Below are 144,179 nucleotides of genomic sequence, written 5' to 3' on the forward strand. Positions count from 1 at the left end.
TGTACACAGCATACAATACAGTGCAGCTGGTGTACAGTATATAATACAGTGCAGTCGGTGTACAGTATATAATACAGTGTAGTACGGTGTGAAAAAAAATTCCCCCTCATGTCTGGAAGGCCACCAAGGAGAGGCAGATGCTCACAGGCCACTTAAAGAGGGCAAGCAGCCTCTGTGTCTACAGTGAAAAGTGGTAGTGGCAGACATGGTGTATCCTCTGCAGGTGGGTCACGCTTGTCCTTTTTTTTCTGCTGCTGGCCGTGTTATTGAGCCACAACATGCAGAGTTGTTTGAGTGGATAACTAAGCTGTCCTCATCCTCTGTCACCTAGCCTCATACTAGTTTGCCTTCCAACACAGCTGCCAAAGCGGCATAATCCTCAGTTACTCCTTCCGTAGCCCCACCATCATGCACGGAGGAGTCCACCAGAATTATTCGACCATAGTGTTGGTTACATGCTGATGGAGGATGCGCAGCAATTTGAAGGCTCTGATGTTGGTTCGCAGGTTGAGTAAGGGAGTAACATGAGCCTAGAGAGAGGGGGTGCCACAGAAGGACAAGAAGCTAGCAGTCATGTTCCCAGCTGCAGCATACTGCCAAGTTTTCTCCAGTGATGAGGAGGGAGGGAATGATGAGGTCACTGATTGTACTTGGATGCCTGAGAGAAAAGAGGAGGAAAACGAGGAGAAGGAGGCACAACTCTAACGAGACGGGATGTCCTCCAGGGGCCAACATAAGGGCAGACACCCTATGGCATCACAGGACAGAGCTCTATAGGTGCAGGGCACTGCTAACTCCCTGGTGATGTTTGAAAGTTCATTGTTGTGGGCTTTTTCAACACTTGTGCTGTTTGCAATCTATGTTTGAAGCGGATCAAGCGCAGCCAGAACAACAGGTGCTTGAATGCCACATGCTTGACAAGACATATAATGACCTGCCATGCAGTCCGTTGGCGACAGCACCTGAAAGACCCACATCATAAAACAAGGCGGACTTCTCCTTGCTCCTCATCTGTGATCTCAAACCCTACTATACCTCCAGTCCTCTCAAAAGCCTACACTGAGAGGAATAAAGGTATAGCAATGTGTTCCACAAGTACTTCCAGCCAATCTGCAAGCAGTACACCAATATTGGCAATGCTGCAGCGGCTGCGCACACAGCAGAGCGGCCTCAATCAGTACCTGTGTGAGTATGGCACAATGACAGGCTCAGGAGAGCTTGGCTTCTTTCCCCCACACCAGTGGCTACTGATGCACTGTTCTGTCATCATTTGAGGAAGCCACAAGGATAGTGAGAATGCATCAGTGACACTGTCCCTCTAGTCTTCCCGCAGGAGCACACAGTTCGTGGAATCACAGACAGGGCACCTAAGGCCGCGTACACACGGGCGGACTGTCTGTCCAACTTAGTCCGCTGAAACGTGTTTCAGCGGACAGTCCGCTCGTGTGTGGGCTTCAGCTGACTTTTTCAGCGGACAGTCTGGCGGACGAAGTCTTTCGGAATTTCCGTAATACAGTCCGTCCAACTTTGGTTTCAGCGGACAGTCCGCTCGTGAGTAGGCAAGTTGGACGGACTAAGTATGGCGCATGCTCAGAAAGGATTTACACGGCCGAAGGTTGCATTGCAGTGTATTGGACGTCGTATTTCTAGTCCCGTCGTACGTGCTGTACACGTCATCGCGCAAGCTTTCAGCGGACTGTCTGTTCATCGTGTGTGGTCAAGTACGTTCATTCAAAAGTAGGACGGACTGTCTGTCGGATTGTCTGACGGACTTAGTTGGCCAGACAGTCCGCCCGTGTGTACGCGGCCTAAGGCAGAACAGCGGGAGGAAGAGGACTTCCTATCCTCTCAAGGCCCCCTTTATGCAGATAGCATTCCTGCAGGGCCACCAAACCACAGGAAGAAGAGGAAGAGGAGGATTGTGCCAGCATAGATGTATAGGATAACACGCAGCAGTCTTCAAGGGACGGTTTTCAATCCCCAGAAACTCAAGGAATTTTGTGTGGCTGGGAGGAGATAGTACCTGACAATATCATCCTCAGTGACCCAGAGGACTCAGAATCTCATGCCTCTGCAAACCTATGATTCATGGGTTCCCTGGGCTCCCTGATTCTGCAAAGCCTGCAAAAGGACCCTAGGATTCATGGTATCGAGGAAAGTGATCATTATTGGCTGACAACCCTTCTTGATCCACGTTACAAGGGTAAAGTTGCAGAACTTATCCTGCCTTCGCAGAGGGAACAGAGGATGAAACATCTTCAGGAAGCCTTGAAGAAAAGTTTGTGTAGCGCCTTTTCAGACTCTGGGAGGTAACCATTTCCTGGTGCTGGACAACATGTTTCTGAGGCTTCGTTCGGTAAGAAGAAGAGCGGTAAAGAAGGTGGCTGGCTGACCAATGCCTATAAACAATTTTTCAGTCCTCAGAGCCAAGTGCTGATAGGTTCAAGCAACCATTGCCAGCGTCTGCATTATATGGTGCAGGAATATCTAGGGGCAAGAGCAGACTTGGAGACATTTCCAACAGAGCATCCACTGGGTTACTGGGTCTTGAGGATGGACCACTGGCCAAAACTTGCTCAATAAGCAATCAAACTACTGGCCAGTCCTGCATCAAGCATGCTTTCTGAACGGACATTCAGTGCTGCTGGAGGGTTTGTAATGGATCATAGGGTGCACCTGTCCACAGACTTCATTGATAGGCTCACATTTATAAAAATGAATCAGTCCTGGATCTGCAGCTATCAAGCCCCTAATGCTGATGTAACTGATTGAATTTGCTAGGGATCTGGGATCCCTTGAAGACTGCCTATGCTGTCTATCCTATTCCTCGTGAATCTTGATGATGCTAGCTTTCACAAATATTTTTGGCTTAGGGCACCACCACCACCCAAGGCCCAATCTTTCTTTAATTGTAATATCAATTTTTGAACTATTTTTTTTTACAGCAGGGCCTGTTCCTGCACCCAACAAGATTAACTGTGAGGGGTTACAGTGTTCTGGCACCACCATCACCCAAGGCCAAATCTTTCTGCACCTAGAGGCCTGTAGAAGGAGCTGAGCTCTGAGAGTGTGGCCTGCCTATTCTGGCCACCTAGAATAGTCTCTCTGTGGTTTCCAATTACTTCCGGTGACTTCCTTGCGTTCCACGTTGGTTCCGGCCAACTGCCTGGTGGCCACAGGACTGTCTAAACAGACCCCATGCCACCTCCCTGATGCCTGGATGACAGTCTTGGACACCTGGAGAGATACCACTTTCATCACACAGATGAGCTTGATATTTATTTCCATCTTGTGAGTGTTACATATACTTTGTGATTAAAACTTTGCTTTAATACTACACTGAGGTGACACTTCCTGCGTCTTACCTTCCTCCTTTTCTGCACCTATTTGACTGAAGTATGTCATTAACATTTTTGAAATATTATTTAACAGCAGGGCCCCTTCCTGCGCCCAACAAGAGTAACTGTGAGGGATTACAGTGTTCTGGCACCACCAACACCTAAAGCCCAATTTTTCTGCAGTTCAGAGTACCGTATATACTCGAGTATAGGCCGACCCGAATATAAGCCGAGGCCCCCAATTTACCCCCAAAAAAACTGGCAAACTTATTGACTCGTGTATAAGCCGAGGGTGAGACATGCCTGTCCATCCCTGTGTGTGTGTCCGTCCCTGTGTGTCCGTCCATCCCTGTGTGTGTGTCCATCCATCCATCCATCCCTGTGTGTGTGTGTGTCCATCCATCCATCCATCCCTGTGTGTGTGTGTGTCCATCCATCCATCCATCCCTGTGTGTGTGTGTCTCCATCCATCCATCCCTGTGTGTGTGTGTCTCCATCCATCCATCCATCCCTGTGTGTGTGTGTCTCCATCCATCCATCCATCCATCCCTGTGTGTGTGTGTCTCCATCCATCCATCCCTGTGTGTGTGTGTGTGTGTGTGTGTCTGTGTGTGTGTGTGTGTGTGTGTGTGTGTGTGTGTGTGTGTGTGTGTGTGTGTGTCCAGCCTACCTGTGTCCCGAGCCTCCTTGCCTCCGTCCCGTGCCGTGCCTTGCCTCCTTGCCTCCGTCCCGTGCCGTGCCTTGCCTCCTTGCCTCCGTCCCGTGTCGTGTCGTGCCTTGCCTCCGTCCCGTCCCGTCCCGTGCCGTGCCTTGCCTTGCCTCCGTCCCGTGCCTTGCCAGGATCGCCTCGGCGGCCATTCTAAAATTCAAAAGCCCCGCCTCCGCCTCCGCCTGTGATAGGCGGAACACTGAATTTCCCAGCAGCCTGTGTTCCGCCTATCACCGATATCGTCTCATCCTCGTACTACGGACGAGGATGAGACGATGTCCGTGATAGGCGGAACACAGGCTGCTGGGAAATTCAGTGTTCCGCCTATCACAGGCGGAGGCGGAGAAGGAGGCGCGGCTTTCAAATTGTAGTATGTCCGCCGTCTGTCTGCTCGATACGCTGATCGAGCAGTCAGACGGCGATGACTCGAGTATAAGCCGAGGGGGGCACTTTCAGCCTCAAAAAAGAGGCTGAAAATCTCGGCTTATACTCGAGTATATACGGTATATAGTGCAGTCAGTGCAGTATATATAATACAGTGCAGGGTATATAGTGCAGTGCAGAGTATATAATATAGTGATATAGTGTATCAAAGTGGTTAAGGGGAACCCTATGACAGAATTAAGAAAAAATCCGGCATGAGTCCCCCCCCCCCCCCCCCAGTGTCTATATCAGGCCCTTTGAGTCTGGTATTGATTTTTAAGGGGAGCGCTACGCCAAAATAAAAAATAAAAAACAGCGTGGGGTTCCCCCTAAAATCCATACCAGGCCCTTTGGGTCTTGCATAGATTTTAAGGGGAACTCCATGCCAAAATTATAAAAAAAAATTGGCGTGGGGGCATGTAGCCGGCAATGCAATTTTTTTCTTTTGGCCACAAGATGGAGACAGAGAGATGCTGAATTGTCCTTCCAGAAAACTCAGAGACACAAAGCACACTGGGAAAAAGTGGGAGTTTCAGGAAGGGCTGAGGTAAATGAGGAGAGGGAAGTGCTGAGGTGAGAGAAAAGAGAGACAGGTTTTCCACACAGTACTACAGAGGGAGTGCTGACAGAAGATATAAGGAGAGTGGTCTGAGGTACCAGCATCTGATTAAGGGTAGAGACACACGCTGACACCAGGGACTGTGTGACCCAACAGAGGGAGAGAAAGACATGTTTCTCTTGACACTACGGAGGAGAGTTACTGTGAGGAGAGGGGATAGAGGACAGGAGTGGTGAGGTGATGGGACAGTGTAGTGGAACTCCACCTAAGAAAGAGAGGGCCACACTGTCTACCAGCATCTGAGAGAGCCACGCTTTTCCTGAGACTGCTGCCAGGAGACTGCAGATAAAGGAGCCAGGCAGGAACAGTGTCACCCACATGGCCCTCCACCGTTCAGTCCAGAGACCCTGCTCAGCAACTCAGTGCCATCTAGCCCAGCGGAGACAACCCACACACCGCTTCGGGGATCACGAGACCCATCCAGGTGTCCTGTTGGCTGTTGTCCCATCATCCTGCCAGTTCAACTACCAGCCATCCTGATCGGCCAACAGGAGGTGATCCAGTGCCTTACAACATTGCCAGGAGCCTGAACTACCATTTGGGACTTCCGTTGTGTCACCCAGAGGATTGGGGAGCCGGTGTAAATCCAACATCTTTCTTAGCACAGTACAGACTCTGCATGCAGGCACCTGTTCCCCTTTTTACTATCAGAGGATGCTTGTTTTGAGCTGCCACTTTAGCTATTCTGTCCTTACAAACCACTACCTAACGGGATTTCCTAAAGGATTACTGTCTCACTTTTGATTGATTAACCCTGCTCTATTTACAAAGGGCCCCAACGTTTGCTAGCAGAAGACACTAGTACCCTTCAACTCAGGACCTGTAACATTACAGAACTGTGCTTACTGTACCTGTCAACCAATTTCTTATTTTTCGTATTGTTACTTTCAATGGTGTTTAAGGCCCAGAAGGAGCTGAGAAGTTGATAGATCTTCTCTCCTCCCTCTGTGCTATGGGCATATAGATTACTGCCCTTTTCTAAATTTACAGTTGCTAAGTATTGAAGGTTGTCTTTTCTAATGTATTAATTCTTTGCAGAAAGGTTTAACAGTGTTGTAAGCTTCCATATGCTTTAAACCATGATAATATATTCAATTTGTTTATCACTAAGGCTGCTTTCACACTGGGGCGTCGGCGGTACAGCGCCGCTATTTTTAACAGACCTTTACCGTCGTTTTTGCAAAGGTTTTCGGCTGCTATGGTGGCGCTTTTAACCTCCGCTAACAACCGAAAAAGGGTTAAAACCACCTGTAAAGCAGCGCATCATTGGGGCTCTGCTGGCGGTTATTTTTTTATCGTCCTGCCAGCGCATCGCCTCAGCATGAAAGCATTCGCGCTTTCACACTGAGACTGCAGGGGAGCCTTTTTCGGGCGCTATATATATATATATATATATATATATATATATATATATATATATATATATATATATATATACAGTGTATGGGAGTGCAGAGGACGAACCTGTACAATGTGTGTGTGCGTGTGTATATATATATATATATATATATATATATATATACACACAAAGTATGGGAGTGCAGAGGGCGAGCCTGTACAATGTGTATATATATATATATATAGGATGTGTATATATATATACACACACACACACACACACACAGGGTATGGGAGTGCAGAGGACGAGCCTGTACAATGTGTGTATGTATATATATATATATATATATATATATAGGATGTGTATATATATATATATACACACACACACACACACACAGGGTATGGGAGTGCAGAGGACGAGCCTGTACGATGTGTAGGATAGGACAGATCTAGTCAGGGTGATGCATTGTGTCGGGGATCCGGGGAGTGTCGCACACAAACGAGGAGGGTGGCAGGAAGAGGAGGGCACAGAGCACCGGGCAGGAGGAGGAGGAGGATGGACGGCACGCAGGAGGGGGAGGATTGGACAGGAACAATGGCTGAGGATTACAGAGAACTGGCCGGGCCTTCTCCATGTCACTGACCCCCTACTACATGTCACCGAGCCCCTGCACTGCAGACACCGGGTGAGAGGCGGGGAAGGGGCTGTGCCGGGGAGGAGGGGGGAGCGGAGGGATCGGGATGTCATCACTATACTGCACCGCTCAGAAATACCACCTACAGGATCTGCATGGATAGGGATGGCACAGGATTACTGGGTATGGTAGAGATGTATAGGAATGGTAGAGGACTACTCTGCTATAATACTGGATGTATAGGAATGGCAGGGGGTGTCAGGTCATGGTGTATGGGAGGGATGTTTGTGACTAGCAGGGGATTTCTGATATGGGAGTATCATAGGCTGTCTGCTTCTGGTATAGGGGAGGACTTGTACAGGAATATATAGGAATATGATATACAGAAGTGGATGTATAGAAATAGTAGAGGATCTTTTTTTAGGGTATAGGGGGCTGGATGTACAGAAATAGTTGTGGATATCTGGTTATATTGGAGGACTGGATGTATAGGATTAGTAGAGTTTGGTTATATTGGAGGACTGGATGTAATGGATTAGTAGAGTTTGGTTATATTGGAGGACTGGATGTATAGGATTAGTAGAGTTTGGTTATATTGGAGGACTGGATGTATAGGATTAGTAGAGTTTGGTTATATTGGAGGACTGGATGTAAAGGATTAGTAGAGTTTGGTTATATTGGAGGACTGGATGTAAAGGATTAGTAGAGTTTGGTTATATTGGAGGACTGGATGTAAAGGATTAGTAGAGTTTGGTTATATTGGAGGACTGGATGTAAAGGATTAGTAGAGTTTGGTTATATTGGAGGACTGGATGTATAGGATTAGTAGAGTTTGGTTATATTGGAGGACTGGATGTATAGGATTAGTAGAGTTTGGTTATATTGGAGGACTGGATGTAAAGGATTAGTAGAGTTTGGTTATATTGGAGGACTGGATGTAATGGATTAGTAGAGTTTGGTTATATTGGAGGACTGGATGTATATGATTAGTAGAGTTTGGTTATATTGGAGGACTGGATGTATATGATTAGTAGAGTTTGGTTATATTGGAGGACTGGATGTATATGATTAGTAGAGTTTGGTTATATTGGAGGACTGGATGTATATGATTAGTAGAGTTTGGTTATATTGGAGGACTGGATGTATAGGATTAGTAGAGTTTGGTTATATTGGAGGACTGGATGTATAGGATTAGTAGAGTTTGGTTATATTGGAGGACTGGATGTATAGGATTAGTAGAGTTTGGTTATATTGGAGGACTGGATGTATATGATTAGTAGAGTTTGGTTATATTGGAGGACTGGATGTAAAGGATTAGTAGAGTTTGGTTATATTGGAGGACTGGATGTAAAGGATTAGTAGAGTTTGGTTATATTGGAGGACTGGATGTAAAGGATCAGTAGAGTTTGGCTATATTGGAGGACTGGATGTAAAGGATTAGTAGAGTTTGGCTATATTGGAGGACTGGATGTATAGGATCAGTAGAGTTTGGTTATATTGGAGGACTGGATGTAAAGAATTAGTAGAGTTTGGTTATATTGGAGGACTGGATGTATAGGAATGGTATAGTTTAGTTATAGTGGAGGACTGGTTGTATAGGATTAGCAGAGTTTGGGTATAGTGAAGGACTGGATGTAAAGCAGGCATATGCAATTAGCGGACCTTCAGCTGTTGCAGAACTACAAGTCCCATCATTCCTCTGCCTCTGGGTGTCATGCGTGGGGCTGTCAGAGTCTTGTTATGCCTCATGGGACTTGTAGTTCCACAACAGCTGGAGGTCCGCTAATTGCATATCCCTGCTGCAAAGGATTAGTAGAGTTTGATTATAGTGGAGGACTGGATGTATAGGATTAGTAGAGTTTGGTTATATCGGAGGACTGGATGTATAGGATTAGTAGAGTTTGGGTATAGTGGAGGACTGGATGTATAGGATTAGTAGAGTTTGGTTATATCGGAGGACTGGATGTATAGGATTAGTAGAGTTTGGGTATAGTGGAGGACTGGATGTATAGGATTGGTATAGTTCAGTTATAGTGAAGGACTGGATGTATAGTATTAGTAGATTTTGGTTATTGTGTAAAACTGCATGTATAGGGATAGCAGAGTTTGAACATAGTGAAGGTTTGGATGTATAGGATTAGCACAATTTGGTTATAGTTGAGGACTGAATGTATAGGATGGATTAGTAAAGTTTATGTATGATGGAGGACTGGATGTACTGGAGGAGGACTAGATGTATAGGATTAGTATATACTGAAGCTCATTTTCCAAAGTACCGTATTTATCGGCGTATAACACGCACCCCAAATTTAGGAGGGAATTTTAAGGAAAAAACTTTTTAAGGAAAAAAACTTACATTTAAATGCCCATCAATGCAGCCTTGCAAGTGCCCATCTGCAACCTCCTCAGTGTCATTTGCAGCCTTGCCCAGGCTGCAGTTTGAAATTGGCGCTGCCGAGATACACAGAGCCGGTCCTGTGTATCTTGGCTCTTCTCGGCTCCTCTCGTAGTCCCGCCCTATGATGGACATAACAGGTCCAATGGCGGGACTGGGCTTGTCTGTGAGCGGAGCCGAGCACTGCCCATATACATAGCCGAGTGTACTCGGCTAGGCTCAGATAGTTCTGCTCACAGTCACACCCAGTCCCTATGTTATGTCCATCATAGGGCGGGACTGGGAGTGACTGTGAGCGGAACTAGCCGAGGATAGCTGAGTACACTCCTCTTGCTCCTCCGCTCACAATCAGCGGGGATCGGCGTATAACACACACCCACGAATTTTAAAGGGAAAAAGTGCGTGTTATACGCGGATAAATACGGTAGTTGAGAATGTTTGCACAAAAAATGAAGATTTACTTCAATTATCCGTTCATGTGAAAAACAAATTTCTGTTTTATTTATTTCATCTACACATGATTGGATAACAGTGATCCTTCACTCTCTTTTTCTCTTTTTTTTGGTATGAAAATTCTTGGCTTATTAGCCCCAATTTGTTAGCCTCAGTGTCTGTATTTTATTTAAAGTGATTGTAAAGCTTTGTTTATTTAAAAAAAAAAATCATACTTCCTCCACTGTGCAGCTCGTTTTGCACAGACTGGCCCCAAACCTCTTCTTCTGGGGTCTCTCGGTGGGTCTCATGGCTTCTCCCCATATTAGATAACCCCCTAGGAGAAGCGCTATCCCGGGGGGGGTTACCTTGCGGGTGCACGTCCATAGCCGCCGAATGTATGACTTGGCCCCGCCCCCGTTGCCCGCATCATTGGATTTGATTGGCAGCAGCGGGAGCCAATGGCTGTGCTGCTATCAATCTATCTAATCAAGAGCCAAGAACCTTGGGCAGAGGAAAAGCGTGTCCCTGCCGGATGAAGTTCCAGGGCATAGGTAAGTAAAACGCGGTGGCTGGGGGGCCAATCACTGCCAGGTGTATTTTCAGATGCATTAAGGTGAAAAAACACAAGGATTTACAACCCCTTTAATGCATGTATTGGAACAGACAGCAAGGGATGACTAGGAAAGGTACAGTGGAGAATAGAATATGGGATATCTATGTTAAAGTGGAATACAGAAAGTATAGAGATAGCAGAGGATGAGTGGTAAGTATATAGCGGATGCTTTTATAGGCATTGCAAAGCTTGTCTTATTTTGGTATAGTGGAGAACTATATGAATAATAATACAGATGATGTGTGGTTATGATATGGTGGAGGACTGGATCCAGTGAGGTAGGTGAGGATGACTAGATGTGTGGGTATGGTATGGTGGAAGACTTGTTCCAGTGGGTTAGGTGAGAATGTATGAGTATGGTACCAAGGAGGACTGGATATGTATCGGAATGACAGATGTATGATGGAGGATTGGATCTAATGGGATAGATGAAGATTTTTGAGTATGATACTGAGGAGGTCTAGATTTATAGGAATTGCAGAGAATGCATTGTATGGTGGAGGACTGGATCTGGGATAGGTACGAACGTCTGAGCAAGGTAGAGAGGATGATTAGATGTGTAGGATTAGCAGAAGATGTGTGGTTATGGTATGAAGAAGGACTGGATCTAATGGAATAATTGAGAATGTTTGAGTATGGTACTGAGAAGGGCTGAATGTATTGGAATAGCAGAATGTGTGAATGAGGACAGGATCTAATGGAATAATTGAGAATGTTTGAGTATGGTACTGAGAAGGGCTGAATGTATTGGAATAGCAGAATGTGTGAAGGAGGACAGGATCTAATTGGATAAGTGGAAATGTCTGAGTATGGTACTGATGACTGGTTGTATAGGAATAGCAGAAGATACATGGTTATGGTAAGGTTGAGTACTGGATCTAATGTTATTGGATGTATGAATATGGTTTTGAGGCGGACTGAATATGTAGGAATAGCAGAGGATGTGTGGTGAAGTACTGGATTTAATTGGAGAGGTGAAAATGTATAAGTACTTTATGGTACTGGGGATTACTGGATGTGTAGGAAAAGCAGAGAATGTGTGGTCATGGAATGATGGAGAACTGGATGTAGTGGGATAGGTTGGCATGTCGGAGTATGGTACAGAGGAGAAATGGGTGTATAGGAATAGCGGAGAATGTGTGGTTATGGTATGGTGGAGGATTGGATGTAGTGGGGTAGGTCAGAATGTCGGGGTATTTACAGAATAGGAATAGCAGAAAATGTGTGGTTATGGTATGGTGGAGGACTGGATGTAGTGGGATAAGTTGGAATGTTGGCGTATGGTACAGAAGAGAAATAGATGTATAGGAATAGCGGAGAATGTGTGGTTATGGTATGGTGGAGGACTGGATGTAGTGGGATAGGTTGGAATGTCGGAGTATGGTACAGAGGAGAAATCGATGTATAGGAAAGCAGAAAATGTGTGGTTATGGTATGGTGGAGGACAGGATGTAGTGGGATAGGTTGGAATGTTGGAGTATGGTACAGAAGAGAAATGGATGTATAGGAATAGCAGAGATTATGTGGTTATGGTATGGTGGATGACTGGATGTAGTGGGAAAGAGGAGAATGTCGGCGTATGGTACAGAAGAGAAGTCGATGTATGGCGGAGGACTGGATGTAGTGAGATAGGCGGGAGTATGGTACAGAGGAGAAGTCGATGTATGGCGGAGGACTGGATGTAGTGGGATAGGTGGGAATGTCGGCGTCCAGTACAGAGGAGAAGTTGATGTATGGCGGAGGACTGGATGTAGTGGGATAGGTGGGAATGTCGGCGTATGGTACAGAGGAGAAGTCGATGTATAGCGGAGGACTGGATGTAGTGGGATAGGTGGGAATGTCGGCGTACAGTACAGAGGAGAAGTTGATGTATGGCGGAGGACTGGATGTAGTGGGATAGGTGGGAATGTCGGCGTATGGTACAGAGGAGAAGTCGATGTATAGCGGAGGACTGGATGTAGTGGGATAGGTGGGAATGTCGGCGTACAGTACAGAGGAGAAGTTGATGTATGGCGGAGGACTGGATGTAGTGGGATAGGTGGGAATGTCGGCGTATGGTACAGAGGAGAAGTTGATGTATGGCGGAGGACTGGATGTAGTGGGATAGGTGGGAATGTCGGCGTATGGTACAGAGGAGAAGTTGATGTATGGCGGAGGACTGGATGTAGTGGGATAGGTGGGAATGTCGGCGTATGGTACAGAGGAGAAGTCGATGTATGGTGGAGGACTGGATGTAGTGGGATAGGTGGGAATGTCGGCGTATGGTACAGAGGAGAAGTCGATGTATGGCGGAGGACTGGATGTAGTGGGATAGGTGGGAATGTCGGCGTATGGTACAGAGGAGAAGTCGATGTATGGCGGAGGACTGGATGTAGTGGGATAGGTGGGAATGTCGGCGTATGGTACAGAGGAGAAGTCGATGTATGGCGGAGGACTGGATGTAGTGGGATAGGTGGGAATGTGGGAGTATGATACAGAGGAGAAATGGATGTATGGCGGAGGACTGGATATAGTGGGATAGGTGGGAATGTCGGCGTATGGTACAGAGGAGAAGTCGATGTATGGCGGAGGACTGGATGTAGTGGGATAGGTGGGAGTATGGTACAGAGGAGAAATGGATGTATGGCGGAGGACTGGTTGTAGTGGGATAGGTGGGAATGTGGGAGTATGGTACAGAGGAGAAATGGATGTATAGGAAAAGCAGAGGGTGGGTTTTTATGATAAAGTGGAGGGCTTCATTTATAAGGATTGCAGAGGATGTCTGAATATTGTTCAGGAAAGGAGAAAGTTTTGTGAAAACTAGATGTATGGGAAGATTGACATTTATGTTTTGCTGACGGGTTTGAATATGAATTACAAAAAAAAAAACATAAGCGTTAAGTAAACCGTTTACTAGACACTGTAGTTCTTATTTACGGTATCTCAGTTGTTCAAGTGGGTAACATTTATGATGCCGTACTTTGCTGGAGTATTAGGGTTTGATGGAAAATGAAAACTGCTGATTGACTGCATATTCATTATTTCCTCATACCCATCTAAAGCAGACCAATTATTTGTCCATGTTTAAAAGGAATCCAACCTAAAATCTTACTACTGCTGGTCAGGTGGTCTTTAGATATTGGAGCTCTGATGTCATAGCTAGTTGGCCAATCCATGACTTTGCCTGAGCAGTCTCATTTCTTTGTTGTCCTACGAACCTCTTGGGCAAAAGATATCCCTCAACCAGTGCCTCGGCATAAGTCACATGACTGGTTGCAGAAAGGCGGGCTGTGGTTTAAGCTGTTTGTCCTAGTTGTGTCTGGTTTTCATGGTTGTTTTGCTGCTCCTCATTCTAGACATTCTAGGTATGGCTTTCTGTTATAAACCTCAACATAGATTTGCCTGAAGATCATTTGTCATTGCCCAGAGCTAACATCTCAGAGGAACATGCAGTGAAAGTATGGGTGTATATGCCTAACAAGGCTAGGATTAGTTTTGAGTGATTCAGTCAACTTCAGAGAACATCAGTGAGCAAGCTTTGTTAGCTGTTCTGGTGTTTCAGAAATGCCAAATTATAATTTTGTTGGCCATACAATAGCAGTAGGGATGGGCCGAACACCCCCCCAGTTCAGTTCACACCAGAAAATACCGAACAGGCAAAAAATGCGGAAGAACACACGAACACCATTAAAGTCTATGGGACACAAACATGAATAATCAAAAGTGCTCCTTTTAAAGGCTTATATGCAAGTTATTGTCATAAAAAGTGTTTGGGGTCCTGGGTCCTGCTCCAGGGGACATGGATCACTGCAAAAAAAAGTTTTTAAAACGGCTGTTCGGGAGCAGTGATTTTAATAATGCTTAAAGTGGAACAATAAAAGTGTAATATTCCTTTAAATTTCGTACCTGGGGGGTGTCTACAGTATGCCTGTAATGTGGAGCGGCTTTCCCGTGTCCCTGCACAAAATTACATTTCTGAAGGGAAAAAAAGTAATTTAAAAGTACTCATGGCTATAATGAATTGTCAGTCCCAGCAATACAGATAAAAGTCATTGAAAAAAATGGCCAGTCCATTATCAGGCCCTTTGGGTCTGGTATGAATATTAACCAAAATGTAAAGAAAATGGCGTGGGGGTCCCCCTCAAAATCCATACCAGACCCTTCAGGTCAGGTATGGATTTTAAGGGGAACCCCACGCCAAAATGTAAAAAAAAAAATGTCGTGGGGGTCTCCCCAAAAATCCATACCAGACCCTTATCCAAGCATGCAACCTGGCAGGCTGCAGGAAAAGAGGGGGGGACGAGAGAACACCCCCCCTCCTGAACCATACCAGGCCACATGCCCTCAACACCCCCCTCTGATGCCCCAGGAAAGCTACGGGGAAGTCCCTGTGCATCAGAGGGGGGTAGGATAACCCGGGAACATCACCGTGTGGCCCCACCCTCAGTTATAAAAGAACTGTCACCTGTGAGGAAGCGTCATACGGCGGGGGAATCCCATGGAGGTGGGTCGGTAGCGGCTTTGTTTGTTTTTTTCGGTCCGTCGGTGGAGCGAAAAAGATGAATGGACTTTGTGGGACATTTTTATTATTTTGAAGGGTCTGGTATGGCTTTTGGTTGAGGGTTCCCCTTAATATTCATACCAGACCCAAAGGGACGGGGAATTCCATACCGTTTTTTTACGATTACTTATTTTATCTTTATTGCTTTAAAAACTTTGGGTTGTCCCCAGAAAAGTAATAGAGGAGAAATCTTCCAATGGGGACACACGTTCTGTTGACCTAGTGGTCCCCAAAGAATTCCATAAATTTGCAGGGATTACCTCTCACTTTCTGTTTGGCTGTGGGACGGGAAGTGAAAGGAAATCTCCACAATGGGACATCGATGAGGAAAAAAATATTGACAGGGGTTATAATGGGACAGGGGACTTTACATACACTTTATTAAAGAAGAAATTGAGATTAAACTGAAATTTATCAAACACAGGAACCCTACTGACCAATCAGAAAATGGTCAGATTTTCTGCTGTATTTGATGGGGATATCTGCGACTTTATTTCTCAGTGGTCGATTGAAAATCGTGGATTATTTTTAATTCTTGACTTCTTACATTTAATTCTTTTATATTTCAGTGAAAAATGTAAAATCTAGATAGATTAGATTGATTTGAGAATAGCATAGAGCAGGGATATGCAATTAGCGAGATATCCCTGGCATAGAGCAATGGCGAAGATATTGTGGTTCTACTGGTTGTATAAGTATAGCAGGGATATACACCCCACAGATATTTTTTGAAATTCTATATTGTTCTTAAAAGCAACACATCCTGAGAAATTTACAAAGCCTGCAGTTGCTAACTACAGATATATTAGGTGTTTTTAAAGATTTTAATCACGATAGCAGAAGCTGTGAAACCGCACAATCTCTTATTGTTAAAGTATAACTAAAAGCTGCCTGAATTTTACAGGTTACTACTTTACATTTTACAGAGGAGGGCTAATGCTAGAATTACTGCCCATGATCTGACATTCACGGCGATACCTAACATGTATGGGGCAATCGCTGTTTGTATGTGTGTGTGCGGGACTGACTGGTGCGCTAGCAAGGGGGCACTTTACCTTTTTTTTTTTTTTTTTTTTTAAGTGGATGTAAGCCCTCACATATACCCAGTGAAGTGAACAGCCTCAGAGAATACACAGAGAAGAAACAAATCTCCCTACATAAGTTTTACATGCATATCTGCTGTCTTCAGCTTTATATACTTTTTAGAAAGTGCACATAGTGTTAGAATTTTCTCTTCCTGATTCACCTGTGGGTGTGGATTCTTGGCATACACTGAGACAGCGGATTGGAGGAAAGGCACGCACACACCCCCCTCCACATAGGCAGAGACTTGCGGAGCTGTGCTGCGAATAGACCAGCTCTCTGCTAATCTATTAATAACATCTACCCTGAGACAAAATTCAGGCTGGTTTTATCACAGTTGACAGAGAACATGTCAGAAGTTATCATGCTAATAACAGAAGAACAGAGCAGGAGAAAGCCATGGGACCGCGCTGTCCCCCTCCATGTTGCTCCGTGTCTCCCTCTCTCCTCCGTGCATCTCTCCCCCTCTCTTCTCCCTGTCCCTCTCCATGCTGCGCCGTGTCTCCCGCTATCTCTCCTCCGTGCTTTAAGTTCTGTTCCCCTCCATGTTGCTCTGTGTCTCCCTCTCTTCTCCGTGTCTCCCTCAATGCTGCTCCGTGTCTGCCGCTCTCCTCCATGCATCTGCCCCCCTCTCTTCTCCGTGTCCCCCTCCATGCTGCTCCGTGTCTCCCTCTCTCCTCCGTGCATCTGTCCCCCTCTCTTCTCCGTGTCTCCTGCCCCCCGGTGCTTCTGTCCCCCTCCATGTTGCTCTGTGTCCCCCTCTCTTCTCCGTGTCCCCCTCTCTTCTCCGTGTCCCCCTCTCTTCTCCGTGTCCCCCTCTCTTCTCCGTGTCCCCCTCTCTTCTCCGTGTCCCCCTCTCTTCTCCGTGTCCCCCTCCATGCTGCTCCGTGTCTCCTGCCCCCCCGTGCTTCTGTCCCCCTCCATGTTGCTCCGTGTCTCCCTCTCTCCTTCGTGTCTCCCTCCATGCTGCTCTGTGTCTCCCGCTCTCCTCCGTGCCTCTGTCCCCCTCTCTCCTCCGTGTCCCCCTCCATGCTGCTCCGTGTGTCCCGCTCTCCTCCGTGCATCTGTCCCGCTCTCTTCTCCACGTCTCCCTCCATGCTGCTCCGCGTCTCCCGCTCTCCTCCGTGCATCTGTCCCCCTCTCTTCTCCGTGTCTCCCTCCATACTGCTCCGTGTCTCCCACTCTCCTCCGTGCATCTGTCCTCCTCTCTTCTCCGTGTCTCCCGCTCTCCTCCGTGCATCTGTCCCGCTCTCTTCTCCGTGTCTCCCTCCATGCTGCTCCGCGTCTCCCGCTCTCCTCCGTGCATCTGTCCCCCTCTCTTCTCCGTGTCCCTCCATACTGCTCCGTGTCTCCCACTCTCCTCCGTGCATCTGTCCCCCTCTCTTCTCCGTGTCCCCCTCCATGCTGCTCCGTGTCTCCCGCTCTCCTCCGTGCATCTGTCCCGCTCTCTTCTCCGCGTCTCCCTCCATGCTGCTCCGCGTATCCCGCTCTCCTCCGTGCATCTGTCCCCCTCTCTTCTCCGTGTCTCCCTCCATACTGCTCCGTGTCTCCCGCTATCCTCTGTGCATCTGTCCCCCTTTCTTGTCCGTGTCTCCTGCTCTCTTCCGTGCATCTGTCCCCCTCTCTTCTCCCTGTCCCTCTCCATGCTGCTCCGTGTCTCCCGCTATCTCTCCTCCGTGCTTCTGTCCCCCTCCATGTTGCTCTGTGTCCCCCTCTCTTCTCCGTGTCCCCCTCTCTTCTCCGTGTCCCCCTCAATGCTGCTCCGTGTCTGCCGCTCTCCTCCGTGCATCTGCCCCCCTCTCTTCTCCGTGTCCCCCTCCATGCTGCTCCGTGTCTCCCGCTCTCCTCCGTGCATCTGTCCCGCTCTCTTCTCCGCGTCTCCCTCCATGCTGCTCCGCGTCTCCCGCTCTCCTCCGTGCATCTGTCTCCCTCTCTTCTCCGTGTCTCCCTCCATACTGCTCCGTGTCTCCCGCTCTCCTCTGTGCATCTGTCCCCCTTTCTTGTCCGTGTCTCCCGCTCTCCTCCGTGCATCTGTCCTGCTCTCTTCTCCGTGTCTCCCTCCATGCTGCTCCGCGTCTCCCGCTCTCCATGCATCTGTCCCCCTCTCTTCTCCGTGTCTCCCTCCATACTGCTCCGTGTCTCCCACTCTCCTCCGTGCATCTGTCCCCCTCTCTTCTCTGTGTCCCCCTCCATGCTGCTCCGTGTCTCCCGCTCTCCTCCGTGCATCTGTCCCCCTCTCTTCTCCGTGTCTCCCTCCATACTGCTCCGTGTCTCCCGCTCTCCTCCGTGCATCTGTCCCCCTTTCTTGTCCGTGTCTCCCGCTCTCCTCTGTGCATCTGTCCCCCTTTCTTGTCCGTGTCTCCTGCTCTCTTCCGTGCATCTGTCCCCCTCTCTTCTCCCTGTCCCTCTCCATGCTGCTCCGTGTCTCCCGCTATCTCTCCTCCGTGCTTCTGTCCCCCTCCATGTTGCTCTGTGTCCCCCTCTCTTCTCCGTGTCCCCCTCTCTTCTCCGTGTCCCCCTCTCTTCTCCGTGTCCCCCTCTCTTCTCCGTGTCCCCCTCTCTTCTCCGTGTCCCCCTCTCTTCTCCGTGTCTCCCTCAATGCTGCTCCGTGTCTGCCGCTCTCCTCCGTGCATCTGCCCCCCTCTCTTCTCCGTGTCCCCCTCCATGCTGCTCCGTGTCTCCCGCTCTCCTCCGTGCATCTGTCCCGCTCTCTTCTCCGCGTCTCCCTCCATGCTGCTCCGCGTCTCCCGCTCTCCTCCGTGCATCTGTCTCCCTCTCTTCTCCGTGTCTCCCTCCATACTGCTCCGTGTCTCCCGCTCTCCTCTGTGCATCTGTCCCCCTTTCTTGTCCGTGTCTCCCGCTCTCCTCCGTGCATCTGTCCTGCTCTCTTCTCCGTGTCTCCCTCCATGCTGCTCCGCGTCTCCCGCTCTCCATGCATCTGTCCCCCTCTCTTCTCCGTGTCTCCCTCCATACTGCTCCGTGTCTCCCACTCTCCTCCGTGCATCTGTCCCCCTCTCTTCTCTGTGTCCCCCTCCATGCTGCTCCGTGTCTCCCGCTCTCCTCCGTGCATCTGTCCCCCTCTCTTCTCCGTGTCTCCCTCCATACTGCTCCGTGTCTCCCGCTCTCCTCCGTGCATCTGCCCCCCTTTCTTGTCCGTGTCTCCCGCTCTCCTCTGTGCATCTGTCCCCCTCTCTTCTCCATGTCTCCCTCCATGCTGCTGTCCCCCTCCATGCTGCTCCGTGTCTCCCTCTCTTCTCCGTGCTGCCACCCCCCTTGGTATCTCAGGATAGAGAGCAGAGGTAGGAGCCGGTGACCACCGACTCTGTCCATTCACAACTGAAACATTGTAACCTCCTGTGATTACGCTGTCTTCTCTCCATTCATTATCAGTGCAGCAGAGGCTGCAGAGAAAGGGACCTGGGAATCTCTGTCCCTAGTCCCTTTCCCTGTCTCAAATGGGAGATGTCAGAGATATGTTAAGACCCCTGATATCTCACCATAGCCCACCCCCCCCCCCCCCCCAACAGGGCTGATAAAAAAATTGCAATAAATAATAATTAAAAAAAATTGTAAAAAATAATAAAAAATAAAAAAAAACACACTGACACTGTCCCCACACACCCTCCCCCTTAAAAAAAGAGAGCATTGTAAAAAATTAAAATAAATTATAAACATTCATGAACTTCTGAACAGGAAATAAAAACAGAACATAAAAGGTAAGATAAAAGAATATAACTACATATATATATATATATATATATATATTTATACAGTTATATTCTTTTATCTTACCTTTTTTTTTTTTACAGGCGAGATTAAAGCTAATCTCCAGCTTATTAAATACCATCAATGCAGCCTTCTCAGTGTCCATTGCAACCTTGTCCATCATTGCACCCTTGTCAGTGTCCATCTGCACCCTTGTCCCAGTGTCATTTACAGACTTTAAAAATGGCGCCGCCGAAATACAGCGCCGGATGTCCTGTATATCTCGTCGGTTTTCTGCCGTTATCGGTGGCTTTCGCCCACTTTTGCCAGTTCTTGGCCACTCCTGGCGGCTTTCGGCGGCTCATGCGGGACTGTGAAAGCCACTGAGAACGGCCAAAAGCCGTAAGAAGCTCACAACCGGCAGGGGGTTGGCGTATAACATGCACCCACGATTTCCCCCTGATTTTAAGGGGGAAAAAAGTGCGTGTTATACGCCAATAAATACGGTACAGTATACAGATCTGTATTCTGGCAGTGGGATGGGATCTTCCTGTCCTGCTCCTGGAAAATTCAGGCTGAGTGATGCTCAGCCATTCACAAGGAGCTTTGTATTCTATGATTGAGCACAAAGCTTCCTCTGTCTGGCTGAGTTGCAGATTGTGACGTCATCTGCCCGCCTCTATGCCTTAGCCAATCGGAGGAAACGTTTTAATTTATAGAATGCAAAACTCCATGTGAATGGCTGAGCAACACAACCTCAAATTGAACTTCATGAGATGTCTGTGTGAGATTTCAATAAAGTTTGTTTAGAAAAAAAAGAGAACGGAGCAATGGGCTGGATTGACACATCATCACTGTGCTGATCTGGCTGGACCACACTGAAAACCAGCTGCTGCTTTGTAATGCATCAACTAGTGTGAACATACCCTGAAAACTGGAGATTGACTTTAAATACTGTATGGTAAACATAACTCCCCAGCTCCCTCCCCTTACATACAAGGGGAAAGCTAGGTAGGAGCTTTCAGCAAATAAAATGGTAAGCAGCAACTTGTATACCAGAGCCTTTTTTTTTTTTTTTTTTTTTTATTTGTTTGTTTGCACAAATGTTAAAATGCTCATTTTAGGCCTGAAGATTCTAAACTGCACGTATTTTCAGAAAGAAAAGATTCTGGAGAATAAATTGGTGGCAGTTACAATTGTTTGCCACATGCTAGTAGCACAACTGTTTATCAAACCCATATTTGCAGTAAAAAAAAAATACAAAAATTGTTCATTTTAGTGCAAAAAATCACAGTATATTGTCTAATTTTTCATTAAAATATAAAAGATAAGGCTGTGTTAGTAGATGAACACCATGAGGTGCGTAGAAGTCGGGCACCTAGATGTGGGTGTTGCCAGAGGGGCAAAGAGTTTGGTGTTGCCAGAGGGGCAAAGAGTTTGGTGTTGCCAGAGGGGCAAAGAGTTTGGTGTTGCCAGAGGGGCAAAGAGTTTGGTGTTGCCAGAGAGGCAAAGAGTTTGGTGTTGCCAGAGAGGCAAAGAGTTTGGTGTTGCCAGAGAGGCAAAGAGTTTGGTGTTGCCAGAAGGGCAAGGGTTGGGTGTTGCCATAGCAACAAAGGCTGGGTGGGGGTAGAGTGCCCAAATGTGAGTGGTGATAGAGTAAAGAGGTGGCTTATAACTGTGGATTCGTTTTTCACTTGTGGTGACCTTTGTTCACACATTTTTAATCAGATTCTCAGTTTGACGCAGATTATTAGATGTGTACTTTAAGGATGTGTCAATTGCTTAGTTTAGTGACATCATCAACACCTTATCTTGAAGTAGCTCTGTGCTTGCCATGGGGGGATAAGCCACTGGTTCATTTTAATACCCCCTTCTCCATCAACATATACAGACTTTTTTCTCTCTTCCAATACTCGTTTGGGCTGCTTGGAGTGAGGAAAAACCTGTGTAAGCTTGAAGTTGTTCTAGTTGCAGCTTACACCAGTTATTGGACAATAATGCTTTGTTATATATATGAACAGTGCTTAGTGAAGTTCTGTTATGTGTTCAATGTGACAGATTCCATTTCTTGAGACTTCATAGAATCTCTATATTCCATCTTTTCTTGCCACCACAAACCTTGCACTCGTAATCAACATTAAAAAGAAAAGGAAAAGGGACTTTAGAAGAGGCGTGTTGCTGAGTAAAAACTTGAATGAAAATTTTTTATTCATTAAATACACACCATATCATAAAAAGTGTCAATCTTTGGGTATAGGACACAATTTACTATGGTGCGCTTCTTTAAATACATTTGTTTGGCTATACAATTGTTTTACAAAGTACAATACAACATCATTGACAGATGCATAGACATACTCATCCACTCAGCACTCGTAATGATGACATTGCTTGCGTCGCCATTTCAAGCCTTTCCACCACTAGTCTACCACAAATGTTTGTATTTGTCCCTCATCATTTTTATTTTTTTTTGTTCTTTTAATACTGTGATTTTTTTTTTTTTCATCAGCTGGCAGCCATGGACCGGATGAAGAAGATCAAAAGACAGCTTTCCATGACCCTTCGGGGTGGACGAACAGCTGAAAAAAGCTCTGGAGACCATTCAGAACCCATCACTCTGGAGGACAATGGCAGCAGTGATAATGGTAAGTGATGCCGTCCACTGAAAACTGGAGGGTAGGATGGATCTAATGGGTGAGAGGGCACAGGTGAGTGCATTCGGAGGTCACTGGCATCTCTAACTGCAGTAAGAGCAAGGACGGTTTATTGGATGGAGAATCGCAAAACTGGAGAGCATCTCAGTCATAAGAAAAGAAGGCATAATAAAAGTTTAAGCTAGTTGATTACAAGGTGGCCTGAAAAGACACTTGGATAGTTTCCGGCAGCACCCTGGTTGTGGGCCAGTGGAATCTTTGTAAGGACAAAGGAGACTACTCTTTGTTGAAAATCGTGAAATTAAAAGAAAGGGCATTGGCCAATGAACACTGGTCCAGGTGGAAGGTTAGCATAGGTAAGGAAAACCTAATAAATCTTTGTAAGGTTTGCAGAGGTTGAGGGAGGACCAGTTGGGGCTTAGAGTTTAAGAGTAAGAGTTCAAGTGCACAAGATTACCAAGCAAAGGAAACTTAAAAACTTTAAAGTGGAATTCGGGACAAACTGTTTATTTGTGTTTTGTGAGGACAGGGAGTAGAATGTTACATGACTGTAAGAGTATATAGAGTAACTATTTACATAATGGAGCACCCCAGGGCCTTAGAGCCTTATAAGGTTTTCTGACCATGCTTTCAGGCACCTTCATGGTTCCTGTATGAGAGTCTAAACAAGTATCCAGCTACCGTTTGATGCACAAGCCTCACAAATACACAGAAAACATCCTTGGCTGAGCCAAATTCTCTTTTATTTGTGTCTCACGCATCCCTATTACAGGGACTGCAGCTCTTAATGGGAGGGGCTCAGCTACAGAGGTTGGGGCAGGATCAGGTGTTGCCAGGTGCTGATTGACACACTACATGCATAGAACCAGAGGCAATAACAGAAAAGGTGTAGCCATCATCCCTCAATTAGTAAACGTGAGAATTTCCCCCAAAATTGGACTCTTTAAGGCAACAGGATACCACTGTGTTAACATGCTATTGATAATTATTGTAACAAATTCTTAAAAACAAGCCACATAAAATATATACATGGCTGTATTAGTACATAAAGTGCTTGTGGGAGCTTGTTACATATAAATCCTCATATTACACATCATCCTGCTCCACAGCCCCACAAGCAACAGAAACATTGTAACAGTGGTTTTATGATATGGGAATATTTAACGCATTTCAGAAATTCTGCTTTCCTTCTTCAGTGGTACAAAGAAATGAAGGGCATGTTTGCTCATCCGTATGAACAGAGGTAGAAGCACCATTAAAACAAGCCACTATTTTAGTAAAAACATGTTGCCATCAGTGCCTTTGTCCAATATAGGATCACTGCCGTCTCCAAAAGCCCGGGCCTCAGTAGGGCACACTGGGGCCATCTAAGCATGCTTGCCTATGGGACAGGAAGTAAAGGGAAATCTCTGCAATGGAACACAGATGGGGGGGGGGGGGGGGATCTGACATGGGTTATAATCCTCCCTTACTCTATCCAAAATGGAAAAAAAAGGTTTGCCTATAGTTCTACTTTACTGGTAGTGTGGTTGTAAACCTCAGTCTTGGAATCTGAGCAGAGTACATATATCTGTAGTGTTTACTTATCTCTCTCCAAAGCTCTAAGGTAGACCTTACACGGTGCAAACTTCTTTCCTGCAGCCACACTCCTGCCGAGCTATTGAGAAGATGGTGATTATAGCTAGCAGTTGTAGCATCAGCTAGCAATAATCGTATGAGAATCGGGCAGGCTGGTTGTACCCAGGTTGATTGGTCATTCAGCCTGTCCATTAATGGTTACGATCTCGGCCAGTTCCTGCTGAACCGACCGAGATTCGAACCGTGTTTGGCCGGCCCAAGTGTCGTTTCTCTCTGGTGCTTTGTTCCTCCTGTTATCAGCATGAGTTGCTTCTGAGAAGTTTCCCTGACTTATGAGATACATTTTGTGGCGGAGGAAAGGGGGGGAGCTCAGCACAGAGCAACACTGTTATGCTGTGTTAAGGGGGGAGTGTGCCTTTCCTCCAACCAGCTCTCACTGTAACTGCAGCCTCTCTGCCCCCTCCTCTGTGATCCTGACTGATGAAGAAAGATTTTAACGTTTTTCTGCCATTTTAAAGGGGTGTAGAGAGGGAAAAACTGCAGCTAAACAAACAAAACGTATATGGGGGGGTTTGTTTCATCTCTGTGTATCACCTGAGGCTGTTCACTTCACTGGGTATATGAGAACGTTTACATCCACTTTAAAGAGTCCCATTGTGTGGGGGAACATCTCACATGACACGTTACAGGCCTTTTTTTTTTTTTTTTTATCAGGAAGCCATATTTCTATTTTAAATGTAGTTAGGGGAGCTATGGTGACTATAGACATACTTTAGATGCTAGTCCACCCCGTTGAGAGAGTGCTCCTTATTTTGTAATGGAGTTCAGCTCTCCCTGTAGTTGTACTTCTTAAATGTCCCGTTACCTGTTTCAGGCTTTGTAAGGGATATCAAGTACCTGTGCATGCACCTGTTGTGCAGTTCACCTGGTTCTACTCTGGCACAACCCTTAATTTCTTAGACAGCCCATAGATGATTTATTTCATTCAATGTGAATGGGGGAATCTTCCCCGCTGTTCTATTGTATTCTGACAGTGGGGAGACTGCCCCTCTGATTGACTTCTGTACAACCAACCTGCCCATACATGGATCAAAAAAAAAAATTCTGGTTCAGCAGGGACCATGATTTAGGGTCAGCACTAGGTTGGCATGCTATTGCGATTAACCAAAACCTCACAGAAGGTGCATGCAATGCTCGCCTCTTTAACTTTAGATACAGTAGTTGTGATATTGTCCACAGGCCATCTTATGGATGGCTTTCAGCAACTCTCTGACACACCTAGCTACACCCATTGGGTGGTGAAGCACCCTGTGGCTAGGTTAAGCGGCAGTAGAGAATTATTATTGATGTACAGGCTTTCCTTGCCTGTTCACTGCAATTTAAAAATAATTATAGGCGGAGAAGCTTGTTAAATGAATAGTTCAGAGAAGCCAAGGGCAGGAACTTTGTTTGGGCTTCGTGGTAAGTCACTTGATGGAGATTATCGATTGTTGAAGCATGCGTTTGAAAAGGTAGTTTACCCACAAACCAGTTCTTAAAGGAGGCCCCGATGGTGAGTGCCCGCTTTGCATGCTGCTGGTTTTGGGTTAAAAATCTAGAAATTTTTCTTTTCCTCTTTTATTTTTATTCATTTAGTTTTGTTTTTCAGTTTTAATCTGTATTATTTTTGTTTTCTTTTAAGTTAATTTTATTCTCCCCTTGCTGTTTTCCCCCCTCTCTGGCACCTCATCCCCTTTAAATTTGTCATTTCCAACTGTGTCTGCCATTGTAATCACCCTCTCTCTCCTTTGTCTCTTTACTAACTGTGCCATGGCTACCTATTCCATTGTCTATGCTTCTTTCGTCTCCATTCCTCCATCCTTCTCCTTCCTGCATCGGATCTTTGTCCTGCCACATCCTTTCTTTCCTTCTTACCCTTTCCACCCTTGATCTTGTCCCGCTCCCCCCCCCCCCCCCCCCCTCAGAGCCCATCGTCAGAAATGGGAGAAGCCTCTCGTCCCACAGCATGCAATCCTTCCTGCACCACTACACCGCCAGCTCCTTCCAAAAGCCGCCCATCCCCCGGCCCCACAGTGCCGTCTGCAGGAGTCTCAGCTCTTACCTGAACCGGAGCAGCCGACTAGGTACGTGTGTGCGCGCTCCATCAAAAACCATCGGGCCTATTCAGTAAGGCGTCGCAAACGATGACGTGCAGTAACCCATAGCTGTTGACTGAATTTCTCTGTAGCCAAGTCTCATCAGCAAAAGATGAAATTTGATTGGCTGCTGGGGTTTTTTGCACAGTGCCTTACTAAATAAGCCTGCAGGTGTGCACATCGGAATACTGATAGGTGTGGCCCCACTGCCATACCTTACTTTGCTTGTGCACACCACCAGGTTGTGTTGTGTTTGTGTGTACGTATCACTTAGTGTGTATCTTTGTGAGATAGACTGAAATAATCTCCAAGTCTTGTATTTAAGATGTATGTAAATATTTCATTTATATACGGTATTTATATATTTTGTATTGTATATAAACCTCCCACCAATCATTAAATGGCCTTTCCATATTTTTTTACTTGCCCTATGTATTATTCCAATTTTAGGATCAAAATTTCTATGACAGTATTTGTCCTGCAAAGCTTATTGTAAATTGTAAGCTTTCCTCCTTTATTAAGTAAACCTTCCATTCTCAAAACATGTAAAGATTGTATTAGCTTCATAATGTGCTTCATTATTATTACTACAGATGTGTGTGTATATAGCGCCGACAATTTAAGCAGCGCTTTAAATATATTGTACATTCACATCAGTCCCTGCTTACAATCGAATGTTCCTACTTTACTTGCACATACTAGGGCCAATTTAGACAGGAGCTAACGAACCTGCCAGCACATCCTAGGAGTGCGGGAGGAAACTGGAGTTCCTAGAGGAAACTAGAGCTGCACGATTCTGGCTAAAATGAGAATCGCTATTTTTTTGCTTAGAATAAAGATCACGATTCTCACGGCATAACATCATCTTTCACGTTATACAAAAAAATTGGGCCAACTTTACTGTTTAATTTATATTTTTTAATTGATTAAAGTGTATTTTTTTCCCAAAATATTGCACTTGAAAGAACACTGTGCAAATAAAGCATGGCATAAAATATTGCAACAACCACCATTTTATTCACTAGGGTCTCTGCTAAAAAATGTATATAATGTTTGGAGGTTCTAAATGATTTTCCAGCAAAAAATACAGATTTTAACTTGTAAGCAAAAAGTGTCCGAAAAAGGCTTGGTCTTTAAAGCGGACCTTGATTCATTTTTTCCATCTTTCTATCTATTAAATCTTCTGCCCTTGTTGTTTTAACTTTGGATAGTAAAACATTTTTTTCTGCCAGTAAATACCTTATACAGCCCACTTCCTGCTTCTTGTCTGGTCATTAGCTTAGGTTTATGACATCATGCACAGCTCTGTCTCTCACTCTTGTGAGAGTTTGCCAGCAAGGGAGGGGGGATGAGTCGTAAGAGGACCAAAGAAAGCTGCAGGGATGTAGGTGTGTCTCTGTGTGTCTGAGTAAATCCAGGAAGAAAACACCCACCGTTAAAATGGATGCAGCCAGACTCAGTGGAGGGAGATTTCTGCAGCATATTTGGCAAGTACAGAATCGCAGTATATATAAAATAATATGCAAAGTGGTTGGAGGGAAGCTTCAGAATGGCAAAGATGTTTTTATAAAAAATTATGTGAGCAGACTGCAGTTCCTCTTTAAGTGGTTAAACTGACTTCATTAATGGACCCAAGTGCACCCCTTTGATCTAAAATAAGTAAATGACACTTTGTTTATAGTTATCTCCCAGGGCTGACAAGGTTGTGATAAACTTGACAGGCTGCCGTTTTATTTTTTTTATTTTTTTTTCGTTTTTCTTGTCAGCTGTGAGCAGAGAACTCTCTGTACTGAATCAAGGAAAGGCAGTATTAAGATCATAAGGGGGGTTGAATCGAGATTAATCGTGCAGCTCTGGAGAAAACCCACTTAAAGCAGTGCTCCACCTAAAAGGTGAAGCTCCGCTTGTCTGCCTCCCCCATCTCCTCTGCGACATCTGGCACATTTGGGGGAGCGGGTACCTGGTTTTTACAGGTACCCACTCCCGGCTGACTTTACCACAGTGAACTCAGCCAGAAGTTCAGCCCGCCGCCTCCTTCCCCCACAGCCAGCCTATTCGCAGAGCGCAGCGTGCTTCGCGCATGCACAGTAGGGAGCCGGCTGCGAAGTGACAAGGCTTCGCTGCTGGTTTCCCTTAGAGGAGAACGTGGCGGTAGCACCCGATTAAAAAATCGGCTCAGGCGAGGACACCGCTGGATTCCCGGATGGGTAAGAGTACTATTGTTAAAAGCCAGCAGCTGCAGTATTTGTAACTGCTGACTTTTATTTATTTTTTCTGAGGGAGCCTGAAGCTCTTCTTTAAGCACAGGGAGAGCTTGCAAATTCTATGCAGCGTGTTGTGGCTGTGATTTGAGCTGATAACCTTAGTGCTGCATCAAATATTTCAAAGCACATTGTCTGTGCCAAAAATGTGTAGACAAAAAGCTTTGCTACAGATATGCAAATTTAGACTTTTTACCAAAAGTCAGCAGCGGCTAAGTCCTCACTCTATCTCTAACCACTCCCCTGGCTGCTAGCATACAGCAGGTAGCTATGTTTATGGTCAGCAGGGTCTTTGATATGTAGGCTGTGATTGACAGCCTGGCTCCACCTTCCTATTGCTGTGAGCAAGAACATGCCCAAAGGGAAAATGAGGCTGGCCATAGACAAGTTTCTTTCCTGCAGCCACGGATTGCAGGAAATAAATTTAAAGGGTTCCCCCATCAACACAGACAGTGCTGACAGGGGAATCCCTCCTGCCAGGCCATTGTCTTCTCCTGGCAGGCAGACAAGGGGAAGTTGCCCCCGCCAGGAGAAGACCAGGATTATCCATAGTGGCTACAGCAACAGCTTGCAATAATTGGAAGCAAATCCAGCAGGTTGGCTGTGCCTAAGTTGATCCATTGGTCAGCTTGGTACATTCAGCCTGCCTATTAATGGTTCAAATCTTGGCCGGTTCCTGCTGAGTTGCTGGGCAGACTGCAGAGTTTTTCTTCACTAATCGTGCATTCATTTGTGTAGGCCAAATAAATTCAGTAAACTTTGAAGAATGAAAGAGTTGTTTTAAAACTGAACTAAAGTCTCCAAAGCTTACTCTGGTCCCTTGCCGGTGTTTCGTCACATATGGCGAACCATCACATTTGGCTACCCGCTGGACTGCGCATGCGCGACGCCGGCATATGCGTTCCACCCCTAAGTCCAGGTTCAAGCCCCACCATCCAAGTGGACATAGAGTTAGGTTATAATTATGCAGAGCGAAGCGAGGGGCCCTGTGTTGGAACGCATAGGGTGGCGTCGCAAATGCGCACTCCAGCGGGTAGGAAAATGTGATGGGTAGCCGAATGTGACGTGACACTGGTGCTGCCATTTTCACCAGCTTCTTCTGGGTCTTTCGGATTCTTGATTACTAGGCACAGAATGATGGAACTCTTGCGTATCTGTGGTAGTTCAGTCCCCCCGACACAGATACTGTGCATGTGCAGCTAAGCGTAAAGTCTAGTATCTTCTAAAGAAGACTGCAAGCAGACAGGCAAGTTTTTATTTTGTTGTCGAAGTGACTTTGCATGTTTTTTTCTGCAATAAAGAGTGCCTGCTCGCAATTATTTAAAAGTTAGACTTTAGTTTCACTTTAAAGGAAACCCATTATGGGAGCCAGCTAGACGATAACACCACTGACATCTATAAAGCTAGTTGCCTGCTGTCATATTCACACTTGCAGTATAGTAGGTGATTAACTAGTATTGTATTGCAGGCAATCAACTAGCATGTTCAGAGGGAGACCCCCGTATTCATCACATGACAAGTTTTATTTTAGCTTTTCCCATAACTTTATTGTCAAACCTTTGTGAGATTTTTAAGCTTTATATCCATTTCTTATTCTATCTTTACTCTTGGCAGTCATTTTGTTATCTTTTCAGTAGTAGTAAAAAAACATAAAAATCTGAGCACTAAAGAGAGTGCTAGACTCTCATCAATGCTTTCTCCAAAGACAGTAAAAAGAAAGAAAAATCAAAAAAAGAAAGAAACGAAATATCCAAAAAATCGAAACAAATGGGATACAAGGTAAAAGAAGAAAAGCTGCCGTTGGTGCACTGTCCCGAGTAAGGATGAGCTCAGGCGTGTTTGCATGCTCCACATGCAGAGCCTGCCAGGAAGTCGGTGCAGCGCTGCGCTAATCACAGGCAGTGAGACATTTCCCCCGATGGAGATCGGGCAATGTCTCACTGCCTGTGATTAGTGCAGCGATGCGCCGACTTCCTGGCGGGCTCTGCATGTGGAGCATGCAAACACGCCTGAGCTCATCCCTAGTCCCGAGACCCACGCAGGATGCGTCCATAATGCAGCTTCTGGATCACTGAGAACGTGCAGGCTCTTCTTAGGCGCTGAACCACCTAATGTCCCAGTGCCAAAAAGGTTCACCACACCGATCACACTACCAGAGGACGCATTTCTGGGAAATCTTCCTCCTCTTCAGCTCTGGGGCATTTTTTATTTTCTGTAGGCACTCAGCAGATGGGAGCCAATACCAGATTTTCAAGGTGAGAAGAGTGTGGAAGTGCATACAAAGAATGCTTGTAGCTGTGAGGAATATCACTGAGACCCTGCAGTTATGATTTTTGCCCAGAGCAGTGCTTTATCCATTTGCTGACCACTCAATAGCAGATTTACTGCTACAGGGCGGCAGCTGTGTGCTGGATCACTTATATATACGTGATCCTACACTTCTGCCTGCGGGGGGTGCACACGGGCCGCACCAATCTTCGAATGCCGGGCACTCTATATCCGCCGGCACCCGCCGATCGTTGGGCAGAGACGCAGAGCTCTGCCTATGTAAACAAGGCAGAGTTTCGTTCTAACATGGGGAAGGAATGGATTTTGTGTTCCTGCAAAGCAGGAACTCAAAATCTATCTCTTCTTCTAGTAAAAGCAACACGCATAGTAAACACAAACACTGGCTAGGCACACAGTTAATCCTTTGATCACCCTAGGTGTTTAACCCCTTCCCAGCCAGTGTCATTAGCACAGTGACCGTGCATATTTTTAGCACTGCAAAAGTGCTAAAAAAGTGCACTGCACTTTTAGCACTTCACTATATTAATGTCACTGGTTCCCGCAGTGTCAAAAGTGTCAGTGTTTGATTTGACCACCGCAATATCGCATTTTCACTAGACATATCTGATTGCCTCCATTTGTAGTATAACTAAAAATTCCATTGTGTATCCCATAGTTTGTAGACGCCATAATGTTTGCATAAACCAATCAATATAGGCTTATTGGGATTTTTTATATATTGTATTATTATTTTTTTGTTGTTTATAGCGCAGAAAGTAAAAAACGCAGTGGTGATCAAATACCACCAAAAAAAAGCTCCATTTGTAGATTTGCTCCATTTGTAGATTTGCAAAAAGTAACCTGGTCATGAAGGGGTGTAAATCTTCTGGTTGTTAAGGGGTTATTTCTTTGTGTGCCTTAGAGTAGCAGCCACCACTTTTAATAGTAGGCTGAGCCTATGTTAAGACCTTGTTTTAGCAGACCCTCATCTCTATTTTCCTCTTTGAGGCCTATTTGGCCTTTGGCATCACCCTCAGAATCAGATGTAGCTGCTCACCCCACCTACTACAAAAGCTAATTTCAGGAGTCAACACAACATGTGCAGTAGATTTAAAACATATTCTCCATTGGCAGCAGTTGGAAAGGCTACATAAGTGTGGGTACAAAAGGTGGTTTTCTTTTGAGGCTCATCGACCACCTAGTTCCTGGTCCAAGCCTGCACTACTTTTGTCACAGGCATTATTTCATTGGAACTTCGTTGGAACAGAAACTGTAGCCTCTTTCTCTCTCCTGGCATTTCTCATAACCTTTGTTTTTCTTTAAGCATAACATAGTTTTTTCTGATGTGTCTGCTCTCCTCCTCGTTTCATGAAGTCATGCTTTTTTTTTTTTTTTTTTTTCCTGGAACATTTTTTCACCATTATATTTTGCTGCTTGGCGGCCAATTTGGAACTTTTCTTCAAATAACCTATCCAGCTGTTAAATCCAACAAGATACCTACACAAAGTTTAGTAGCTGTTCTATAAATGCTTTCCATCTTCAAGATTTGGTCTCTCTTCTTGTGATCTCAGACTTGCTACTCTCCATCATATGACCCGATTTTTCCTTCTGCGTAGAGATTGTACATGAAGACCTAAAGATGGGTTCGGACGGAGAGAGCGACCAAGCATCTGGCTCCTCAGATGAGGTTCAGTCACCTGTGCGAGTGAGGATGAGGAACAACGCTGCTCGTAAAATATCTACAGAGGTGAAACTGATTGGGTTTATTTCTTCCTTGCTGTTGATTTTGTATCGGTTGACCACATAGCTAACATGGTTGAAAAGAGACACAAGTCCTTCCAGTTCAACCAACAAAGAGAAGAGGTGAAAAAAAATCAGAAAACATTGATATACGCTATCGAATACCCAAAGTTGATCCAGAGGAAGGCAAAAATCCCCAATAAAGCATGATCCAATTTGCTTCAGCGGAGGGAAAAAAAATTCCTATCGGATCATCCCTGGATCAACTTTACTTATAAATATTAGTATCCAGTTATATTATGTTCATTTAGGAAAGAATTCAGACCGCAGCACAGTGGTTCCTCTTTTCTAAGAAGACCATTAAAGGATACATATATTTAAAATATTGGAATTGCCATCCTCTTGTATATCCTCACCTCACTGACTCAGAAGACACGTGCATTATAGGTGTCCCAACCCTTCACTACATTCTGCTTATGAGAGAAGTATAAATATGACAGCCCTGAAGTCTGGGTCTTCAAAAACGATTTCAGCTTCAATATTTCTTTTAATAGGTTTACTATTTTACCTAGGTTCTTTTGAACCTTAAAGTGGTTGTAAAGGTATTTCAAAACAAAAACAAACATGTTATACTTACCTGCTCTGTGCATCTGAATTGCACTGAGTGGGCTCGACCCTCTTCTTCACGGGTCCCCCGTCAGTGCTTTTGGCTTTTCAGCTATGTCTAATGCCCCCATAGGAAGCCACTTCCGATGGGGACACTTGTGCAAGCTCGCTCACAAGTCCCGCTGCTGCATCAGTTGACACTGCGCCAACCCCCCCTCCAAATCACTGGCATTGACAGCAGTGGGAACCAGAAGCTGCCAGTGCCCTGGCAAAGCCAGTGAGACCCAGAAGTTAGGGGAGAGAAGAGCTGCAGATATGCACAGTGCTCAATCGAATGAGAGCTCAGGTAAATAAACCTTTTTTACCTTAATAAAAGGAATACATTCAGGTCAAAAATGTTTAGGCTTTAGAACTACTTTATCACCCTGAAAAGATCCCCTCCTTTTTGTTTTGATATTTTTCACATAATGTTGGGAGAGAACTTTGAACCTGAGATATCTTGGACAATGCCTGCTGCCATTTAATCTGCTTCTTACCCTTTCTCTAGGATATTAATAAGCGTCTGTCCCTCCCAGCGGATATTCGTCTTCCTGAGGGTTATCTGGAGAAGCTGTCTCTCAGTAGCCCTCCATTTGATAAGCCCCTGAGTAGGCGATTAAGACGAGTCTCTTTGGTAAGTAAGCCTGTCAGTAAACAAATTTTGTGTTGACATTGAACCTCTTAAAGGAAAGTCCCTTTTTTGGTTTCCTGTTTCATATTCGTGCTGGTTTACATATTTTTTCCCTTTCAGTCAGAGATTGGTTTTGGGAAGTTGGAGACGTACGTCAAGTTGGACAAATTGGGAGAGGTGGGTAACCAACACTGACAAAGGTTTGGTGAGGAGGTAGATATGATTTAGGTGACCAAAGGGGTCTCCAGCACACTTTCAAGCAAGCCAGCAAAAAAAAATATCTAATCTACTAAAAACAGAGTTTTCAGTTGCATACATGTGAAAATATGTGTGGAATCCACATTGCCATGTCCAAGTACCACTAATATGTGTGGTTCCCAACTCTAAATCGAGTTTCTCACATATGGCACAAACAGAGTAGGCTTACTGGAAGTTGCCCTGTTGTACAACACATCAGTAGCCCATATATGTAAGCTCTAACGAGCAGGGCCCTCTGATCCCTCCTGTATTGAATTGAATTGTATTGTAAGTGTACTGTCTGCCCTCATATTGTAAAGCGCTGCGCAAACTGTTGGCGCTATATAAATCCTGAATAATAATAATAATATATCACATTTACATGGTAGTTAAAGACTTCTATTGTGTGTCTGCAGGAAACGTGTCAGAGGTCTATTGAGGGTAGAATGAAGGACATCAACAAGTTATTTGTAGTAGGAGTGATGAGTGTAGATGAGTTTGGGAAGAGTGAAATTTTGGATCAAGAATTATGTTAAATTCTGGATAACGGAGGCAAGGGCAACTATGGATTAATGTAAAATACATTAAAGCGTAAGTGGCTGCTACATTAAAACCCAATTTTAGCCAAAATGTTTTATTTTGTTTTTGATACTGCGGAGAAGCATTAGAGCCTCTGTCATATTTTTTTATTGCTGTCTTTGTCCCCCCTCTTCTGTCAGGACAAGGAGTGATAGAAAATCTTTCAGTGACATGCACAAAAACATATGTCTAGCAGCTTGACGATGGGTTAGAATATGTGAAAATGTTTTTCTCTGTTTCCTTTGAGGGATAAAGGAAGTTGGTAACCTACAGGTTATATTGCCACCTATAAGAGTATTGGACACTGGCAAACAACAAACTGTAATCCACCCCACCCCTTCTATGGCCAGCATGCCTCATTTTTGTTTTTCATTTGTGTTGTAGGAGGATGGATGTCCTCTTGAGCTCTACCATGGTAAAAAGAGTAATTTATGACTCTTTTCTACGTCAGTGCTCATGCTTTGTCTCTTTTGATTGCAGTGGTCTTCCTTAACTTGGCTTTATGTGCATTGTGTCTGGACCATGCTGGACTAGATGTTGCAAGGATAGCCTGGAAGTGACCTTCAGGGACTGGGCTCTGTGTGGGTTGCTTTTTCGATTCCATTTTCTGTCAAATTTAGCTGTAAAGCTCTGTCAAAGGCTGCTGGCATTGCCTCAACATTTTCCCTGTCTCTGAAGACTCATTTGGTAAGTGGTTGGGCTGAGCACTGGGAGGAGTATCGCTTTCAGGCGCCATGCACTTTCTTTTCTGCCATAGAGCTTCAAGGAAGCATCTCTCTGCTGCTGCTCTTGCTTGCAAAGGGACACATGGAAATACAATCATTGCTCCATTCCTGCTGGCTGCTTACAGTGACTTTGGTCACCTTTAGCCATCTACCGTCACCTGCTTAGCAGCTGTTCGTGTTTCTTGAGTTCCTGAACTTACCACCACATGGGTCATGCAGTGTATGATTCTTGACACAGGAGAGACAGTCCCACTATATTGGGTGTCCCTAGCTTACATTCTGCAAATGTGTCCAGGACTGCTTGCAGCATGCCTGCAGCCTAAATTCATGCTGTCCTCTGCTCTTGGGACTCTTTTTTGTGTCCTGAGGCCTAGCTTCATTGAGTGTGGCTGCGTTCTCTGCTTTTTGACTTAGGTCTTTACCATGGTGATGCAAGGCTTAATTACCCAGTTAGTTGCTGCTTCTGATCAAAGAGATCACAAGTGTGCTTCTGTGCCCTCTTCTGCAGATTTCATATCTGATTGCCCTGCAGCCTAGTGGCTACCAAGCCATCGGCCGTACAGACTGTCAGGTTCTCAGTTGCCCCAGTTATTGACTGATCAGAGGAGTCACAGTCTTCTGTTATTAATCCAACATTACACAAGACTGTTTCGGCTCTTCCTAATGCAGTGTGCAGTTGTGCACCACTCTGAAAATCAAGGATCAGCCTTTTGCTGCTACCAGTGCTTTCTCCAGAATTGGGTTATTTAACGGCTTCAAAGACTTATGCTTTGTACCTGTGTGTTGTGTTTTGTTTTTTAGTATTTATGTATATTATATAATATGTGGAGTTTGGAAGCGCCCTCCCCCAAAGCATTTATTTGCCTTTATCAGTTTAGTGAAGATTTTCTACATAAGTGGTCTGGGGATGCGACCATGTCCAGCCTTTATCAAGATGCTGTTCCAATGGAGAACAGCTCTGTCTTTAAAGGGTCTGTTACCTCAGCATTTCATTCCTGATATGCATCTGTTCTACCATGTACTCATGTTTAAAAGTGTTCTGTTCTTTGTATTTCTTCCTGTTTCTGAAATAACTGATGATCCTGCCAGTCCCTGGCCAGTCTTTCCTTTTACAGGGTGGATAGAATGGGTAAATAAAGGGGGTGGGAGTATATTTAAGCTTAGTTAGTTAGATTTTGACTTGCCTTTCAGAGATATTTTTTTGATTTCCATGTTGAACGCATAGAGTAGTGTTACATTTTTAGTTGTGATGGTTTGCTGGAAGTCTCTTTTCTCTTTTTCTGTTCAGTCTCTGGACATACCAATTCGTTTTTTTTTACAGAGAACCAGGTTGTACCTGGATTGGAGGTTCAGGAATCCAGCTCTGGAGTGGAATAAATACACATTTCCTATCCTTTGGAGGATAGATTCCAGCCTATTGATGCAGGACACTGGTCATTTGGAGGAGTCTCATCTTCCGATCAATGCTCTGGTACTTCAGCAAATTTAACTACTTCTGCAGCATTGGACCATTTTACTAGAAGGTCTTCTTTTCTGGATCCAAACACCATGGCAGTTGGTTATATCAGTCGTCATGGAGGAACCAGAATACTCGCAGTGCCCAGAGAGGTGGATTGGATCTTTTACTGGGCAGAACTTCATGTCACGGCTTTCTCTGCCATGTACATTTCAGCATAGACAATTGGCAGGCAGGTTTCCTTCTCCAGCTGCGGCTGGACCCAGCATTGGTCCCTACACCCAGAGAATTTCTAGGACCTTTGTCACAGGATGTGGATCTCCTGGCCTCCAAGTTTAAGTACAAACTTGACACGTTTTTTCTCCAGGTACAGAGATCTTCTAGTGGAAGCAGTGGATTCTTTGGTTGCTCTGAGGGATCATTACACCCTGGTCTATGCCTTTCCTCTCGTGAATCTCTTCCTCATATTCTTTGCAGGACTGAGATAGGAAAGGCATCCTTTTGATCCAAATAGCTTCAGGCTTGTCGAGACGGATGCAGTATATTAACCCGGGAAGACTCCTTGCAGATTCTTCATGGGGTCAGGTTTCTGCACTTTCTATTCTATTTTAGAGACTGTTGACTTTTCACTCTGTAATTAGTACTTTTGTGCACTGGATCTCCTCTTCCCCTGTATCTTCCCCTTATCCGTTCCCCTTGGGATCTTAATCTGGGACTCCTTGTGCTTCATAAACTCTTGTTTTAACCCACTACGTCTTTCTCTATTCTCGCACACAAGGTGGTGTTTCTTGTAGCCATTACCTCTGCAGGGCAAGTGATTGAGCTGGTGGTTTTATCCTGCAAGATAGACATCCTCAATCCCCGGGGCACTAGACCAGTACCAGTCCATGAGCTGTTGATGGCTGGGCCACACAGCAGGAGGTAAAATATATAATGGTGCAGCTCTAATATCACTTGAAAAGGAATCAAATGAAAATACAGGTGATCTGAATAAACCAAAACCAATGTGCAAATGCAGTAAGGCAAAATATATTAGAAAGTCCAAACCTCTATGATAAAGTAAAATAAACAAGAAAGTCCGCTTTGTGACAAATAAATGTTGGTAGATGAATATATCTCAGTACATATAAATCTTGATGATCAAATTGTTGATTATTAAACCATCAAATAAGGTGCATGGAAAGTGAAAGACAGAGCACCACCACCGATATAACTGAGGCTTATCGGAGTGTATGGATTCTATAGGGCATATGCCCCAAGAATCATTCGGGCTTTGAATAATCACCAATGATCGAAGCACCTCAGCAGATTAGGATCTATCCCACTCTCGTCACTATAGCCAATGTCAACAAGGCAGGGAAGGCTCCAATAGTATATATCGTGATATGGACTCTTGCATATATGGCCAAAAAAGAATAAAAAGCGCACATAGTGTAAATCCACATAAAAAGATGTTTAATAGCATTAAAAAACACGGCAGGAGGTGAGTGTTGAACACGGTCCGGACAGGACTATCACGGAACATAGTTGACACTCGCCACCAGCCATGCCACTTAGCCTATGTGTGCACTCCTGGGTCTCCCACCCTGCCACCAATGTCCTCCAATGAGCAGTGCAGGGAGCTGAAAGAGCTGGAGGTCTGAACAGAGAGCAAGAGGAGTCTTTTCATATTAACAAGCATCCAGATCTGCAGCTCCTCCAGCCCCTGCCCTGCTGATAGGTCGACCTTGTCGGTGGGGCACCCAGGAAAGGACGCTGATAACTGCCTCATCCCTGCCGAAGGTAGGACTGTGCAGAGGAGGCAGAGATTGAAAGGGGCAGTGATGTTAGAGAGAAAAGGGATGGCCATGACTGAAAGGGGCACTATGATGGGGGGGCTGTAATGTTAAGGAAGTTGCACTGTCCCTGGAAAAGTGGCTGCCACAAAACTGGCCCAAAAAAGGTTGGGGACTGCTGCTTCGGGAACCCTTTCTGGTTTTGCAGTGAGCTTTGAGCTGCTGCAGCCCCCATTTTTTTGCTGCTGTTTTTATTCTTGGGCCTGTTGGCGATTGTTTGCTGTGTTGCCTACCCCTCAGTTAGACTACTTTTGAACTTCCCAAAGACTTTTCTGTCCGTCAAAGGATAAGTAAGAAAATAGGATTTGTGTATTCGCTGTAAAATCTTTTTTTTTGGAGTCCTTTGACTTTGAGTCTTATTGATCATGCTCTCAATATTACATTACAAATAAAGAAAACAAATGCATTCCCCATATGCCAGTGCAGCGCTGTATAATTTTTCTTATTTGTACACTATTTTGCAACTTGGGGGAAAGGGGGGGATAATTTAGGAGCTAAAAGGGTCCTGGCACGCGTGCTCAGTACTGCCTTGCTACAAAATTTAGGCATGCTGGTAGTAAGTTTATCCTTGACTAGCCTTAAGATTTTTTTTGTTCGCCAGTGGCCATTCCTCCTGTAGGTGGCAGTATAACCTGAAGGTTAAGGACTTCTTGTCCCTCGATGGGCTTCAAAGGGATTTTTTTTTGGTGAGTCCAAAATCCTAATGTTGTCTATGCCTTCCTGCCCCAGTGACTACTTTTACCTCCCCGTTCTTGTCCTGATGTCACAGGGATAGAAGGCGAGGGGGAAAATCTCCGAAATGGGGTCACAAACTGAAAAGCATACTTTATCCAAAACCCAAAAATGGTTTTGGAGTTAGTCTTTAAGTCCTATAGGGATTTCTGTTGTTCTTGGCTGACTGTGGTTTATATGTCTTTCTTTGTCAGGGAACCTACGCTACTGTTTACAAGGGCCGTAGTAAACTGACCGAAAACCTGGTTGCCCTTAAAGAAATTCGCCTGGAACATGAGGAGGGTGCTCCTTGTACAGCCATCAGGGAAGGTAAGTGACAAGGACGCAACTAGTGAGACAGTTCACTCTGCGGATCTGGAAGGTTATTTTCCTTTTGAAATACAGCTGTCTTGTGGAACACCTCCAAGTCTTTAGGAACATCCAGTTCTGTCTATGGATGCATATTTTAGAAGGGTTAGAAATTGATCAATACACACTAAGGATTTTAGCCTTTGAATATGTGGCCAAAATTTCTAGTAAGCAGTCTTTTGTATATACTGCTTTCTGCTTTCGTTACTTGAACAGTACTATTGCGGTTTTCTTGCAGTTTCCCTTTTGAAGGATTTAAAACATGCAAATATCGTCACTCTTCATGACATCATCCACACAGAGAGGACCTTGACTCTCGTCTTCGAGTACCTGGTGAGTAATGTCTCAAAAATAATCAGTACACTGGTTGTGATTCATTTATTAATGACCTAATTGAGTCTTTTACCTTTAGGCCTCTTGCACATTGCAGCTTGAAAAAGCTCAAGAGCTAAAATACAACCCATTAGTTGTAATGTGCCTATGCACACAGGCATGTAAACAAATGATGCACATTCTTGAGTAAAAAAAAAAAATAGGAACATATGCATTTTTGGTCAGTAGTTTACGCCGCATGCGTGAAAACAGTTGTTCTAAAAAAAACAATTATCCAATGGTTCCATATTCATGGAAAATAAACCACTGGAAACAGCTGGAGATAGCAGAAAGTTTTATGGGAAGTGTTGATGTTGTTAGAAAGAGATGTCGTAATGTAGGAAAATGCACCAAACATGCATGTACGGTACATACATTTTTGATGTAATTCCACTGATGTATATATATATAATCTATAGAGCCAAAAACATACTGTGTTGCGTTTAAAAAAAGTCCCCACACATTTTCAAAAAACACATTGCGGGCAAACAATTGTAGGCAATAGATGTGAGTGGGCCCTATAGGAAATAAGGTTAAATGGATTGTAGTGCGTTTTTTGTTGATCTGAAATGCACTAAAAAAACGCATAGATGTGAACCTAGCCTTATTATTTGGTAGCCCAAAAAAATTCAGGAGCCAAAAAGGCTCTCATTTTTTACAGAAGAAGTTGTGTCCAGGGCCTATTCCTCGTGTCCGCCCCATCAAAGTGAGTCTGATTTCCAAAGGGGCAAAGAGGGAAGGGTTTTGATGGCTTGATGTTAGCATCTTGCAATGCACTGTACAGCAGAGCTCAAAGTGGGAGAGGATGGAGCAGCACAAGGAGCCAGGATCAGTTGACCTGCAGTGCTCATAGAAGGAGAATTATGAGCTCATTAGTCTGCTTCTACTTTCACTGTCCAGACTGGGAGCATACAAGACCTGTAAGTGTTACTTAAAGAGGAACTTCAGCCTAATTCCCTTTTTAATTTTTTTTTCCCATTCCCCTGCTTGCCTCCAGGAGATGTGTGCATGATTTGGATACTGACCCAGCCCCCCTGACCCAGTGTTGTCCTGCTGGCAGCCTTCTGTCAACAGACACTGGTTGGTCCCGTGCCACCGTCTTCTGACGTCATCGAGAGGTCTGCCACCTCTTTCTGGTTCAGCCAGTGGAACCTTGCGATGACGCGCCACTAAGCCCGCCCCCTTTCTTCTCATTCAATGAAAGTCTAAAGGCTTCCCGGGATATGTGACTTGCAAGCCCTGTGCATGTTCGTCTATGCAAATGACGTGCATGAGGGGAGGGCCGCACTCTTTATTTAAAAAAAAAAACGGCCCTATTCTTTTACAGGAAGAAAGCGGGATGCATAGGGAGGACTTTAAATGTAGGGTGAAGTTCTGCTGTGACCGCAGCAGAGAGAAATCCGTTCTTCTGAGCTGTCAAAAAGAACTGTGCTGTGTGCCAGGTCTATATACACTTCAGAAATGGATCAAAAGGAATACAAATCCTTTAGACGTAGGTTCCTGCTTATTTATATAATCTTTTTAGCTGTCTGCCTGGAGTTCAGCTTTTCAAAGGAATGTCACATTTTCTTTAAGTACAGCAACTACCTTTTCCATAGGTGAATGGTTGTTTGGATGGGGTGGCTTCTTTGCCAATTTTGCCTCACATGAGGAAAAATAGTAAATTGCCAGGGGCAACTTTTGTGTTCCCTTCTCAGAGAAAACATCCACAAATAATGCCCATCCCAAACTCACCAACTCCTGCCCCTGGCCAGGACATTCCATTCTGACAGCAGCAACCACTGCTTTCTGAATACACTGATCAACGGCTATAGCTTTGTGGCTGCTGTTGCTGATCAAGGAAAATTTTCCAACGTGCCCCATTGTCAGAAGTCGATCAACTATCAAAGATCAACAATTGACTTCTATTTAACAGGGACGGCCAAACACTGATGTAAATTCAGCTGATCTTTGCTGAATCAGCTGACTTTCCATTAGAGTATAGCCAGCTTTAGATAAGCCAACAAAAATAATAATCTCCCTGCCATAATTCCTATATGCCTGCTGCTTTCCACCAGGTAGTTTGGGTGTTCCTGTCCATCTGTATGTGCTCTTTTGTTACACTCTACATTAGGGTAGAGTGTGTGCCCAACCGCTGGCCTGCGAACTTCTGCTCTGGGATGGTGGGTCAGCAAGCGTAGATTATGGGTTCTTGACCCACCATCCCAGAGCACCATTGTAGTTAGTTTATGTGGGTCTTGTACATGCGCACCAATGCGCTGACTTGCTGAGCATGTAGTCCACCGGTAAGGCTTGCCTTTATAAGCCCCCTTAGACATGGTCACTGCACGGCCTGATGGAGCATGCATGCTTTGGACACCGCCATGCCTCCTGCCTCCTCTCCCAGATACGACGCCACTAGCTGTTATCTGTGGATCCACGCCAGTGCAGAGTGGACACAGACTTGTCATCCGACCACTCCGCTCATTGTGGCCTGGTTATCATGTCACTTAAGAGGCCCTTGCTCTTCAAGCACATAATATAAAATAAAAATTAGCAGGGATTGTTTGAGCCCTTCATAATGGTCATGCCAGGTGTGCAGACCCCAGAACTCGGCTCTAAGATCTCACCAATACTGAAATATTAGAGCAGTTATTTTATAAGCACCAGCTTGTATTTTATCACCATTGGCTATTTAATCCTTTACACTTTAAACTCTGTTTTTCCCACATGCAGGACAAAGATTTGAAGCAATATCTAGATGATTGTGGGAACCTAATAAACCTGCACAACATCAAGGTGAGGCAAGCTGTGTGAAGATGGTAAAAATAATTGTGGTTTTGGTTTTGTGGTGAAGCAGAAGAAATAACATCTCTTCCCTTTTCTCAGCTCTTTCTTTTCCAGCTTCTCCGAGGGCTCTCGTATTGTCACAGGCGCAAGGTTCTTCATCGAGACCTGAAGCCACAGAACCTGCTGATAAATGAGAAGGGGGAGCTCAAACTTGCAGACTTTGGTGAGAAAGGGAAATCCGTTTGGTTACAGCCATGGGAACCAGCAAAATTGCTTTCTATTAATGCGAGGAAGCAAGATGTATCATTTGTAGAGAAAAGTTGGCCATACACTGAATGGACTAAACAAAAGAGTGGACGGATGAAAAACTCACTGCAGCTATTGTATTCTGACAGCTGGTGCCGTTGGCTGTCAGAATACCCGAACAGTCACTGCATCTGATTGGCTGTAGATGCTGTTCAGCCAACAGTTTTCTGCCTGGCTTTGTCAATTTTTTTATCCTGAAAGTTGTTAGGTGAAATAGAGAATAAAAAATAAATAAAAAGATGTTGGGTAGAGTGCTGCCAACAGGTCCATCCAATGATTTAATTTAGGCTGGTTCATTAGAAACCAGACAAAATATGCTTATGCCCCGTACACACGAGAGGAATTAAGTCTGACAGACCTCCAAAGGAGTTCCGCCGGAGTTCCGCTGGAGTTCCGACGGAGTTCTGGCGGACTTTTCGACCGAACGGACTTGACCACACACCATCACACCAAACTCCGACGGAGTCGAACGTGATGACGTACGACTGGATTCGACGTAGGAAGTTCATAGACAGTAGCCAATAGCTGCCCTAGCGTCGGTTTTAGTCCGTCGGAGTAGCACACACACGAGCGGATTTTTCAAAGGGGACCGGGTCCGGCGGAGTTCCGTCGGGAAAATTTAAAGCATGCTTCATTTCTAAAGTCCGTCAGACTTTAGCTTCGCTAAAGTCCGTTGCAGCCCACACACGATCGGATAGTCCGCCGGACTCAGTCCGTCGGAGTTTGGATGTCGAAAAGTCCGCTCGTGTGTACGGGGCATTAGTGTATGTGCAGCTGTAAAGAGAGCTCATCTGCTATACTTTATTATATGAGGGAACATGAAAATGGTGGAGAGATGCGTTTCGCCCAAGAAGAACTCCCTCAGGATTCACTTTGTTTTTCAATCTTTGTGATATTGTAGCCAAAAAGAACATGATATACATTATATTGTCAAAAGTATTGGGATGCCTGCCTTTCCACTCACGTGAACTTTAATGACATCCCAGTCTTAGTCTGTAGGGTTCAATATTAAGGTTGGTCCAACCTTTGCAGCTATAACTCTTCTGCGAGGCTGTTCACAAGGTTTAGAAGTGTGTCAATGGGAATGTATGTTGGACGAGAAGGCCTGGCTCGCAGTTACTGCTCTAATTCATCCCAAAAGATGTTCTGTCGGGTTGAGGTCAGGACTGTGCAGGCCAGCCAAGTTCCTCCACCCCAAACTCACTCATCCATGTCTTAATGGACCTTGTTTGTGCACTGGGGCGCAGTCATGTTTGAACAGGAAGGGGTCATCTCTAAACTGTTCCCACAAAGTTGGGCGCATGAAAACTGTCCAAAATGTTATGGTATGCTGACGCATAGTTCCCTTTGCTGGAACAAAGGGGCCAAGCCCAACCCATGAAAAAAACCGCACACCATAATCCCCAATCCACCAAATGATTTGGACAAGGGCATAAAGCAAGGTCCATAAACCAAGACCTTCTTGTCCAACATCCGACCTTTACAAATGCCCTTCTGGGAGAATTGTTAAACGTTCCCATAGACAAACTCCTAAACTTTGTGGACAGCCTTCCCAGAAGAGCTGAAGCTATTATAGCTGAAAAAACTAAGATTGGAATGCCATTAAAGTTCATGTGCGTGTAAAGGTGGGTCTTTGAATACTTTTGACACTATAGTATAGTGTATATATCTAGTCCTTTTTGACTACAATATCATAAAGATTGAAAAACGAAGTGGATCCTGAGGAAGCTCTTCCTGTGCAAAACACATCGTTCGACCTGCTCTTCGTTTTCATGTTCACCTAATTGTATAAACTTTTATGCTGTATTTGTAGCTGGTGTCTAATGTTTTTATATGTTGATATGCATTTTAATCTGCAAAATAAAAATTAGGCTTTTATGTTTATTTTTTAATTCTTTGTGTTTTGTATTTGGGCACTTGAAAATCCCTATTTCCCACAGTCTTCTCTTTGAAGAGGCATGTGGGTACTTTCTTTTTGATTCATAATTATAGCTGGAAATTGTGCCAACTGTATATACAAAATGACAAGATCTCCCACCCAATATTTACACAGTTCAAGAGCATACAGGTTGTTGCCTTCTCCCAGCATGCAACAGATGTTGCATGTAAAAATCGATACACATAATAAACCAGATAGAAGACAATCTTTATATTATAGGTCTCAAGAATGAGGCTGTGAATTGTAAAGAGCTCATATTTACCTTTGCATTGGTGTAGTCCCAACAGAAGGAGGTTGGCTCAAGAGAAAGTTTTCCTGATGATTTAATAGGTGTTATAACTGCTTAGCGCCTAATGTTATTGTATTGTAATTAGATAATGGTGAAAAAAAGAATGGGGGAAGATGTCACATTTTATATATTTTTTTTCTAGGCTTGGCACGGGCAAAATCTATCCCAACCAAGACCTACTCCAATGAGGTGGTGACACTCTGGTATCGGCCCCCAGATATTCTCCTGGGATCAACGGAATACTCTACGCAGATTGATATGTGGTAAGTAAAATGCAGAAGTGTACCCCCCCCCCCCCCCTTCCCTGTGACAGCAGTTTGGGAAGAAGCTCCCCATACTAGCTGTCTGTTTTTCAAATCAACGCAGCTATGCGGGGATCCGCTCAAGCAGCCGAATCATTCACACACACAGTTCTGTATGTGAATGAACTACAACTCCTGACATGCTTTGCAGATGTTGGCTTGTAGTTCTCAATGAACAACGATGATGTGGAGCGCTGTGGTAGTTCATTGATTCTTCCTGTCAGTGTATCTGCCTGCCCATACAGATACACTGACATGTCTGCAGAAACTTTAGACTCCAAAAAAAATTGCACATTTTTTTTTTTCCTGCAAAAAAAAAAAGGGCATTTATTATTTTAAAAAAATTTAACTTATCCTTTTAAGAAAGCACAGACAAACTTATCAGTCTTATAAACTACTAATGCTATAAGTCCACCATGTAACGGAGGTGAAGACAAACATGTTTTTGTGATAACCATGGCTCCTTTTATAAATACAGCGGAGAAAAAAACAGCATAGCCACAAAGGAACAGGAATTGTGCTGATTTTGAAGACACTTCTGAGTAAAACACAGCTCTGTCCAAAATGTTTGCCTTTGGCAATTTACAGATCATTTTTTTTTTTTTTATGCCCGCACTACACTACAATTTTTGGCGGACTGACTTTTTTAGGTCCGATATTAAACATAATATTCATTTTTTTTTTCAGGGGCGTCGGATGCATCTTTTATGAGATGGTCACCGGGCGACCTCTGTTCCCAGGATCCACTGTGGAAGAACAGTTGCACTTTATATTCAGGATACTCGGTAAGTAAGATATTATCGAGAACAGTCTGCACTAACCTACCGTCATTCGGAAGCCCTCTGAACACAAGGGAACAAATACAAAGGAAGAATGAAGCAGAAGCAGGGCATTGCTTGCCTTGCAGGCCCTCAGACACAGCTTCCTCCTTATCAAGCCATCAGGGGAACAGTGAGCAGCAGTAGCTTTAATGACATTACCCAATCTCACTCTAAATCTGATGAGATTAGCAGATAGATATACAGTTATAAAGCTACAGAATATAGGTGCCTAGTCAGTCGCATACTGGGATGTGTGCCTCTATTCTTTAGGCAAAATCCAAAACAAAAAATTTTTTCAGGGCATTGCTCAGGCATAATTCACTATTCCAGATCCTCCCTATTAGATCGTAAACCCTCACTTTAGCAAGTTCAGGTCGACGTTAAGTAAATCGAGCATGTATGCTGCATTTTACTGCAGCCCTATAGTGGGATTGCAAAGATTAGAGTAGCATTAAGAGCTCTAACAAGTTTAGATTTATATGCCCAATAATGCATTTTGGACGTGGAGATTTAATAAACTCTGAGATATATATATATATATATTTAAAATTGTATATATTTAGATGATTTGGATAGGTGCCTTCATTTACCAAGCCTCTTTATATTCTTTTCAGGGACACCCACTGAAGAAACGTGGCCCGGTATCCTATCTAATGAAGAATTTAAATCCTACAGTTATCCCAAATATTTTCCAGATCCTATCCAGAAGCACGCACCCAGGTATGGGCTGCAAAGATCCAAATTTTCTCATTCCATTTGACACTTGCTGCCATCTAAATGCACTTTCCTTTATCTCTAGGCTGGATTCGGATGGAGCAAATCTTCTCTGTAAGCTCTTACAGGTCAGTAATAAAGAGAAGGGACTGACTGTAAGTGGTAATGATCATTTGAATAATGAGTACACCATTGTAATTCAAATAACCATCAACTGCTATCCTGCTGCTCATACCTAGTTGAACCATGCTTAACAGCCTAATCGTCCTTGTAGTCCAAAACTTCCATAAAAATAGCAGAGGCTGGCAGCTGAATGGTTAACACAGAGTTGTCTTGAGAACGGACCGATAATATGTGGTCTTGCTGTTGTGATGGAGAGCATGCCCCACTAAGCTGGTGTAATATATAAAGTTGATACGACACAATATAGGGGTGTAAATAGCGTAATCTACCCAAAAAAGTCCATGTTATTACATAGCCTTAAAGTCCAATATGTCCATAGGATAATCAATCCAAAGTCTGTATGCAGGGCCAGAGCAGCACATAGTAGGCAGCTCCACCAGAGATACAGGAATCTATCTCTGAAATTCAGCAAAAGGACACAAGAGGGCGCCAACCAAGTGCAGTGTTAACGGTAAGCTTTAATAAAACAGCCAAATGGAAACTCGCAAAGCAATGCACTTGTCAGCAGATTAAAAGATGTTACATGGATCAGTCATCCCGGAGAAGCAGCCGGCATGGCGGAGAGAGCTGTGGAGCCGCTCATCAGCCAAAGCAGGAAGTGTCAGCAACCACCATGGAGCGCGGCACCGGAAGTGACGTCACACCAGGGCCTGTAACTATGTTCAGAGAGCCTGGTTGGCCTGTAACCTTGTTCAGAGAGCCTGGTTGGCCTGTAACCATGGTCACAGGCCATCCCCAGTGCGACGTCACTTCCAATTCTGCGCTCCATGGTGGTTTCCAAGACTTCCTGCTTTGGCTGATGAGCAACTCCACGGCCTTCTCCACCACGCCGACTGCTTTTGAAGTGTCTCTCCGGGCTGTTTTATTAATGCTTACTATTTATACTGCTTAGTTGGCACCCCCTTGTGTCCTTTTCCCACAAAGCTGCCATGTAGCAGCTCTATATAAACAGATTTCAAGTCATTACATTATCTGAAATGGAAATACTTTTTTTATGGCTTCTGAAAAAATGTATTCCTGAATAACCCTGAAGGTGCTAAGATGTGGCAGACAGCTATATGATGTAGCTATGATGGTTATTTTCGTATTTGGTAATGGACTGCCTCGGCTGTACGTATTTGAAGCATTTGCACATGCTCAGTTATGGAAACACACGGGAGAGCAACCGGAAAATTCTGTGGAGGAGAAGTGTGTAGAAATTTCTACTTTTTGCGCATAAAAATGCAGGAACGTGCAAAACAGCGCCTTTTATGTTGTGAACAGGCCCTAAATGGTAACATGACAGATGCTCTTTAGCTAAAGGAAGTAGAATGCAGACCTATTTATCACTGTGAGTTATGGTTTTATTATTTCTGTATTACAGTTGGAGGGAAGGAGGAGGATCTCTGCGGATGAAGCCATGAAACATTCATACTTCCAAGAACTGGGCGAACGTATTCACAAATTGCCAGACAGTAAGGACTCTCCTCATATATAATTCCTCTTCCATCCTGCTCATAGTTGTCCATTCTTTTTTCACACATTCTAATTAATCAGCAGAGGGGAAAAAAAAAGCAGTTTTGGCATTTTTTGTTTAAATATCCAACCCTGTATAAATGGGAGCATTGGATTGCTCAGTGCCTGGGCACTGCAGAGAGGTATTCTGTGTGGCAATATAAACCAGACAAAGGTTTCCACTTTTCCTTACACTATCCAAATATAATTTAAAAAAAGCATATTAATCGTACAGAACAGGACTCAAGAATTGATTTTCAGATGGGTTATATCCTGCTACCTTCAGGTGATTGGATACTGGCAAAAGCGTTGCTTGGAAACTCCACCCCCCTCCGTCCATGTACTCATAGAACCTAGCCGTCCCCCGTGTGGCCCCAGTTTTTGGTTAGTGCCCTTAGTTAATGGACTCATTTTGTTGGAGACATTTTTTTTTCTTTGTTTGGTTGACACTTCTGTTCAGATCTGACTGTTTTCGCCTTCTGGCTCACTAGCAGTTTCCGGGTCTGTTATCTTCCTTTGCTTTGGGCACTGGATCCTGCATTCAACACTTGCCTTGGTATGTGGTGCAACCAGTGAGTTAGCTGCAGGGTGCTATCCAGGTTCAGGTCTGTGGGCCTTTTATATGGTACCCAGACCCTGAAGACCCCATTCGGTGGTATGTGCACTGATGGGTAAAGCCTGGGCCCTGATCAATATCAGTGATGTGGATAAGGTAAGACAGGGTTTCCCTGTACCTTTTACATAATGGTTCTTGGCTACACATATCTTGTTGGATTATTACCTGGATATGTCATAGACTGTGCCAGGACAAGGTCATCTAGAGCCCAGGGCAAACATGCCAAAATGCGTGCCCCCCCCTAGATATGATTATGTCTCAGCAACCCCCCCCCCCCCCCCCTCCCAAGCACTAATCCCCCCCCCTTCTTTCCTTCCAGTACAAATCCACCTCCCTATTGAAATCCCCCCTCCTGGCAGAAATCTTTGTTCCCCTATCCAACTCAGATCTTTCCTCTCCTAGCACAAGTCCTCTACCCCTCAAATTTCCCCATCAAGCACAAATCCTCTCCCTTCCATTCCAAATCTCTGCCTCACAGCTCCCCCCCCCCCCCAAATTTTCTCTCCAACACAAGTGCCCCCCAATCATCCCTACTAACACAAATCCCCCCCCCTATAATTAAAATAATTAAAAGAATAATTCAGATCTTGGCACAACCCCCCCCCCCCACATCATATTACCCTCCTCCTAGCACAAATCCTCTTTACCCATCCCCCTCCCAAAACAAATCACCCCCCAGAATTCCCCTCCTAACACATATTCCCTCCCCCCAATCTCCTTATGGGGCCCCCTCCCCCAACTCACATGATACCACAGTGCCCAGGGCAGTTCCCCTCCTGCCCACTCCTTGTCCTGGCCCTGATCATAGATACTACATTGTATTAGACATACCACAGTATTAAGCATGCAGGCAGTTTTGAAGGAACGAGTTATGGGGTAATCCTACACTTTGGGTGTTTTTACCCTATTCTGGTATAGCTTACTCTACATTTTATGCAACATTATTATAACATTTACCTGTTTTACATTTTTCATTCACCTCATTACCCAGAGCTTTTCTCTGCCTAGTGATGTAGTTCTCGTAAGACTCCTGACTGCACTCGACATTTCTGCCAATAACGTAAGCGGATTGTTTGCTGTCTCACCTGCTGTCTGATAACCTCAGAGACTCAGCCACAGGAACTCATTTAGCTCTTGGGTTATTGTGGTTCCTTCATACCAGACATGCTAAACCCTAAAACGCTAAACTCTGTCTGCATCCATTCCATTGGTACCCCACAAGGGAAGATCCTCTTAGCACTGGCAGATTACAGGTGAGTAGGAGCACATGGAACAAACACGCCACAGGCCCAGAGGAAACTCCCAGATTCTTCTCAGGCTGCTACCTCTTCCCTTGTTCCAGAGCAAAGTCTTGCGCTGACGCTGCTCTAGCCCCCGAGTCAGGTTCCCTCGCATACACATTGTATGGCCTGTCTGAATAAAGTGGAATTCTCTGCCACTGTGTCTGATCTATTCAAAGGCTATCACTACTTCTGAAATCGGTGGGTGCCAACACCCTTAAATTCTCTTCTGCCTCACCACTCCCTTATAGTGAACTTCCATGTGCAGAATATACGGGGAATGTTGAGTTTTTAGCAGAGGCTGCAGATGGTTTTTCACTGCCAGAGTTTTCTGAAGTTACGTCTTTAGTTTCTCTTCACATACTGGCTACTGTGGGCTCATTGGTTGAAGAAGTGTGTTCTGTTCTTATTCTCTAGATGTATACACCTAGTGCTGCTCACCTCCCACTTATTCTTATCCTCAGCAAAACATTAAGGCAATTCCCAGAAATTCTTTATTCTTGATCAAGCCGATTTGGCCTTATATAATTGGCCCAACTTTGAGATGTTATTCCCTCCTCCTGATATTTTTCACACCTTTTACCCTATTAGAAGGAGAGTTTAAAAAGAATTGGACTGTTCTACCTGCAGTAAATAATCTACTGTTTCCATTGATGGCATTCCCTCCTTTATGGATTCAGTTGATAGGGGTTTGGAGACCCTTTTTAAAGGTCTTCCTTTGCTTTGGCATGTCATGCACTGCAACCTGCTCTTGATACCTTGGCAAACTTGACTTTCAGAAATCAATGAACTTTTCGAGGATATAGATCGGGGGTCTCCAAAATTTCTTAACCAAGGGCCAGTTTTTTGTCCTTCAGATTTTAGGGGTGGACTGTGGGCAGTGGGAGCAGAAAATGTCCTGGGGTCACTGGTATTAGAGGGTGCCCCCCATCTTTGGCATTAAAGTGACACTAAAGGTTCGTTTTTTTTATTTTTTTTTCTTTAAATAACAAACATATCATACTTGCCTCCACTGTGCAGCTCGTTTTGCACAGAGTGGCCCCAAACCCGCTCTTCTGGGGTCTCTCAGCTATTGCCGCTCCTCCCCACATCAGATAACTCCCTGGGAGAAGCTCTCTCCCGGGGGTTTACCTTGCGGGCGTGCTCCTGAGTCCAGCATTCGGCATCTATAGAGGCCAAATGCAAGATTCGACCCAGCCCCCCCCCCCCCCCCTCCCTGTGCCCACGTGGTTGGATTTCATTGACAGCAATGAGAGCCAATGGCTGTGCTGCTATCAACCTATCCAATTAAGAGACAAGAACCCATATCCGGCCCCAGGGCCTTAGTTTGGAGACCACTGATATAGACTAAATCTTGTTGCAGCACTGCTTTTTTTTATTTATTTTTTCCAGATACCATGGAGAACATGATCCCTCAGATCGCCAGAATATCCTTACTTTCTGTGCATATAGAATTATAGGCAACATGTTTTTGTTTTTTTTCACAGGGTTAGGGAGGGTTATAACTCCTGTCAGTTTTTTGCCATCTGTCTCCCCTTTGGAAGATTTTTCATCTATTACTTTTCTGGGGATTTCTGACAGCAATAAACACCTAATTAAATAACAATAAAAAGTTTTGCACTTTTACTCTTAAGCTTGGTCAGCAAAATACCCCAGTGAAACATGCCTATTGCTCATGTACTACAAAGGTGAGCTCCTCTTTGGAAATTCTTCTGAGGACTATATTGAGATGTCTACTCTTCCCATGCAGAGCCCTCTCTTTGTGCTTAAAGAGCATTGTTGGTCCCTTGTAAGGGTCTCTGTAGGAATGGAACTTTCTTCTGTTCATCAGCCCTAACAGTTGTTTGAGCCTCTGCTGGTCTCTGCTTAGGCTACAACGTCTGTTGACCCTTCTTGTTCTTCCTGTGTGCCTGTTGCAGAAATGTTGGTTTTGTTGCTCACCCCTTGATTTATTGCATTAGCATTCTATATGCTGTGCCATTTTATATGTAGCCAATAAAGATCAATAAGCATATACGGAGTGGCCAGCTATTTTTTGCTATAGATAGCCCTTATTGGGGGCTGAACATCCCAGCCTGAGCAAGGGTTTTCAGCATTTTAATCAAGGTATAAGCAGTTGAGCTTGGGTATGTTTGTTTTTTTTTTGTTTTTTTTCCCCTTACTAACTCCTTATGGTCTCTCTATTAAAATGAGACTGCCGCTTTAGGAAAAGAATAGAGGAAGCACAATTTATTGCTCTTTGCCTTCTCTGATTTTGGTCAGTGCATCCTCTAAATATTGTTCTTGCCTGCCCTGCCTGTGCAGAAAAATTATTTTCTGGCAAAGCCCTCATAATGGTTGGTAACTATCATTTTTTTTTCTTTTACAGCTACTTCCATCTTTGCACTGAAAGAGACTTGTCTGGAGCCAGAGAACAAGCACAGGGCAGTCCCAGACCCAGGTAAGATGATTCAAGTAAGCATCTGATTTGTGCATGATCCCCACCCTCAGCTCATGTTCACCAGCATGGGGAGCATGTAACTGAGTCCATGTAACAGCACTGGGCCCATCACCAAGCACTGCTGCTTTTGAACCCTCTGTGTCAGACAGGCAATCAATGCTCAGAAAAGTTGCCACATCCCCAAGCAAATTGTAGCACATAAAATGTATATTGGATGAGGCTTTTGAAGGTACCAAACAAACATGGATATGTATAAAATGTATGTAACTTAAAAAAAGACCAAAGGGGTCACTAGTGCATAAATACAATTCCAACCTGTTTCAACTTCTCTTGGTGTTGGGATTGGGTGATGTGTAATGGCTACAAAAGACAATATAATGACTAACATTTTGTTACAGTAATATAATACAGTATATGACAGGACAAATAATACATGATAATAAACATACTCAGTGCTGGTGACAGGGATGAACCCAACCAAAGATGCTCTGAAATCACATCAGGCAATCGGGCGGCCAGGAAAGGGCTCAAGGGACAAATAACCACTATACAAAAAAATTGTATAAATAAGAAAATTCTTTGGCATATATTTAAATGTTCAGGCATTGTATAAATATATTAACGCAAATGTGATCAAATCATAGATCACTTGAGTCAAAGCAGTATAACACTGCTACCAAGCCAAAATGTAGTGTCAGTGGAAATTGTCGAGGTCTTCCACTCGAAGGTGGTAGATAAAAAATATATATATATTTCCAAATCAGAATCGATGAAAAGGGATTGGACAAATAAATATAGCTCATACAAAAGAGGAAAAAAGAGGGCGCAGTGCGATGAATCGTGCACCATACTGCCCCCTAGTGCAGCCAGAAACGCAGAGTGGCCGGGGCGGTGAACTCCTCCTGCCGCTCTGCGTTGCAGTGTGTATTGGCCCTAAGGGGTAAAGGGGGGGAGGGAGTAATTGTTAAACTCCTGCACCAAGCAATGCTAATGCCTAATTCCTGATGCCAAAAGCAATGTACCAGTACTGAGGGTTGCATATTGGCAGCATTCAGCACTTAGTAGGAGTTTTGTTTAACCTAGTTAATGGGAAACAATAGTGTATTTTCTGTCTATGCGTATCTTAAGTTTTAATTTTATCATGGCATTCATATTTCCTTCTCATCCATTGAGGGACACGGGAATTCAGATACTGTTGGGTTTTACTTCTCCCTATAGGAGGATTGGGCACTGGCAATCCAAATAATTGTGGGCCAGGATAACTCTTCTACTCAACATGCCTCTGGGTTTGTTGTCTTAGGAGATGTACTTCTTTTCTTCAGCTCTGCTGAGAAAAAGTCAAACCAGCCTTTGCTAGCTTTTATTTCTGCTTTATGTTTTCCTTTGCACTCTTCTTTCATCAACTTTATTCAAAGTTTCTTACAATATCGCTGCTTGAGCTTGTCTCTCTCTATAGCAGCTATCTAGATCGGCATTCCTAAACCTGGATTTGCAATGTCGTCCCAAGATCCCACTGGACGTGACACTAACCTGCAATGTGACCTTAAGGCACTGGGTGCTGTACTATGATGCTTTCAGGACCTTTGTGTACAGGTAAAGGCTAGCCAGAGGGTAAGTTCCAGGTCCATAGCCGTGGCACGGCCTCAATGCTTGCGCGGTATTTGAAGAATCACCCCGTTGAGTGTTGCCATTCGGGCTGAAGCACCTGAAAATACATTGCTAATTGCAAGTGAGGGACTGAATGTGAACCCTGGTGAGTTCTTGGATAGATTGTCTCTTTTGTATCCAGGCGCAGAGAGCGCACCTTTAGGCTCACAGGCTAATCCCTTGCTTCTGGCACCCACTTGTGCTACTTCTTATCTTTAATGAAACCTTTTCCGTTGTCATTGGATTTCCTCCACTCCTGGACATCTTTCCCCAGTGCATGTGTCAACATATTCTCTAAAGCTGGGCCCTACTCTTTCCCTCAGGATATTCTCCTGTCCCTGGGACATGAAAATATCTTCATAGTATCCCTCGACACCATCCCTCAACAGAGGGACTCCCTAACTTACTAGGTCGGTGGGGATCAGCTTTGACTGTTCACTTCCATGATTCAGTCCTGGATCCTCAGTATCATTCAGAAACACCCGCTACATATATGGTGGGGTGCTCCAATGACCTCCTGTGAATGGAGTCAACTTTGTGGATCCTTGTAGTCAGCATCTTATCAAAGGGCTTTAACACCTGCAAAATGTCAGTCAGGTTTCTCCAAGTTCCAGCGTTGATACAGCAACTGTCACCTGTGGACAAGGTTTTCCAGCCCTGCTAAAAAGAGCCGCAGCCTGTGTGCCCTCAGGCTCCTTGGCATCAGACAGGGAGGTTAATCCCTACTCCTTCCTCATGGAAGTGTTGGACATTGGGGAACATTCATTTCAAGGTTGCCTCTCCATGTTCTATACTTTCCTCGCCCATTTCACACTGCTTCTCCTTTGTTAAGTGTCTGGTTTTTGAGCAGGTCATGGGATCATTTCCTCTCCCCATGTATTTGGGGGCTTTGTACAATGGAGAACCACCATCCCCAGTGCTTGTCTGGCTCTTTAGAACAAGTGGTTCCTTCAACTTTGGGGAGGTTTTTTTTGGTTCCATCTCAGCTGGACATCGTCTAGGAGTTGCTATGCCTTCGTTACTGAGGAGTGGGAGTCCTTCTTCATGTGACAGGGAAGTTCGTTATTTGCAGAGGGCAATGCTTATACGGTTTCTTTTATGGACAATGCAATGAAAGAAGAGTTTAACGTAGAGATCATCGCTGGAGGACCCTGTGTCTCCATGGATTATCAGCAGGTGGAACACACTGGTTTTCTACTGCAGGTACTTCTGCCGGGGATGGTGTATGTCTGGAGGACTTCATGGGAGCTGTCCACCTGGGGATGGGTCTTTTGTCCTTGACAGATCTGCAGCCTTTTGAGGAGGGTTCTTTGGGTTCCTTACCCTGTTCTGTCTTTAATCAGATAAAAACTCTTTGTGGTACTGCTATAACTCCTCTGTCTTTTTTTATGGCAATTGACACTTTGCTGGATCTGGGGGTGCAGGAGCTTTCTTTAGCTCGAGGTCAAATTTAGGCAGGGCAGTTCCCTAGAAGGATCCTTCTAGAGTCTCCTGGCAGCACTTTGTGTGCTAGGGAGGATGCATTTGCTTTATCCTATCTGGTGATTTCTTCTCACTAGTTTGAAGCCCTGCTTTCATTCCTGCCTTCCCTTGCATAAATTCTTCCCATGCATCCTACCCCTTGAGTCATTTTGAATTTAAAGAATTGAATCTCTAGGACACTGTGGGCTGTGGTGCTCTGCTGATACAGGGCTGTATTTAGTAGGTCTTGTCTAGCAAGATTGGGTGTCAGGTCAGATAAACGTTTAAGAGTTTTGTCCCTTTTGATCCTAGACAACCAAAGGTGCAAAGGCCATATGTGCTTTGTCACCTGATTGATTTGTTCCTTCCTGAACCCTGTGCTTTCTAAGAGTTTAAATATAAGGGAAACCCTGCTCCAGATGAGCAAGAAAAGCCAATCTCATCACTGATCCCTCCTGGCAGGTGCTGGCCTGGCTCGCTACCATGATGAACCAAGAAGATAGGAGATAGCCCCACACTGCAACAGGATACTGAACAATGCTTCTTTATTCCAGTACATTATGTTTAAGCACTATGTTGTGTGAAACACGTTAACATCCTTGGAACCCTGTGCTGTATTACCTGTAATTTTTTTGGAATAAAGAAGCAAAGTTCAGTATCCTTTTGTCAGGTACTCACCAGGGCCGAGATGCTGAGAGCGGCTCCCCTTGCAGCCAAGTTTACTATACCCCTGAAGGTGGCACAGAGGGTATTGGGCCCGGAGAGGCACGGGTCGCCAGCAGGTAGGAGGGGCTTGCGTGGAGATCTTCTGGCTAAGAGAAGAACTGTGCAGAGCAGACTTGACACTGGACTGATGAGAAGCCTGGCCGGGACTCAAACACCTTGATCCGGAGACAGAGACTGGAGCAGGGTCTGATGAGAAGGCCGACGGTCAAACACAGGGGTCCAGGCAGAGGAGAAGTCCTAACACAAGCCAGGGTCATGCACAATGGTCAAGCAATAGAGAAGTCCTTGTGCAGGCCAAGGGTCAAACACAAGGGTTAGGCAATAGCAAAGTCCTTAGAATAAGCCGAGGGTCAAACACAGAGATCAGGCAAGTAGAGAAGTCCTTAAGCAAGCCGAGGGTCGAGTGCTGGAGAGATTCAGGGGTGGTCAAGACGATCCGGGTCACAACAGGCAGGCACAGGTACACAGAGCTTGGAACAAGCACGCTGGAAGCTGAAAAGACAAACCAGCAATTAAACAAGGGGCAGAGCTGCCTTTTATAGGCCCGCCAGAGGGATCTCACGCTGTACACGCTATAGCACGGACGTGCCCACGCAGATGCACCGCATCGCGCACCCGCATGCGCTGGCCCATAGTATCGCGCACCCGTATGCACTGACCCATTGAATCACGCACCCAAATGCGCCGCTGCGCTACTCTACCACGCATGCACACAGGGAAGCACCAATACTGCCAAGTTCGGTTTCTACTATTCCTCTGACGCCTCTCTAAGAGTTGCCAGCATTTATCGTTGACCAACTCATGTTGTGGGTCTTTTCAATGGGCTTGGCTGACCACCTTCTCACTAGTTCAGGTTTGGTGGTGGCCTTTTTTTTAAAGTCTTGAGCATCAGGTTGAGTTTCAAGGTCCTCCCTCTGATCATCTTATGAGGCAGCTTTTGTCTGTTGGTCAGAGTGTAGTCCTCATCCGGTTCTAATTCGAGTTTTGGCTTTTCAGGTGGCTGCTAGCAGTTCTCAGTTCTCTCTTGGGCCTGTTGGTAATTGTTACTATGCTGTTCACCCCTCACTTGTACTGCTTTTGGACACTCTGAACTCCTGGGTCCCTCAATGGATGAGAAGCAAAACAGGATTTTTGTAGTCACTACAAAAACTTTTCTTGGAGTCTGTTGAGGGGCACAGTTCTCACCCCTGTGTGTTTATGTTCATTCGTATGTCACTACTTGCTACAGATTGAGGTATGCTGGGTAGGGATGGTGTCATCCTGAGGCTCATCTAGAGTTTTATTTGCCAGTGTCCAACTCTACCCATAGGCAGCAGTGTCTAAATTCCTGTGTCCCTCGATGCACACCAAGAAAGGATTTTACAGCAAAAAAAAATTACAACAGTAGTCACATGACCCAGCTTTTTCTCAGCCTTTCTGCAGGGAAACATAAGTAGGGGGATCTTCTAGTCCTCTGCTGCTGGTCAAAGCAGCAGCAGAGTTGTTCAAAATAAAAATAAAAAACCCCTTTGGAATACAGAGTAAAAATAAAAAAAACTGTTTTAAACTTTCATACAAATATATATTTGAAATCAAATCTTTATTTTTGGCAATAACATGGTGTGGGCAGATTTCTGCCAGTTACAGGCTGTGTCATGCCCCTTCAGCCTGTGCCTTAGAATAAGAGGGAGGTGAAGCCTCCACCAATCTACATGTAATATCCCACCCCTTTGTGTTTAGCTGAATAGTGGGCACGGAGGGGGTGGGTTGTTATTTACCACTGTGTATACACTCACATGTGTGACTCTATAGTTATGTGATGGGGAGAAAATCCTCAGCGTAGAAACTCACTGAAAATTTTTAAAAAGTTGTAAAATCCCTAAATGAATTTGGGACATGGATAGCAGGTGGAGATAGAGAGCAGCAGGATCAACCAGGTTCTTTTCAGAATACAGAAAAAAAATCTCATAGTGACTGAGTATGAATATTAATAGATTTTTATAATGGGGGTTTAATGACACTTTAAATATTTTTTGTATGTATGATCTTTATGTCAAGGAATGTGATTGTTTAGCCTCCATACAGTAAACCTGTGTTTTTTGTTTGTTTTTTTTGCAGTTAATGTACAGTCTCGTAGACTCAGTCTTGTTCTCGGGTGAATGCTTGGCGTCCCATCTTCGACCGGAAGAGTGTTGACCCCACAGCTGGAAACAGACTTAGGCCAGGCAGAGGCCTGAAGGACTGCATTTTGTGCCCGCAGTTGGAGGACAAATACAAATGTGGATATTAGGCTGTGCCAGCATGTGGCACCTGCAGTACCCATATAATCTTTCCCGTTGCCGTGCGGACACTCTGTGCCGACCTGCTGCTGTTCCTCCGGGTATTTTTTTGCCACACTCCCTGCCGTGTGTCATCCCGTACCCTCTTCCCTCCTGCATTGTCTCTCAGCCTCCATGGTCTACCCAGTTATTGTTTCCTTTTTCTTTTTGGGAGTTTTAGGATGTGCTTAGTTCTTCAACCCCAAAAAATTGACATACAATCCTAATATCAAGAACTTTTGGAACCTTAACAGAGAACTTCTCTGTCAAGTCAGCTAACGACTTAATACATGAGGTAGAAGACTCGTGAACTACTCTGGAGGACAGATTTTCAAAAAAATAAAATAAAAAAAATCTGGCATCTTGCAGGAGCTGTAAAGACCACTGTGAACAGGGGAGAGGCTTTTGGAATTATTTTAAGAATGCTACACTTTGTTGTGAGCTGATGAGGAATGGTCATGAATACAAAGGGAGCTTTTGTTGCGATCCTAGTTTTAAGGGCTGGTCTAGACCTCGACCCAGTTGATCGGTAAAGGGCTTCTTGTTATTATTTTTGTAAACCCTTGTTTACTATTGAGTAAGTTTTATATTGTGGGTGAATCGTATCTCTCGTCCTCGTGGGTGAGCTGAAGGCCACAACGGTGGTCACTCTGGCGGCAAATGGGTCTCTGGTTAAGTCACTTTACTTTTCTCAGGAATAAAGAAGCAGGGCTGTGCCTGAGGCAGGAATACTCAGTATTATAAAAGAACGTTGTTTACTATGGTCTCCAGTAACATGCAGGTACCAAAGCTTTGCAGGAGTCTAGATGCAGAAGGATATGTAAGAACTAAAAAGAAAAAAAAAAAACTATCGTTTTTAGTTGTGCGTAGATTCCTCTTTCACCTTCCCTGTAATAATACCTTTTAGTTTGAAACCCAGGGGAGGAGCAAGGCAGAGGCCCCACCTCTCTTCCTGCAACATATCGGATGTATGAACAACCAATAAAATCGTGAAAATAAAAATCAGCATTTAGTCATGCATCGCTTTATTGACCACTATTTCTCATATTTATGTGATACTGAATGATACACAGTACATCATAATCTATAAATCCATTTACATCAGGGCTTCCACTCTGCTGCCCCTACCAGTCATGTACTCATTCATGGCAAACCTAAAGCTAATCAAAGCAGCTGGAGGAACCTCTATGACCTTTAGACTGTGGGGACTTGAGCAAGGATAGAGTCCCTGTAGAAAACCAAACCCTTAGCTTGGCAAAGCAACACTGCTAACCAGGATCCAATGTGTATTGAATAGTGTAAACCAATTCTAATGCTCCATACATTCTAGAAATTTGCACGAGAGACACTGTGGTGGCCATTTCTGATCTCCTTTTGAAAATGCTTGTCATCTGGCTGTGGTTTTAATTTAGAATCTATTGAATCTACATCATAGACTTTGTGATAAAAAAAAACAAACAAGGAGTACCCACAACACTTGCTACAGGCTTGTTATTGGTCAGCCAACCAGTTTGTTCCCACAGTGTACTGTGAAAACTTATAAAGGAGTTTGTAATAACATTTACAAACTTACAAGGATAAACAGCTGGGAAAAAAAAAAAATAGGTGGATTAGTGTCCGATACGGTTCCTGGTATGTGGTTATGCTATAAGATTTGTGGTGGTCAACTCAATAAATATGGAGGCCGAAACATGCCCGGAGGGCTGCACAATAGCCTATTTGTCACAAATTTGCTATAAGTACTTCACATTGCGATGCACCCAGGAAAAATGTCTGTGCAAAAAATGTATATGGAACTTGCAAATTAAAAAAAACAAAAATCCCCCTACTAACACATTATGAAATGCTTACCTTTAAAACAAAGCCCTCTAGTGGCACGCTGACAGGGCTTCCATCTTACCCCTGTCTTCCTTGTGGATTTGCAGCTCCAGCTGTATGAGGGGCCGGGGCCACAATGACGTCACTCCCATGGGAACCAATGTCTCCGACATGGTATATTGGACCTTTAGAGCGCATGCGCCGGTGACTGCATCCAGTGGGAATATCTCCGAAACACTGCAAGTTTAGCAGATATTCAACATGCCTACAGGTTAGCCTTATTATAGGCTTACCTGTAGGCACAAGTCCAAAAAAAAAAAAACACTTTACTACTATCAGAAAAGTCCTGCTAGATCCCCTTTTGCAGGTATAGCTATGTAAAATCTAAAAATAAATAAGTGCCTATACTGTGATACATCTCACCCTGCTCTGCACATGCTTAGTTGCTCTCTATTTCTAGGTATTGCTGAGTTTGTAAAGGCCGATCTGCTGACAGCTTTAAAGCAGAATTAAACCCTCATCTATTACAGCCAAGGAAACTGCTATGGTGCTTCATGTTATCAGTTATGACACCAACCAATAGATAATTTGGTTGAGAACAAAAGCATGGCAGTTAGCAATCCCGGAATTTCAAAAACGTAACTGTTTTAGAAACCATTAAATCAATGAGATAATTCCGCTTTGATTTATTGCTGTTCAGGGGCTCTGGAATTCACCAAATGGCAGCTTTCAGCAAGAAGAAACAGGAGCAATGCTGGAGTAAATTTACAGCACACAAATTTTGGCATCATAATTAACGTGGAATGTAAGTTTATTGCTAAAGAGTTCCACAGCTCTGCCAGCCCCATCAAAACTAATAGGCTTATAAAAGAAAAAAACAGAGTATGCTGTCCTAACACAACATGCCCTAATCCTTGGCATCACGTTACATTTGAGCAACACGTTGTGTAAATAGGCCCTCGGATAAGGGCAGAAATTAGCACCTCAGCAACAGATAAAATTTGGAAGGACAGGTGCTTGTTTACACAAAAACTGATCAGCCATAACATTATGACCACCAACCTTGTCCAAGCATGGACACCACTGAAAGTATGTTATGGTAGCTGGCGTCAAGCCATCAGTAGCAGATCCTGTAAGGTGCAAGGTGAGGCCTCCATGAATCGGACTTGTTTTTCCAGCATGTCCCACAGTTGCTTGATTGGATTGAGATCTGGAGACCATGTCAAACTCATTCCCTGGAATTCATAAAGACTGGCACAGGCAGATTTTTCAAAAGTGTGTCTCATGCATTCTAAAAGTGGTGAAGAATGCACCAAATGTCTATACCCGTCTACAACTTGTACTTTGAATTTGGCTCAGGGTGCACCACTTTTAGAATGCATGAGAGATAGTTTTATAAAACCTGTCAGAGACAGTTTTTCTCTCTGTTCGCCAAAAGAGAGTTTGTCTTAATTAGCTCTACTTTTACATTTGGCACACTTAATGGTGCACACCGATTGTCAAATAATATAAAAGTGGCGTATTTTGGAACTTCCAATATTTGGTGCACGAGTCGCTGTCGGAACCAAAGATTTTGCAAATAGATAATGAAAGGGGAACAAGAGATTAAAATGGCGCAGCAGCTTTATTGAATTCATTCCATTGTGTTCCTCCAACCATTACTGAAATTATCAGACCAGGCCACCTTCTTTTGTAGGTGCTTCTGGCTGTGGACACGTGTCAGAATGGGCACCCTGACCAGTTGTATGCAGCCCCATATGCAACAAACTGCAATTCTCTGTTTGTTTTGAAACATTTCTATCAGAACCAGCATTAACTTTTTCAGTTACAGTAGCTCTTCTATTGGACCGGGCCACATAGGCCAGCCTTTGCTCTCCATGTGCATCAATGAGCCCTGGCTGCCTATGAAGCTGTTGCCAGTTTAAATTCTTTGGACCATTTAACCGGTTCCAAGCTGGCGCACACCGATGTACGTTGGCAGAATGGCATGGGCAGGCATATTGGTGTACAGGTATGTCCAATCTTTAATGCCGCCCTGCCATCGTGAGCGCGCCGGTCGGGACCCCTGTGAGTCTGGTCGCGGGTCCCGTGGACTCGATCACCGCGGGCATACCCGCAATCGTCTCACGGGGCGGCTGAATGGAGAAATGCCGTTGTAAACAGCATTTCCCAATTCTGCCTAGCAACTAGTGACGCTGATCTCTGCTCCATGTGATTGGAGCAGAGATCAATGTTCACTAAATGAAAGCCCAGCCCCCCACGGTTAGTAACACACCCCTAGGAACACTTAACCCCTACACTGCCACCCACTGGTTAACCCCTTCACTGCCAGTGTCATTTACACAGGAATCGCTGCATTTATATAGCACTGATTGCTGTAAAATAACAATGGTCCCAAAAATGTCCGATGTGTCCGCCGTAATGTCGCAGTCACAAAAATCGCTGATCACCGCCAGTACTAGTAAAAAAAAAAAAAAAATGCCATAAAACTATCCCTATATTGTAAACGCTATAACTTTTGCGCAAATCAATCGCTTATTGTGATTTTTTTTTTTTATCAAAAATATGTAGAAGAATACGTATCGGCCTAAACTGAGGGGGAAAAAAAAATGGTTATATATTTTTGGGGGATCTTTATTATAACAAAAAGTAAAAAATGCGTTTTTTTCAAAATTGTCGCTCTATTTTTGTTTATAGTGCAAAAAATAAAAACCGCAGGGGTGATCAAATACCACCAAAAGAAAGCTCTATTTGTGGGGGGAAAAAAAAGGACGTCAATTTTGTTTGGGAGCCACATCGCACGACTGCGCAAGTGTCAGTTAAATCAATGCAGTGCCGAATCGCAAAAAGTGGTCTGGTCTGTAAGTGGTTAATGAACAAGGAGTTTAAATGAGAGGTATGGCCAAAGCTTTTTGGCCAGACTTCTCCTCTGGGTCACAGGCATACACTTACGTTTGCTCTTGTGACCCAGCAGGCTGGCATCCCAATGAGCACTGGTGGGGCAAAGAAGAGAGCGGTGACCGACAGTCACCACTCTCTGCTCCAGGAACTCGGCAACCACCAGTCGTGTGATTGCTCAGTTCTTAGGCTTAGAGCCAGCAGTGGACATTCTAGGTGAAAATGATTTAAGGAGGATTTAGCAACCACTTTATGTCTACCGGGCAGGGTCAAGTATTGTTAGTCTGTGGGCCTTACCTTTCTGACATGAGCTCACCTCTAGCACTATTCAGCATCTCTTCCACTGTGAAATGTGCTGTAGGATGGTCATTAACACTGTCCAGTCACTAGCAATCATAATGAAGAGAAGATCTCAAACTGAAGGAATAGGTTGAATAGCACTGTTCTGGCCAGCAAGAAAGAAAAGGTCATGTCAGAAAGGACAACGGCAGCCACACGCTCTCACAGCACATGTAGCCAGACCTGCAGATTCTCTAAACACAGCACAGATCGAGTCATAGCTCACCCACATATTAGAGATCATGTCACAGAGACAGCCAGCGCTGGTATCCCTCTCATCGTGACAACAAATGCAAAATCCAGCATTATGTTTACAGTGCTCTGCTCACAAAGCACTCCCTGTGCAGAAGCTGATCGATTCACTGACAGCTCAAACCTGAGGTGGCTGCTAGTTGGGCACCAGGGCTATGAGGTATGTCAGCTGGTGTTTAGCTACATGGTGAGTGGAAAAGGGGTGGATGGGCTGGATAGAATATATCAGTATAAATGCACTCACATGAGTTGGGATCAGCATGTGGCTGTGGCCCTCTGCAATATGCAGAGATAAGCAGCTGGTGGTGGTTGCAGAGGGCGGCAGGTAAGCGCAAAATCTGTATCTGCAGAACTCAGCTGGGAAGCGTTTGGAAAGAATCGCTGTTGTGCTTGGAGCGCAGGCCCTCACACAGTGCTTCTGGCTTCCTGTGGTCTTCAGCAGGCTTGGTTTTGGCTGCATACGGAGGTGGAAGGGATGACGACAGTACGCTGATCCCAATTCATGTGAGTGCCTTTATCCTGATCTATTCCAATTATTAATACTGGGGCACCCCCTCCCCTTTCATATGTGTATTTGGTTAACTCAGGACCTATCCAGGGGTAGCTGCTGCCATCACCCTGCATGACTGTTTTTATTTTTTTTCGCCCTATGGTCACAATTGCACTATTATTTCTTTATTATACATGGTAAGTGGGGGCTAGCCTGTCATGCACATAACCTAATGCTGTCAGGAAAAAAAAAGAAAAGCACTTTGCCATAAGGCCCTGATCACCTCTGCACAAAATGTATTTTGGTATGGCACATTAAAAACAGTGGCACTTACTGCAGCTTTGGTAGTGCATATCAGGTCTGAACCAGGTAAAGTAAGTTGTGCTGTCAGTTCGATAGGGCATAGAGAATTACAATTTATTAAGGTATCAACCCCAAGACCGCAGTTGTATGAAGTAGGCCAAGTCTCTCAAGAAGATGCAAGAGTTGGGATCCACTGCATTCCTAGGATCACACTAGAAGACCTATGCCACCCATCTTGCCTAAGTGGTAAGTTAAATATTTTTTTTCTTCTTCTTTGAGAGACGAGAAGCCTTTTAACCTTTTGGGTCCTCAACCAGCTTCTTCTGTGCCTTCTTCACCAAAAAGAAATCTCCTCCAGTTCCTGAATGAGTGTGGGGGCTATGAGAAAATGTGTAGAAGTAGCGCTATTCCCTAATGAATCCAAAAGTAATTTTCTGTCTAAATATTTTTTTACCAGAATGTGTCTAATTTCAATAGAATAAGAGGAGATGAATTTTTTTAAAAATGTGAAAAAGGTTTTAAAAATTGTGGTGTTGGCCCCCCTGGTGAGTTTTTGGATTACTCCAAAAAAAAGGCTATGGTCCTTTAAAAACCAACCTCAGGGTTTTCTGTGTAAAAAAAAAAAAACCTGGGCAATGCCTATAAAATAATTATTTTTATAAAAATGGAAAAACAAAAAGTGATTAAGTGTACAATGATTGAATACTTAAATGTGAGATCCTAAAGTCAAATACCGAAAGGTGGTAAATGTAAAGATGAATTAATGTACTTGTGAAAATAAAATCTAGTGTTTGGCCCTCTGTGGTGTAGAAAATTTGGGGCTTACACAAAAATGTGACCAATCTGCGTGCCTAAATCAATATCTTATTACAACCGTGGGGAAAAAAAAAAAAAAAAAAACACCCTTTCCAAATAGCAGTGATGTTAAAAACTTATATATATATATATATATATAGTCCAAAAACAAGATAAAAAAAAATGACTTGTGCACAAATGTGAAAAATGCTGTGGCTGCTTAATATGCTGAAAAAATCCCCGGTGCGTTTTTTGCGTGCAAAGTAGTGGTTTTGTACTCGCCAGATACCCTGCCCCTGCAAGGGTAAATGTGCCTTCACAGTGTGAGCCCCTGTGTCACTTTGTGGCGTCTCCCTGGGAGCTTCGTTTTTTTCAGCATGGGCTAGTCATCTCGTTCAGATGCTTCATAAAAAAGAGTAATATCCATAGTGTAGCTTTTCTTGAATTACCAATTAAGTTTAAAAAACTACTCACATTCGCCAGTATTTATAAACAGCAATGCTTTTGCGGCTGCCGCCGATCTCTGTAGATTTAAACTCAGAGTGCATCCCAGCAGTCCTAACGGAGAGAGCGCTCCGGATGACGTCTTGATGATGAAACGCGCAAGACGTGGCCATAGGACGCACTCTCTCTCCGTTAAAGCTACAGAGATCGGCGGCAGCCGCAAAAGCATTGCCGTTTATAAATACTGGTGAATGTGAGTAGTTTTTTAAACTTAATTGGTAATTAAAGAAATACTACACTGGATAGTCCTCTTTTATGGAACATCTGAACGAGATGACTAGCCCATGCTGAAAAAAAACAAAGTTCCCAGGGAGACACCACAAAGTGACACAGGGGCTCACACTGTGAAGGCACATTTACCCCTGCAGGGTATCTGAGGAGTGCAAAACCACTACTTTGCATGGAAAAAACGCACCAGGGATTTTTTCAGCATATTAAGAAGCAGTCACAGCATTTGTCACATTGACTCGTGCACATTTTTTTTATCATGTTTTTGGACTATTAATTCAGACAGAAAAAAAAAAAAAAAAAAAAAAAAAATTATATATATATATATATATATATATATATAAAAAAATGAATCTTATTGAAAGTAGACACATTCTGGTAAAAATAGGTTTATCTAACAAATTTTGGTAAAAAAATATTTAGACAGAAAATTACTTCTTTTGGATTCATTAGGGAATAGCGCCACTTCTACCTTCTACTTCTTTACCATATATTTTATATTCATATTTTTATTTTATTTATATTGGATAGGATAAAATGTGTAAGGCAGCTCTTAACCCTGTAGCATTTAATATCCGTAGCGCAGTCCTACTTCCTTTTGCATCTCTCAACCATGGGTTTCTTTCAGGAAGAAGAATTCCCTTTTTGACACACTGAATATACCCTGTACCGTTTCTCATTTTACCATCTCTGGATAGCTCAGGGAGACCATCATCTGTGTTTATAGTCTCAAGGATTGAGAGTTGCTATGAAATATTTAATAGCAAGTGGATTGCACTGGAACAAATAAGAGCAGCAGCTTATAGCTTATAAAACATTTATTCGCTTATGGCACTAGTCCGTAGGAAAAAATACTCTGGATAAAGAATCTTTTGGCTGTGCGGAGTGATCACTGGCTGTAGTCCAAGGTCAAGTCCTTAGAAATCAGCTCTTCCTCCACATTCTCCAAGGCCCACTGATGCTCTGTTATCTCCATGGCTTCCCATTCAGCCTAGAAGTAAAAGTTGGTAATTTAAACAAATGATACAACAAATAAGTCAAACACATACATTTCTATTACAGTCTGTAGCTGTTGTAATTTTCTAAAGCTGACAAAATTTTCATAATTCCCTAGTAAATATGGAAACAGTAGATCTCAGGGCCATGTCGCACAAATATGACTTACTTTGGCTACCATACTTCTCTTTGAACCTCAAGTCACCAGTTCAGTTCTAACACAAGACATGGCACAAACACAAGAAAAGCAAATCTGCAGAATGCTGCGCGTCTTTTTTTAAAAGTCTGTACTGAACTTTGGGTAAATTTTCGGACATTGCCAGCTCTACCCTTAGCTTTCCAACAGTTAACCTTTCATCTTTGTTAAAATACTGTGCGCTACATAGTGTACTGGGTATACAGCACTGCTCTTATTTTGCTACACAACTGAGATATGATCATAGCAAGCATGCTATTCCCTGATCATTTTGGCTGAGGACAGCTCACTGCCCCTCTGGAGCATGATGAGACAAGTACATAGTACTAAAAATTAGAGTTACGCTTACCGGTAACGTCTTTTCCAGTAGTCTTTCAGAACAGCCACTATGAGAGATAGACTCCTCCTCTTCCTCTGGAAACACTGCTCCAGCCCATAAATTCTTACTTCCCCTGCCGGACCTCAGTTTATATCGAGAATACCTCCGGCCAGCTGGGGAGACACAAGAACACATTAATAACATATTTATCAAATACCATTATCTTGCTGCGCTCTGGTCTTTTGTAAGACTCCCCCCAATTTTCGGGTGGGAACTAGGGCTGTCCTGAAAGACTACTGGAAAAGACGTTACCGGTAAGCGTAACTCTAATTTTCCCTAATCATCTTTCAGGACAGCCACTATGAGAGGATAAGCGAGCACTTACCAGTTAGGGTGGGACTACAGCTTGCAAAACCTTTCGCCCAAAGGTCTGCTCACCTGCCGACACCAGATCCACTCTGTAGTGTTTTACGAAAGTGGAATAGCTGGACCATGTTGCTGCTCTGCAAATCTGCTCTGGCGTTGCTCCCGCTCTTTCTGCCTGGGAGGCTGCCGTAGCTCTAGTGGAGTGTGCTTTAATACCCACTGGGATTTCTTTCCCTGCAACTGAATAAGCCTGCTCGATGGCTACTCTGAGCCACCTAGCAATAGTGCGCCGGGACGCTTTACAACCTTTTCTGGCCCCGGAAAACAAATAAGGAATCTGACCTTCTGAATGTCTTGGTCAGTTCCAGATAGTGTAGGATACATCTCCTAACATGAAATCTTAGTTCCTTCTCACCGGAGGGATTGGGACAAAAAGAGGGCAAAACAATTTCCTGGCTTCTATGAAAGCCGGGTGCCACTTTCGGCAAAAAGGCTGGATCGGTCTTTAAAACTATCTGATCCGGAAAAATAGCGCAAAAGGGAGCCCTGACTGATAAGGCCTCCATCTCACTGACCCTCCTGGCAGCTGTTACTGCTACCAGAAACAATGTCTTCAGAGTAAGCTCTCTCAGAAAACACTCCTTTAAAGGCTCAAAGGGGGGTCCAGTTAAGCTCTGTAAAACTAAAGATAAATCCCATCTGGGAAAGGACAGACCCTGGACCGGTCTCTGTCTGGACAGGGCCCTAAAGAACCTGACTACCCATGGGTTGGCAGCCAAATGATCTTCTAAATAAACACTGAGGGCTGATACTTGACCCCTAAGGGTACTAATGGATAAGCCCTTATCTGCCCCACATTGTAAAAATTCCAAAACTGCGGCGGAGCTCCGTACTGGGAAAGAGCTCTCTGCGCACAACTTGTTGAAACGCAACCAGACCTTTTCATAGATCTGGCGAGTTTCCTTCTTCCTACTGTCCAGGAGGGTAGAAACTAGTCTCTCTGAAAATCCTTCAGATTTTAATAAACCCTCCTCAGTAGCCAGGCCGCTAACTTCCACTGGCGTACTTGTGGGCAGAGGACTGGCCCCTGAGAGAGGAGATCGTCCCGAGGGGGCAAGAGTAGGGGAGGTTCTACCGCCAACTGCTTTAGCATTGAGAACCATGCTCCCTTGGGCCAATGTGGAGCCACCAGAATCAGAGATGTGCTTTCCATCTGAAACTTTCTCAGAACTACTGGCAACAACGCTGGAGGTGGGAAGGCATAGCAAGTTCTGAAGTGCCAATTCTGGTTCAAGGCGTCCACACCTAAGGCTCCCTCTCCCCTTTTTAGGGAGAAAAAAAACAGGGGGTTTTTGCATTGTTTTTGGACGCGAACAGGTCCACCTCTGGAGACCCCCATCTCTTTATTATGAGATTGAAGACCTCCTGGTTGAGAACCCAATCGCCCTCCCTCAGCCTCTTTCGGCTGAGAAAGTCTGCTACCACGTTTTTCTCTCCCCTCAGGAAAACTGCTGAGAGCGAAAGGGTGTAGGTTTCGGCCCAGGACAGGATCTCTGTCGCTAAAGACAACAGGGTTCCGCTTATCGTGCCACCCTGCTTGTTTAAATAGGCCACTACGGAAGAGTTGTCCGACCGCACCTGAATGTGGTGACCTCAGGAGCTCTTTTTTGAAGAATCTGAGGGCTAGTCCCACTGCCCTTAATTCTTTCCAGTTGGACGATCAAGTCAACTCGCCGTCCTCCCAAGTGCCCTGGGCTAGAAGGGAACCCAAATGTGCCCCCCAACCTTTTCCACTTGCATCTGTGGTCACTACCCGAGAAACCGGGATGAGCCACAAACGCCCCTGCGACAGATTCGTCATTTTCCTCCACCACCAGAGGGATCTCTTTACCTGGTGAGGAATATGTACTAGGGTGTCTAGAGCCTCCTGACTGTGGTCCCACACCCCTAGGATGAAGGTCTGTAGGGGACGAAAATGTAGCCCTGCCCACTGCACTGCTGGGAGGGTAGATGTAAGGAGACCCAATACTGACATCAGAACCCTTATGGAAACCAGCTGGTTGCTCTGAAGAGAGGCCACCGCTCTGTCCAGCTTTTGTACCTTTTCTCTTGGTAGAAAAACTCAACAGTGTTGAGTCCAACAGGAAACCTAGATAGATCTGATGTGAGGGGATCAGGCTGGACTTTTCCAAGTTCAGAAGCCACCCCAGGTCTGTAAGGACCCCTTTGGTTAGATCGAGATCCTTGACCAACTGTGTTGGGGATGCTGCAAATAAAAGCAGGTCGTCCAGGTAGGCTATTATACATATCCCCTGGAGCCGAAGAAAGGCCATGGCTTCTGCCAGGACCTTGGTAAAAATGCGGGGTGCAGAGGATAGCCCGAATGGCAGGGCCTGAAACTGAAAGTGTATTGTTTCTCCCCCTAAATCTATGGCAAGGCGTAGAAAACTCTGCGAGGCTATAGGGATGTGTAAATACGCGTCCCTTAGGTCCAGAGATACCATGAAACAGTTGCGGGGCAGAAGAGCCTTTACTGAAAAGATCGATTCCATGCGGAATCTTTTGTATGTCACTGAAGCATTCAGGGGCTTTAAGTTCAGAATCAACCTGAGCTTCCCTGAGGGTTTTTTCACTACGAAGATGTGAGAATAAAACCCCCTTCCCTCTTCTGCTTTTGGGACCCTGAGAATAACATCCTGATTCTCCAATTCCCTCAGAGCTTCTAGCAAGGCCTCGGCCTTTACCATGCACCTGGGTAGATGTGTGACAAGGAGCCTTTGAGGGGGTGGTCTTAAGAATTCCAAGAGGTACCCCCTTCTTATTACCCCTAAAATAAATTGATTGGGGGATATTGTCTCCCACTGTGGTAGAAAGGCCCCCCCGTCTTCCTCCCACTGTAGCTGGAATGTCACTGGGTTTTACGGGGCTGGACAGGAGGGCGAAAAATCGCCCCTCCTCTGCCCCTGCCTTTTTGGGGCCAGGTTTTCTTTTTCCCCTCTGGTTTAGAGGTTTCCCTATGCTCTTGCAGACGAAACCCCTTTTTAGTTTGTACGGGGGTTTTCCGTTTAAGAGGAAAGGATTTTTTCCTGTCCGCTCTAGAACAGTCTCTAGCCCTGGGCCAAAAAGGAGGTCCCCCGTCAGGGGTATCCCACATAGCTTTATCTTGGAGGCATCATCCCCTGGCCATGTTTTTAACTAGAGGGCCCTTCTGGCCGAATTGGCTAGAGCCGCCGTTCTACCCGACATGCGGACGGACTCAGCAGAGGCATCTGCTATGCAAGTGATCCCTGGCAGCATAGTAGGGAAGGATGACAGAATGGTTTCCTTATCTGTGCCTGCCTCAATATGTTGTTGGATCTGTGAGAGCCAGTGCTCTAAATTGCGAGCCACAACTGTAACTGCCATTTCAGGCTTTAGATTGCCGATAGCCGAGTCCCACGTTTTTTTAAGCAGAGAGTCAAACCTTTTGTCCATGACATCTGCCAAGGCCCCCATGTCTTCAAACGCCAAATCTGTGTGTCTGGAGACCTGGGAGAATGCATCCAATTTGGGATTTTTATTCCAAAGGCACGCCGGGTCCTCTGAAAATGGGAACCTTCTTTTGAGGGATCTGGATAAAAAGGGTTTTCTCTCCGGATCCTGCCACTCCTTTTTAACTGTTTCCATTAGAACTTCGTGCACTGGAAACACCCTTCTATTTGGCTCCCCCAAACCTGAATACATTTGGTCATGCAGGGTTAGGGGCTTTTTATCCGTCTGGATACCGAGGGTTGCATAAATTGCCTTTAAGAGGTCCTCTACCTCATAATCAAGGGATAATTTATATCTGGAGGCTTTCCTGGACTCCTCCTGGTCCTCCCCCTCGGAACCCTCCTGGGAATCGGAAGAGGAACTGTCTGGAAGTTCCCTACCTGTCCCTGAAGGGCCTGCAACCTCTGTCCCCCCTGTACTAGCAGGTTGGACCGGAGCAGAACTCTGTGCTAGAGGTGGGGTTGTATACTGGGGAGATGGACCCGTGGGAAGCTGAAATTTTTCAAAAAGGGACCTAAAAGAAGAGAAGGTGGACGAGAGCTCTTTGACTGAAGCTGCTAGTCCTGACTCCTGTTCAGATTCCCTTTCCCTAACAAGGGAGTCAATACAGCCTTTGCACAACACTTTGGTCCAAGATTCCCCTAAAATGTCCCTACAGGAGGCACACTTCTTTTTAGAGCTATGCGTAGACCTAGTTTTTTCCCCTAGCTTTCTAAAAAAAAAAGGAAAAAAGAAAAAAAACAGAAAAAGACAAAGTCAATCCAAAGCTCGGGATACAACCCTGGGAGTGCACTAGACCCTTTTTTAAAAGAAGGAATCTGAGCCTCCCCTCCCCCCATGATAGAACCATACATTGGGGTGGGGGGATCCTAGATAGAGAGTACCCCTCCCCAGGGTGCTCTTACCTTAGGAATGCTGGAGATAGAGTCTGTTGTTTGAGCCTCAGCTTCCGACATGACTGCAGGTGACTGCTTACTGCAGGTGACTGCTTGCTACAGAGTTCCATGCTGCCTGTGCGCGTTCCGAACTCATCTCCAGCTTGTGCCCGGCTCTCCTATCAGCTCCACGACCCGGAAGTCGATAGTTTGAGGTCAAGCCTTCGTTTCCACCGGATACGACGTCGCCCGTCGTTCGGCCCGCTCGGTTAAAAGAAAAAAAGGGGCGGACTGTACCCTTGTACAGGGAAATCTTCCGAACGGCTTGCCAGCTGCGTCCCTGTAGACGCGATAGGAGTCCCCCACGACCTGAAGCCACGCTCGACTCGGAAGGGGTGGCAGTACCTGGTGAGGTAAGTAAACCGTTCGACCCGCCCGACACGCGGACGTTGGTTTCGAACGGTTTGAACCCAGCTTTCTCCAAACGAAGCCCCTGCTTCTTTCAACCGGGTTCTTTAACGTCAAAACGGCCACAGCCTCCCCGACTGATCGGCCTGGTTCCTTGCACAGTGTCTCCCCGTCGGAGGAAACACTAATAACTGAGGTCCGGCAGGGGAAGTAAGAATTTATGGGCTGGCGCAGTGTTTCCAGAGGAAGAGGAGGAGTCTATCTCTCATAGTGGCTGTCCTGAAAGACGATTAGGGAAAGATTAGTTTACTTTTAGGTAGAATTCCAAGAAAACACCAACTAATTGTAAAAATATGGCATTCTTCCTCCTAACACCTATTCTGACTATGCTGTGTAAGAAAGATCTGTATACTTGCCTATTTCCAGCTGTTCCGGTCACGTGTCAGCTGCAGGGGAGAGGAGAGCACTAGACAACAACTGGTAATGCCCATGAGCCAGGGCTTGACAATTTCGCTTTAAAACTAGGAGCCAGCTAAAAAAAAAAAAAAGTTGACAGTTTTTTTTTTTTTTAATTGGTTGCCCAGCTCCTGGAACTGCATGTCTGGGGCGTTGGGCAGTAGGAATTGCTCACTCCTGGTGCCAAGTGGCAACAGACAGAAAATTAGAAGATAAACATTTTTTTTTTTCGTTCGTTCGTTATAAAATTTTACAAATAAGTAATTTTTCTCCTTCGATAGGTAGCATTGATGGTACCAATAGGCAGCACCGATGAGGTGGTACTAATAGGCAGCACTCAGCAGCAGTAAAGGAAAGGGCGACAGATCAAGCACACAACCTCAACCCCATTGTTAAGGTTGTCAGAGGTGGGCAGGCAGTGACAACAAGCAAGTGAAGCGCTCAGCTGTGCTCATCACAGTGCCGCACCTCATAAAAGGAGAGTGTGTCCTGCTTCAGCAGGCCACGGCCTCAATTACAGGCCAGCCCGACCTTAGTCAGCACACCTGTGGGGGTGGGCTACATGGGAAGAATCCAGACCACTGCTGCAGCGTAGTCCAGGTGCCAGGATGCAATTTCCAGTCGCTATGGCGACCTAGGTTTTGTTGAGCCTTGTGTGAGCAATGTTGTCACCCATAAGCTTACTCTCCCCATCCATTGTCAGCACTTCCTCTCTCCTGCAGCCAGACACACGGGAGCCGGATTACATGACCTGACCAGGGCAGCCTGAAAAAAAAAAAAAAATATAGGAAAATTTTGACGTGAAGCCCCAGCAACTAGCATTTTAAGAGATCAGCAATGACAACCTGTTCATTTTTCTTATAACAGTATTCCTTTAAATTGGAGTTCTGCCCCTCCCAAAATTAAGTCAGCAGCTACATATACGGTAGCTACTGACTTAATATATTGATTCTTACTTGTCCAGGAATCCAATGATGTTGGCACTCCAGCTGATGTTTCTATCGGCTGTTGGTACTGCCGCCGGCATCACAGCTGGGTCCCTAATGCGCTAGGATCTTACTGGCCCGGCAGCAGGGGAGGGAGCCGGACTTTCGACGTACTTCACCACGTCAAAGTCAGACAGAAGCGGGGACAGGGTACCTGTCAAAAACAGGTACCCGCTCCCCCCTCCTGAAAAGTGCCAAACGAAGAGGAGAAATGAGATACACAGATGTTCCACTTTTGGGAGCAAGTTTCAGTATCCTAATGGACTGTACCCTCAAGCAAGTTAATGAAATGGGTCTGTCTACATACCAAAAGAATAGAAGTGAAGTGTTCATTTTTTTTTTTCTTCTCGCAAATAGAAAAAAAAAAAAAAACCCTGGAGTTTCACTACACAAGTACAAACTGATGATACTCACTTTGAAAGCTTTATTAGGATCCGGGGGCGCAGACATGGCTGCTCCAGTCATCTGGTCTTGCATTATCCGACTTTGATCAGCAGCTGCAAAGACAACAGAACTGTAAAGGCGTTTTTCCCTGTGCTATAAAAGCAAGACCCCAAATCCCCAACTTTCCTGGCAACAAATTAGTTTGGGTAAAAAAATTAAATAAAATATGTGACCTGATACATGGGTCTCAAGAACCTAAACAGTGGGGGAAATTTTTTGACTGCCTGCAGATTTTGTAAGTTTGCCAACTTACAAAGAAATGAAGGGTCTATAATTTTTATCATTTAGGTGTATTTTAAATGATGGAGACAGAATATTAGCCAAAAATCCAGAAAAAAAAAAAAAAATACAAAAGGTTATAAATCAAGTTGCAGTTCAGTGAGTAAAATAAGTATTTGATCCCCAAGCAAAACATGAGTTAGTCCTTGGTGGAGAAACCCTTGTTGGCAAGCACAGAGGTAAGATGTTTCTTGTAGTTGGTCAGCAGGTTTGCACACATTTCAGGAGGAATTTTGGTCCATGCTTTACAGATCTTCTCTAAATCCTTAAGATTTCTTGGCTGTCATTTGGCAACTTGAAGTTTCACCTCCTTTCATAAATTTTATATAGGATTAAGGTTTGGAGACTGGCTAGGCCACTCCATGACATTAATGTGCTTCTTCTTGAGCGACACCTTTGTTGCCTTGGTGGAATGTTTTGGGTCATTGTCATGCTGGAAGACCCATCCACACCATCTCTGGCTGAGGGAAGAAGGTTCTCATCCAAGATTTTACAATACATAGCTTCGTTCATTGGCCCCTCAATGTGGCAAAGTCGGCCTGTAACTTTAGCAGCAAAAACAGCCCCATAGCATAATAGTTCTTAGTGTCAAAGTCAGCTTTTTTTTCTTCCTCCAAAACACAGCAAGTCGTAACGCCAAAGAGCTCAATTTGGTCTCATCTTCCAATCCCTCTCTGAATCATTTAAATGTTCATTGGCAAACTTGAGATGGGCCTGTACATGTGCCGCTTTTTTTTTTTTTTTTTTTATGAAAACGTTTATTAGTTATTGCATACAGTGACCATACAATTGTATTCCATACATAAACCCAATGAATACTATCCATTAAACATACAGATAAAGTGTCAGTAGGTCACAACATATAGAATACAATTCACTTTGGCATAACAACCAGTAGAAACCTAGCAGGTGGTACAGCATCCATTACATCAGTAGGAAACTTTTTTTTTTAAGCCATCGAATTTAAAGAAACCAAAAATGCAACAGAACAAAAATAGAACATGTATTAACGTCTTTTCTCCTTCTGCCCATCCCATACCATGTGCCTACTTGGAGAGGGACCTTGCAGGCGCTGCAGGGTTTCAATCGATGGCGGTGTATTGCAGCTCAATTTATAACATTTGTATCATGTGTGTTTTTCTGGATTTTTGGTTGATATTCTGTCTCTATCATTTAAAGCAGTGGTGCTCAACCTCAGTCCTCAAGTAACCCCAAAGGGCCATGTTTTGGTTTGGGAACTTCCCTTAGATAAAATCGCTCTTAATACCATGTCATTGATATTAAGCAGCTGTGCAAAGTAAAGATAAATCTGAAAACATGGCCCATTGGGGGTACTTAAGGACGGAGGTTGAGAACCACTCGATTTAAAATACACCTACGATAAAAAAAAATATATATATATATATATATATATATATATATATATATATATATATATATATATATATATATATATATATATATATATAATAGACCCTTCATTTCTATGAAAGTGGGCAAACCTAACGAATCTGTAGGGGATCAAATAATTATTTTCACCATTGTACTTGTCGAATATAATGTGGTATGGTACAACTGTTCCTGAAGCAAGCCACATGAACAGTGGTTACAAAGCAGGAGACATTTATTGTGTACAATTTCCAATATTTTCTCTTTTAACCACTGGAAGGTTTTACCCCCTTCATGACCAGGCCATTTTCGCTATTCAGCACTGCGCTACTTTAAACTTGACAAATTGCTCAGTCATGCAACAGTGTACACAAATTACATTTTATTCACACAAATTGATGGTATTTGATCACCACTGGGGTTTAGATTTTGCAATAGACGCAAAAATACTGAATTTTGAAAAAAATAAAATAAAAAAACTGCAACAGAGCAGGAGGCAAGTATAATATGTTTAGAGATCTCTCTCTATATCTCTGAGTGTGTTTTGCTAAAACCGAAAACGTAAAAGGCCGAAACAGACTGGTTTTAAAAATATTTTCATACAGGAGATGGCCAGCGGCTGGGGACATGGCACGAGAGATCAATGTAGCCTCACCAGTGCCTGTCAGATGCAGCAAGCCTGTGAAGGGAGAGGAGAGCCGACGCTGCCTGGTTTGATTAGTCGGGAACATCACAGCTTTCATTTCAATAGCTGTGTGTTCCTCGCTGCGTGCCGTCACATACAGCCCCTCCCCCTTGTCCGGCATTTTGATAGACAGATCACCCGTCCAATCCTGGGACGGGTGTTCTGTCTATCAAAGTTCCCCAGACGGGGGGGGGGGCTGTATATGACGACGCGCAGCAGGGAACACACAGCTATTGAAATGAAAGCGGTGATGTTCCTGGCGCTATAATCAAACAGGCGGTGGCGGCTCCCCTCTCTTCTACGATATAGGAAGCCCCCCTGATAGGCAGCACCAGGGGCTGGGGGGAGGAGCCCGCCACATTATCGGCCATTTTTTTCTCCCTTTTTTTAATACTTTCAAAACAGAATAGTTCAGTATCACCATAGTTTTTTTTTTTTTTTTTCATACGGTTACTGCTCATTACCGTAATGATCACTGTTATAAGCGATACTTAACTGTCATGAATGGCTTTCCATTCATGACAGCTTGTTTACTGTTGACATGCTGTGATTGGCTATAGCCAACAACAAAATCTATGGGATATATAACTGTTCATCCACGTATTCATTTTACTACTCAATTTAGCACAATGCATTTTAATCTGGTCAACAAAGCTGTTTAGCTTCCTCTACTCACCATTGTCCTGTCCCAAAATGAGCGTGTACATACTACGCAAACCAAATACATTGAGAAAATACCAAGATGCAGAACTGACCCTACAAGAAAAATACATGTCAGATCCAATGAAATAAGAAAAATTTAGTTAATAGAATGTATATGCCCTTACCAAGAAGCATCCAGAGAGACAAGCTCAATCCCACGCTGTAACATTGGCTTGAATCGTAATGTTAAGGGAAATGGAACTTTGGCTAAAAAAAAAAAAAATATATAAAATCTTATAAGAACTTCCTTTGTAAAGTTTACAAAGTGGACTAAAGTGCCTTTACCCAAATTAGAACTCATTTTGCACGGATATGACCTCAAAATGTGGTTGCTTTTTGGATTATTATAGTAGCACATTTTGTAGCCCTTTACTGATTACATTTATATATATATATATATATATATATATATATATATATTTTTATATATTACATACACACACACAGTGCCTTGCGAAAGTATTCGGCCCCCTTGAACTTTTCAACCTTTTGCCACATTTCAGGCTTCAAACATAAAAGATAACATTTTTATTTTTTGTGAAGAATCACCAACAAGTGGGACACAATTGTGAAGTGGAACGAAATCTATTGGATTTTTTTAACTAATAAAAAAAATGAAAAGTGGGGCGTGCAAAATTATTCGGCCCCCTTGCGTTAATACTTTGTAGAGCCACCTTTTGCTGCGATTACAGCTGCAAGTCGCTTGGGGTATGTCTCTATCAGTTTTGCACATCGAGACACTGAAATTCTTGCCCATTCTTCCTTGCAAAACAGTTCAAGCTCAGTGAGGTTGGATGGAGAGCGTTTGTGAACAGCAGTTTTCAGCTCTTTCCACAGATTCTCGATTGGATTCAGGTCTGGACTTTGACTTGGCCATTCTAACACCTGGATACGTTTATTTGTGAACCATTCCTTTGTAGATTTTGCTGTATGTTTGGGGTCATTGTCTTGTTCGAAGATAAATCTCCGTCCCAGTTTCAGGTCTTTTGCAGACTCCAACAGGTTTTCATCCAGAACAGTCCTGTATTTGGCTGCATCCATCTTCCCCTCAATTTTAACCATCTTCCCTGTCCCTGCTGAAGAAAAGCAGGCCCAAACCATGATGCTGCCACCACCATGTTTGACAGTGGGGATGGTGTGTTGAGGGTGATGAGCTGTGTTGCTTTTACGCCAAACATATCGTTTTGCATTGTGGGCAAAAAATTCAATTTTGGTTTCATCTGACCAGAGCACCTTCTTCCACATGTTTGGTGTGTCTCCCAGGTGGCTTGTGGCAAACTTTAGACAAGACTTTTTATGGATATCTTTGAGAAATGGCTTTCTTCTTGCCATTCTTCCATAAAGGCCAGATTTGTGCAGTGTACGACTGATTGTTGTCCTATGGACAGACTCTCCCACCTCAGCTGTAGTTCTCTGCAGTTCATCCAGAGTGATCATGGGCCTCTTGGCTGCATCTCTGATCAGTCTTCTCCTTGTCCGAGCTGAAAGTTTAGAGGGACGGCCAGGTCTTGGTAGATTTTGCAGTGGTCTGATACTCCTTCCATTTCAAAATGATCGCTTGCACAGTGCTCCTTGGGATGTTTAAAGCTTGGGAAATCTTTTTGTATCCAAATCCGGCTTTAAACTTCTCCACAACAGTATTATGGACCTGCCTGGTGTGTTCCTTGGTCTTCATGATGCTCTCTGCGCTTTCAACAGAACCCTGAGACTATCACAGAGCAGGTGCATTTATACAGAGACTTGATTACACACAGGTGGATTCTATTTATCATCATCAGTCATTTAGGACAACATTGGATCATTCAGAGATCCTCGCTGAACTTCTGGAGTGAGTTTGCTGCACTGAAAGTAAAGGGGCCGAATAATTTTGCACGCACCACTTTTCAGTTTTTTTATTTGCTAAAAAAGTTTAAAATATCCAATAGATTTCGTTCCACTTCACAATTGTGTCCCACTTGTTGGTGATTCTTCACAAAAAATTTAAATTTTATATCTTTGAAGCCTGAAATGTGGCAAAAAGGTTGAAAAGTTCAAGGGGGCCGAATACTTTCACAAGGCACTGTAAAATGTATATACATTTTTTTTTATATATATATATATATATATATATATATATATATATATATATATATATATATATAAAAATAAATAATACTCCCCCCACTATAGGAAAGCATGAACAGTACTTACTTGTGAGAAAGCCGGAGAAAGCCCAGTTGATCCAACCTCCAATGACGATCATAGGTAAAACATTGGTCAAATTACCTTTCATCATTTCTGTCATCATTGTGGGGTCTGTAGAGAGAGAGAGAGAATGATCATATTGGACAGGGCAAAGAAAAAAAAAAAAGGTTACATTTTAATGCCTGGCATCCCCCCTGCATGCAATCTTTTTTTGGCTCCCTCCACCACCAAAGATATATCCGGTACTTCTGGATTTTCAGGTGACTCACCCCCATGTGGCAGCATGGCAGCACTAGTGGTTGGTCAGCTGGCCCAATGCTGTCACATGGAGGTGGGTGAAAGTCCTCGGACTGCCGCGTGTAAGGCCCAAATGGTGGAAACACCAGGCTACTCTTGGCAGCAAACAGAGCAGTAGGGAACAAAGACAATGCAAGTATTAACTACTGCACGGAAATTAAACCTGCTGCTTTGCCATGTTCGGCCAAAGCACAAAATTCCATTGAAGGAACTTAAAGGGATTTTAAAGCCTGAAGATTTACCTTAAGGGGTTGTAAACCCTCACAGATTTTCACCTCAATGCATTAAGGTGAAAAACATGCTGCAGCACCCCCCCTCCCTTTTTTCTTACCCGAGCCCGATTGTTCCAGCGACTGGGATAAGCACAGCAGCTCCACCAGCTGGTGTCTCGGGTACTCACTGGATAGATTGATAGCAGCAGGAGCCACTGGCTCCTACTGCTGTCAAATCCAGGGAGCCGGGGTGGGGTGGCCGTGTCCTGCTGTCTCTGTCAAAGGACAGAGCAGCAGGACTCGGGAGCGCTCCTGCACAAGAGTCCCCATGGAATTCAGCTCTCCGTGGGGGCATTTGGGAAAAAATAAAAAAATAAAAAAAAGGAGAGGATCTGGGCCACTCTGCAAAACCCTTGCCCAGAGGAGGCAAGTATGACATATTTATTTATTTTTTCAAACAAATAAAATCACACACCTGTTGCAAAGGATCCCTCCCAGGCCCCCCCCCCCTTATTCTTAAGCCAGATCTCGATCCAGCGATGTGCACAGGAGCAGCAGCTCTCCCGGCTCTGTACCTCCTCACTGGACAAATTAATACCAGCGCTGCTGGTTAATCAAATCCTATGACGGATGGCAGGGCTGAGCCGCCTGAGAAGAGGGTCAGGGCTGCTCTGTGCAAAACCACTGCACTGAGCAAGCAAGTATAACATGTTTATTGTTTTTGTTTTAAAAAAAAACTAGGAGGCTTCAATATCACTTTAAACATCTGTCCGAATAACTTGGATGATCATTTCTTACATAGATTCCCATATGTTCCCCAAAAGAGTTAAATGTGCCTAGATAATTACCAGTCATTGGGTTCTTGGGAGTTACTTTCCTTTTGGTTTTCTTAAAAAAGCCAGTTTCACCATCATTAAAATAGAACTTCCTCATGAGAAATGACTGTGGAGAGAATTTCGAACAGGTTACATGCACCGTTTGCATCAGCTCTTGGTACAAAATTCACATTCATGTTGTTGGGCTACAAATTATTTAAAAAAAAAAAAATAAGAAAAAAAATAAGACTGAAAGAGAGTAGGGTAATGAGGGAGAGGAGTGTGAATGTATCTCAAAGCTTTAAGTAAATTAGGGGATGAGGTACCTTTAACAGTAATGTGTCTCTGGGATAGTGTGGACCAACTTATTTCTATTATATCTCAAAGCTTTAATTTTGACTGAAAAACACAGTCCCCCCCCCCATACATGGATAATCTCACATAGCAGAGCAACTGTTCTCTGAAGTGAAACTTTACTTGCCAAAATAATCTTCTGTCAGGAAGACTTATTACAGAAGAGACTTTTACAAAAATAGCTGATCTTATCTGCTAGTAAGATTTTCAGATTGTACACTGGATTTATGCCTGGTACACATGATGAGACTGTTGGACAAATAATCGTCTTATTTGCATGCCAATCTCATATTGAAAATGAAGAGGTTACTAAAGTTAGGAAAATTCTCGTATGACAGACGAAAAATTTGAAAATGATGTAATGGGGGTTACTTACAATAGGCAAATCCACTCTGCACTACAAGTACACTTGGAAGTGCAGTCGCTGTAAATCTGAGAGGTACATCTGAAATGAGGGGAAGCTCTGCTGACTTTATCATCCAATCATGTGCAAGCTAAAATGCTGTTTTTTTATTTTTCTTGCCTGTCCCCCTCAGATCTACAGCAATTTTACTTCCAAGTGCACTTGCAGTGCAAAGTGGATTTGCCTTTAGTAAATAACCCCCAATTTATTGTATTTTCAGACTGAAATTGTACTAATTAAAAAGAAAAAAATGGTAAGATCTGGTATCGTACAAGAAAAATTTGTGTTTGTCCCATCGAATAATGGAGTAGGATAATGGAGCTCTAAGATCAGATCATATGATTGCTTTGAAATCAGTATTTTTTGTACGGTTATCTGACCGCGTGTACTAGGCCTAAGAATATGTAGCACACAAAAAAAAATGTATAATATAATCAGCACGCCCTGCTGCCAGAATGAATTAAAGCAGTATTAAACCCAAATACCAAAAAGGTAATAGATTGCAGCTTACTAATCATTAGATGGGGTGGCTTCATTTTATTTATTTTTTAATTTTTTTTTTTTTTTAGGCCTTTTTCCTCTGTTTTCAGACTGGTAACACTGCTGGGTTATACTTCATATCCAGGTGAATGGACACTGGTAGACCAAAGGTCTTTAGACAGGAAGTGATCCCCTATATAACCCCTCCCCCATACAGGAAGTACTTCAGTTTTGTAGCAAGCACTGAATCCTCAAAAAGAGGGACGGGACCACTGTGTCCCATGATGTATTCAAAAGAAAAAAAAAAAAAAAGGATTTTACAGGCAAGTATGACGAAAAAAAAATACCATTTTCTTTTTCATACATCATGGGACACAGAATTAGGCTAATATTCATTACCTGCTGGGACATCCCAGAGCAATAGTCTTGAGGGGAGGGAGACACCCTGCCAAACAACAGCCATCAGACCTTATATATGGCAGCCCTCAATACACTGCGGCTGAAAGCCAAATCCTTGGCTGCTCGAACATCCACTTAAAATTTTGTGAACGTATCCACTGAAGACCGGGTAACAGCCCAGGAGGTTCCTACAACCCTGGTAGAATGAGCTCTGACCCCAAAGGGAGGAGCTTTATGTTTAGACCTGACCAAATTTACAGACCCAATTGGCAATGGAAGCTGGATGCCCTTTCTTGGGTCCTTTTGGTAAAACAAAAAGGGAAGGAGTCTGATCCTCTGAGCTCCACAGATCTAGACAAATAAATCTTGACTGCCTGGACAATGTCCAAAGAATGCAGTCGTCTCTTCCAAACAAGTCTGAGCCCTTGTACACGCGGTCGGAGAAAGTTGTTGGAAAATCTGATCGTAGGTAACATGATGACGTTATTTCGTTACAACGGGACTACGTTCAGGCTAGTAGCCAATAGCTTTGGTCTAGGAATTTGATCTGAGCATGCGTGGCACTTTGTCCGATCGGAATTCTCTACACACAATCGGACAAAGTCCAATTGGATCATGTTGTCGGAAAATGTTATAGCCCAGCTCTACAACTTTGTCCGTCGGATATTCCAACGGAAACAGTCCGATGGAGCCCACACACAGTCGGATTATCCGACAACACACAGTCCGATAGAACATTTTCCATCGGAATGTCCGACCGTGTGTACAAGGGCTAAGAGAAAAAAAGAAGGCAAAATAATGTCCCGATTTAAGTGAAAAGGCCGACACCACTTTTGGCAAAAAAGGATGGAACAGGTCATAACACGACCCTGTCGTGGTGATGGATCAGGCATGGCTTCCTACACAAAAGGGTCGCCAACTCTGACACCCTTCTAGCCAAGTTGATGGCCACCAAGAAGGCTAGCTTGTGTGACAGCAAGTCTAATGGACTCTCCTTGATAGGCACAAAGTTCCAGTCCCAAGGACACATAGGTGACCTAAATTGGGGGGGTTATAGCAAGCAGGTTGCCCCCTGCATAAAGGTACGGATCAGTGAACGAGAGGCTAAAGGCCTTTGGAAGAATACTGACAGGGCCAAAACTTGGCCTCTGGCAATCCGAGCTGGAGAGAAAATCAAATTGGCTTTGAGTACAATCAGAGGATCTCTTGTTTGGGACAAAATGCTGTAGCTTACTGTTGAACTTGAATGCCAGTAGGTTGACCTCTGGCCATCCCCAACATTGGCAAATTTCCTGGAACACCCCTGGGTGTAGGGACCATTCACCCAGGCAGATCTTCTGGCACCTGAGATAATCTGCCTTCAAGTTCTCTACTTCCGTGATATGGACTGCCCAAAGAATCGGCACATGTCCTACTGCCCAGGCTAGTATGTGGTTAACCTCCTTCAGAGCTGAATGACTCCTGGTACTGCCCTGGTGGCTCATATAGGCCACTGCAGTAGTATTGTCAGACTGAACCCTAATAGGGCAGTCCTGAAGTTCCGCTGTCCAGGACCGTAGGGCTAGACGTACTACCTGTAATTCCAGGATGTCGATTTGTTCTGTCCTTGACCATTTCCCCCGAGCTGTGAGCCCTTCTAGAGTCGCTCCCCAGTCTGAGAGACTAGCATCTGTAGTATGTACTCTCCAAACTACGAGGAGGAAGGATCTTTCCTTTTGCAGGTTCTGATCCTGCAACCACCAGTTTAGGCTTAAACGTGCCCGAGGAGATAAGGACATTGGATAATCCAGGACTTGTCCTCCCCTGTTCCAAGGCAACAAGATGTTTTGTTGTAGAGGCCTGGAATGGAACTGGGCATAGGGCACCAGCATGGAGGATACCATCCTCTCTAGAAGACTCATACAGAGCCAAAATGGAGGGTTGTCTGGTTCCCCTTATCTGACGCACCTGATCCTTCAGGGCACAGATCCTTACGGATAGCAAGAATACTCTTGTTTGGACCATGTTTAGGATCAGACCTAATTACTTTAGACTTTGAGTTGACCTCAAGGTTGACTTTGGCATTTATGATCCAGCCTAAGCGTTCTAAATACCCCACTGTTAAACGTTATGCTCTGTTCTAGAGCCTGTAGTGAGTGATCTCTGAGCAGGAGGTCGCCCAGTTACCTGAGCACCAGGATCCCTTGGGCCCTTAAAAAGACCCAGTACTGGTGCAAAGACCTCTGTGAACACACACGGGAGCTGTAGCAAGCCCGAAAGGTAGAGCCACAAACTGAAAACGACGTTACTCTACTGCAAAATCGCAGGAACCTCTGAGGCTGAAAGATAGGTACATGTAAATACACATCCTTTATAATCGATGGAGGTTAGAAAGACTCCCATCTGGAGTGAGGCTACTACTGAGTGGACAGACTCCATCCGAAAAGGACTGGATCAGTAGATACTGGTTCAGGGATCTTTGGTCCAAAATGGGCCTTGTGTCCCAGTTTGGTTTTTAAACTGTAAATAGGTTTGAGTAAAACCCCATGGCACTTTGGGTACAGGAACCACTACAATAACTCCTTGATGCACTAAATGATGTAGTGCCTGAAGCAATAAGTTTCTTTTTGGAGGATCCGAGGGAACGCTGGATCTTAAAAACCTCCAAGGGGGAACCCCCCGCAACTCCAGCTTGTAACTGCAGTATATAGTTGAGGTGAACCACTCGTCCTTAACTATTGTTCTCCAAATGTCCACAAAGTGCAGCAGCCTTCCCCCCCACCCGATGGAGTGGGGGTGTCTCCTCAAAAGGAGGGCTTGGTGCTGGGTTCAGAAGTATTTTGGACCCATGACTTTCTGACCCTGGCCTTGCAGCTTGCCCCTGGCCCTAGCGCCCTGTTGGCAGCGGAACTGCCTTGGCGCCGAGACATTTGAGGAAGCAGTCGCTGAGGTTTCAAACAAGGGAGGCCTGGTGCTTTTTTTCCCCACAGGAAGAGAACGCTTCCTTCGGAAATCTTTTGGATATATTTGTCCAAATAATCACCAAGTAAACGTTCCCCATGAAAGGGGAAACCTGCCAATTACTTCTTACAAGGAAGCTCAGCTGACCAGTTCTTAAAGCCACAAAAGTGCATATGTACAGACGAGAGCCAAACGAGAAACCTGCTGTATTGAATCCTTTAAAAAGGCATCAACAGCAAAACAAAGCACTCAAGCAATATCTGCTTTATTTTTAGGCAGATCATCCTCCTGGTTAGGTCTGTCAGGTCATCTGATCCTTTATGGACTGGCAGATACCAACTGCTGAAACAGCTGGCTGAATAGCTGAACTGGCCAAAGAAATGGAAGCCTGTAATAATGACTCCAATTTCTTGTCAACAGGGTCTTTCAAGCCCTGTGTTTTATCTACCAGACAAGTCAAGTTCTTGTTTAAGGAAAAAGACTGCAGCGTTTACAGTTGGCACACTCCACTTCTTAAAGCGGAGTTCCACCCAAAAAGGGAACTTCCGCTTTAAGCACTCCTCGCCCCCTTACATGCCACATTTGGCATGTAATTTTTTTTTATTAGGAGGGAGACTTCCTGTCCCACTTCCTCCTTCCGCCCAGGGACCGCCAAGGCGACTCCTCCTTTCGCCTTAGGCGGCCCCTCCCTCTAGGCGATCTCCTGGGACACATGACAGGTCCCAGGAGATCGCCTGTCCACTCCGGGAGCACAGCGCGACTCGTGCATGCGCACCCAGCCGTGAAGCCGAAAGCTGTCATGGCCGGGTGCCCACAGTGGCAATGGAGGTGTCGGCGGAGAGGAGGGGAGAGAGGAGCGACCCTCCGTTCGGCCGCATCCCTGGACCATGGAACAGGTAAGTGTCTGTTTATTAAAAGTCAGCAACTACACCTTTTGTAGCTGCTGACTTTTAAATGTAAAAAAAAAAACAAAAAAAAAAAAAACTGGAACTCCACTTTAAGGAACTTTTCCTCCATGGGATAAATGAAAAACATCTTAGGAGGAACAAAAATCCTGCCAGGATGTTCCCAATCAGCATACACTGCCTGTTCCAACAGAGGGTTTAAGGGGAAAGCCTGTGTGGCCTGAAGAGGCCTCAGGGATCCCAAAGAGGACCAGGAAGGTTCAGTAACCTCTGCAAGAGGCAACTTGAAGGCAGAACAAACCATTTTGGTAAGAGTCAGGATCAAAAGCCTCAGTGATTGAGAGGCAGACACCAACTGGATATCTTCTTGTCCAGATTGCTCAGAAGCAGACTCATTCGCCAGGCCAGCCACAGAATCCTGAGCTTTAAGCTCTTCACCATCATCAACCCATTCCTGCTCCAGACTAGGAGGCTCCTGGGAGGGAGATCTGTCACGCTTCTTGACACCAATCCTGTGCTCTAAGCAGGCTGAGGACAGTTCATCCTTAGTGATAAAGGGTGAAGCAGCAGTGTTGACTAGGCACAATCCCAGATAGGCGCAGCGGCTCAGATTGCCCGGAAGTCTCTGGTCCTTCAGGGGATACAACTAGGTTTGTCAAGAACTACCGATGACATAGGTGTGCCCTTTCCTGTAGGGTCTTTTTTGAAAACATTTACTAGCCACAAAAAGGGAGTACCTGAGTGTAGTATTAACACACCTCAAAAGGGAGACCCTTTAATAAGGCTCACCAAGCCCCTATGCTACAATCCTACTAAGCACCTTTAGCCTGCCAAGAAACACCTGGTGACTCACGTGACCCAGTTAAGGAGAGATGAACCACTGCAAGGCGAAATTGCGCACACAGGTAAAAACAGCCAGACACAAGCAAAAATAAGTAAACTTAGCAAATACCCATAGCTAGCCCAAAAACTCCACGGTATGGTCACCGCACACAGGTGTCCAGCCTCTACCTAGCATGACTGATTGTAAAAAACACTGGTACACCCAATAATAATAATAAATAAAAGGGTTTTACTTACCCGTCCAGGCACAGGGCAGCTTAGAAACGAAATAGCCCGGGGGGTGTGTCCGGATGTGATACAGGGAGGATGTGCTGGGCTAGAGCTCCCGGAATCCTGAACACTATCCTGTTCCATCCTCTCTGCAAAAAGAACCAGCGTTTTGTGGCCTAGTCAGACTGGTGCGACCGGCCGCCATCTTTGAGGCCTGTGAAGTGTCCGGGCCGGCCGTGTTAGAGTGCCGCGATCGCAGAGCGAGCACCCGAGCGGGCCAACGAAGGGGAAGCACCTGTGGAGGAGGCTGCCAAGGGCTGTCGGCAGGAGAGCCCAGATTACACAGTCCGTGGCCAGCTGCGCAACGGCGTGAACTGCCGCCATTTTGGGGTCAGAGCGGCCTGCAGAGGCCATAATCCCTGGAGGGAAGGCGAGTCCTGAACTTTGGGGGCAGATCAGCAGCTACATAGAGCGGTGGTTGGGGGGGGGTTAATGAGGTGGAGGCCAGCCAAGATTTCTGACATCCTTGCTTGCTCCTCTATCTTTCTGTGGCTGTGAACTTTTTAACCACTTAACAACCGGCCCATAGCCGAATGACAGCTACAGGGCGGTTGTTTAACTCTGGGAGGCCGTCATATGACGTCCTCCCAGAATTCCGCTCTCGAGAGCATCCGTGACCGGCGGTTCCACAGGACCCGGCGCATTATGGATCACGGTAAACGGCCGCTCATCGCGCCCGTTTACTACGTGATCGCTCCGTCAAATGACGGAGTGATCACTTGTAAACAAACTGGCGTCATGTTATGACGCCGGTTCCTCCCTCCCCTTTCTGTACCGATCGGTACAGCGGAGGGGGAAGAGATCGGTGTCAGCAGCGCTGTGGGCTGCATCTGCAGTGCCCACATCGCTGCTCACCGAAATTTACCCCCTCAATTCCCTGCCATTACTCGGTCAATACCCCACCAATACCCTGCCATAAATTGCCCTACTCGGAGATATCCTGCAATACCCAGCCATAGTCGGTGATACCCTACAATACCCATTCTCCCACCCCGTGCTTCTACCGACTCGTCAATACGAGCAAAGCCAGAATATTTTTTTTTTTTTTTCCGGGCTTTCCAGCCTAGAGGTGAGATGTGGGGTCTTATCGACCCCATATCTCACTGTAAAGAGGACCTGTCATGCCATATTACAAACTAAAATAAAGTAAAATGAGCAATAAAAAAAAAATATTTTTTAAAGCGCCCCTGTCCCTATGTGCTCGCATGCAGAAGCGAACGCATACGTAAGTCCCGCCCACATATGAAAACGGTGTTCAAACCACACGTGAGGTATCGCTGCGAACGTTAGAGCGAGAGCAATAATTCTAGCCCTAGACCTCCTCTGTAACTCAAAACATATAACCAGTAAAAAAAAAAAATTGAAAGCGTCGCCTATGGGGATTTTTAAGTAGCGACGTTTGGCGTCATTCCACGAGCGTGTGCAATTTTAAAGAGTGACATGTTAGGTATCTATTTACTCAGTGTAACTTCATCTTTCACATTATGCAAAAATTGAGCTAACTTTACTGTGTTTTTTTTAAGCACAAAACGTTTTTCCAAAAAAAAAAAAGCATTCGAAAAATTGCTGCGCAAATACCGTGCGAGATAAAAAGTTGCAATGACCACCATTGTATTCTCCAGGGTGTTTGCTAAAAAAAAAAAACATATATAATGTTTTGGGATTCTATGTAATTTTCTAGCAAATAAATGATGATTTTTACATGTAGGAGAGAAATGTCAGAATTGTCCTGGGTGCTCCAGAACGCCTGATGGCGCTCCCTGCATGTTGGGCCTCTGTATGTGGCCACACTGTAAAAGTCTCACACATGTGGTATTGCCTTACTCGAGAGTAATAGCAGAATGTGTTTTGGGGTGTAATTTGTGGTATGCATATGCTGTGTGTGAGAAATAAACTGATAATATGACAATTTTGTGAAAAAAATAGAAAAGTAAAAAAAAAAAAAAAATAATAACTCGATATTGCAAAGAATTGTGGGAAAAAATGACAACTTCAAAAAACTCATCATGCCTCTTACTAAATACATTGGAATGTCTTCTTTCCAAAAATGGGTCATTGGGGGGGGGGGGGGGGGGGTATTTGTACTTTTCTGGCATGTTAGGGTCTCAAGAATTGAAAAAGGCCGTCAGTACTTCAGGTGTGATACATTTTCAGATATTGGCACCATAGCTTGTGGACTCTAACTTTCACAAAGACCAAATAATATCCACCAATTTGTACTTATTTTTAACAAAAATATGTAGTAGTATAAATTTTGGCCAAAATTTATGAAGAAAAAAATTACTAAATCTGCTAAATTTTATAACAGAAACAAAGTAAAATATATATATATATATTTTTTTTTTTTTTTTTTTTTTTTTACAGAATTTTTCGGTATTTTTTTCTTTTATAGCACAAAAAATAAAAAACCGAGCGGTGATTAAATACCAACAGAAAGCTCTATTTGTGTGAAAAAAAGGACAAAAATTTCATATAGGTCCAGTGTTGCATGACTGAGTAGTTGTCATTCAAAATGAGAGCACCGAAAGCTGAAAATTGGTCTGGTTATTAAGGGTGTTTAAGTGCCCAGTGGTCAAGTGGTTAAAGGGGAACACCTTTCTGCTTGAATCCTACCCTGTATACCGTCAGTCTGCCGCCTCTTCCCCTCAAGCCCTCTAAAAGCAAGTTTGCAACTAAGCAGGCACCACTGCAGCCTGCGCAGTGTCCAAGTGACATTTTGAATCAATTTAAGGCGCTGATGGCAGACATGGAGCAGGCGGCACCGCAGGCGGCCACTCCACCCTTGCTGGCGACTCAAGCAAATGATACTACTGTTATCCTTGCGGCAATTGAGCAAAGCAGAACCTCATTGCTGGTCCGCATAGATCACCAGGCGGAGGAATGCAATCTCATCAGAGTGGACTTGGACAAATTTAGGGGCAGACTTTCTAAAACCGAATTGCGAATCTTAGCAGCAGAGGACATCACTATCCGCCATGATTACGCCATTCATATTCGACAGCGTACTGTTCAAACTCTGGTGGCTAAATCTGACGACACAGAAAATCACCTTCAGAGGAATGTAATTGCTGAGGGCTTCTTTAAAACACTCCATCTAACTGAGGTTCATCCAACATACGTGGTGGAAAGGGCTCACAGGGTCCCAACTGGCCAGGGTACCCCCGGGGCCCCACCTAGGCCCTTCCTTGTACAATTCCTCAACTATAGGGATCAGACCGTATCCTACATGAGGCTCGTAAACATCCGACCCTGCCCTTCAAGAACACGGTGGTGCATCTTTACCCTGACTTCTCAGCAGACCTACAGAGACGCTGCAAGACCTTGACAGACATCAGAAGAATGCTCAGAGAATGGGATATGAAATATCCCATGCTCTACACTAGTCGTCTGCGGGTTCGGCAAAGTTCTTTGAATCTCCTGCAGAGGCAGACGCCTGGGTACTGTCCCTGTGATAAGCTGGGCCTGCATACCTAGCTTCAACCCTGGCGGTTATGTTTTTTTCTTTTAGCCTACCTTCAAGTGTTCGGCTGTTCTGGTTCCTGGCGGTCGAATTCCCGCTATGCATCAAATCGCTGAAAAAGTTTGACCCCTCTAATTTGGGGGGGGGGGGGGAGAGAATTTTGGGAGTTTGTTATCCTCCTCCTCATACCCATGTTTATAAAGGCACTTCATTATATTGCAGTGTCACCCTTCTTGCACCATATGTACCGTTCATTTTGCTGGGACACATACGATCATGGGGACTGAGGAGGGGTACACTGTCCGGTTACTCATATCAGGGACCGGCGGGTCGCAAAAGCGGAGACGGAACTCCGGGGACACAGACACTATGTCTATAACAGATAGACCTTTTTACTAAAAAGTTTTTGTATATTGGTCCTTTTTTGACCTTCCCAACGGTCATGCCCTTCAGGACTTTTTTTTGTACACGGTTTGGGGAAAGCTGCGTGTGCCAGTTGTTTTGGGTTGCTACACAGCAGCAGGGTGTTTATGGGGTTCAAGGGTTAATATACTTAGTAAGTGCAGCCTTCCAAGTCAGCCTTATTGCTTCTTACATGACTCGCATAACCAACTGCATTTCTCTTGTTAATGCAAGTATATTGTTTAATATCTGACAATGGCAGGATCAATGTTTAATGTGGTATCTTGGAATGTTCGAGGCCTAAATGACAAGTTTCGTAGAGCTTTAATGTTTCAATTTTTAAAACCGATCAGCCCACATGTGGTGTTTCTGCAGGAGACGCATCTGGATGGGAGCAGGGTGCTGGCCTTACGTAGGGCCTGGATACAGAGGGTGATGCAACATACTCCACCTCTTCCAGGGGGGTGTCAATCCTAATCAGTAAGGTGGTACCCTGCACCATACACCATGTGATCTCGGACCCAGGAGGCAGGTTTTTAATTGTTTTTGCTGATATCAGTACTGGCAAGATGGTTTTAGTCAACATCTATATACCTCCCCCTTTCCAGATCCTGTATGATCTTCTGGGTAAACTGGCGACTTACATGCATCTCCCTCTCCTTATAGCTGGGGACTTCAATGCCATACTATCCACCGCTTTAGATTCCTCAAAGGCATCTAGAGTGGCTTTGACTGACCTTTCTGCCTGGGCAGCTGTGGCGATGGAAAAATCCCACAACTAGAAGTTACTCACATTTGTCAAACGCATAGATCCTCCTTGAGGATCGATTTAGCTTTTGCCAAATGCGTCAATGCTGCAGTTAGTGGGTGGAGCCAAATACCTGGCAGGTGGCATCTCAGATCATACGCCCCTATCGGTACATATTGGTCCCACCTCGGCTTCTGGGGGGGGGGGGCCCTGTTGGTTAAACCCAGGCTGGTTTGAGGTGGAAGAGGTGTCCTCTCAAGTAGCGCCACATTTTAGTAACTATTGGAAGGATAATATTGGGTCTGCTGAACCCACAACGGTTTGAGATGCGTTTAAGGCCTGCATGCATGATCATTATATTTCAGCCATTAAGCAGGCCCACAGGTCTCATAATAAGAAAGAACAGGAATTACAGGACAGGCAGAGGGTGTGTGCATTGGCTCATGCAAACAATCAGAACTTCTGGAGGCGAGGCGCGTGTTGGCACTTCATTTTACTGACTTAGCACACACATCTAGGACAAAGTTAGCTGAATCCCTTTTTGAGCAAGGGGATAAAAATGTTAAGTTTCTGGCAATGTTGCTGGCAGAACAGAGTACAAACATACATACCCTGCATTAAAAATGATAAGGGAGACGTTCTCACCAACCCAACGGACATCCTGGACACATTTGTGGAGTACTACAAGGCTTTGTATGTTCCCATTCCGGCCTACAATCCCCTAGATATAGATGTGTTGCTGGCATCCCTGAATGTCCCGGTGCTGTCTGAGACAGACAGGGACATTTTGGAGGTTGACATAACTGAAAAAAATTGAAAAGGCCATCAGGTCCCCCCCCCCCCATAAATCTCCTGGACCTGACGGTTTTTGTATCGAATGGTATAGGCTACATATGGAGGACCTTGTCCCTAGACTAAAAGCTCAGTTTGGTTACGGTCTTAAACATAAGTGCCTCCCCGACTCTTTATTAGAAGCGCAGGTGATTCTGCTGCCAAAGCCTGGCAAGAAACCCTTATCCTGCTCATCATATAGGCCTATAGCGCTGCTGAATCAGGATCTAAAAATCTTAACGAAGGTGTTGGCTACCAGACTTTCCCAAGTTATTACGACCTTGGTGGACATAGATCAGACGGGCTTTATGCCGCAAAAATCTACGGACACCAACCTTCGCAGGCTGTTTGCTCATTTACAGATTGAACATGACAGGATGGGAACTAGGGTAGTGGTGTCCCTTGACATGGCCGATTCGGAAGACTGGCAGTATATATGTTAGCAGTGCTGTGGCACATGGGCTTTGGAGAGGTTTTTGTGACTTGGATATCTCTGCTCTATAGTGATCCCCAAGCGGTCATAAAAATAGGTACCTCGATTTCCTCTCAGTTTAGAGTGGGCAAGGGCACGTGTCAAGGGTGCCCGCTATCCCCATCCTTGTTTGCTCTAGCAATAGAGCCCTTGACTATAGCTCTGCGGAGGTCACCTGAGGTTGGAGCATTAGAGGTAGGGGGGTATCCGGGAATGCATAGCATTATACGCGGATGACATGCTTCTCTTTCTGCGAGATGCAGGGCCAACCCTGGAGGCAGCGTTCAGGGTACTTCACAAATTTGCCATGTTCTCCGGGCTCCAAGTTAATTGGGAGAAGTCTAATGTGATGGCTATTGACGCAGATGCCCATGCTCTAGCGACCAACAGGGTACCCATTGAATGGGTGCAGGAGTTCAAGTATTTGGGTGTGCGAGTATCCCCCCAAGTTGGTGGCTTTCTGTCCCTAAACCTCCTCCCATTACTGGCCAGGGGTAAAGTGCAGCTGGTGGCGTGGAAACATCTACCATTATCCCTGATTGGTAGGGTTAACCTACTTAAAATGAAAGTTATACCGGTGTTCCTATACCTTCTGCGAAACACATCAATTTGGATTCCCTGTTACTTTTTTTAGGAGAGTGAATAGTCCGTTTAGCTCCTTTCTATGGGCCGCCGCACACCCCAGAACAAGTCTCTGCACTTTGCAGGAGCCCTGGGGTCAAGGTGGCTTGGCATTACCGAACCTTTTTAAATATTTCATAGCAGGGCAAATGGTGATCGCCCGACGCTGGCTGACAAAAGACGATGGGGATTCGGCAATAGTACTAGAGGCTGCCCTTATGGGCTCGTATGAGAGCTTATCCTACTTGGTATATAGGGGCCCACAAGCCTCTCCATCCTTGAGAGTCTAAATGCGAGCAACGGTGCGAGCGTGGAACAGGGCACAGATCTTAATGAAAAACGAAGTGGGGAGCTGGTCGCAAGACACCCCCCTTTGGTTTAATCCCAGACTACCACACTTTGCTGCAATTCCTGACCCAGTGATATGGGCCAGGGTTGGCATCAAACAACTGAAGCATGTAGTGGGGGGGGGGAGCTATTTACCTTTGACCAACTGAAAGTTAAATACAACCTTCCGAATTGGTATTTCTTTCAATATCTCCAATTGAGACATGCCTTTCTCACTCAGTTCGGTTCTGACACTCTGGAGCTGGGTGTGTCTCCCCTGGAGAGTATGCTAAGGACGGAGGACTTGCTGAAGCCCCTCTCCACAGTCTACAAAGAATTATATTTGTTGAAAGGCCAAATATGCTTTAAAAAAAAAAAAATAAATAAAAAAAAAAAAAAAAATGTAGAGACACGTGGAGCGCATTAGTAACAGACTTGGGGGGTTGGATTGGGACGACATGTGGGATTACCCGTTTAAAACCCTGGTGTCACTCAGAGAGAGGCTCATCCAATTTAAAATTTTACACAGGGTGTACTATACCCCTGCAAGGATAGCTGGGATATATGGTACGGGTACAGCAGGGTGCTGGCAATGCACGGATAGCCACGCTGACTTTGACCATATATTTTGGCAGTGCCGGCAGATAAAGGACTTCTGGAAGGGAGTGACCCACACTATACAAACAGTACTTTCGGTGCCAATTCCTGTGGCGGCATGTTCTCTTGGACTGGTGGAGGCGTTGGCGCCCCAAAAGGCGCAGAGGACTATGATCTCCTTGTCTTTGTTTTATGCACGCAAAGCTATTCTGTTGGAAAAAACCCAAACCACCTACGGTGTCCTACTGGAAAAGCATAATTGATAAAATACTACCTTTCTATAAGGCTACATACCTAAGCAGGGAATGTCCCAAGAAATTTGGGAAGGTGTGGCAGTGTTGGCTAGATGTCAAGGATACCTTGAATTAATTCACTGAGCTGGGAGAGGGCTCCTCAATGGCCATCTGATATACTGGGCAGAGTAATAATGTAATCACGGATAGTTATTTGCTAGCCTCCGGGGGTAAGGACTGCCATTAATGACTGGGAAGTATGATTTTTGTGGGATACAGTTGGTAAACGTGGAACGTGATTTGGTATCGATCGGAGGGCTGCACAAGGGTCTGGGGGGGGGGGTTTGGGACATATGTTCTGTATTATACGTGTTGGAAAACTGTTAATAAATAAAAAAGAAACAAAATAGCCCAATCACGGTCTCTGTCACTTGAGGATCTTCAAGGACTGGGAACCCTTTTCATTACTGGGGTTAACTCGCTTGCACCTGTACAGCACCCTGCTGGAAAGCCTTAGCGCTGTAGTGTCCAGGATTCCACTTTGCAGGGTCCAGCACCCGGAGACCGCGTTACAGGCAAAATCAGGATCACAAGTCTTCTTTGCGAGGCTCGGGTACCATTTACCTAAGCATATAAAGCCTGTGTCAAATGGATCTGTTCGGTCAATTATATTGATTCATTTAAGAACCGTTTGTGGGACTAGAGATCTGGAGCTCAAACAACCGTGCCATTCTCTTTGCAGACACTGGTAAAAAAAAAAAAAAAAAAAAAAAAACACTTAAGTACTTCCTGTATGGTTATACGGGGATCACTTCCTGTATAATGACCTTTGGTCTACCAGTGTCCAGTCACCTAGAGATGAAGTATAACCCAGCAGGTAATGAATAACAGCCTAACTCTGTGTTCCATGATGTATAACAGACCTATTGGCCGCATCACCAGGTGAAAATAAAAGAAAGCCTAAAAAGAAAAACAAATGCAGCTATTACATCTAAGAATTAGTAAGTTTTAATATAATAAACGTTTGCTTTTGGGTTTAATGTTGCTAAAGTGAGGAAGGGTTATAACCCCTGTCATTTTTTTGGCATCTGTGTCCCATTAGGGAGGTTTCTCAACCTTTTTTCAGTCAAGGCACCCTTTAAAATTGTGTACAACTTTGAGGCACTCCATTCAAAACAAAAAAACACACACACACACACACACACACACACACACACACACACACACACCTAATAGTTTTACATAATGCTGCTGCATTGCGTAGGACGGGCAACATTAGAGGTGATTTTTTTATTGCAAAGCAAATACACCTTTGCACACTGGTGCTGGCTAATATTCCAAGGTTTCTCTTATCTTATTAACTGATGTCATTGGTTGTTATGATGGTAGCGGCTAGAAGGTTGTAATGGCCCACAGGGAAAATCTGTGGCTTTGCGTAACTAAAAGGCAGGCTTGATCCACCTACTGACTTGTATACAGTTTTGGGCAATTTCTAGGCATTTTTGCCAAGGCACCCCTAAAGAAGCCTGAGCACCCTGGTTGAAAGAGGCCGATCTAAATTGAGGGAATCTCAGTGTGTCGCCAGAATGAGTGTCCCTATTGGAAGATTTCCCCTCTATTAGTGTTCTGACTTGAACTCAAAAAAAAAAAAAAAAAAAGTGTGTGGATTTGGGTAACACTGACCTGTCGAGGGATGTATTTGCCATTTTCCCTGAGGATGCGGCTTCTTATCAGCACCTGACTGAAAAAAAAAAATATAATAATATCTGAAAGATTTAAACAAAGGCTGAACAAAGTTTTTAATTAGGCATATATTCAAGACATGTTCACTTCACAGCTCACAATCTCGCACGTCGCCTGGCCAGTGTGGTGGTGCACCATCTAATTGGAGAATAAAGTGGTCACTGTCATCCTGTGGCATCAACCAAATACTTAGCATATATATTTTCTGGTTGGAGGTTCATTTCTGAATCATAATCAAAAATGCCATTGCACAACAGTTACAGATTCCGTTTTACTCAATTCACACAACACAAAATGCCTTCTCCACTACAGATGCTGCCATTTGACTGACCAGTCATGTGACACACGTGCCATTGCCTACGTCAGTAGTGGGACACAAACATAAGTACATCTACGCAACGATTCAAAGTTGTGTTCCGTGTCTTCAATTGTTACTGTTTTACAGCATCTGGAAACTGTATACCGTATTTAATCGGCATATAACACGCACCTTTTTCCCCCTTAAAATAAGGGGAAAATCATGGGTGCGTGTTATACGCCGATCCCTGTCGATCTCTGCGCACTGTGAGTGGAGAGATAGCTGCCGAGATACACATAGCCGAGTGTACTTGGCTCCGCTCACAGTCAAGCTCAGTCCCGCCATTGGACCTGTGTTATGTCCATCATAGGGAGGGACTGGGCGTGACTGAGCGGAGCCGAGAAGAGCCGAGTACACTCGGCTATGTGTATCTCAGGTCTGCCTGGTGCCTGCGATCTCGGCGGCATTCGCTCTGCCAACTTTCGGCAGCGACAATTTTAAATTCATCCAAGCGATGACACTGGGGCAAGGCTGCACTGATGGGCATTTAAATATAAGTTTTTTTCCTTAAACTTGCCTCCTAAACTTGGGATGCGTGTTATATCCCGATAAATACGGTACTTTTTTTTATGAAGCACCCTGTATATGTAAACCCTTGCAAAACCACCAATTCATATTAAAATAGAAATGCAAGGTGAAATGTTTGAGTAGAATATACTTTTTTTATGCTATAAAGTGATAGCATAATCTGTTCTCAGCTGCAGAACTCAGGGTGGAGAAAGTACAGTACACTGATCTTCCCAGTGAATAGCTGTGCGAGGAGGGGGAGTGTGTCAGCACAAGTCCGATCATTAAAGGAGAGGCAGGCTGTTTTTCCTGCACTGCCAGAAAACTGACCACGCTGGGATAAATGTAATTTCATGCCTAGAGTGGTTAGTTTGACATAAAAAGGCATGAAGACTGGCAGGGTCACCAGGTATTTCATGCAAAGGAAGCAATACAAAAAGAACAGGATACTTTTTTTTTTTTTTAAAACAAGTACTATAACAATGACCCTGCAATCTGTCATTAAATTGTTTCTTACTGTGTTTTTCTGCCTTCTTGTAAGCTCCAAAACCTCTCCTTCTCACCATGCAAGTCACTTGCGCAGTCTATTCAATCTAATCCCATAGTCAATCTTGGGGGTTACCAAGAGAGGGTGGCTACATTCTTACATAAAGTATGACCATGTAGAATTACTTGCTCTGTACATATATGTCCTCAGATGGGAGCGGTGAGATCGTGGCTGCGGCTTTTTGGAGCAGGTGATGGGCTTTCATGAAAAAGTGATCCGAGCAGTTCTACGGCCACCTGATCACATTTACAGGCAGCGGAAGGGACCTCTCGCCACCTTTCCCGGGCTCTTTTGTCTTTTTTTTTTTTTTTTTTTTTATACTAATAGCAATAATGTCCTTATAAGTGACTTTTGCAGTAAATTGATCAAAGCTCCTGTGCAGAAAGCAAATACCCCTCATGCTCCACTCTCGGTTCCACACTCACCAGATAACTACACCCCTGCAGGGGTAAAGCGCGTGTAACCAGATCTGCCTTTGATCCTGGTGTACAGTAGAAGAGCCTCCTCCACAGTGTGTTCAATCATGGGATCCACATGTGGATGGATGGAAAAAGGGAACACTCATAGTCCAAGTCAAAAAAAAAAAAAGATTTTATTGGGTTAAAATAGGCACTCAATCATGCCAGGCACAATTACAAAGGAAATCCGTTGGTCTGAGACAACGTGCATTGCGTTCCAAACCCCAACTTATGTGTTTTGTCCACTTCCGAGGAAACACGCAAGTCAGACCTTGTGTTCCACTGTTGTGTTCCATTGTTCATAAAATCCCCTTTTTTCCCCCAGACTTACACTATGAGTATTCCTTTTTCCATCCATCCACATGTGGATATCCCATGATTTAAACACAAAGTGGAAGACGCGCTTCTACTGGACACCAGGTAGGTCTGGTTACATGCACTTTACCCCTGCAAGGGTGCAGCTATCTGGTGAGTGTGTAAGAGAGGGGAGCAGGAGCGCTATTCAATTTTCTGCACAGAAGCTTTGATCGATTTACTGCATAAGTCACCTTGGAATTCTGCACAAGCCACTTATAAGGACTATTGAGATCAGTCACTTTGGAAAGCTATTTAAAAGTGTGTGTGTGAAAAAAAAAAAAAAAATGTGTGTGTGTGTGTATATATATATATATATATATATTTTTTTTTTTTTTTTTTACATATGCACACACACACACACACATTCATGCTGCTATTTTACAAATTTAAATATCACCACATAATTTTCCCAGCACTTTATATGTATGCTTATTTAGGGATTTGTTGATGTTTGGTACATATAAGCATTTGCCCCCTTTTTTTTTGATAATACGAAGGTTTATGCACTGCAGCACACATCAGGCTTTTGATTTGACCGCATGTGGTCACTACACCTTTAAGTTCTTTTGGCAGCACCATTTCACCCCTTTACACATACTTATTATATTAATACTTCACTACTGGAGTCCATAGGGGAGGCAGCAGCCACATTTATACCTAAGAGCAGAATGATCCATACCCTAAACTGTTTTCATGTTGAATTTTAAAAGCAGCGGTCTTCTGTCAGATTTACAAACGTAAGAGCAGTAGGCTTGCGGATGATTTTAAAACTCAACATCAAAAGTGTCACGGACCCCCAAATACTGCATTTCACGATATAAGCTCAGTTTAGTGGTAAAAAGTGTGAAATGCAAGATTTCAGTGGGTGTAAAAAGATGTCCGCTTGGCAACTTCAGACTGTAGGCTTAGCATGGGGTGTACCAAGATGGTCGTAACAGACTGTCGCATCGGTACAAGATTTGACGCCTAATCTAACGGAAAACACCTGCACTCAGAAGGTGGTGACAGCCATCTTGGTGCACCCCACACTACTCAGCGCCAAACTTATAGTCAGAAGACGCCGACGGACATCTTTGGACACCCTCACTCAGTCGCAGTGTTGTCAGATTAGCAAACCACACACACGTACAGTAAGTATTTTTGGTAAGTCCGCTCAGGGAATGTGACTTCCGCTGATCTGACAGAACAAGGGGCATTGAGCAGACACATATTTATGGGCCCAGGGTGCATACTGCATGAGCCACATATGGTAAGAAGAGCTCTGAGGGCCTTTCAGGCCCGTGTGAGCGGTCTAGGGACCCCCACCTGTCGCTGAGCGGCTCCAGCTCGGTCTTCTTCTCCCCCTGTAGCAGACGGGTGACATGGTGGCGGAGGAGCCCGCTGTAGAAGGTGATGAAGACGATTGGCAGCACCACCCACAGCCGAATGCTGGAATCCAGCAGTAACTCGGGCGTCGCCATCTTGTCCCGGCCGAGCACCGGAAACCGGACAGCAGCTTTTCCCTATCACTTCCGATGCCTAGATCGCGCTTCCGCCAGGGACCAACATGGCCGCCCGGGGCGCTTTACGTGACTTGCACCCCACGTGACGTCCGGAAGTGGCCCTCGGTGGCTGTTCGTGCCATGGAGGAGAAGGTGCTGCGATACGAAGCCTTCGTGACTGACACCCTGCAGCGAGACCTGAGGTGTGAAGCACGTGGCCTGCCTCCCTTACCATCTGATCTCCTCTATTTAAAACACACAACCACGTGACCTCTGTTTGTCACCGGACCTCATGCTGGCCAGAGGTGCCCATACAAAATGGGCACAACAATCCAACTCAGCCAGCTCTTCGGTGGCCCCCCTCCAGTCCCAGCTTCCAAATTATTAGAGGGGCAAACAAAAACGTTGTACTGTAGGCGCTCATAGAGCTTACCTCCAATTATTTGAGATGGGAATGAGGGACACCTATCTGCAAAAGTATGCAGGCCTAGGACACACCCCCTGGTCACGCCCCCCTAAAGGAGAATTGTACAAAAAAGAAAAGATTGGTTGAACCCACAAGTGCTTTTATTGCCACTTCTATTCCTTTATATTGGCTTTTAGAATTTACAAATGCAGAAATTTAGAAATCAGATGAAAGGTTTAGTGCTGGGAAACATTTTTTCATAGATAAATAGTGCATTTTATATACAACTATAGAGATCAAACCAAAATGAGGGACAAATGAGGAGGAATGAGGGACAGAGGGACAATTCTCCAAATCAGGGACAGTCCCTCGAAATCAGGGACAGTTGGGAGCTATGCATAGAGTTCACAAGAGTGTCTTCCAGTCCATCAGCATCTCACGTATTACATGGCAATAATGGGGGGTCAGGAGCCTCAAAAAATAACATTTCTGACTTGTCTTTGACACCTCAGTTCTGTCCACACACAGCTCACTATGATTGTACAATCTCCTTCCACTGACCATACATGCTGCCGTCTGATTGTATGATATATATTAACCCTTTCTGTGTAATGATTAGGTTGGTAGCATAATAGGCATGTAAACAGACCCTTCTACATGCAAAGGAAGGTGACCCCCCCCCCCCCCCAGCTATGTATACCGGGTACACTAGGGTTGCCACCTGTCCGGGATTCACCCAGACAGTTCGGGTTTAAATCATGCATCCGGGTTTCAGTCTGCGTGAAACCTGGACACATTATTCAGACAGGAATGTGGTTCGAAACGGCCTGACAGAAGGGTGAGAGGGCATTTTGCATTAATCTTCTCTTTGGAGCAACCAAAGGTGTCCCAGGTCTGTTACAATCCTACAGTGTATACAAAAAATAATATGTTTGCTGTGCGCTGCTAAAGTGTTCGGGTTTGGTTTGAAAAAAAATGGGCGTACCTGTACGTCCCCTTTAAGAGCCGGGGATAGCAGGTGCGCGCCCGCCGTGTACAGCATGACCGTGCCCGTGGGACCGGCGGACTCAACGTCCACCTCACTCCCGGTGATCCTCTCATGGAGCCTCAGAACGGAGAAGTGCCTATGTAAACAAGGCATTTCCCCATTTTGGCTTGTGTCATGATAGAGATCACTGCTCCCTGTCATCGAGAGCAGTGATCGCTGTCATGTGAGTTGTAGCCCCTCCCCCTCACAGTTAGAATCACTCCCTGGGACACACTTAACCCCTTCATCGCCCCCTAGTGGTTAACCCGTTCACTGCCAGTGTCATTTACACAGTAATCAATGCATTTTTATAGCACTGATCGCTGTATAAATAACAATGGTCCCAGAATAGTGTAAAAAATGTCTGATGTGTCCGCCATAATGTCGCAGTCCTGATAAAAGTCGCAGATTGCCACCATTACTAATAAAACAATAATAATAAAAATGCCATAAAACTATCCCGTTTTGTAGATGCTATAACTTTTGCGCAAACCAATCAATATAAACTTATTGTGATTTTTTTTTTTTTTTACCAAAAATATGTAGAAGAATACATATCGGCCTAAACTGAGGAAAAACATTTTTTTTATATATATTTTTGGGGGACATTTATTATGGCAAAAAGTAAAAAAATATTGTTTTTTTTTTTCCAAATTTTCACTCTTTTTTTGTTTATAGCGTAAAAAAATAAAAACTGCAGAGGTGATCAAATACCACCAAAAGAAAGCTCTATTTGTGGGAAGAAAAGGACGTAAATTTTGTTTGGGAGCCACGTCGCACGACCGCGCAATTGTCAGTTAAAACGACACAGTGCCGAATCGCAAAAAGTGCTCTGGTCAGGAAGGGGGTAAAATATTCCGGGGCTGAAGCGGTTAAACGGACTGTTTAGGTAGGTCCTCATGGTTTTAGTAAATCTAAAGAAAATTGTACAGTTAGTTTGTAATGTATGTGGTGCAAAGGCTGACCCATTGGTAAGACTAAATAAACTATTAGGCCTTCACATTACACAGGAATGGTAACTATTAAGGCAATTGTACAATCAAATTGTGACCCATATACCCAGACTAAGACTTACCTGCAGCAGGGTAATGGGAGGACCTACCTGATTGGTAGTAGTTATTTGATCTGCCATAATCATTGGCAGTTTGAAAAGAGATTGGTACAGTCAGATTGCAACATGTATGGCCACCTGAAGATTTTCCAACACCTATGTCTTTAAAAGGACCTATATGACTTATCCTAACACCTGCCTGAGGTCAGGGCTGATGAAGACACTCATAACTTTTTCAAGTAACAATTAAGAATTACAACAAAAAGTATGTAATTTCCCAGCAGCCAGCACAGAGTGTTTGTTATAAGTCCAGTGGTCAGGTGTCAGGAGACAGGTCATTCTCTACAGCCTGACACTGGAGTGACATTTCTTCTGACAGGGAGAGATTACAAGTGAATAACAGCACACACAGCCAGCCCAGCCCTTTGTTACTTTTGTAACAAAGAACAGAGATTCAGATCCTTACAAAAGCTTGTTTGTGAGACTGGTTCTCTTTAAACACATGCTTGGATATGTGAGAAACTGGTCAATAGTTATGGTTAGCCCCATCTCATTCCCACGTAACTGACGATTGACTGATCAGGGATCAAGTGCTGAATTGTGGAAGGCGGGGGGACATGGTGTCACATATTCCCCCTTACTAGGTTTTTCTCTGCACTCCAGCAGTGGATTTGCCTGGCTTGACACAGTGCTAAAAGCAAGAGCAGGGACTTTATATCCTGCTAACACCTAGCGAGACCCAGTAATCACAACAAGCGAGGACCTTATGGAGCATCTGGATCTTCAGGGTGAACCAGAAAACAGTGGCCAGCTAGATGATAACACTATCCTTTTATATACTCCATCACATTCCTCCCTTGAAGGGATTCTGCTTATAAACTGTCTGCAATGGCTGTATGTAAATGTTTAGGAGTTTTCATTGCTGCTGTTAATTATGATGGAATTATTTTCATCACAGGAGAGTGTTGGAGAACCGGGACAGCGTCTATGAGAAGATCAGCCAGTATTTGCAGCTGAAGAACATCATTGAGAGGTTGCAGGTAACATGCTGGTACCACGTTCATGTGACAACACTGGGCCAATCATTGTTGCGTTGCCTGCTGTCCATTTAGTTATAAGTAAAACCTTGTTTTACCCATTCAGGACGTAGCAACAGGATAGGTATATTCCCTGTTCAAAGCATATACTCACCTTTCCTTGACACCCCTGCAACTCCACAGAGCACCTGGAGATGTAGGATATATACTGTATTACCAACAATATTGGGATGCCTGCCTTTATATGTACATTCAATTTAATGGAATCCCAGTCTTAGTCTGTAAGGTTCAATATTGAGTTGCAGCTATAACAGCTTTGCTCGCAGTCTCCACTCTTAATTTATCCCAAAGGAGTTCTATGGAGTTGAGGTCAGGACTCTGTGCAGGCCAGTCAAATTCCTCCACCCCAAACTCACTCATCCATGTCTTTATGGACCTTGTTTTTACACTGGTGCGCAATCATGTTGGAACAGGAAGGGGCCATCCCCAAACTGTTCCCACAAGGCTTGGAGCATGAAATTGTCCAAATTGTCTTGGTATGCTGACACCTTAAGAGTTCCCTTCACTGAAGGTAAGGGGCCAAGCCCAACCCCTGAAAAACAACAACACACCACAATCCTGTTTCCACCAAATGATTTGGACCAGTGCACAAAGGAAGGTCCATAAAGACATGGATGAGTGAGTTTGGGGTGGAGGAACTTGACTGGCCTGCACAGAGCCCTGACCTCAACTCAATAGATCAGCTTTGGGATGAATTAGAGCAGAGACAGATGCCATTAAAGTACAGTCAGGTGTCCCAATACTTTTGGTAATATAGTGTACCTGGTACTTTTGAGTATAGAGGAGCAAGTGTGACACTGCTGAGCCAATCAGTGCTTTCACACAGGAGTCCATTACCCTGTGTAAGCTACAACTTTGAATGGGCAAAGCATGGGCTCACGCTTTGCAGTGGTTTATTTTTCTTTATTAAGGTTAGTTAAGGCTGTGCCTGCCCAGCGCAGTGTACATTATGGCTGACAGACCAGTAAAAGCATTTATGACAGAAGAGGCCAATAAGCTCTCTTCTGCCATAAAATTGTGCAGGTCGTGGTTTTTGAAAAAAAGTTTAGTTTAATTCCGCCTTAAAGCGGTGTTCCAGCCGAAAACACAGTAGCTGCTGACTTTTAATAAGGGCACTTACCTGTCCAAGGAGCCCACGATGTCGCCCCAACCCCCCCCCTCCCCGAGGCCGATCCATCCATCGGATCGGGTGCCGGTGCCGCCATCTTAATGAAGGGAAACAGGCAGTGGAGCCTTGCGGCTTCACTGTCCGTTTCCTACTGCGCATGCGTGAGTCGCACGGTGCTTTGTGAATGACCCTGTTGCTTTCTGGGACACACAAGTCCCAGAAGACAACGGGGCCGCTTGCCAAAGAGGAGGAAGAGCCGCAGAATAGGAAGAGGCAGATTAGGAGGACTGCCTAGCAACAGGGTTTTCTGGTAAGTAAAAAAAACTTTTTTTTCATATTTTTTTTTGAGAATGTTAATGTAATTTTTTATATTAGGGTGGACTTCCGCTTTAAGGGTAATATTAAAAAAATGCCTATTAATTTTATGTTCTTTCCAGCCAGCAAGTCAGGCGTTAAGCTCCATTTCACATCTAGAAATTTGTGGGTTGACCTGCGCAGTGGAACTGCTATAATATGAGGGCTAATGAACCAAATCAACCAGAAAGTGCTGCCCCTACTTACCACCACCCTAAGGTGGGGTAAATATGAGACAAAAAATATATAGTAGTAGGTCTTGGTGCTGTTCCTTGAGTTGATGAATATTATATTTATATATCACTTTTTGCAAGATAAGAAAAAAGGCTTTATATTAAGCTATACATATTTCATAGAAAATGGCTTATCCCAAGGTGCTACACTCCCTTATCTCACTTCAAATTCTGCAGAAAAAATGGCTTTTTTGTATATTTTTGTTAGAATCTCAGCCTGCATTTAGATCTTGTCCAAAAAAATTATATTGGAGCTTTTCCCTTTGAATTGGACATCACTGTCTACTTAGCTCCTTTGTTGTAAAAAAAAAAAAAAAAAAAAAAAAAAAAAAACTTGTTGTTTAGTTGTGCAACTTTAAGCAGAGTTCTGCTTAAAAAAAAAATTAAAAGTCAGCAGCTACAAATACTGCAGCTGCTGACTTTTAATAATCGGACACTTATCTGTCCAAGGGTCCAGCGATGTGGGGAAACGAAGCCCCGTTCATCTCCCCCTCCTTTCTGCAGCGCCAACATTTTAGCCGGGCCCCCACTGCAAAAGTGTGTGCCGTGACTGGCCAGGTAATCATCTGGGACCTGTGAGGTGTCCCAGAGGATTGCCAAGAAGGAGGAGGGAGAGGTGATCTCCCTTCCGGTGCCACGGTGTGCCAGGAGGAAGTGGGAGCTGGGACCCTCTAAAAAGAGGGTATCCGCTCCCCCCCCCCCCAAATGTGGCATGTCAGGGGGGCACCTCCCTTAAAGCAGAAGTTCCATTTTTGTTAAAGTGGTAAAATAAGTAAAATTGACCCCAAACCAGTAAAGTTTCCCCATAAAGCGGAACTCTACCCATAAAAATAACTTTAGCTTTCCTCGTTCCTCTCCCCTCTCCTAAAAGAAGTGTGCGCTGGTGCACCACAGGTGTTTTTCGGATATGGCAGAGACCTGTGGCACATTTGCACACACACGGGGCATTACTGCAGATGTGCAAACAAACCACAAACATCAAAAGGGCTCTCTGATAGGTCTTGGTATGGTGTATTTGCACGTATGGGGAAATGGCCCAAGTGCCTCACAGGTACCAGATAATGAAAGATGGTGGTGCCGAAGGGTGACCGGAGGATAACAGTATCCCCGGGCAAAGTTCTTCTTTAAAGTAGACCTAGGGTATGAAACCTAACTTCAATCGAATTGACTCCAGCATGTACCAGACACTGATATTGCAATTCATTAGATTTGTGATCATTTCTAATGTAGTCATTGACTTTTAACTATTTTTCTATCACAGGAATTAGACTCTGGACCTTTAAAAACACAGGTCGATTTGGGCTGTAACTTCTATGTGAATGCAGAAGTGTAGGTATTCTTTACTATTGTGACTGTAAAGGACTTGTGTATGGGATGTGTAGAGTGATGGGAAGGCATCTGTGTTGCCATAGCATTTTGGTTAATAATAAGCTGGTTAAAAGTCATTATTTCTCTATTGAGTACTTGTTGCTTCTAGCAAAGTTACTCAGACAGGTCCCCAAGGTTCTCCAGGGAACCAGATGATCCTTTGGGGGCTCCTACATACAGTGCATCCGGAAGGTTTTCACTTTTTCCACATTTTTGGTACAGCCTTTTTCCAAAATGGGTTAAATTCATTATTTTCCTCAAAATTCTACAAACAATACCCTATAATGACAACGTGAAAGAAGTTTATTTGAAATCTTTGCAAACTTATTAGAAATTAAAAAACAAAAAAAATCACATGTACAAGTATTCACAGCCTTTTGCCATGACACTCCAAATTAAACTCAGGTGCATTCTGTTTCCACTGATCATCCTTGAGATGTTTCTACAGCTTGATTGGAGGCCACCTGTGGTAAATTCAGTTGATTGGACATGATTCAGAAAGACACACACTTGTCTATATAGTCGCACAATTAACAGTGGATGTCAGAGCACAAACCAAGCCATGAAGTCCAAGGAATTGTCTGTAGACCTCTGAGACAGGATTGTATTGAGACATATATCCGGGGAAGGGTACAGAAACATTTCTGCAGCATTGAAGGTCCCAATGAGCACATGGCCTCCATCATCCATAAATGGAAGAAGTTTGGAACCACCAAGACACTTCCTAGGGCGGGCCGCCCGGCCAAACTGAGCGGTCGGGGGAGAAGGACCTTAGTTAGGTAAGGTGACCAAGAACCCGATGGTCATTCTAGCAGAGCTCCAGCATTTCTCTGTGGAGAGAGGACAAACTTCCAGAACAACCATCTCTGCAGCACTCCACCAATCAGGCCTGTATGGTACAGTGGCCAGATGGAAGCCACTCCTCAGTAAAAAGAACATGGCAGCCTGCCTGGAGTTTGCCAAAAGGCACCTGAAGGACTAGTCAGGATCGAGGAAAAGATGAATGCAGCAATTACAGAGACATCCTTGATGAAAACCTGCTCTAGAGTTCTCAGGACCTCAGACTGGGGTGAAGGTTCATCTTGCAACAGGACAATGCCCCAAAGCAGACAGCCAAGATAACAAAGGAGTGTCTATGGGACAACTCTGTGAATGTCCTTGAGTGGCCCAGCCAGACTTAAACCCGATTGAACATCTCTGGAGAGATCTGAAAATAGATGTGCACCGACACTCCCCATCCAACCTGATGGAGCTCAAGAGGTCTTGCAAAGAAGAATGGGAGAAACTGCCCAAAAATAGGTGTGCCAAGTTTGTAGTATCATACTCAAAAAGACTTGAGGCTGTAATTGGTGCCAAAGGTGCTTCAACAAAGTATTGAGCAAAGGCTGTGATACTTATGTACATGTGATTTTTAAATTTTTAATAAATTTACCAAGATTTTAAACAAACTTCTTTCACGTTGTCATTATGGGGTATGTTTGTAGAATTTTGAGGAAAATAATAATAATAATACTTTTAATCCATTTTGGAATAAGGTTATAACATAACAAAAGGTGAAAAAAGTGAAGCGCTGTGAATACTTTCTGGATGCACTGTGCTCCTGCGGCTTTGCAGAAATGTAAAGCATCTGCAACATCTATAAACATAAAACATTGGTGAAGATTTCCTAAAACTGGAGCACACAGAATCTGGTGCAGTTGTGCATGGTAACCAATCAGCGCACAGGTTTTTTTTTTTTTATCAAAGCCTAATTGAACAAGCTAAAATTAGAAGCTGATTGGTTACTATTCATAGCTGCACCAGATTCTGTGTGCACCAGTTTTAGTAAATCTCCCCCACTTTGTTTTAGTGTGTGTAGTAGAGCTGCACAATTAATCATTAAAAAAAAATTGTGATCTCGATTCAACCCCCCATGCCAATCTCTATTGCAGAGTTGCCGATTCTTTCATATAACAAGTGGAGAGACTTATCTGCTCACTCAGCTGTCAAAAGAAAACATCCAGGCAGTCTGCTAAGTTTTAACATGAAACATTGTAACTAACTCTTCCTTCTTAGATCAAAGGGTTTGAAAAAAAATGCAGGCAGTCTGCCAAGTTTTTAAATAAGTGTAAATGCAGGAAGTTTAACCACTTAAAGTCTAAATCTTTTTCTGACACTTGTTTCTTAAGCTAAAATCAATATTTTTTGCTAGAAAATTATTTGTAACCCCCAAACATTATATATATTTTAGCAGAGACCCTAGGGAATTAAATGGCAATTGCTGCAATATTTTATGTCACACTGTATTTGCCCAGCGGTCTTTCAAACGCAATTTTGTGGGGAAAAATACACTTCAATGAATAAAAAAAAATGAAACAGTAAAGTTAGCCCAATTTTTTTGTTTTAATGTAAAGATAATGTTACGCAGTGAGAATCGCGAGAGAATCGTAATCTATGTTCTAAGCAAAAAAATCGTGATTCTCATTTTAGCCAGAATCGTGCAGCTCTAGTGTGTGTATTGGTTTTTGTAGCTTTTTTTTTTGTTTGATTGTGTCTAGACCTACCTCTGGGCCAACACGTCATTTTATCCTAACTTTATAGGAACACATCACAGCTCAAGTAAATACTTTGTGCTGTGTATGACAAATGTATTGTGGGATATTGGATTGCACGCTGGGAGCCAAGCTGTGTTCTCTGATTTCATTTCATGTGACTAACCCAGCATAGGAAATACATTCTAACAGACTGGAAACACACATGCGTTTAAAAGCCGAATTCCAAGCAACCAGCTAAATACACCATTAAAAAACACTGATTAAAATTCATCCAACTCAGCAGTGTGTGGCCATCCCCTCTCAACAGAAGTCGATCACTTGATGGGCTCTATTGAAGGGACATGCTGGAAAACTTTTGTCAATCAGCCTCTTCAGCAGTGGTTGCAGCTGTCAGAATGCTATGTCCTGGTGAGATACCTCCATCTACTTTCAGCCTCCTAATCAAATGAATAAATCACCCATCTTCGGACAGCTTCACACAACAGTTGAAGGGAAAAAAAATCGCCTGATTTCCCCATCATCACAGTTTGTGTTGATGGGGGAATCCCTCCCGCTGCGTCATTGTATTTTGGCAGAGGGAGGTTTCCCAGCCATGAGCTTACAATAATCACTACTGGTGGCTATAGCCAGCGGCAGTGATCATAAGAAAAAAATCTGACATGCTGGTTGTACTGAAGTCGATCGATAGATTGACTTCGATACAACCAGCTTGGCCAAAGGTAAATTAAAATGTGTCAGCTCCTGTTGAATATGCCAAATTTTGAACCGTACATTATGCTTTACCTTTGCAGGGAATCAAAGAGGAAGTAAACCCATCGGGGTGTACTTGCTCTTTAAGTGGTTAAAGGGTAACTCTACTTTTGTTGGGAAAGAAAATAGCAAATAAGAAAAATAATATAGTGTAAACAACTGCAAGTCATATTGTATTTGAATGTTTTTAAAAATGACCATTCCTTTTCAACCTGGAGGAGTTCTGTACAAAAATGGTGTACAGAACGCCCCAGAAACGTAATTTCCTGCTTGTGTGATTGACTCCCTGATTTTCCCAGAAGATACAAGTGAGACTTTGGGCATCCCCTGCAACAAAAATGTAATTTTTGATTTGATGCTCCCAAAAGTAAATCACGTCTCAAGGGATGCAGACCCCAACATTTTCCTCATTAGAACCCTGTAAGTGCAGCAGCTGATTGATAATTATAAAACCTCTCCCATACAGATTCATTCTGCAAATGGACACAGACAAACAGACAACTCTTTTTTCAGAATAACAAAAGGTAGCAATCTGCAACAAAGCTAGTTAAAATCCTTGTAATGTACATAGATCATCCAGAGGGGAATGTTTTTTTCTCAACAAAGGTGGAGTTACTCTTTACCTAAAGCTGGTAAAAGTCAGGCCATCACCCTGGCTGAGCTGTATACACTTTAGGACTGCATGAATAAAAATACAAATTCTTCAGGAGGTAAACACTTCCCATACATGTATTTCTTCCATGTATTTCACTGTTTGCCTGAAGTTTCCTTTTAAATGCACAAATTTATTCAGTTTTTTATTTTTTATTATTATTTCTTGCCAGGCCCGACTCATCGAAGATATTCCTGGCTTTGGGTTTTGGATTTTATGCCGAACTGACGCTGGATGAAGCGCTAAAATTTATCGAAAAGAAGAACAAAATGTTGACTCAGTAAGAAAATCTGTGACAGTGCTCTTAATAAAAAAAACATGTGCTCTGTAACTTTGTGCTTTTTAATTATCACTTTATTTTCCAGAATTAGTGAAAATCTGACCAAGGATGCTACAAATATTAAAGCCCACATCCGACTCGTCCTGGAGGTAAGAAATAATCACCCACCGCTGTGCACTTATTATTCTGTCTAGCAATGGTGTTGATTTACTAAAGGCAAATAGACTGCGCACTTTGCAAAGTGCCGTTGTGCTCTTCAAGAGCAGTTGCTCCAGAGCCTAATAAATGAGCAGAAGCTCTGCTGACTTTCATCCTCCAATCATCCAATCATATGCAAGCAAAAATGCTGTTTTTTTTTACATTTTCTTTGCATATGATTGGATACTGTGTGCAAAGTGAAGCTCTACCTCATTTACTAAGCTCTGGAACTACTGCACTTGCAAAGTGTACCGTCTAATAGCCTTTGGTAAATCAACCCCATGGTGTGTCAGATAATAAAGGCGTGCAGATTACAGATTCTGTAAGTAAAGAAACAAGACACACGGGGAAGATATAAATCTGGTCCAAGAAGCTTAGACTTCACAATATCTATATGGAAGAAATGAGTCAAATATCCAATGAATTTTGAGGCTGGGATCACACCTATGCGAATTGGATGCAGGTTTCTCCGCATCCAATTCACATGACAGGAGATTGTGACCGACTCTCTATGGAGCCGGTTCACATATCTGTTGCAGCTTGTGGCTGTGCATCTTCCAGGGTCGAATTCATCCAAAAATTTGGTCCTGATTTGTCCCTGTAAAGGACAACAGGGAAGCACTGGACCCCTGCTGCGAGCCGCATGTCAGAGGTGTGAACCCAGCCTAAAGGATAAATTTGAACACTTTTTATTTATAATTGTAATATATTCAGGCAGCATATGCAACAGCACATTCTGTATTTGTATTTTAGTTAAGTGCTTAAGCAAGGGTTGACACCCTGTGCTGGCAGCACATGGGAGAGTTGGACCGCTGCTCTCACGCACAACACAGCCAATCGACACGCTCCCCTGCACACTGTTCTAATCAACAGCAGTGCTCAGAGATGAAGACTGTAGCAGTTTGTTGGGAGGGTGTCAGACCACTGAAAACCTGGCTTTCTGCGCTTTGAGTAGGGGGTCCGACTCTCCTACGTGTTGCAAGCACAGGCTTTTCTAACTCAATTGGGCTTTAACTCAAATCAATATAGTATGTATTTTCACTCTGGAATCAATACACCAAACCACTTCCCGTATGGCATCATATGACATCCTCGGGTCAAAGTGGTTATACTGGGAGAATGCCTGCAAGCCCGATTTCCTCTTTACCAAAAGTGATTTGTGTGCCTGAACAGCCACTCAATCACTTGTACGGGTGGCGGAAGGGGGGTCCACCCCCCCACTGCTGCCTTTTTTGAGCTATGCTGTCCAATCGCTAAGCCCGAGAGTGATACAAACTGACGTTGTTCCTCCCTCTCTCTGATCCTGGGAATTGCACACGACGAGGGTTTAGTCACTTCCAGTTTCGAGTCTTTGTAAACCCGGCCATAAGCGGCCAGGAAAGAAGCCGATCAGACATTTAACAAAATGCAATATAATTCGCAAAAGTGTATTTTTGCCAAAAAAATTGCATTTTAAAAACCGATGTGCAAATACCATCTGACATAAAAAATTGTAACACTCGCTATTTTATTCTCTAGTGTCTCTGTTAAAAAATATATATAATGTATTGGGGCTGTAACTAATTTACTGACAAAAAATATATAGATTTTGACAATGGTTGGAACTTCTGTCAGCCCTATATTGCTGTCTGTGCTCCCACTGTGGAGATTTACTTTCTTTATTCATTTTAGTAAATGTTGTCTCCAGGATGGAAAGTGATGGATGCCCCAGAATTTTACAGTTGTCACCAGAGCAGGAATTGGGGGAAGTCTTTAATTGGGGGCACGTTTTTCTGTAATAATTTTCTAAAGCCTCGTACACACGGTACGATTGTTGGCCCACCGAGCGTCTGATTTTTGTCAAAAGGGCTTGTGCCAGGATCTTGTCTTGCATACTAACGTTACACAAATTGTCGTGCCACAAACACGAACGTAGTGACGTACTATGAGGAATTTCAGCTCTTGAGCGCCACCCTTTGGGCTGATTCTGCTAATTTTGTGTTTGGTGAGCATTGATTCCGAGCATGCATGTTTGTACTTTCGACTTTTGTGTGACGGATTTGTGTACTGACCATACGAAAATCAGACGTGGAGCTGTTGTCCGCCAAAAAGTTACTAGCCTGTCATCCAACATTTGTTGGCCGAAAAATGGAAAACAAAGGAACGTACTAACGGTAAGATTTTAGGACAGCGGTCTGTCGACAGAAAATCCCCTTCCAAAAATAGTTCCGTGTGCACGAGGCTTTAGGGCAGTGATGGCAAACCTTGGCACCCCAGATGTTTTGGAATTACATTTCCCATGATGCTTATGCACTCTGCAGTGTAGTTGAGCATCATGGGAAAACATCTGGGGTGCCAAGGTTCGCCATCACTGCTTTAGGGCCTGTGTCAGTGGACTTTGTTGATGACATCAGTTTGACATCATATTGAGGTGCTTGAGATCATTCAAAATCCATTGACAGGTGCATTTGACCTGCAGGTAACCTCCTTCTGTCCTTCATTTGTGCTGCTTTAAGTGGGGTTTGCATGCAAAACCTGTTGAAGCAAAGAAAAGCACCCTGATAAAGTCCCTATGAGACTATTTCTTTGACTGTTAGGCCTCATTCACACAGGGCCATACAACACAATTGAGGCATTTGTTTATGCACGTGAGGTCATCTGGAGCTGTGCGCATTCAGCCTGTGTTAATGAAGCCGCTGTATGGACTCCAGTGCAAAGCCAATTTGGCAGTTATACACTCCTCCACACCTGTAAAATCTGCTGTGCGCAGGAGTCGGTGCAGCCCGCGGCATGTCCATTCATTAACAGATATTGCCTGCACACAGCCCCAGGCAGACCCACATGCATAAACAAATGCCTCACTCAGGTCTCTCTGTGTGTATGTGAATGAGTCTCTACATGTGTGGTCAGCATTAACCTCCTGATTATAATAACCTGCACACAGCGTGCACATGTATGTATGTCTTATGCCGCGTACACACTACCGGTCTTCCCGACAGACTTCCGAACAAACGGACTTGCCCACACACAAAAGTCTGTTAGTTTTGAACGTGATAACGTACAACGGGACTAGAAAAGGAAGTTCAATAGCCAGTAGCCAATAGCTGCCCTTGCATCGTATTTGGTCCGTTGGACCAGCATACAGACGAACGGTTTTCCCAATAGGAATTGAGTCCATCGGACAGATTTGAAACATGTTCTATTTCTAGGTCTGTCTGATTTTTTTTAAAGAAAAACGATCGGATTATCCCACACACAATTGGAATATCCGACGGAACCTATTCTGCCAGAAAGTCCGGTGGTTGTGTACGCGGCATTACAGAAAACAACTGTAAGACTTTTAACTCATGAACGATTTCCTAAATATTTCTAGGGTCTGCGGGAATTACAGGAGCTGCCTAATGAGTGAGTCAGGACCATAACAACGAGGGATCAGAAATCTTGTCCTCTTTTATCATTTTGTTGGATGATGGCGACTCAGTGATCTCCCTGCAGGAACCAAGGAGGCTCCTTTATGAGTGTGTCTGTTTACAGTCTGTTTACAAGTACAGTTCTTCTGTTGTATTTCCTTTAGAGACCTGTGTTACAGGGTAATAAATGCAAGAAAAAACGAGGATTTGATTGGCTTTTTGGTACTTTTTTTTTCCTTTTGTGGCCTTAAAGGGGAGGTCCACTCTAAAAAATAAATAAAAAAAATGCATAAAAAGGCTGCAAAAAAAATAAATAAAAAAATGTTTTCACTTACCAGAAATGCCTGTTGCCAGGCAGATCATCCTAATCTAATCTCACCTAACCTAACCTAAGTCTAAGCAACTACCATTTCAAGTGAAAAAAAATGCAGCAACCCCCATTGACATGAATGCAGCAAACCCCATTGACATGAATGCAGCAAATCTCACTGACATGAATGTAGCAAACCCTATTGACATGAATGCAGCAAACCCATTGTCATGAATGAAGAACTCTCTTTGACATGAATGCAGCACCCCCATTGAGATGAATGCAGACTCACCATTGCCATCAGTGCAGCCTGATCCATGCCCATCTGCAGCCTTGGAGGAGACAGGGAGGGGGCGGGACAAGCGCCAACACACATACAGGAGAAACTCCTGTTTTCTCAGCGGCCTCTTTAATAGAAAGTCCCGCCTCCTATGATGAACAGTCATCCAATGGCAGCGCAGTAGATGGGACTTCTTTTTACAGAGGTTGCCGTGTAAACAGGAAATTCTCATGTATGTACGGCACTCGTCCCGCCCTCTCCCCATCCCCGCCAAGGAAGCCAGCATATATATCTTTTGTGGCCCCCAGCGCTCTGGGATTCGTTGTATTCATATACATGTCAAAATCACCAGGCGGGCCACCTGTAACCAGAACCTGGGCCATGATTGGCAGCCGGCTGCACTTTCAGCGCTGTCACACTTTAAATGACAATTGCGCGGTCATGCAATGCTATACCCATTTAAAATTGTTAGAATTTTTTGAGACAAATAGAGCGTTCTGGTGGTATTTAAGTGCCATTGTTGCTTTTTTTGTTTTTTTTGCTAAACAGATGAAAAAAGGCAGAAACATTTTGAAAATAAAAACGCTTTTCTTCATTTCTTTTATAACATTTTTTGCAGAAAGGAATTTTCTCCTTCACTGATGGGCACTGATGAGACTGCACTGATCAGGTGGCACTGTTGAGGCAGGACTGATGGGCACTGATGAACTGCACTGATGGGCACTAATGAGGAGGCACTGACAAGGGTGCACTGTTGAGACGACACTGAAGGGCACTGATGGGGCTGCACTGATAATCAGGGCAAAGATGATCAGTGCCCTAATTATCAATGTAAATGTGCCCTGTCAGCTCTCCTTTCCTCACACAGTGACAGAAATGGAATGTTAATAATTTTCAGCTTTGTTTGTCATTGGACACAGCTGATCACGTGGTAAAGGGAAGCTATGATTGGCCCTTTTCCTCGATCTGCGATCAGCTGTGTCCAAAGGACATAGCGGTCACAGAGCATGCCCGATGTGTGCCCCAGGGGGAGGCATGTTTTGGGAGCCGTGCTGTATTTTGTTTTTCTACTCTGAAGGGGTGAGACATACCATCTTTTGATTTGTTGGTCTATGCAAAGATGCCCTTTCCATGCTGAGCTAGGATTTGTTTCTGACAAGCTGCACCCCTTTCATACTGGGGCGTTTTTCAGGCGCTTTAGCGCTAGAAATAGCCTCTGAAAAGAACCTGAAAACCGCCTCCTATTCATTGCAGTGTGTCTTCACACTTGGGCGGTGCGCTTTGGGAATTTCCAAAAAGTCCTGCAAGCAGCATCTTTAGGGCAGGTTGGGTGCACTGTATTTAGCGCTGCCAAAACACCCTGCCTGTTGCCCTTTTTTTTAAAAGCTAGCAGCTGAAAAGCCCCACTAAAACAGTGCTAAAGCGCTGCTAAAACAAGCAGCGCTTTATCGCTAACGGCAGGGCGTCCCAGTGTAAAAGGGGTCTTATTGCTTAATGCCCTATACACACGGTCGGACATTCCATCAACAAAATCCACTGGATTTTTTCCAACGGATGTTGGCTCAAACTTGTCTTGCATAGACACAGTCGCACAAAGTTGTTGGAAAATCCGATCGTTCAGAATGCAGTGACGTATAACGCGTACGACGGGAATATAAAGAGGCCAGTAGCCAATAGCTTTCGTCTCTTAGATTATTCTGAGCATTCGTGGCACTTTGTCCGTCAGAATTGTCTACACATGATCAGAATTTAAACGATCAGACTTTGTTGTGGGAAAATTTTAGATCCTGCTCTCAAACTTTGTGCGTTGAAAAATCTGATGTAAAAAGTCCGATGGAGCCCACACACGGTTGGATTTTCTGACAACATGATCCGATCGCACATTTTCCATAGGAAAATGTGTGTGGGGCATTAGGCTTTCAATCCCTGGATTTCATTTTATGCTATACATCTTAGACATCCACCTTTAGGCTCGAGGATATCTGGCCCCTTTTTGTGTCCAGGCAGTCTACTTACTTTGATACCAACCTATCTCACCTATCAACAATCTAAATTTAATCGATTGATTTGAAGGAGTTTCTGTTCCCCTTTCTGGAGCTTCTCTCTTGCCTTACCAACGCTGCGGTATTATGCTCCTATGGGATTTTATTGGACCAACAACTCTTTCCCTTCTTAATACTCTGCATGATTGTCCCATTTATTGGGACTTGCTTTTATGATTATCAAAAATTGTCTTCTAGTGCACGACATCTGAGTAGTCTTGAAGAAGCGGGGGCAAAATGCCGTGAAACGCATAGACAGTGAAACGCGTAGACCCACACTAAGGACTAGTGCATTGTCTACTGTGATGTATTTTAGGCAGCTATGTCGGTGCTGCATTTTCTGATATTTAAAAATTGTATAAAATAAAATTTTGTTTTTTTTATATAAAAAAACTTTTTTTTGTTCGTATATGAGTGTACATAGAAGTGTATCTAAAGTCCGAACTATACTCTCCTTTGCCTCTATACGCGCTGTATTTTGGCTATGGCCCGGTATTGAGGTGGTTAATAAGTGAAATTCAGAGATGCCCCAGATTGTAATTATTAGAACCGTCTTTTCTTATCCAATTTTGCACTGGGTTTTCTCAGCTAAGCACACCCTGCAGCCTGCATACCTTAGCTAAGGGCTGATGGATTCCAGGAAGTAAATGCTACCTGAATCATCTGCTCTTACTCAAGAGGGCCAAAAATGCTGCGGGATGGGTTCAAAGAGATTTAGTAAAGTAAAGTAAAGCGTGGAGACATGGATAGATTAATTAAATAGTGTTTCTCTTATATTCACCGACCGATACAGCTCCTCTCTGTAACTAAATGGGTTTTATAGCCTGCCATTAGGAGAAACTAGGCAAAATTGTTACACAATGCGCAGAACTTTAATCCCGCCCCGTGCTATCAACCCTTCCCACTGCTCCTAGCAGCTTCAGCTTCAGTTTTTATTTTGCCTAGCAAGGAGAATGACCTAGGAAACCCTGCGGGCCTCTCGGTCCATGTTTTTGCTGCAGGTTTGCTGCTTTTTGAGCAAGATGAGAGATCCTGAGATCAACTGCCGGCTGGGTGACACATTGGTTAATGAAATCCTTGTAGTCTCCCCAGTCCAGCCATCGAGCGTGAGCAGGCCGCAGCTACGGCTCGTAAGGCCATGACATACCTCATGCTCCAGAGGTGGTTGGTGAGCTTCAATGCTCCGGGGTATACATATGACCGGGCTACTGATGTCTGGATCACAGTATACCGGGCCAGTAACCTTCCCTGTAACTGCGCAGGAGTTGGCTACCATGGAATGTCTCCCAGCTCTTCAGGACTGGTAAGTACGGCTCTCCCTGCTTCGGTGGGGGGAGCAGCTGGGCATTCCCTGGGAGGTCGATTCGGGGGCCACCTCACCTCCTTATCTTCTCTCCCAAGTCCCTATCACCCCTCCTTCCCCCCTCTGAGGGGGGTGTCTGCATGCGCTGCGGGCGGTGTGTGTGTGTGGGTCACTGTTTCTCACCTGTGGGGCTCTGTGCAGTTGCTGTTCGGTCCTGGTCCAGGTCTGGGGGTCCAAAAAAGGCAGTTTTTGTGGAGGATGGCCGTGTGTCAGCAGGCAGTTCATTTTTATTTTTTGCTCTTTTCAGTGGCGTACATAAATCACCAAGGGGGAACAAGAAGTTCAGCCGCTGCTCGGGAGGTCGCTCACATACTTCGGTGCTCAGAGCGACACATTCCGGCCCTGTCGGCCATTTGGAAAATTGGCAGGCGGACTATCTCAGTCGTCAGATGCAGGATCCAGGAGAATGGGCATTGCATCCAGAGATATTCAGGCGGCTGTGCCTGAAATAGGGCACACCAGATGTGGATCTATTGGCCTCCAGGCTCAATCGGAAGGTGCCGAGATTCGTGTCCAGAACAAGAGATCCGTGGGCAGACGCGTCAGACTCCGTGGGATCAGTACCAGCTGATCTACGCCTTTCCTCCGCTGAAGCTGTTGCCACGTCTGCTTCGCAGAGTGGAAGCCGAGGGGATTCCAGTAATCCTGATTGGCCTCAGTGGGCCTGGTACGCAGACCTGGTGCGCCTGGTGGCAGACGCTCCCTGGCCACTGCCGTTGAGAGGGGACCTCCTATCTCAAGGTCCAATCCTTCACCCTGCTTTACCATCGCTGGCTTTAACGGCCTGGCTAATGAAAGCCAGGTATTGAGGAACAGGGGTCTGTCGAACTCAGTGATTCCAACTATGCTGAGGGTTTCAGAAATCTTCTTTCAGGAAGATATACCATCGTACTTGGAAGGCCTACATCTCCATGTGTGAGGAGAAAGGGTGGCATCCGCGCTCCTTCTCTATATCCAGGATCCTGCTGTTTCTTCAGCAAGGTGTAGACCAGAGGTTGGCGTTGAGCACCATCAAGGGGCAGATTTCAGCTCTGGCTGTCTTTTTTCAAAGACCCCTGGCGTCTCACTCATTAGTGAGTACCTTTGTGCCGGGGGTGCGACATGTAGTCCCTCCGGTGCGTCCTCCGTTACCTCCGTGGGATTTGAACCTGATGTTGTCGGCGCTTCAGAAGCCACCGTTTGAGAATATCAGGGAGATTCCTCTGCTGACCCTTTCACAGAAGGTGGTCTTTCTAGTGGCCATCACATCGGCCAGGAGGGTTTCGGAACTGGCGGCCTTGTCCTGCAAGCTGCCTTATCTGGTCATCCATAGGGATGAGGTGGTGTTGCTTCCACAACAGTCCTTTCTACCGAAAGTGGTTTTGGCCTTTCATATCAATGAGGACATTGTATTGCCATCATTGTGTCCTAAGCCGAAGCACCCCAAAGAGGTGGCCCTTCACGCTGTAGATGTGGTTAGGGCTCTGAAGGTGTACTTGTCTGCCACGGCTTCCTTTCGGAAGTCAGACTCACCGTTTGTTTCGGTGGCTGGTCCTAAGAAGGGCATGGCGGTCTCGTCGGCCACCATTTCCGGGTGGATCAGACAGATTGTAGTCTAAGCCTACGCCTTGAAGGGGCAGGTGCCTCCCTTTCCAGTCACAGCCCACTCTACAAGAGCAATCGTAAGGTCTTGGGCCTTCCGACATTAAGCGTCTGTCGGTCAGGTGTGTAAGGCGGCGACCTGGTCGTCTGTCCATACGTTTGCCAAGTTCTACAAGGTAGACGTCAGTGCATCGGATGATGCCTGTTTTGGCCACAAAGTTTTGCAGGAGGCCGTGTAGTTGCAATTTAATTTTTTTCCTGGTTTTTCGATAAAAATGCAGTACTGTTTTGGTTAATGAACTGTTGCATTACTTCCGCAATGTTGCGGTCTTGGGGATCACTCCTGTTGAGGATACCCGGTTATATAGTGGTGTTTTTCCACACACTGCTGTTTTTTTGTGGGTTTAGTTTCACTAGTTCCCACTTGCCATGGTGGATGAGGTTTTTATGCTGTTTTTCCCACCCCTCGTTTGGCACTGCTTGGGGACGTCCCATTTAGTTACAGAGAGGAGCTGTGTGGGTTGGTGAATATAAGAGAAAATAAGATTTTTTGTACTCACCGTAAAATCCTTTTCTCTCTAATTCACCGACCGACACAGCACCCACCCCTCCTTTTTTCTACGTTATACTGCTTGTTGACGTACTGAAGCTGCTAGGAGCAGTAGGGAGGGTTGATAGTATGGGGCCCGCCCCCCTGGGGCAGGATTAAAGTTCTGTGTATTGTGTAACAATTTTGCCTAGTTCCTCCTAATGGCAGGCTATACAACCCATTTAGTTACAGAGAGGAGCTGTGTCGGTCGGTGAATTACAGAGAAAAGGATTTTACGGTGAGTACAAAAAAATACTATTTTTTGGTTTGCAGTGTAGTTCTGCTTTAATACCCCAAATAACAGTGACGGGAAACATGTGAGGATTGTGCCCCCACCCCATTCGGGGTCCTACTATTGGAACTATAAGGGGTTCCATAGTGTGGTGCTAATGGCGGTGGTGTCGGCACAATGTGACTTTCTTTATGTGGATGTGGGGAAGAACGGCCAGATGTCTGACGGAGGAGTCTTTAGGCAGACCGAGTTCTGCCACCGTCTCATCACTGGTGGCCTGGACTTGCCACCAGATGCCGAGAATGTGGAGGGTCTACCGTTTGTGTTTCTGGCTGATGAAGCGTTCGGTCTGAGTGAACATCTTATGAAACCCTTCCCCCAAAGGACCCTCACCCCGGAGAGGAGGGTTTTTAATTACCGGCTGGCCAGAGCAAGAAGGGTTGTGGAGAGTGCCTTTGGCATTATGGCCAGCCGGTTCCGTCTGTTACTGACAGCCATCAACCTTTCAGAATATAAACTGAACTATGTGATTCTGTGCTGCTGCATTCTGCACAATTGTCTACGTAAATGTTCAGGTAACCAGTACCTGCAGCCTATTGGGCCTGAGGCCGGACTCATATTTCCAGAACTGACAGGGCTGGATCATGCCCTTCCTGGCTTAGCCCCCCAAACAGCACGTGAGGTGCGTGACCGCTATGTCAGCTATTTTAATGGTAGGGGGGCTATTCCAATGCCAGCTGAGCAATAAAAATGTATTTTTCTTGAAATATGTATTGTCTGTTCAAATTTTTAAGTTTGGTTCTTGTTTGCTTTTCACGTTGCTTGTCTCCTACATTGTCCTAATTCAGGGATATGCAATTGGCCAACCTCCAGCTGGTGCAAAACTACAAGTCAATCATGCCTCTGGGTCTCATGCTTGTGGCTGTCAGTCTTGCTATGCTTCATGGGACTTGTAGTTCTGCAACAGCTGGATTTCCACTAATTGCATATTCCTGTCCTAGTGCATTTGTATTGCAAAGTGGTTTTTGACAATAGGAAATAAGGCCCTTTGTGACAGAAAACACAAAATGACTTCCCAAACTGGTATTGAGTATTGAAAGAAGTAGACACACACACACATCTTTTTTTTTGATTTTTTAATAGTGCACATGCCAACTAGTGCCTCTGTTTTAGATATTTTTTTTTGTGTTTTTTTTTTATTTTTATTTTTTTTGGAAATCGTTTGTTTTTGTTTTTTTTTTTTGTTTTTTGGAATTTTTTTTTTTTTAATTTTTTTATTTTTTTTTTTTTTTTTTGTAAACATAGAAATATATAGAAATATCTAAAATACAATTATCACAAAAATAAAAAAATAAAATCAGATTTTTAACTATTTACATAAAACAAGGGGTAAAGCCAAATTTTGAAGATGCACACCAAAAAATGGTAATGTCAACATGTGCTATGTACCATCATGAGTGATCAATGGACGTGTTTGGTGTGTGCAATCCCTTCCTCTCACATACTAGAATGAGGAAGGGTTTGCAAACACCAAATGCGTACATTGCGATCCTCTGATGGCACATAGCACATGTTGACACACCGTGTGCATCTTCAAAATTTGGCCTCTAAAAACAAGGATGTAAAAACATTAAAAACTTTTTTCAAAGGGAATGAAGAACATGATCGATTGGGTTTTAGGGAAAGGGGGCTTAGATTCTCCCTAAAACATCGATCATGTTCTTCATTCCCTGCCTCATAGTAATCAGTTCTCTTTGGATGTTTAGAATCTGGTTCTCCATCCGATCAATCTGGCCATTCCAGGCCATGATGTCACCAATCATCCTCTGGGCACTATCACTGGTAAATGGGTCCGCGACTTGTTCTACCACAACCAGATCACCTAAAAACATGTGTAGATAAAAAATTGGTTAAAATATACAGCCATTAATTGTTTACCTTAAGCTGGGTTGTCAGACACTCACTTTGTGGGGTGTGTAACTCCACCTGCTCTTCCTCCTCCACATCTAGCCCTGGGCTCGGCTCATCCAGTGGAGCTACGGAGCTTGGTCCAGCGGAGGATACAGAGCTTGGCTGCTCCCTCGCAGATACAGGACTGGGCAGCTCCAATACCGACGCAGGGCTGGGGCTAAGTGCCCAATCAGGCTGGCGAGGTCGGGGGGTCATGGGCTGCTCCGCCTCTTGTCTGAGTCTTTGTTCCCCTATGAGAATGAAAAGAAAAAAATAAAATAAAATAAAAGATACTTTTAAGCATAGTGATATTTGAGTTCAGAAATTTGAATATGAAACATTGGTTTGAAGTGGTGTACAATTATTAGCTGGTTATTACAAGATCCTAGTTTAATACATCCTTAAAATGACTTTTTTTTTAGTTAGGCTGTGTTCAGACTGGTGCGATGTGCGAACACAGCAAATCTACTGTGGTTTCACGCATCGCATGTGCAGTTCACACTGCCCTATGTGACCTGCTGGGAGTATCAGTGTAAAGTTTTATTGACACCTCCGAATTAGTTCTCATTTCACAGTGCAATCTTTAAACTCGGACAGGAATCGGACCACATGGTATGAATACCCATGTGATCCGATTCGGCTGTGGACTAAAAAAAGGGCCATGTACAAGTTTGGGCCGGATGCGATGCAAATTCAGCCATACTATATGTATGGCTGAAATCGCATCACACAGAGATCACATGTGATTTGCACTGCAGTGCGGTGCAAATCACATTTGATCTCGTACATTGCAGCAATGTGAACCTAGCCTTTAACCAAACTGTGATACTTTATATCTTTTGTCCAAGTTTCACAGACGGACACACTCGAATCATCCCCTGGAGTACCTGTGTGTGATTATGTCAAAAAATGTTCTATGATGTCCCAAACTACACTTAAATGTTTCCCAGTCCAGATGTTGAACCAGCATTCTATCTATCTATCTATCTATCTATCTATCTATCTATCTATCTATCTATCTATCTATCTATTTATCTATCTATCTATCTATCTAATTTTTTTTTTTTTTTTATTGAGTCTACATTGCACTGAATAAATTTAGGAAACTTTAGTAAAAATTCATATCCTATAAACTGAGCGTGACAATTCAGTTTATCATGAACAATACCAAAAAATTAATAACTAATTAAAATCTAATCCAACACCAGATAAATTTACACCATATACAAATTCATGCTATTTACGCCCACATATACGAACAACCATATGCGCTCATTACATGAACTATTAACTACACGAACGATCAAATCCGCCGGATTCACATACGGTACCTACACGAAAGATTAGGATCAAATCCGCCAGATTCACATACGGTATGTACACGAACGATTAGGATCAAATCCGCCGGATTCACATACGGTACCTACACGAACGATTAGGATCAAATCCGCCGGATTCACATACGGTATGTACACGAACGATTATGTCCGACAGTCACGATAAACGCGGAGTTTACTCACTTTTTTTCAGGGCCTTTATGATCCGATGATATTGCTCCGGCTCCCTGGACTTGATGTCGGACCATCGTTTCCGGAGCTGGTCCTTGCCTCTTCGTACCCCAAATTTGTTGTACAAAGTTGAGACGACCTCCTCCAAAATGCCGCTTTTCCGGACATTGGGTTTGGGGTACGGGCCATGTTCCCCATCATAGTCCTCCCTTCTTAATATAGCCACCATCTCCACCATCTCTTCAAAGGCCATATTGGTGGCCTTATATCTCCTCCTTGCTCCAGAAGCATGGGGGCCATGGCTTTCCTCTGCGCTGCTCACGCTGCTAATTGAATTTGCATCCGCCATTTTCTCCTATCATTCACCCACAGCGGAACGAGGGTAAAAGGGGCGGGGGAAATACGGTCACAAGGAACGTCAGGGGCGGGCGACGCAGGCGGAACCTGAGCGCATGCGCTGTATATAAAGCGTTACCGCGAGGCCTTGTCCGAACGGAAGAAGCGAGTGCTACATGCGACGGTAAGATAGTTGTCGTTTTATTTTCGTTTAATTTAAAGTCTGCGTTAGGAATGTGTATATTGAAATTTAGTCTTATTGATGTTTAATTGATATTTATGTGGGTTGGTGGTTGAGTGGGATTGGTGTTTTGTGTGGTAGTGTGGGGGTGGAGGTGGGTGTATAGGGGGGGTGGGGGGTAGTGTGTGTGTGGGGGGGTAGCGTGTGTGGTAGTGTATGTCTCGCCTACATTGTCACAATATAGTGTGCATTTGGTCTGACTTTTTTTTTTCAGAAAATGCAAAGGTATACCCCAGACCCCTTTAAGGAGGAGGCCTTCCTCTCAACATTTCTGGACTTAATTGAGTCGCACAGTAGTCTTTGGGATTCAAAACACCCCCAATATTCAAGCCGTGCTGCCCAGAAGAAGACACTGGAGACAGTTTTGGCGTTTGTGAAAATCCGACTCCCCCAGGCAGACACTGTCTTTGTGAACGCCAAAATTAAGAACCTGCGTAGCGTGTATAGGCGGGAGCGCAGAAAGATCCTAGAGTCCCAAACATCAGGAGCAGCAGCAGGTCAGGTCTATGTACCTAAGCTGTGGTATTATGACAGGCTGCGTTTTCTGGATGACCCGTCAGAAGCCAGGCAGTCACTTTCGACTCTTCCGTCTACCCGTCCCTCCACCCTTCCCTCCACCTCAGGTGAGCCATCCCTGGAAGATCCAGACCCTTCCTTGCTGGACGAAGTTGATGCACCCAGCTGGATCCAGGTATATTTTCGTTTCTAAAGTTTGGATTGCTCAAATATTAATGCTGTAAAGTTCAATTGCTTCAAAATCTAGGATTTCATCACAAATTAAATTAGATAGAAGGATACAGTAGTTTACACAAATGTGGCTCAAATCTTGGTGAACTGATGGAAAAATGATGGTGTCAAAATGATAGCCTTTTGTATTTCAAGACAAATGTATTTGCAAGTGAGAACTGTAAAATTGTTAGTGATTGATGATTTCAAAATATAGACATATTTTATTTATTGATTTCTTTGTTTTTTACACAGGATGAGCTCACCCAGGAGGAGGACCAGTGGTATGGAGGAGGAGGCCGGGACCAGCCACACACAAGAGCTAGCTGGGCCCAGCAGGAGTCGGACTGAAAGCCAGGTCCCTCCCCTCCGCCTAGCCAGCAAAAGGCCCAGGAGGATGACCCGTATAGAGGAGGAGTCCTTGGCGCTTATACACCAAGCCACACAAGTTCTGTCCAAACCCCCCAATCCGGAGGAGGCCTATGCCACTTATCTGGCTAGTAAGCTACTTGAAATGGACAAACCACAGCAAAACTTGTGTGAAGCAATATTTTTTGATGCCATCCAACGGGGTCTGAAGGGTGAGCTCACACCCACCACCAAGCTTTATAACGCAGACCCTACTGCTCCTCCTCCTCCTCCTCCTCCTACCACATGTCCACCACCAGAGGCACAGCCTCCAGCGACGCGTGGAGGGAAGGCTAGACGGAAGAGTCGCAAGTGACTGCCTGGCTTCAGTCTGCTCTGAAAGAAGACGCAGGCTGTTGTAGTACCACAGTCTGGGGACATAGATCTCATCTGCTGCTGTTCCTGGTCTTTGGGATTCTAGGACCTGGTTGTGCTCCCTATTTACATGCTACACAGGTTCGGAATTTTGGTGGCCACTCACTTGATGTGTGCCTGGGGGACAAAAGGCTTCACAAACGTCAAAATTGTCTCCAGTGTTGCCTCCCTCTTGATTTATTTTTGTTCTGAGGAAAAATAAAAATTTATTTTTTCAAAAAAATATCGTATGTTTTTTTTTTTTTTTTGTTTTTTAATTTTGGCTTAAAAAACAAAGTTTATTTGTGAGTAGGCAGATACACGTCAAAAGATTCTGGGGGTTATTTACAAAACACACGTTCATGTTAATATAAATATGCTAACTTCAAGTGCAATTTTTAAAGCACTGCAAGTGCACTTGGAAGTGCAGTCGCTGTAAATTTGAGGCTTAACATTTGAAATGAGGGGAAGCTCTGCTGATTTTGAACATGCAATCATGTGTAAGCTAAAATGCTGGTTTGGGTATCTATCTATCTATCTATCTATCTATCTATCTATCTATCTATCTATCTATCTATCTATCTATCTATCTATCTATCTCTACTTGCATAGTCCTGCTTGGCCCAAAAAAAAAATGCAAGTCCATCTTGTTTCAAACCCCCCACAAAAAAAAAAAAAAAAAAAAAAAATATATGACAATAGTAGTTCCAAAAATATATAGTAATAGATAAATTCTATATTTTTTTTTTCCAGAAATAAAAATATATATATAAATTTTTGTTTTGTTTTTTATTTTATATATATTTTTTTTTTAAGATAGACACACGCATATATATATTTATGGTCAAAGCCCTATGGCCGATACGGATATGAACAAGTAGCCTCTACCATAAGATTAACCACATGAAATGGACCTGAAGTGTGCCCTGGTCTGATGGTCGGTATACCAAAATAAGGGGGCATACCCTAGATTAGAAATTAATATATGTGAAGAGAAATGAATTTGAGAAATGCCCTGGAAAGGGGAAGGGAGGGTGGGTGCCGCGCACCGGAAACCGACAAAGACCACAGGTGAGCGGGCTGGTTAAATACCCTCCGGGCTCCTCCCATAAATTCAGGCCACCACACTGGCCTTCTTACTTATGGTCAAAGCCCTATGGCCGATACGGATATGAACAAGTAGCCTCTACCATAAGATTAACCACATGAAATGGACCTGAAGTGTGCCCTGGTCTGATGGTCGGTATACCAAAATAAGGGGGCAAAACATTCAGGTAGGGGTGCAGTTTTATTAGTTTTAGCATAATTAGTTGAGCAAGTTTGGTGAACGCTTGTGCCATTTCCACCCGAGGATTGGGAATGTACCGGGCGAGGTAGGCAGGGTCCCAAGTGCTTAGTCTTTCAATGACGTGACTTGGGACCCATGCCAACATGCTGCCAAGGATGCTCAAATACTAAAGAGTGTCCACGGTATGGACCGGGGACGAGGTGTAGGCTGTGTAGAAGAACCCCATGTGTTTGGGAAACTGGCAGGTACACAAGTGTTGGCACGAAAGCAATAGGGAACTAGAGTCTACGCGTTCCGGTAGGAGTGACAGTAGGTAGTCAAGTGCGGTTACTTGATACCAAGCCCTGCTTCTCTATAGAAATGGACGTCCATCCTGGAGTCAGATTGCTGGGTTTTAGACACTGCAAGGAGGAGGATGAAATGAAGTTGGTAGCGAGCCAAGTAACGACTATGCAGAACTTGGCCTGCGGGATTGCTGAAGGCCTGGGATGAACATACAATGGACATTAAACTGGTGCCACCGGGCTAACTGCAGCGGTCTGCGCAGGAAGGACACAACCGAGATCGGTCCAGACCTGGCTTCAATAACAAGATGAGCCTCGGCCCAGTTGTCGGTGGTGAAAGCCACAGCCTGTCCTGTCCTGACATGACCCCAGATACGAGAGGCTGTCATGACCGAGTATAGTCTGAAGAGGGAGGAAGTCCAGGTAACCGGGGTTTAGGAGTATTCCTGATGCCATGGTCCTGTAAACCAGTGGTGGCCAAAAATTTCCGCGAAGCCTGTGTAGGCTGTGGCATCTGTCGCTACCAGGGGCGACAGGGGCATCGTAGACGGTTTAAACACCGATACATCAATCCATGCAGTAAGGAACCTTCCGACATTGACAGGTCTGCTATTGCCACGGCATCTAAATTAAGGATCTAAGAAGGGTCCTGTGTCCGTGAGAGGAGGACTAGGAGGCGTGACATAAAGATCGATCCTGGGGAATGGCCCGTATTGCAGATTTGAACATTCGTCAGGTAGTGTCTGTGTAGAACCTGGCTGCCAGTGCTACCAACGATAAATTGGCTAGGCCAGGGAAAACCACAAAGGGCCAGGTAGATGGCCGCTTGGATGACTAGACTGGGGAATATGCGAGGATTTCATGTCCCTAAAGATGGCAGTTGTGATGGGCGAGCGTTTCCGTTGGCTATGGGTGATGCCTCTGGATGCCTCGAAGTGGGGATCTTGCTGTATGAGCCATAAAGACAGGTGGCTCTCCGGGCCCTGTAAGGATGAGAAATGCTGAACGCTGGCTAGGTATAGCCTGAGCGTGTTACAGGAAGAAGCCAGTTGCGTGTGTCAACACGATCCAGGTGCTGGATGGAAGTTGAACTCAACTATCCTAAGGGAGAGACCGACAGACAGGAAACGGTGAGTGGCTTGTAAGAAAAGCCACAGGAGACAAGTGGCCAACTAAGTGCTGCTGAAAACGACGTGTAGCCAGTTTGTGTGCCACTGAGAATGTGTGCTTGCAAAAGAATGATTGCAAGACGTTATGCTAAGTCGCGAGCCTTGGCACGATTGCAAAAGTAGTGTTTAAACGTGTGCTTGCGACAATTGCGTGGGAGTTTGTCACTGGAAATGTGTTCATAGTGACTGTGAGAAATTCGTGTTATCGCATGTGCTTTGCGAAGACTGCAGGAGTTGTGCTTGAACATGTGTTTGGGCGCGTGCTTGCAACGATTGCAAGATGTTATGCCAAGATGCGTGCTTGCAACGATTGCAAGATGTTATGCTAGGATGCGTGCCTGCAACGATTGCAAGGAGTTACACCAGGATGCGTGCTTGCCACGATTGCAAGATGTTATGCTAGGATGCGTGTGTGCAATGATTGCAAGAAGTAATGCCAGGATGCGTGCCTGCAATGATTTCAAGGAGTTATGCCAGGATGCGTGCCTGCAACGATTGCAAGAAGTTATGGTAAGATACATGGGTAGCCAGGTCGGAAAAGACAGAAGTCCATCCAGTCCTAACCACAAATCAAACACGCACAACCCGACACACCCATTTCTACACCCACAGCTGATCCAGAGGAAGGCAAAAAACCCCAGCAGAGCATGGCCCAATTTGCTACAGCAGGGAAAAAAATTCCTTCCTGATCCCCCGAGAGGCGATCGGATTTTCCCTGGATCAACTTTAAAAATAAGTACCCCGTTACAATGTACATTTAGGAAAGTATCCAGGTTTTTCCCAAAGCAATCTAATGAGCCAGCCGGAACTGCCTGCTAGCAATGATTGCAACAAGTTTGTGCCTGGACATCTGCTCGCAATGATTGCAAGAGGTCTTATGCTCGAATGCGTGCTAGCAATGATTTGCCAGAGGTCTATGCCTGAATGTATGCTTGCAATGATTGCAAGAAGTCTATGTTTGGATGCGTGCCTGCAACGATTGCAAGAAATCTACGCTTGGATGCATGCTTGCAATGACTGCAAGAAGTCTACGCATGGATGCGTGTTTGCAATGATTGCAAGAAGTCTATTCTTGTATGCGTGCTTGCGACGACTGCCAGACTTCCATGCTTGAATGCGTGCTCGCAACGATTGCACGAAGATTATGCTTTATGCGTGCTTGCAATGATTTGCAAGAAGTCTATGCTTGGATTCGTGCTTGCAACGATTGAAAAAAAAAAGTCTACGCTTGTATGCGAACTTGCAACGACTGTACGACGTCCATGCTTGAATGCGTGCTCGCAACGGTTGCCAGAAGTCTACACTTGAATGCGAGCTTGCAACGCTTGCATGTATGCGTACTCGCACCAACTGCAAGACGTCCCTGCTTGACTGCGTACTAGCAACGATTGCAAGAGGTCTATGCTAGGATGCGTGCTTGCAACGATTGCTAGAAGTCTACGCTTGGATGCGTGTTTGCAACGATCGCAAGAAGTCTACGCTTGTGTGCGTCCATGCTTGGATGCGTGTATGCAAAGATTGCAAGAAGTCTATGCTTGAATGCGTGCTTGCAACGATTGCCAGAAGTCTGTGCCTGGGGATGTGTTTGCATGTCAGATGCGACCGACTCGAAACGGGGCACTGTATACTACGGTCCATTTAATGAAAACCTGTTATGACAGAGGCATAAGCCGGTCATGCCGTGACTGTGACTGACGATGAACCGGACTCTGGAGCATGCACTGAAATGAGGCTAAAGCACTGGGGCACACCGTAACGAATCGGTGCATGTATGCAACTGGATTCGAAACGGAGCGCGGTACGTGGCGGTGAAATTTATTTGATTGCCATGACAGAGGCGTGAGTCGGTTGTGCCGCTGTTGCGACTATCCGTTAATCGTGCATGCTGTAAAGCAAGTACTGGAATGTGGCTGAAATACCTGGGGCGCCGGGACGAATCGGTGCGTCGTAGATGCGACTGGATTCGTATCGGACGTCCTACGTGACAGTGAAATTGATTTCCCATGACAGAGTCATGAATCAGAGAACCGAAACCTGCAACCAACAATGAATCCTGACTCTGGAGCATGTACTGAAATGAGGCCGTAACCAACTGGGGCACACCGAAACGAATCGGTGCATCACGGATGCGACTAGATTCGAATCGGAGCGCGGTAAGTGACAGTGAAATGAGTGACAAAAGTATGCCATGACGGAGGCCCGAATCGGTCGTGCCGCGATTGCGACTGACAACGAACGGGACTCCGGAGCATGTACAGAAATGAGGCCGAAAATACCTGGGGCACGCCGGGACGAATTGGTGCATCGTAGACGCGACTGGATTCGTATCGGAACGTGATATGTGACAGTGAAATGATCCCATGACAGAGACCCGATCGCTTAGCAATGAGCGGGCTCTGGAGCATGTACCGAAATGAGGCCAACACAACTGGGACACGTCGATCGAACCTGTGCGTTTACCTGAGAAATGCGACTGGTTTCGACTCGAACGTACTAGGTGACAGTGAAATGATTCCCATGCCAGAGACCCGATCGATTAGCCACGAGCGAGCTCTGGAGCATGTACCGAAATGAGGCCAATGTAACTGGGACACGTCGATCGAACCTGTGCATTTTCTTGAGAAATGTGACTGGTTTCGACTCGAACGTACTAGGTGACAGTGAAATGATTCCCATGACAGAGACCCGATCGATTAGCCACGAACGAGCTCTGGAGCATGTACCGAAATGAGGCCAACGTAACTGGGACACGTCGATCGAACCTGTGCGTTCGAGAACTGCGACTGGTTTCGATTCGAACGTACTAGGTGACAGTGAAATGAATTCCCATGACAGAGACCCGATCGATTAGCCACGAACGAGCTCTGGAGCATGTACTGAAATGTGGCCAAGCAGTTAGGGGCGCACCGGAATGAATCGGCGCATTTAGCGGATGCGACTGGATTCGAATCGGAGCGCCGTGCGTAACAAAATGAGTGAAATGATGAAATGACCTACGTGAGCCAGCCATGGCAGAGGTAGGAGTCGTTGTGCCGTGAGACACGACTGGCAACGATTTTGACTGTGGAACACGGTAACGAGACTATAACAAGTACTAAACAGTGCAATTTTTTCCTACCAGCAATATCTACCGAAATGACGCCCGTGAAATGAAGGGCGCTGCGAAATTGGAGCGTGTTGAGTGATAACAACCGGTATCATGACGAACGACTCGATATTTCAGGTTTTAACGACACTAAAAATAGTACAGGAAGGTCAATCGAGACCCTTACCTGCGGCAGTCGAGCTGGCGACGTTGTACAGAGCCGGCGACGTTGTACAAAACGAACGGGAAAGAAACCACGAGAGAGACGTTTTGTCCGAATGGAAACGAAACACAAGCCGTCGGCCTAGTGACGTAGTGCCGCGCACCGGAAACCGACAAAGACCACAGGTGAGCGGGCTGGTTAAATACCCTCCGGGCTCCTCCCATAAATTCAGGCCACCACACTGGCCTTCTTACATATATATATATATATATATATATAATTTTTTTTTTCTTTTTTTTTTTTAGAGGGTTTTTTTATGTTTTGTTTTTTAATTTGGAATATATTTTTTCTATAATTGGAAGATTAATCATAGGATGAGGATGAATAAAAACATGTAGTATAACTCTGTGTGAATATAAGCAGCAATGCTACTTCACTTTTCTTGCATTACGAAGAAGAAAAGAACAGGCTATATTAAAAAAACACAAAATTAGCAGCATGACGAATATGCTAGCTTCAATGCGAACACTAGTTTTACAAGACCGAGCGCTTCCGCCCTGTAAATTCTTTCTGAGTATGCGCGGAACTTAGTTTGACGAACAAGCCTACACACGGGCGGACTGTCCGCTCAAACAAAGTTTCAGCGGACAGTTTTTCGGAAATTCCGAAAAACTTTGTTCAGCAGACTGTTTGCTGAAACTGTCCGCTGAAAGCCCACACACGAGCGGACTGTCCGCCGAAACACTGTTCAGCGGACAAAGTTGAGCGAACAGTCCCCGCGTGTGTACGCGGCCTTAATGTTATACATTTTCTTCTTTTATTCAATGATTGTGTTGTTAATCCTCTAAATGTTATGGTGTTTTTTTTCTTTTCTTTTATTGCTGAAGTCTGGCCTGCTTAGGACTACTGTGGCCACGTATAGAGCCCCCCTATGATGTTCAGCCCTCCTTAGTTTAAAGGAGCCACTTACAGTATCATAAAATTATAAAAAAAAAAAAAAATTGATATTTTTACAATAGTTTTTTGTGCAAAACTGAAGTTTTCTTGTGTTGGAATTATAAAGAGTTTATTTTATTGGAAGTAAAAGTAAACCTTTCCTGAGAAAAACATGAAGGCATCCATTGCTGACTTTGCATTCTGAAAGTGTTGGTTGCCTGACACCTTTGCATCGATACTTTTATTCATCAACCCAGAAAAAGTATACGGGGCTTCTGATTTAACTCTGACTTTCCTGATCTGTATACATGTTCCAGGTCACTGCCTCAGAAAGTACTGAAGCCAGAGAGTCAGCATAACAGCCAGTCAACAAGCATTTTCAGAAGATCAGCAATGGCACATTCCATTCTCTGATCCAGAGACTTTTCAATAAATTCTAAGCCATGACTAATGCTGGCCATACACTATACGAAAAATCGGCTGAACCCATTTTCGAAAAACGAACATTCGGCCGTGAGCGCAAACGATAGTGCCATCATGTAATGACCGATAAATCGTTCAGTGGACATAAATGAATACATTTTTTGTTCGTTTTTTAACATATACCTAGTGCAGACAGTTCGGACGGGAAACACGTTAACTACTTAAGCCCCGGACCATTTTGCTGGCTTAAGACCAGAGCACTTTTTGCGATTTGGCACTGTGACGCTTTAACTGACAATTGCGCAGTCATACGACGTGGCTCCCAAACAAAATTGACATCCTTCTTTTCCCACAAATAGAGCTTTCTTTTGGTGGTATTTGATCACCTCTGCGTTTTTTTTTTTTTGCGCTATAAACAAAAAAAGAGGAACAATTTTGGAAAAAACGCCTTATTTTTTACTTTTTGCTGTAATAAATATCCCCAAAAATATATAAAAAAACATTTTTTTCCTCAGTTTAGGCCGATACGTATTCTTCTACATATTTTTGGTAAAGAAAAATGCAATAAGCGATTATTGATTGGTTTGCGCAAAAAGTTATAGCGTTTACAAAATAAGGGATAGTTTTATGGCATTTTTATAATATTTTTTTTTTACTAGTAATGGTGGCGATCAGCGATTTTTACTTTCAATAGTCTTTTATTGAGTTTATCAAAAACAACATAAATACACAGGTGCAAGAAATATGAATGTGCAAAGGCATTAAGCTTAAGAAATGCTAGTAGTATTTACCAGACAGTCAGCATTATACCGTGTACCCCCATCTGACTCAGAGACACCCCCCATCCATATCCAAATCACGGGTGAGAAAGGTGGTGAACCCCTCCCCCGGCACCCCTAATGGGATCTATCTGTGCCGGTAAAGAGGGCCACCCCCCCTAAGGGAGTAGCACCGAGCAAGAGGGCAGATGCGGACACGAATCAGGCCAAAGCTGTAATCGAACATTAATAAAATGTACTGTGTGCTGGAAGATTGTGAAACCGAACGTTTCAGAATCAGATCAGAAGATCTGATATATGTTAAAGTCAGCTCTGGCGGGTAATGTAGTGTAAACCATAAGCATTTTGGTAACTGTGCCTACTTGCAATTGACATAGGTACACCATGTGCAGTGTCCTTGTTCAAATACCCCCATTATCCGCTGCGAGCCAGGGGAGGTGATATGCATGAACCACTACGGGTCCAAGGATGTTAATCTGAAAATCAATGCAGTAGTTAGTTAGCGGTCGCAGTGATTGACCCATCCGTAGAGCCTCCACTGCTCCCAACAGACAGGGGATATGGCTATGACCACATCCTTTGTAAATAAAATACAAATCCTGTGCATCAACTATGAGAACTCGCATGAGAGAAAACAAAACAAAACCAGGACACAGACAAGAGAAAAGCCCCCCCAGGTCAAGAAGAAGACCCGAGGAGACTAGAGAGTAGAGATGAAAAAGAAGGAGTAGGAAGAGACAGAAAAGGAGAAGAAAAGAAGAGGCAAGAAGAAGATCTTCAGTGGTGATACAATACCCACTCCCCTACACAGCACCCGAGTAAGTGGAGGTGGAAGAAGCCGAGAAAATGTATTGAAGCCAGGGTTCCCAAGTGGCCTTATGTTTGGCAACCGTGTCCAAAAGGATGCTAGTTGTCTTTTCCTGTGCCATTATCCAAGATATTTTCCTTTTAACCATGGTGAAAGAGACTGAAGGCCGCTTCCAGGCCCGAGCGATGGTCAATTTTGTACCAAGTAGGATGAACATAATAAGGCGTTGTTTTAGTTTCAGTGTGCCAGGGTAATGGAAGTTAACAAGAGCTATGTGAGGAGTCTGGGGAATGGGTCTGTCTGTAAGTTTCCTAATGATTTGGAAAACCTTGGTCCAGAGGCCTCTAAGTTTGGGGCAATCATACCAGGTGTGTAGCCTCGACCCCACATGTCCGCAATTATGGAAGCACAGTGGAGAGGCGTTCGGGTAAATTTTTGCAATTCTTAGTGGGACTAGATACCACCACATCAGGACTTTCAGATTAGCCTCAATCAGTGTTATGTTCAATAAGCCCTTGTATGCAGAGGTTGATGCGTTATACCATTCCCTCAGACTCCAGCTTCGGCCCAGGTCCTTTTCCCATTCCCTCATGTAGAGAGTTTTGGAATGAGCGAAGCAAGTGATCGGTATATCACCGTTATCCCTCCCCGCTGCTCCATGGCTTGACCACACCACACCTCATATGCCGTAATCGTCAGGGGGTTGAGTTTAGAGTGCCCCAGAGAACGAATAAATTTAGAGATCTGGTGAAGTCTGAACCTCTCCGTTTTGGGCATTTCCAGCTTGCTAGAGCAATGCGCAGGAGTTAGGGGTCCTGCGGAGCTGACAAAGTGTCCAATTCTATATAGCCCCCTATCCAGCCACCATTGAAATGCCTTAATGTCCATGCCCGGGGGAAAGAGAGGGTTTCGGAAGATATGTGAAAGTGGTTGCCAATGTAATATCAAAAGTGAATTTCCTTTGAGCGAGTCCCAAAGACGGAGAGAGTGGGATAAAGTTGGTGCCAGAACGGCAGGTCTATTTTTGGTAGAGCACCTTAGGAGGAAATCCAAGGTGTATCGGGGAACTGCCTGCCGCTCCATATGTACCCAATCAGGGTGTGCTATTTTAGAGTATATGACAGAGAGTTGTGACAATTGAGCTGCATGATAATACCAGAGAAGATTCGGCAGGCCAACCCCTCCCTGTTCCCTGGTGCGATAAAGGGTCCCCGTAGCCACCCTGTGTCCCTTTGATCCCCAAATAAAACGCACTATCTTAGATTGGAAATTTCTAATCTGGACCCCAGGAATAGGGATGGGCAGGGATCTAAATAAATAAAAAATGCGTGGTAAAAGGGTCATCTTGATAGCATTGACCCTACCCAACCACGTGAGCCCCAGGTTATCCCATTGTTCAAGGTCAGTGCCTAGTTTGCGAAACATTGGGGGGAAGTTAGCAGCATAGAGACTTTCAATTGAAGCAATCAAGTTAATTCCAAGGTAAGGGATCAACTTATCATGCCACTGAAATGGGAAATTTGCTTTGAGTTGTGTGACCAAGCAGGCGGGTAAGGCCGCGTACACACGCGGGGACTGTTCGCTGAAACTGTCCGCTGAAACCAAGTTTCAGCGGACAGTCCGCTCGTGTGTGGGCTTTCAGCGGACAGTTTCAGCGAACAGTCCGCTGAACAAGGTTTTTCGGAAATTCCGAAAAACTGTCCGCTGAAACCTTGTTTCAGCGGACAGTCCGCCCGTGTGTAGGCTTGTTCGTCAAACAAAGTTGCGCGCATGCTCAGAAAGGATTTTCACGCCGAAAGTTATAATGCAGTGTATAGGACGTCGTATTTTTCGTCCCGTCGTACGTGCCGTTCACGTCATCGCGCACGGTTTCAGCAAACTGTTCGTCCGTCGTGTGTGGCCATGTCCGTCCATGCTAATTTTGAGCGGACTGTTTGCCGAAACTGTTTGACGGACAAAGTTGGGCGAACAGTCCCCGCGTGTGTACGCGGCCTAAGTTAGCATTCAAGGCTAGAGATTTCGCATTATTAACCCAGAGACCAGAGATTTTGCCAAAGCACCCTACAGATATTAGGTAGTGAAGTTAATGGTGAAGTGACAAAAAGCAGCACATCATCGGCAAAAAGGGCACATTTATAAGTGTTAGATCCACACCTCACTCCGCTGATATCTAGATTGTCCCTTATAGCGATGGCCAGTGTCTCAATGACAATGGCAAAAATCAGTGGAGAAAGGGGACATCCCTGCCTCATGCCTTTGTGGATTGGGAAGGATTCAGAATAGAAACCTTGCATTTTGATCTTTGCCTCCGGGCTGTCATATAGGGCCCCAATTATGTTCAGGAAGGTTGGTCTGAATCCCCACCTTTGTAGGAGTGGAGTCATGAATGCCCAGGAGACAGAATCAAACGCTTTCATCAAGTCTAAAGAGAGCAGGAACCCTGCCTGAGGAGAACCCCCATCCCATCCTGACTGAAGAAGAGAAACAATGTCGACCGCTCTCCTGATTTGATCAGGGCCCTGTCTCCCAGGTATGAAACCAACCTGATCCTTATGTATGTAAAGACTAATAAAATTAGAAATTCTGTCAGGGCTTTAGTCACATTTTTAAGGTCATTATTGATTAAAGATATAGGGCAATAGTTTGTAGGACAACTAGTGTCCTTGCCAGGCTTGGGAATAACCGTGATGAAGGCGCGATCAGCGATTTTTTTTTTTTTTTTTATAAACATTTTATTGGGAGAAACAAGGGAAATAATACAAGCACATAGGAAAGTAAAGGACATTCCATCATTTCTTATGGAAACCAATATCCAATGGCTGAAAAACAGCTAACGTCACAAACAGTTATCAGAGCAAATATGTGAACACTTACAAATACAATCAAGGTGATAGAACTGAACCACGATTACCCTGGAGGGGTGACATAGCTGGATCATGTTTGGTGCTTAAATAAGAGTGAATCTAATCTCTCTTCGCCGTTGGGGTACATTCCCCAGGCGACTTCCAAAAGGGCCCAGAATTATGATGACACGTAGTGAGTAATTAAGGATAGCAGGGTATAATGTACACATCCAATACTACTCCTGATAACCTATCTCATTAAGGTTCTTCAGTCATATTTAATAGGATGGACCTCCTTTGGATAGTACAGTGTGGAACCTTGTTCCCGTCTTCTATACGTTGAAATACCTGTCTTCAAATTCTCAGGAATGACTAAGCATGGGAGGGTTAGGGGGGGGGGGGGGGGGTAATCAAAGGTAAAGGTAAAGCGATCCTCCAGGAGGGGGGGACAAGAAACAAAAAAAAAAAAAAAAAACACAAGGAGGGAGCAGAAATAGGGGAGAAGCATTAATCCCTTCTGACACGGGGAAGAATTTCGCTCTCTGCTGACTCATCAACTCTGCCTCTTCCCCCCCCTCAAAGGCTGCTTTAACATGTTCGTGCGATATTCCGTAAAATAGAACCTAATTACATTCTTGTTTGTGCCATAACTCCAGTGTATTTTGGGGTGGAAGTAAAATGTTTCCAACAGGTCCAAATTATGCTAAATTTTGGGGTTGTATCTCTGGAAATGTGAATCAGTTCTTCCATATCTGCCATTTTGTTGATCCTATGAAACCATTCTTTCAACGTGGGGACCCTAGGGGAGCCCCAGTGGACGGGAATGCATTGTTTCGCTGCATTAAGCATAAACATTGCCAGTGACTTGTGATACGTGCCGTGTGGTAGAGGTGACAAATGGAGGAGGCATTGGGCCGGGGTCGCGTCTATCTGATAAGATGTCACCTGGGAAGTGATTTGACAAATTTCCTTCCAGAAAGCCTGTGCGATCAGTGATTTTTATTGTGACTGCGAGATTATGGCGGACACATCGGACATTTTTGACACATTTTTGGGACCATTGTCATTTATACAGCAATCAGTGCTATACAAATGCACTGATTCCTGGGTAAATGACACTGGCAGTGAAGGGGTTAACCAGGAGGTGGCAGTGTAGTAGTTAAGTGTGTCCTAGGGGCGTGTTTCTAACTGTGGGGGGCATGGCTGTGATTTACAGATCACTGATCTCTGCTCCAATCACAGGGAGCAGAGATCAGTGTCAATTGTTGCTAGGCAGAACAGGGAGATGCTGTTTACATCAGCATTCTCCCTCCCTGTGAGACGATCGTGGGTATCCCTGCGGCGATCAAGTCCACAGGACCTGTTTGACAGAAAATTTCCAAACTTGTCCTTCATTTTTTTGGTTCAAAAATGTCCCAAAGTTTATCGATTTTGTGCCTATTAACCGGTCGGAAAAATGGTCTAAATGACCCAATTTCAGTCGATTTTTCGTATAGTGTATGGCCAACATTAACAAGATCAGGAGTTGTGACTTCCTTGGCTGTATGCTTCTAATACAAAGCAATTTATTTAGTAAACACAAATCAGTAGCGCCATCTAGTGACCATTATGAGGAGGATTTCAAGCTCTAGGCATGATTAGGATGTCGACGCTCGGTAGCATTAATAAGTGCATGTACACGTACGATAACACGCCTCGGGTTAGGACAGCTCAGTCATTTGAATGGGCTGTCATCGCACCACAATGCAGCAAAATAATGTAATCCTAAAAGTAATGCCTTACCGTGCTTTGTGGTGTGTTGTAACACAGATGCATTTATGGTGCATCGTATTAGTACCATTCAAAATTAATGCAGTAGCATGTGAGATGCCTTGAGTTGTTTTAATGCACATAAAAATAAGCATTGCCACCATGTATACAGCTGATGGGAGTTAACCACTTACTGTAGATATACGTCGGCAATTGGAAGATGGATATCTCGGTAACGGCAGCAGCTGCTGCCACAACCGAGGTATCCATCTTTAGAGCCGGCGGTTCTGTTTACGATAATGGTGGTCTCTGCAGTGGATTCGCCACAAGATCACCGTTATTACCGAAGCCGTCGGTAGTGGCGAAGGCGATCGGGTCCTTCACGTTGCTGGGTATGGTGACGAGTGAGGCCCCCATCTGTCTCCATACCATAGCAGGGCGGAAGCCACATCAAAATGTCACTTCCGCCCATATTACTTAAAGGCACATTTTTCTGTTGTCACTTTTTCAAATGACACATTTTTTTCTTTTTGCATTTAAGCCCAAATATGAGATCTGAGGACTTCTTGACCCCAGATCTCAGATTTAGGACCTGTCATGCTTTTTTCTATTACAAGGGATGTTTACATTCCTTGTAATAGGAATAAAAGTGATCCGTTTTTTTTTTTTTAAACAGTAAAAAAATAAATAAAATCAAGTAAAATAAATAAAAACCTTTTTTTTTTTTTTTTAAAGCGCCCCACGGACGCATACGTAAGTAGCGCTCGCATATGAAAACGGTGGTCAAACCACACATGTGAGGTATCGCCACGATCGGTAGAGAGCAACAATTCTAGGCCTAGACATCCTCTGTAACTCAAAGCATGCAACCTGGCAGATCTGATTGGACTCAATATGGGTGCAGTTTTTTTCTTATTTATATTGTTTGCTGTGTTTATCCCACTCAAACTGCAGCCTTTCTTTTAGTTAATTTTTTTAGGATTTATACTTTATTTACTTTTATCAGTGGCAGGAAGGGGGCGGGTAAGTGGCGGAGGGCACCGGAGAGCGCCACTTACTGGAGCCGGCGGCGGAGGCGATCGCGTCCTCTCCCTGGCTTGGTATGGAGATGAGTGAGGGGAGGATGGCCCCCACCCGTCTCCATACCATTGCAGGCCGGAAGTGACAGCAAAATGTCACTTCCACCTATAGCTCTTAAAGAGACTTTTTTTTTTCAAGTTACATTTTTTTTTTATTGCATTTTAGTGTAAATATGAGATCTGAGGTCTTTTTTGACCCCAGATCTCTTATTTAAGAGGATCTGTCACGCTTTTTTGCTATTACAAGGGATGTTTACATCCCTTGAAATAGTAATAAAAGTGATCCAACTTTTTTTTAAAAGAACAGTGTAAAAATAAAAGGTAACATGAATAAGCGTAGCGCCCACCGCCTTTAGGTGGGTGCTAGTTAGGTAAATTTGCCAGGGCCTAACATTTCTTTAGGCCTGGTTGTTTGGTTTGGATGGGAGGAGTGACAGAGTAGAGAGAGAAAGGTGTGCCCACCTGCATTCTGCCCTGAAAGATCTCCCTTACCTTCCATTGAAATGTTCTGGAAGGAAGGCGGACTGGGGACTGGGGTGCAGGCAGTTTGTATGGAGAGCCCTGGACCAATCGTTAAATTGTATTGGTAGGGGCAGGCCTCACATATAACCTGGGGGTCACATGCTTCTGGGAGGAGATGGGAAGAGTTGGATCCAGAGAGCAGCAGCAAGAATGTAACCCACAAGGAACAGGCTTGAAGGCCTGGGGGTGCAGAGACCCCAGCGCTTGATAGCAGGAACTAAACCGGAAGGTCTGAGGGTTCAGAGTCCTCAGTGCTGGACAAAATCACACCATCATGTAACTCCGGGAGAAGTGGATTGGGTATCTCAGCCTGGGATGCATCCGGCCATGCGGAGCGGAAAATAGCTGCAAACAGGACCTGCTGTCTGTGGCAATCATGGACTGTTGGTGGGAGAATGCAGTGGAAGTGTAACCCAGCGGTGCTTATTCATCCAAGACTTTCCTGAACTGATGTGGGAGGACTGCAGGAGTCAAGATAGGCAGGTGACGCCTGGGGCTTCCAGCATCCATTTACCACAATGCTTTTCAGAGGGACATTGGTCAGTTCATCATAGGGAAGGACTTTAATTACTCTCAGGAACCAGAAACAGAGAGGCAGCTCGTATTTCCCTAAGCAAAATAACATTTTTTAAGAGTTTATGGACTGTCTGCTGATTGATATTCATGCGGAAGTGGAAGAACCAACACAGTTGACAGAAAGGTATGAGCACACCCAGCAGCTCCCACGGGAGTAGTGCGCTACATAAGAAAAAACATTTTTTTAAACGCACCCCATCCTGCCGAGCTCGCATGCAGAAGCGGACGCATATGTGAGTAGCACCCACATATGAAAACAGTATATAAACCACACATGTGAGGTATCGCC

At 44.5% G+C, this 144,179-nt stretch overlaps 3 protein-coding genes across 5 annotated transcripts; 2 read left to right on the plus strand and 1 right to left on the minus strand.

The window, feature by feature from the left end:
- The first annotated feature begins 6,945 nt into the window (after positions 1 to 6,945).
- On the plus strand, positions 6,946 to 60,321 carry CDK16 (cyclin dependent kinase 16). Of its 3 annotated transcripts, none has more exons than XM_077475382.1 (17): positions 6,947 to 7,116; positions 22,346 to 22,481; positions 26,033 to 26,191; positions 32,349 to 32,479; positions 33,626 to 33,751; positions 33,869 to 33,925; positions 39,507 to 39,621; positions 39,899 to 39,993; positions 42,748 to 42,810; positions 42,901 to 43,024; positions 45,478 to 45,598; positions 46,325 to 46,422; positions 47,073 to 47,178; positions 47,258 to 47,300; positions 48,719 to 48,809; positions 53,114 to 53,185; positions 59,117 to 60,321. In XM_077475382.1, exons 2-17 carry the CDS (start codon positions 22,355 to 22,357, stop codon positions 59,155 to 59,157), a joined length of 1,569 nt encoding a protein of 522 aa, XP_077331508.1. In that variant the 5' UTR covers positions 6,947 to 7,116; positions 22,346 to 22,354; the 3' UTR covers positions 59,158 to 60,321. The 3 variants fall into 3 exon arrangements, with proteins under 3 accessions (XP_077331516.1, XP_077331508.1, XP_077331524.1); XM_077475398.1 differs by lacking the exon at positions 6,947 to 7,116 and adding an exon at positions 7,227 to 7,248; XM_077475390.1 differs by lacking the exon at positions 26,033 to 26,191 and having other exon boundaries at positions 6,946 to 7,116.
- A 7,422-nt stretch (positions 60,322 to 67,743) lies between these two features.
- LOC143974238 (ER membrane protein complex subunit 3-like) lies at positions 67,744 to 101,838 on the minus strand. Its single transcript, XM_077475410.1, has 8 exons — positions 101,644 to 101,838; positions 98,052 to 98,109; positions 82,117 to 82,210; positions 80,766 to 80,870; positions 78,701 to 78,782; positions 78,550 to 78,629; positions 75,491 to 75,573; positions 67,744 to 67,934 (listed from the first exon to the last, which is right to left on the minus strand). Exons 1-8 carry the CDS (start codon positions 101,796 to 101,798, stop codon positions 67,833 to 67,835), a joined length of 759 nt encoding a protein of 252 aa, XP_077331536.1. The 5' UTR covers positions 101,799 to 101,838; the 3' UTR covers positions 67,744 to 67,832.
- Positions 101,839 to 101,858: 20 nt separating this feature from the next.
- On the plus strand, positions 101,859 to 116,470 carry UXT (ubiquitously expressed prefoldin like chaperone). Its single transcript, XM_077475423.1, has 6 exons — positions 101,859 to 102,022; positions 105,262 to 105,343; positions 108,357 to 108,424; positions 112,572 to 112,679; positions 112,765 to 112,828; positions 116,230 to 116,470. The coding sequence occupies exons 1-6, from the start codon at positions 101,961 to 101,963 to the stop codon at positions 116,263 to 116,265; spliced, it is 420 nt and encodes a 139-aa protein (XP_077331549.1). The 5' UTR covers positions 101,859 to 101,960; the 3' UTR covers positions 116,266 to 116,470.
- The last annotated feature ends 27,709 nt before the right edge of the window (positions 116,471 to 144,179 follow it).

The sequence above is a fragment of the Lithobates pipiens genome, unplaced genomic scaffold, assembly GCF_037356315.1.
Source record: "Lithobates pipiens isolate NorthernLeopardFrog02 unplaced genomic scaffold, aLitPip1_a1.2 Scaffold_1, whole genome shotgun sequence".
In the NCBI taxonomy this organism is placed as follows: Eukaryota; Metazoa; Chordata; class Amphibia; order Anura; family Ranidae; genus Lithobates; species Lithobates pipiens.

What these genes read in the sequence shown, in the direction of transcription:
- LOC143974238 (XM_077475410.1), bottom strand. Translation starts at nt 101,798, where the DNA reads ATGGCGACGCCCGAGTTACTGCTGGATTCCAGCATTCGGCTGTGGGTG. An exon ending in CATTTTGGGACAGGACAATG is followed by an intron (nt 75,574 to 78,549) that starts GTGAGTAGAGGA and finishes TTGTCTTTGCAG; the next exon opens with CTGCTGATCAAAGTCGGATA. An exon ending in ATCCTAATAAAGCTTTCAAA is followed by an intron (nt 67,935 to 75,490) that starts GTGAGTATCATC and finishes TTTTACTTCTAG; the next exon opens with GCTGAATGGGAAGCCATGGA.
- UXT (XM_077475423.1), top strand. Translation starts at nt 101,961, where the DNA reads ATGGAGGAGAAGGTGCTGCGATACGAAGCCTTCGTGACTGACACCCTG. An exon ending in AAGAACAAAATGTTGACTCA is followed by an intron (nt 112,680 to 112,764) that starts GTAAGAAAATCT and finishes TTTATTTTCCAG; the next exon opens with AATTAGTGAAAATCTGACCA. An exon ending in ACATCCGACTCGTCCTGGAG is followed by an intron (nt 112,829 to 116,229) that starts GTAAGAAATAAT and finishes AAATATTTCTAG; the next exon opens with GGTCTGCGGGAATTACAGGA.
- CDK16 (XM_077475398.1), top strand. An exon ending in CTCGTAAAATATCTACAGAG is followed by an intron (nt 32,480 to 33,625) that starts GTGAAACTGATT and finishes CCCTTTCTCTAG; the next exon opens with GATATTAATAAGCGTCTGTC. An exon ending in CTCTCGTCTTCGAGTACCTG is followed by an intron (nt 39,994 to 42,747) that starts GTGAGTAATGTC and finishes TCCCACATGCAG; the next exon opens with GACAAAGATTTGAAGCAATA.